The sequence below is a fragment of the Cygnus atratus genome, chromosome 1, assembly GCF_013377495.2.
Source record: "Cygnus atratus isolate AKBS03 ecotype Queensland, Australia chromosome 1, CAtr_DNAZoo_HiC_assembly, whole genome shotgun sequence".
NCBI lineage: Eukaryota > Metazoa > Chordata > Aves > Anseriformes > Anatidae > Cygnus > Cygnus atratus.
Genome location: NC_066362.1, coordinates 189205116 through 189349294, shown reverse-complemented (window position 1 = coordinate 189349294; position 144179 = coordinate 189205116).

The window sequence follows — 144179 nt, the reverse complement described above, 5'->3', positions numbered from 1 at the left end:
ATCTTGAATAACCAGGGTAACTGACCCCTAAGATGGGCACCTTGGGTTTTTTCATTCCTTACTGCCTGGTCCGGAATATCAAGCCAGCCCACTTTGTACTTGTCACTCCAGCCCTGAAAGACATTTAGCTTCACTTATCTTAGATTCATTATGGGAACTTTTCACACTGTATGATACTGTTAAACAAGTAGAGGATTATTAGATTCTTTATTTTTAAACTCTTTTTGAATGCTCATCTTTTTTTTCCCCAAACTGTGTTTGTGAAGTATTTCAGGTCAGATCAGTAAAACAGACTTAAATTCAAGCTTTTCCAGAATGACCTAGTGTTATTTTCAGACTAACTTTTCATCAGGGATATAATGTGGCTAGCTGAAGATATTGTTAAATTACTGAATGTTCCACCAATAAACACCTTTGTTTAGTCAACCGTCCCTTTGAGCAGAGAGAGAAACATTAGAGAGGCATAAACTTTTCCTTGCAGGACAGAGATAGGCACCATTAAAGAAGAACAAATATAAAGCCACATTTTAGGCTAGCTATACCGTTCACTGAGATTTTTTGTCTTCTGATGGATGCAAATGACATTCACAGATTAAAGTAATTTTCTGTGGCCTAAAGGGAACTTTCTGGATCCAGTCATTAAATTTTTGTTTAAGCATTTTCATATGTGGAGAAAACTTGTTTGTTCAAAAAATGTAAATTTTTATCACAGCCCTTGAGAAACACATCTCATTATATGTCTGGGATTGGTATGTTGGCTGCAGAAAAGCAATGTAGTGATATTAAGTTTAAAAATGCAGAGATCAGCAGAAATTATTTCAATGTATAACACTTCCAGAAACCCTCACAAATTTGTGGGAGCTTCAGGTGAACAATTTTTTTGTTTGCATCCTAATCCTGCCATTGAAGGTGGACGGGCTATTTCTACAGTATCGATGATGAACCAAGCAATCCATCCTCCAAAAACGGAAAGCATTATAGTTTATGAAACCTTGCCAGCTGTTACCTACATTTGAGCATTTTACAAGCTACCACCTCAACCTGGAATGAATTAGTAGAAAATTGCTGTTTACCAGGTCTTAAAAATGTTTCAGTTAGCAGTTGTATTAATGCACAGCAGTTTGTGGCAGAAGTAATTAGATTATCTTTTGCTTATCTTTTTCTATGCTCCCTTTAACAGAAGAGAGAAATCCCTGCAAAGTAAGCACACCTTAGAAATACCATATTTAAAATGAAGACTTGTTTCAACAATATGAATACTTACTGATTTCTTAGAAATAAGGAACATATCTTGATTTTTATGAGATTTAGAAAAAATATCAAATGGGGAATGACTTACCTTTCATTAAATGCTCATTAATAACATTAGTTAAAAATACTGACATTTTTTCTTAGAATATTCTGTTCATCTCATTTTAAATATTAATTATGAGCTTTGTCAGATAAATTCCTTACTTTCACAAAAGAAAAAATCTCAGTCTTTCTCCAGTCTTTTTTTTTTCAGCCTATTGAAAAACAATTTACAACCATCAAGAGAATATCTACATTGCACATGTATGATGTATCTCTTCCAGTTGAATACCTTTTAATGTTCTTTTATTCTTCTGAGATCATTTTGCTGGGACTTTGGAGTAAGTAAAAATAGTACTGTTTTAGTAACACCACACATGAAAAAAAAAACAGTGCCCCAGATCGACACTTTTCCATGCATACATACTGCTGCACACAGTCCTATTGATCCAATAAAATATATTTTCTCTTTAAGATCCCTCAAGCTACTTTGCAGATTTGCAACAGGCACCTAAAAACGTCTGGTCAACTGCATTTTGCCCTTTTGCTACATTCTCTGTGCACTCATAAACTTGTCCATGTTTTCATTTGTGACCAATGCTGTCTCTCGTGAGTTTTCTCTCATTCTTCCCAGTGACTATGCACTTTGGCATTAGCTAAGAAGTAGAGTGTTTTTCCTCTTTTTCTTTTTCTTGTAGATTGACGATGGGGGAATATCAAATGCTCTGCTACAGTTCTTATGCTGGTTTGCATGTAAAAAAGCTCAAAAAGTAAGAAAGATATAGAATAGCTATTTGTGAGAGCTAAATCACCCCAAAGGGTCTACAGCAGTCATATAGCTCATACATTACACAGATAAAAATGCCTTGTATTTCAGAAGACATTAGGTAAAATTTTGTACTTGAAACGGCTACAAACTATACTAATTTCTTTAAAATATCAGAGTTTTTCTGCCTAATTGGATTAAGATCAACTTTATTAAAAGATGCCTGAATCAGTTAAATTTTCTGTGATACAAAGTGAACTAAAACAAAAACACTGATGATAATAGTCATGGTTTCTATTAACAGTTCACATCTGTATTTAACTTGAAACAGATGCTTTTCAGTATAAGCCATTGTTTTTAACTTGAATGTGACAATATGTTTTGATGTTTTCTCCTTAATTGTAAAATTATGTAATGAGGTCTCTTTAGTATGTGTGTGGTAAATTGCTGAAGCCTCTATTTTTCCAAAACTCTGGTAAAATTTCTCATGCTGCCTTAGTTATTGTTGCTCATGACAATCAGATGATTCCCCTTTCAGACCAGCAGGTCCATTTGGGAGTTCTGGAGAGGTCTCAGCAAGACTGGAAACATAAATATTCATCTCTTAGGCTTCCCTAAGGCTGGCCAGACTGAGCTTTCCTGAATGCAAGGGCTGCCGGGGGGCTTCTAAAGAAAATACTCCTGTGAAAGAAATATGTCTCTATGATTTCTAATGAGCTAAGAAAAAGTATTTGTTGATAATGTATCAGATCACTGGAAATCAAATTATAAGGAAAAAAATGTATTGCAATGTCTTCTCAACCTGGTGACTGTGCAGGTGATTTTCACAGAATGAAGAAAACTGAAATTGCAAATGACAGTTTATCACCCAACAGAAATCGCATGTGACAAGGAAAAATACCCATGGCTGCTTATTAATTCTAGGCCAGATTGTGGTGTCTGGTAGTAACAATGAAGGTATGAATGATAGAAATGAAAAATCACAGCTAATTTTAAGTCTTCTGACAACAGATATGAAATAATAATAATTATTAATAATAATAAATCACACTTTATTTCTTCAGTAGAAATGTGAAGTGCATATGCCTATGTAGGGTAGAATATAAGAATAAAAAAGTCAGAAAGACTGTCCAAAAATCTAAATCCTTGTGAGATTTCAGACTTTTAGTGACTGAAGTAGGACACAAAGACATAGAACAGATTGTAAGAGCTTGTTTTAAAGGAGGGAGAATGGTTAGCTAAACATTGAGGAAACTGGACAGGATTTTCATGATTCAAGTGTTCATCTGGGAACCTCAGGTAACATATGATCAGAGAAGCCCTCTGAATTAGAGAGGATTGTGCTATGGCTGGGCTGATTTACAGATTTACAGATTTACAGATTTTACTGATTTAGCATGAAATCAGCTAAAAGCCAATGACAAGGATAGGTGATGGATCATTATGGAGCTCCTGAGCTCCTCACAGAGTAAAGAGGATGTGACCAAATCATAGAATCATAGAATATCCTGAGTTGGAAGAGACCCATAAGGATCATCGAGTCCAACTCCTGGCACCACCCAGGTCTACCCAAAATGTAAGACCAAAGATAGATGATGATAATACAGGTAAATAGGTTACTGCCCAGATCAGGCTACCCAAATCATATCTTCAAACACAAGTGAAGAATAGAACAGTAAAATATAGGACTAATATTAATTTACAGAGAGAATATTACTGCTTGGCTTCTGTTCTATAAAGATCACTATTGACCACTCACCTGGAGCTACTTGCTGCTTTCAGATAAGCAATCACACATTTGTATGTCCGTGGAAGTGCAAAATATGCCTGCTTTTTTTGTTTGACATTGTGATTGATTGGCTTGGATTTTTGACACTGTGATTTGTTACTAATGGTGGGATATGAACAGCATCTTCCATCAAAATAGGTACTTTACTCCGTATATGTTAAATGATCTCACCTTTCTGTAGAAGCAGGCAATAGGAATATGTAGGAATAGGTACACATTTGGCCACTGTGTAAGTAATATAGTAGTTAACAAGAAATCTCAGCACTCATTTGAGACATATAACATTCTCTTCCAATTGCATTGTGGGTCGCTGTTTTACACTGGGTTACATAGAATCATAGAATAATTACGTTTGGAAGGAACTATAAAGACCACTTAGTTCCAACCTTTCTGCCATGGGCAGGGACACATCCCACTAGACTGGGTTGCTCAAAGCCCCATGCAGCCTGGCCTTGAACACTTCCAGGGATGGGAAATCCACAGCTTCTCTGGGCAACCTGTGCCAGGGCCTCACCACCCTCATAGTCAAGAATTTCTTCCTTATATTTAATCTAAATCTACCCTCTTTTAGTTTAAAATCATTCCCCCTTGTCCCGTCACTCCACTCCCTGATAGTCCCCCCTAATCTTTCCTGTATGCCCCCTTTAAGAACTATTTTGTTCCGAATTCAAATTGAATTGATCAAGAAACAGGATAGATGTTAGGTGAGTGTTTATTATTATTATTATTAATTGTTACCGATATTATTATTATTATTATTATTATCATTATTATTATTATTATTACGAGGTTAAATGCTTCAATAACTGTGAAATTTGCTCCTTTGTTGTTTTGTCCCAAAATATTAGAAAACCTTGTTAGATGTGCTTACCTATCCTAAACCAACACAACCACAGGAATACTTTGCCAGCATGAAGGTCTCCCTAGCCCAGTAGCCTTTCTTCAACAAGTCCTGGGCAAGCCTGTATGAGTATTTTCTCAGCCTCTGACTGTTTCCAGCTCAGGAATCTTTCTAAACTGGATGTGGTTTTGCATTTAGTAACCCTCAGTGGCGTCCTTGTCTACTCTCCTCCTCAAACTATGTAAACTACTAGGAACCACAAAATCACTGGAGGACTACTATGGTTTGTGTGATGAACACCTGTTTTTTTTTTTTTTTTTTTAATTCTTGGTATGGTTTCTACTAGTTCCTTTGGAGATTTCTGGTTCTTCTGTTCAAGTAGATGATGAAAGCTCACTCTTTACCCTTTTTATCCCACTAATGATTTCATTAACTCCAGTCATCTTTCCTCTAAGTTATCTTGCCTGTATCCTGGTCCTTTCTGCCATTCTTTGTGCAGATGCCATCCACAGCTTTTAGCATAACTGTCACCTTTCTCTGGTATTCCCTATTTTACTTACAGCTATCCTAGGACAAGGGGACATGGACTTGCCCCCAGTGTCTAGGCTTTGGGTGGATGGGGGAATGTGTACAGCAGCATAATGATGTTTCCTATTCTGACTTCTCTTTCCTAAAATTCTGTGGGTTTATTTTTTTCTTTTGTTTTGCCTACTAATGAGAACTGATCTGATGATTTCATGAGCCATCTATGATAACCTTAACACCTCTATCTTTCATTGTAATCTTTACCTCATTTTAAACATGCATCACTTTATAGTAGTCTACACTTATTTTCAGATGCCATTTGTTGCTTATTGAATTTTTTTTTTCCAATTATTCACAGCTTGCTTTTGCCCTCAATTTTCTTGAATAATTCAGAAATATCAACAACATTTCTCCTGATGAATTTACTTCTTAACTGTTTCTGGCTCACCTTTATGTTAGGGCTTTTCTTTCTCTCTTCCTCTCTCTTTGCTTGAGGTGCTCAAGCAGTTCCAAGAAGGTTAATACTGTAAATGAACTCTTGGGGATACGGGGAATATCATCTGTTCTGTAAATTTACAATTCTTGACTCTTATTTCCTTCAGGTCATCTTTTACTGCAGCCACTATACACAAGTATTACAGATTCTTGGAAAAGACTGCCAGGAAAAAGTCCTTGTATGGTCTTAGCTTTATTTTGAATTTGCTGTTTTCAGTTAAATTTGCATGTATATTTCTATAAGGGTCTTTATTATTCTGGTCCTGCAGTTATACATGTTTTTTTGCAAATCCACCTGATTTTTATTCAAAAACATGCTAATGACTTCCCAGGGTCAGCTTTGTCAAAACACCACATGAAAACATCTGATTATTGCTCAAGAAGTTATTGCTCTAATGACTCTTCCACAACATTAACGTTGAATTTCTGCCTGGGTGAGAACTGGGAACAGCAGAAAGTGGCTCCATAGCAATTTTTCTTTCCAGTGGAGTGATTCCATTTGAGGTGAGAACAAGTACCTAAAAAGCACGAAAGGATGGCTTCCTGCTGGTGTGTGGGCAGGAGGTGGGGATGAAGAGCTTGGAGCCATCAGCAGGTGAGACTGGAGCAGGTGCAGCAGGTAGGTGGGACAGGGACCCTGTGCCAACATCAGTCCTGGGGGCATGCAGCTGTGAGCATCAATGTTCTGGGGAAGCCTTTGAAAGTGTTCCTGTCATGGACTGAGCTGCCTGAACACTCCTTGTTCTTATTTTAAATCAAATGAAGCTATTCTCCTTTTGGGCACCATCACCAGTGATGAAGTTTTGGTGGAGTAGCACAGCAATGTTCATGCTCCCCTGAAGCTGTACCACCAGTGACTGCTCATGCTGTGGGTAAGAAGCAACAGAAATTACTGCACTGTCTGGGAGCTGCATTGCTATTGTAACTACCAGGCAAATGCATTCAAGAGAATTAATCTGAAATCACTTTTAGGTTGGATTCAGTCTGTGGGACCCAATCCTGCCATGCCCATGGGGCTGGGAGTGAGCTGGGACCTGCTGGGGACCCCTGTGCTGGTGGTAGCAGGGAAGAGGCCTTCACAGCCCCAGGAAAAAAAGGGAAGGAAAAGAGTGGCCCTTTCTGTTCCTGTAGTGAAAGGGGTTATTTAACCTTTTGTGGGATGGCTCTGAGGTGCGAAAAGGCTCAATTCTGATTTCATCTGTGCCCCTGACTTGACTGGTGGCCCTGGTGTAGGCATTCAGTCAAGGCTGTCTTCCCATTTAGCACAGACCTATAGTAGACCTTCCTCTAAAGATTATGATAGTGGGTTGTGAAATTAATATTTGGAAAGCATTTCGAAGATGGGAAGCCGACCCTCCAAATGCCAAGCTCCTGCTGTTCTTGGCCTGTTCCCATACTGCAGTGCTTGCTGCTCTGGTATTTCTCTGCAACATCAGGGTGCTCCCCTGTGCAGCACAGGTAGGTTTTTGGTTCTCTGCTCCCGATTTTGCCTTTGATATGTTGTGCAACTGCTCTTGTCATTTAACTGCCTCGTGCTTCACTTTGTCCATTATGTCCAGTGGTTACAAAAAGTATTAGCTGGCTAACATGAACCGTGAAACAGAGGGACCTGATGAACACCTCTGTATGTTTTTATCGGCTCATGTGAAGGACAACACGAGAGCCAAGTAATCAAAATTTTACTGCTGTTATTGTTTAGTTTGATATTTACTGTTTAGCATGGTGGAAAACCTTTACAATACAATAGAGGACAGCTCTAGCAAAGGAAACCCTTCCTTGGTCAATGTGGGCTCACATACCAGATACTTAGCGTATAGTGTGCTTGATGTGTCTGGCAGAAGAAAAAAGAGAAACAGAGGGAAAATGTGGATGCTGCAGTTCTGTTTTCACCCGGCACTGGCCAATAAATTATGTCTAGACTTTGTCCCTCGACCACTATGCAGAAGGTCTGGACTGAACTACCTATAATAAATTAATTGTGGTGAGAAAAAAATCACAGTGGGAAAAGAAGCAGGGTCTTCATTTCAGCTTCCCATATAACTTCTCTGCCAATAAACAGCTTTACTATTGCAGCTCAGCCAGCAGGCACTTTTTTGAAAACTTGTACTGAAGCCCAGACTTTCTTACAATATCACAGTTCACTGACTTGCCAAATAGTTTCTGGGTAGATAGCACATCTGTATCTGGATCCATCCCAGTATTTCCTTATACAGCTAGGCTCCATCTCAAGTATTTTACATAAAACCCTCTGTAACCTCTTCTTGTTTCAAGCTTTGAAATCAAAAGAATGATGAAATATTTAATTATCTGTGTGTCCTGCCCAGGCTTTTTCATTAGTTACCTTTATCTGTTTGTATGCAAGAGGTTAAAAAAATAACAACAAAAAACAGCAACACAAGGAAGGCATTTTCCGAAAACAGAACTGCATCTGGGTAGGTTTTGGGAAACATCAGCACCAGACTTCTGTTAGGGTGCTGCAACCCTGTGTCTCGTGTCAAGGGGAGAGGAACGATGTGACACCACCCCTGGCCTCTGAGCCAGTTCTCATCCAGCTGGTGCGTGTCACGGAAACTAGTAAATAGAAAGGATCACCTTTTTAGAGCCACTCTTCATCTAGTAGATATAATTTGCACCTGCCATATACATGCCCACATTGTTGTGGCCACAAAAAGAGTTATGTTATAGCTGTGAAGCTCAGTATGTGCCACTTCTGCTCCCTCATTTATACTCCCGCTGAGGTAGTCAGAGATGCAAACCTCCTCAAGTTTCAGCAATGAAGTGCAGACATGGGTTTTCTGACTAGAATGCTCTTTCGCAAGTGCATCCCGTTGCACAGCTTTATTTCAGTAAGACGAGAGAGTGTAGGTCAGAAGCAGCAAAACGTAAAACATAATAGCAGCTACTTTATAGCCACTCAACGTTTATGTGTTGCTTTGCTTTTACACTGTAGTTGTGTTCACTCTTACCTTAAATGCAGTGTTCCTACACCAGCGGACCAGGTCTGCAGCTGCTGCCAGGGCCAGCGGGTGGGGAGGGGTTTGATACTCTGGGCATGGTGGTCCATCCTGGCTGAGGCTTTGGTGAGCTGCAACGACAGCTTTGAGTTTGCCCCGGAATGTGAAGATCTCCAAGGAGAAGACTTCATAACTTCTCTGGGCAACCCGTGCTGGTGCTCCATCACCTGCATGGGAAAACAGTGTTTCCTGATCTTCAGATAGAACCTCGGGTGTACCAGTTAGAGAGTTAGAGACCACTGCCTCTTGTCCTGTCCCTGGGCACCACCGAAAAGAGGCTGGCTCTGTCCTTTTTGCACCCTCTCTTCAGGTATTTATAGACATTGAAAAATCCTACCTTGAGCCTTCTTGTCTCTAGGCTAAACAGTACCAGGCTTTCCTCATGTGAGAGGTGCTCCAGTCTTTTCATCATCTTCGTTGCTTTTCATTGGACTCTCTCCAGTATGTCCATGTTTCATACAGAGAGCCCAGAACTGGAGACATTACACCAGGTGTGTAGCCTCACCAGTGCTCAGTAGAGGGAAAGGATCATTCCCTCATCCTGCTGGCAACAGTGGGCCTAATGCAGCCCAGGATACCATTTGTCTTCTTTCTGGTAAGGGCATATTGCCCACTTATGTTCAAGTTGGTGTCCACCATGACCTCCAGGTCCTTTTCTGCAGAGCTTCTTTGCGGGTGGGTGGCCCCCAGCACGTACAGGTGCTTGGGGTTGTTCCTGAGAGCTGGGTACATGACCGCAGCAAGATGGGTTACAGGACAGCAGAAGAGAAAGGCTTGGCGAACTTGTTATTTCAGGCCTCTGAGACCCATAACCTGTTTGAAACCAACCAACCACCAGAAACAGACAGACAAAAAAAAATAAATAAATAGTAGTAGACGTAAAAATTGTAGCCAAAAGAATTTAAAATTAAAGAGTGGTTTTGACACATACTTCACTTACCTAAAGCCTCACAGTCTTGTGCTCATTAGGCTAGCAGGATAACTGCTGAGATGTGCCAAAGAGTTTCCTTTTCTCTGTTGTTTCTCCCAAGCAACAGCTTGGTGTCTCTGGAGACATTCATATGAAATGTTACCAGCATCCTTTGTTCTTCTGTCCTTGGATGGCTGTGGGTCCTTGGTTGTTCTCAGACAGAGCCAGAGGTGGAATCACCATCAAAGCTATCAGTTCTGGCTAAGCCTCTTAAAGATTTTTAAGTATTAGTTTTTTTTTCCAGACTGAGGCTTTGGTGAGTTAGGCCAGTGCAGTCATACAGAAAACATCTCAGTAAACAGGCCAGCACACAACATGAGTAAATTACTGCATGGCAGAGCCAAGCCTATTATGGATACTCTTTGAAAAGAGCATTAGAGCATTCTATAAGGTATTAAACTTGCCTATTAATCATTCATTCACCAGGGAATAACAAAGTTGAGGCATGATGATTGAACCTGAAACCTTTAGTATGTTATTTGATGTATCATATCTTCAGTGGGTCTTTAATTACATATTAGCATATTATTTCCGAAAGAATACCCTCCAACTTTCCCTGTGACCACAATTATTCCCATGTGTAGAATTCTCTAGTGCTTTTCATCATTGCATCTTAATTGTTTCCTTGGAATATATAATTAATTTGATTGTTTTTCTCTTTTAGAGACACATACACATTCACACACCCCAGCATTTTTTATAGCTGTATGTTACAGCTATTTCTTAGAGTAAATTGAGTATGTATCTCTATTAGCTATGTGAAATGGGATTTTTGATTTCTGTTTAAACCTTAATCCTGGCTTCTCTGAAGTTCGTAGCACAAATGCATTTGAAGTTTATGATGTAGAATTATATTCCTAGGAACCAAACAGCATCAGAAGTCAGTAGATTTGCACTGCAATTTTTGTAGATACATTGAAAATCCATCCATATACACTACATATTTTTAAATGGCTTTTTTTTTTTTATAAAATGTATTATTGGTGTTTTTATCTTTTACCACTGATGGCAATGAAACTGACTCAAACATCTTTCAGAAATAAAAATAAGATATGTGATAGGCTTCTGTGCTATAGAAAGGTGGAATTTAGCAGCAGCCTGGTTAATACTGCAGTATATGAATAAGCTTGAACAGACCGTAAGCGTAGTAGGTCTTGGTTTGATAGATTTGTTTCTTGACAATGTTCTCACCAAAGTCTTTGAGGATGCCCATGTTGGTGAATCATGGGGGACTTGAAGGCGTAAGGAGGAAAGATATTAAGCTGACAGTCTCTGTATAGGGTGGGTGGAACACAGCTGGTAGTGGGAACTAATGTAATCGAACCCGTCTTGTACAGCTCCCCAAGTGCAACAGCAAAAAGTGTACTGTAAGGAAGGACTTGACATGAGGTACCATGGTGTCCTGTAGATCCAGATCATATCACATCTGTCATTTACTTTAGCATTGCAATATTCACTACATGGGTTTGCTATACGTCCTCATTTGGGGGGTAAATGAGGAAAATCTGGGAGGAATAAGAGTGGGAAGGGTAGGGAAAGCTGATCAGGGAGCAATAAAAGACATAATTCTTAGGAGGAGTAAGCCTGAGAGAAAATGTGAACATAGCTGGGTACTGGGTAAATTGTTAAATGATCAGAGAAGTGCATTTCAAGTGTTCAGCAAAGGCTTGGAGGACCTTATGTCTGGCTTCTGTGGTGCCTGTTATTGTTTTGGACATACTGAGCTCTGCTGGATACAAGAGACAAAGCATGGGGTGATCTGGGATCTACAAAACTCTGGGGAATTCCTAAAGTGCTCTCACGCTTAGCATGAGTGTCTTGGAAATGTGGCAGTGTCATTTAAAAGGAAATGTTCAAATTAAATATTTAAACACTTTCATACGGATTTTTACTGTTTGTTTTCATTCTTCTTTCCCCTCCCCAAAAGCTGTGCTATTTCATCTTCTCATCGAAATCTGGGACAGAATTATGTGTGAAAAACTGACATCTCCATTTGAACAGAATTTTCTGTGTTTGTTTTTTAATCATAACTACTCAAAGGGGAGAATAAAGAAAATCATTTGGGATGACCTGTGCAACAGTGTATCTACACGTTCAATTAGAGACCTGGGAATGAAGCTGCACACACAGAAAAACATATGAAATAAATCAGTGCAAGTTAAGAAGACTTGCCCACCCATCTTTTCATTGCTGGAATGAATCTTGTCTATGTTTCCACTAGATGATGCTTTGATTGTCAGGATTGATTAAATATTTTCTGCTTTCAACTCTGAAGAGATGCTTTTAATAATTTTTTAATATTTTATCTGAGCACTGTGGATGCTGGCTTCCGTTAGTAATGAAATCTGTCCAGTGATGTTTGGATTTGACTGAAAGCACAAAATTTTTCCTTTTTTCAGTTATTCATCTGTTGTGCACCAAATGGTTGAGTGGTTAGTGGCAGAAGGATGCTAGAAATAAAAAAGACCAAAAGAATACTGCCAGTCAGGTCAATGAATTTAAATGGATGTTATACTGTATGTTTAGGTCTATGTGAATGCTTTTACTATTTTTTTCCCATTTCATCACCTCTGTGTTAGGATTTTATGTTATTTTATTTTATTAGTCACTAAGTTTTACCAAAAAATGCCTGTCACTAAAGAGCTGTGCAAGTTACATAAAAGTATGTGGGTGGCTGGGCGGAGTGTATTCATTTCATGCAGCTTATCCCTTCTTGGGTGTCTTCAGGCACCTGTGAGCGAAGAAGGCATTTTGGGGATAAAATTCCCTGTTCTGATTTTCTGAAGGCCACATTCGTCCTCCTCCTCTTCAGCTGATGAGAGCAAGGCTCTTTCTACCTGTGTTCCCAGGGTCTCTCAGAAGATTACTTCTCCTTACTGGTACAGAAATATAATTTTCAAGCTAGTAGGCAAATGTCACCTATCCCTGGCTATTTGCTACTAATTCATTTCATTGGTTTATTCTAAAGCTTTCTATTAGCTTCACCTCTATATGAAGGACAGAAATTTTCTAGCAGAAATGACTTATGAGAGTTTGGGGATCTGCTTTCTTAGTGGGAAAATCTTTCCTTTCCTCTATTACACAAGGCTCCTGCAACACCAGTCTTTGAGACTAGTTGGCATATTAATAGCTACTCACTATGAATGTCACTGCTTAACTTCTGGAAGGTGATCATTCCTAGTCAGTTCAGATTTGTAGCAACTAGTCAGGTTAAATCAGGGAACTCTTATCCTCAAATGACCCATGACAAGCTGAAGTATCTCAGTAGGGAGATAAGAAATGGCAAAGATAATAGACATAGCAGATGTGTTGCTGATTTAGGTATTGTAGTCAACTTTGAAATGGAAATAAAGATGAATTGAGAAAAGCAAAAACTGCATTTTATTTAGGTTATCATGTTAAAAAAGGCTGAAGAACTTGAGAGCATTTGGAAAGGAATGAAAGGAGTTTTTAGCAGAGCTAGAACAACACATATTAATGAATTAAAGATTTGGGCTAAATTGTAACAGACATAACAAATAGTTAAGGCATTAAATAATCATCATTGGGCCTGTTAACAGATTTAGAAACCTTCTGACCTTTGAGAAGTCAAGTTAATCTTTTTTTTTTTTTAATCAATAATCAACATTTTCTCTTTTGAAACTATACATTTTAATGAAGTACTGAAGACAATTAATTGCCCTTTGAAGAGACTGGTGGATGAAATCCCCCTTTTGCAGCTCATATCTGTGATCATTCTCTTTTATGATTCCTTCAGCACGTCTTAGTGCTTGCTGAATCTCTGAACAATTTGGAAGACTTTTCAAGCACCAGAAAGGTGGTGTTTTCTTGGATTTAAATAATCGTAGGCTTTCGGCTGTTTTAATGTCATTAGCTAACATTTCCAAATGTTTGGTGTATGGACAGATCAATGGCTTTATTAATTTAAACACATTACTCCCCTCACCCTACCCTATTTCAAATCTGGCTTTTGTTTAAAGCACTCCATAACCTCAGCCTTATTCTAGGTTAAATGTGATATTAATCAAGCTGTGGATAAAGGCCACATATATGACTGAAGCTGTGTTTATTAGCTTTAGTGAAGCCTTTGATTTGGTCACACATTCTTTGCTCTTAACAAAGCCTCAGAATAATACAATATGGGTTTTATGTCAATCCTAAATTGGTTATCATCAAATTTAAGTAATAATGGAAAACAAACTATGTTCACTATAGTGGCATATGATCTGATTTTAAACTCTCTGGTGCAGGTGTTCTCAATGGTATACTTCTATTGCTCTGCTTGTTTTCTTTTGAAATGTCATATTCAATATGTGTAGACAACTAGAATATCTGATTATGTAAAGAACATTTTTTTTCCCTACAAATCCCTCCTTTAATCATAAAGTAGACTTTATTTGTACTTTGCGTCTTATGCAGGGTATGTTCTGAGGAAAGGAAAACTGAAGATGTGCAAATAGTTAAGTGCGGTCAATATCTAACCAGTGAAATGGAGAGCTGTTTTGAGGCTGTGTGCAAGCATGGCCATCCTGATGGCTAGCAGGCTTTCCACCCACAGGGATGGGAATCCTGCAGCTTGATTCTGCTTTTTGATATGCTGCATATGATCCCTGCCCAGGATTAGGCAGGTGATATAAGCCCAGTCTGGATACCTTGAAGTGAAGGATATACTTTCGGGTATTATTCTGGAGTAAGGGACCCTATAGGTGCCAGCACAGTGCAGAACGCAAGAAAGCTTTCTGTGAATACCTGCCTTTATGCTGGAAGAGCAAGGAGCAGAGGGAACAAATATGATACCTTCTTGCAGTACAGTGATATAGCAACAGACTATTTTGTGTGTATATATATACCAGCAATATAACAGATGTGTTAAAAAGCATTATTATATCTGTGAAGAATGTGGTCACCAGAGCTTGAAGCAGGGTTGTGCCTCCCACAGAGACAGTGGGTAGAAAGGTGAGCCTTCATCCCCGTCATGGACAAATTAATATTATGCCTCTAGGGCAAGTTTCAGGACTTTGTTGTGACTTAGTCTCCATGTCTGTTTTCTACTTACATGGACAATAATTTCCCCAAATACAGGGAAACCCAAAGGTTAACATAATTTTCCCTTTGAATAATAAAGCTCTGCAATGTATAGCCACTTACACGGTCCCTGGGGCAGTGACTCAGTCCATTACAATGAGCAAACCTGATTAAGAATATAGGATCTTAAACTGCTGACACCTTTTTTTCATTTTGCTTTCTCTTGCCAAGATCCAGTGGCTGGGTGCTAAAGGTAGAAAAAATCCGGTTGTAAACTTACTGCAGTTTTTACCACAAGGAGAGTTAAGATCTGGAACCTGCATGGAGAGATGTGATGCAGTCACTGACACGTGGACACTGTGCTTCAACACTAGTCAGTGCATGAAATGATTCTGTGATAAAAGAAAAAGACGCTTGCCTCTGTCAGGATTACTCAGTTAAATGGTAAGGACAGTTTTGTACTGGAGGCTGGGAACAGTGGACCTAAAATCTTTTCATCTTTTAAAATAAGTGCTTTGTGGGGTTTCTGAACTGTGTTTTCCTAACTTATACTGTTACTATTAACTACATAATAAGACACTTCTCTGTAATGTTATTGTTTCCAGTGATGCCTGCTACAGTTGTCTGGATCCCTTTGAGAACTGGCATCTGCTTTGTTGCACCTCTGTGTGGCTTTGAATAAGACATGCACTTTTTAACCTTCAATCAAATTCTTTTTTTCAAAAGCAGGGAAAGGAGTTTTTCAAATACAGCAGTTTCCAAATATTTTTCTGGAAGAAAGTTTGCATTAATGTTCAGCACAGTTAATCTCTGCAAAATGTAATAGCTTCCATGCAGCCACCCTGTTTGGTGGAGCTCCAGAAATGCCTAGGAAAAGCCGTCAGATTAGGGGTTCTAACTCCATTGCATTTGTGACATTTCAAAAGGTATTCAGACCAGGTAGTGCAGGGTTCTACGTACAAATGAAAGCTGAAGGTACTGGGGGACACTGCAATCTGAATTTCCATTTTGATTATATTTACTTTGGAGAGTTCTATTGTTCAGGCAAATTTCCCTGCAAAAAGACTTTTTAATGTTGTGTGACAGTTCTTCCAGTGCTCCCTGATTTTGCATCCTTCATAATAAAGACGCTCTCTGTATGGCCTATGGAGCTGTATATGGTCTCTTAGATCAAGTAACCTGGTCAATAGCCTGTCCTGGTGGTTACTTGCTTTCACTAGATCAAAAACCCATTTCTGACTATCATCTTTCTGAGGGCCCCATGGGACTTGACAAAGCTTTGACAACAGAGCTTTAATTTGAGAAGCAGGCAAGAAAAAACATGACTGGGAGTCGGATGTCATTGCCAGAACAACTGATATTGTTTCCAGCCTGATTCTTATGCAAGTCATAGCAATCCCCAGGGAAAAAGTGGCCAAAGCAGTTTCTGTGGATAGCTCAGGCACTGGCAGCCAGACACAAGTTTTCCAAGATATCCCTCCATGTTGATCAATGCATGAGCAGTGAATCTGGCCCTGAAGGGAGGCTGTTAGTCCTGTCCATATGTAGATCATTAGAGATGTGTTTGAGCATCCTGTCCAGTCATTTGAGAAAGGAGGTGCTATGTTGAATGGTCTTTCCCTGCCACCTTCAAATGTCCAAGAAGATCAGGCACCTTAATTTTACAGATATTTTCCCAATAAAACAGAAAATCAGCAACCGAAGAAGTTTAAATATAGCATATCTTCACATTAAAAAGAAAGAAAAGGCAATACTGGACAATATACAATTACTTCAAATAACACTGTATCTAAATCAATGCAAGTGAAATAGAAAGAAATAACTTTGTCTACATCTGCTGTAGTTTTTATTTATTTATTTATTTTTGTGTGTTTGTCTTTGTCAACTGCTGCAGTTTTCAGAGATATTTTCAAAATGTATGGAGCTGGCAGTACTTCAGACTTGCATGGCTGGTAATCGTGCTGCTGTCCTGTCTACTTATTCAGATTATTGTACTGATTGGAGGCAGCTGCTTCAGACAAATTAACGTGGGTCAACATAAATAGCTTCCCTACCACTGAACCTCTCTGGCCCCTGAGTGGTGGGGAAGATAGCTTGTTGGATGTGATGAACTTCAGTATCCAACCTAGTTGGTGTTCCTTCATGCTGAAGATCTCTAGTGGCCTTCTTTCCAGGTCATTGCATTTTACAGCACATGTAATATGTAATGTATATATATTGTGATATATATACGTGTGTGTGTGCTATAATATATATATATATCCTTTACAGGTCATTTATGTCAACAACATAAAGTAAGGAGTAACCAGAAACAGTATCTCACTCTAGAAGAAAATTACCTCAGGTCCTCCCTCGCTTTATAGCTTGCTTTCTTTCTTAGCAGTGACTAAAGGAGGAATTTTATTAATAGTACCAACGATCACAAGATGGAGTGGCTCCTGCTATGCTTCTTCAGCACATTGTTCTACACAGCTGCATAGGATAAAAAAAATTATAAAATCTTGGCAGAATTATTACAAAGCTCTCACCAAAAAAAAAAAAAAAAAAAAAAAAAGGCACTGAAAGCAAGTACTTGCAGAGATGTCCTGAAGATCTGAGAGCGGAAGTCCCACCCAAAAATGTTTGTTCTCAGCTATGTAAATCTGGATTCACAAAGGCCACTTCTGTACTGGTGTCACACAGTTCCAGCGAATAGTCCTGGGTATCGGAGCCTGATTGAATGCTGCTACATGAGACTGGTTTCTGCCATGTGCTGGCCTTGCTGACCATCATCCTCCCAAACAACTTTAGGCACATTTGGGGAGCTAGCACAGGCAGGAAGGATTCCCAAAGGGCAGTCTACATGTGATCACCCTATTTTTGGAGAGTCAGAGAGTTTAGTAGTGTGGATATGGACTGTTATGTATCAGTTAACCACAGTGTCAGGGAATAGCTCTGGACATATCCAAATTTACTGGTGCAGCCCCAGCTAGATATTGCAGCATTGCTATGATGAGGACAGACATCAGAGAAAGGTACTTGGGAACAGAAAGTAGGAAACCAAGCCCCTTGAACAAGAAGAATTCAACCCTTCAGACTGAATCTAGCAAAGGTGAAAATACTGGATGGAAAGAAAATAAATACAGGCCATGGGAAATGTCAAGGAGAAAAATGTGGCTAAAATCCTACTTTTCTCACAGGTCTGGGTGCCTACCTGCAATCCTGAGATAATGCACTTACGTAAAAATGCACTCACATCCCTTTGTTTACAAACGTTTAAATTAATCTTTTGGACTTGGTCTGTTCTGTGAAAAATGTTTATGGTAAAGATTACCGTTTGACTGCATAAAACTGCTGTAGACAGAAAGTGGGTGACCGCTCAGGGTGTACTTCCCAAACTCACCTTTCTCTTCTCAAGAACACCCTGGCCATTGCAGCTGGTGATGAGGCTGGGACTGTGCCAGTCTTCACCCTGCCTATTGAAGTGGGGTTATTGTGTCAAGAAGCCAGATGAGAATTAATGGGACTCAACACTGGATTTTTTTAATTTTTCATTTCTTTATAAGATTATCTGCAGAAGTTGTTATGGTGTGATAACCAAAGTAGTCTGAAGTATCTTTGTGTAAGACTTGGAAAGTCACTTGCAGATGGCAACTACACAACTTTCAAGTACTGGACTTCCCCTTCCCTCCCATCTCACTGTCCTTCCGTCACATTCAATAGAATGAGATCGGCGGGACCGGGTCAGAGTTAAGGTTGGTTGCCAGATTTCAAAGCTTTCAAGACCCCTTTATTTCATAACTGCAACATTGTAATAGCACTGCTTTAAATTAACTGATACGTATTTACTAACTTAATCTTAGTACAATGCAGGAGTTTAAGGGTCTGGGAATATTGTGCAGCTTTGATCTCCATAAACCCTTATTAGCACAGGTACTGATACAATTATCTGCAGGGTCACTCTACATACTTACAGGCTAGCAGTCCAGTCAACAGATTAAATTACCTCATTTATCATCATGTGATCTGTTTCTAATTAGTTCACTCCAGTTAATGGTTTCTTAAAACTGTCTATTTTGAATTATTTTTTTCAGAAACACATAAACCACTTGAAATAACTTCTTGAGGGTGGCTAAATATACTATTTATTTTCTGGCATTTTTCCAATTGTGTGAGTTACACAGACTTCATTTACTTCATGAAATAGGTAGGTTTTTTTTTTTTTTTTTTTCTCTCAGAAATGGAGGGTACAGAACTGTGGTGTGATGATGGCAGGATCTGATAAAAACCTTTTTAGCACATCCATTAAACTGCCCTGGCTCATGGAGTCTGACATTTACAGATCTGAAATAAGTCTAAAGACAGCTAGTTTTATCTCCTTCCAGGAAAGTAAAACCATGAGTCTTATGAACGACCAGTATTCCACGAACAAATGTCAAATCAGATTTAGAAGTGCAGGTTGTACTACTAGTATTGGAACAAAGAGGAAATGTCAACGGTTTTGCTTGCCAGTCAAAAATTGCTGGTCTTAATTAAAGTGTAATAAAAATTTTAATTCAATCAAAGTGTGTAGCACCCATTGTAAGCCTACTGTTTCATCAAAGAGATTTATATCCTTTGCTTTCTTCTCACTGTACTCCAATAATTGCTTCTGGTTATTAGTAGATTTGCTATTACAAGTACACCTCTCCTGATGGCCTACAGGCCAGGATTTAGTGTTACTAGGATTGACCTGGTTTAATTCCCTGTCAAGGTAAACCCTTCAATCCCCAGACTTTCTGAAGCAAATGTGGCATGCCAGCAGAAGCAAAGTAGAACTTAAACTAACTGTGTATACTGGTGTTGAGAGTGTGTAAGGAGCATGAAATTGCCAGTCTCAGAAGAAACCATTTAGTTAAATTGGTGAAGAATGGCTGTCTCAAACACTCACAAATTTGGCTCTTATCAAGGACTGAAATGTTGATAAGTTGTCATATTAGTTTCTACAAAACAAACATTCACTTCTGAGAGAGAGTAAACAAGGAGACAGACCAGGACTGAAAAACCCACTATAGTCTATCTCAAATCAACTGAAGCCCCATGATCCAGATATCATCAGTTCAGCACCACCTTTTGCCTTCCAGGTGACATCGTAGGTTGCTTTCTGGTAAGTCTTCTTTTCCAGTAAAATTTTAAAAGGAGAAGAGGAAGGTAATCTCTGAAACAAAGCAGCATTTTGCATTAGCAGATACCTGCATACGCAGTGTGCCAGGGAAAGATTTACAGGCACAATCTGTACCTTCAGTCTTTTTGTGAAAAAGCTTGATGTCCCAGCTTAAATGACAGGACATCTGTGTGGTAAATACTTAACATGCAACAACCACATTTCTTAACAGGAAGAAGCCAAAAACAGGGTAAGAAAAGGACACTGCTGGAGGGAAGAAGGAATTTAGAGAAGGAGAAAAAGGTTAAAAAAATGTAACTAAGGAAATGGGAGAGGAAAAACAGTGTTTTGTCTCCAAATATCAGTGACTCAGGCACTGAGGCAGACTCCTGTCCTTGGATTTCCAAGCCTTGCTGGGAGCACATAGAGTCCAGAGCTAGATCTCCTAGTCTCATATGTTTCCTGTTAGGTCACCAGAAGGTAGAAAATGAAAAGAGAGAGAGAGAGAGAGAGAGAGAGAGAGGAGAGAGAGAGACCCTTTCCTCTTATATTTTCCAGATTTGGAAAATCTAAATTCTCCGCGAATGTTTCCCTCTCTCTCCAGCAACATATATACTGTTAGCACAAATGAGGACTCAAAAAGCTTCAAACTTTTGTGGTAAGAGCCGCATTCATGTCCCGCTGTTGCCTGGTTGGCAGTTGAAGCTGGCTTTCATATCTTATGCTTATTTTCCATTGTAAGGAGGAGTTCCTATTAAGGCAATTATTGCTCCCAAACTCAGAAAAATCTCTTGTTTTTTTTGACACCCTCTTTGCAAGGATTCTTTGTTTCCATGGAGAAATTTTGTGCAAAGCTGTATTTTGTTAGCAGCTGGCACCTCTAATTATAGCCAAGTGGATACTTCCAAAATTGAAATAAAGGTGGCTCCAGCCACCTTTTCATGTTAAATCCAGTCTTGTCCTTCTGGAAACACCAAGGGCCTGTTTCTCAACTCAGGTATACCTGCTATGTGTTGGTATCATGTCATTTTTAGATAGTGATGCATGAGTTAGACTGAAAGTCAGTGAGATTATAACACTTTTCCTTATATTCAAAATGAGCTTTTCTAACCTCTTTTTTAAACTTTATTTTTATTTTTTTATTATTTTTTTTTTCATGGAAGCTAACTGGCAAAGTGGGAGATGTACCTGTCCTTTTAGAAAACCAAAGTAATAGCCACAGTCTGATGTCTGTCACAGTGTGTAAAGTTATCAGTTTTTCCCCAGTGTAATGGAGAGCATATTTTCAACAGAGTGAAAGGATTTTTTTATAATGGTATAATGATGATAAATGTGAAGTAATGGTTTCTGTCGTAACAGAGTGGCTTCTGATTTTTTCCTGTTCCTGAAATTTTTACTGTTACTTCCTTGCTGTTTGCTTCCAGCCCTATGTGGATATGTTAAGGGCTCTCAAGAAGTTTGTTCAACTGTTTAAACTGTTCAGTGCTTCACAATTCCCTGGTTCCAGTGGGAGTTACATGTCTTTTACAGTTGGTACGACAGAGTACTGTAAAACAATTATGTCATATTGGCATATACCGTACATTTTGAACCCTGCCAATATTGTGGTTTGGTCAGAGCCATCGCTTCATGAGCAAGGCTCATGCAGATGTTCTCATCCACACCTCCACCCTGAAGTCTCAATACTATCTTAAACTTCCATCATGACTCTTTCAACAATAAATACAGGTATATTTTTAGCTTTTACTTCCTGTAAGGTGGCACATACCTGTAAACCTGGGAGTCACAAAAAATGAGCATTCAAATGTGCAAATATCACAAATATCACCTAATGCATGAAAAATAAATTCCACAATATCCATGGAGCATAAATGCCAGAGTTTGCATAAGGAAATGCTAGTATAAATTTTGTGGTGTATCCAAGACCAAGAAGCCAAGTAGGCTTCTTGCAATGGGTAATAGTTTTCTTTTACATTTTTCATTCTTCTTTCTTGTGGAAGAAGACGTGTCATGAAGACAGGCAAGAAAATGTATTTGTTTCAGTAAATGACTGGAATTGTTTAATTTGTCACCTTAAGGAAGTGGGAAGAGAAAGACATAATTTCTTAAAAATATTTATATTTCATATATGTCTTAAATGAGTACTGGGGAATAGTACAGCCTAGAAGTAGAACTATCTTTATTTTTCACAGCATTTGGGCTTTCCTTGAAAGATGTGGAATTCCTATTTGCACTCTCGTGGAAGCTGTTTTTGTGGTTTCACATCTTCACACATGAAACAGTTTTGAATCACATGCTGTAGCATATGTCTGGCCCAGCTGTTCTCTCTGAGATCTTATACGGCCCCATCCCCATAAATCTCTGAGCAGATCACAAGTATAAACAAAATGACTTGCAGTACCAATGCCTGCCTGGGGAAGCATTTGGTATTTGCCATTAACTAAACAGGTAAATTGGAGATGAGATCTATGAAGTGTTTAGTATCAAATGAAGCAAGAAGTCTCTGGATCTCCTTGAAATTGGTCCCTGCTGAGGGTGCCAAACCAAGGGCACCCTCTTCATTAAACCACTTTCCAGGAAGCAGAGAATATGAGTATGTGTCTTCTGCAGTGGCATACATGGGCAGTCCTCACATGAACACTGGGGTCTTCATTGATTCAAAAAAATGCACTTAAATCCTCAGTGCTGTGCATTTGTATTCTGTAAAGCTCTGGGAAGGCAGGGCAGTACTGGTAAAGGAGACTGAAACCAACAAACCAACTCTCTGCATTTATATAATTGGGTTTTTTGTTTGCTTGTTTTGTTTGACATTGTTATTATACTAGTGAACCACCTCTGTTCATGAGCCTTCCCCTGCCCCTCCATAGTTTCCTGATTTGAAATTTTAATGAAAAGACCTGTTTCAGCATATACATTTATCCTTTTTATAAACTGCAGTATTTTACATGAAAATAAAAGAAAGAACTCTTTTGATTGAGGCATAGCAAGATGCAATAATACATCCTCACAAATACCTCAGCTTTCAAAAGCAGAAGTAACTCTCAGATTTATACCACAGAAGGTGCTACTGGGATCTTTCAAATTCCCCCCGCTCTCAAGAGATGTGCTACTCTCAGAAGAATAGAGGCAGGGAGGGTGTTTGCATGGACCCATATTTCACAATGCTGCGATGCACTTGGAGGCATGAGATATTCAGGACCCAGGCACAGGGCTAAAGGCTCCTCTTGCACCCGAGCGTACAACTAGCTGGGCTCAAAGGCAGATCCCAGACTGGCTGAATTAGCATCATACCACTTCCAAACAGCCACAAACATTAAACAAGCCCCTCAGTGAACCTCGGCAGTAGGAAAAATCTGCTAGTGGGGCTGTACACACATCTGAGACTTTCCTCTGGCTGGAGAGAAAAAATCTTGTTTGGATTTATTGTTGGTATTTAAATACATGAAATAACCCTCTTTTGTACACTTATTAGATGGACACATCTAATAGGTGCAATCACTCAGGCAGTACAGTGCAGCTTTGTGGAGACCATCTCAACCCTGTGATGAGGGGTGGTGCAGAAGGAAAGATTCATGTGCTTCATCCCTCTCACACATGGAGACTGCCAGCACAGTTTACCAGAAAACAAAACTCCACAAAAATCTTCTGGTGGAACTTTTACAATGCCTTACACCAATCAGGTTGTGTTTCCCTTCTACGATAGCTACTTTTCAAGCAGTGGAGAAGTAGGGTGGGATTCAGGACAAGTGGACTGTCCCAGCCACGCTCCCCTGTCTCAGTGGTGAGTTTGAGATAATTAGTTCCTGTACTTGGGCAGTCCTGGGGGTCATCACTGTCTCAAAACAAGTTTTGAGATCAGCTGATGTGCTGTGTAGTGGACTGTACTGTACTGCCGAATCAAGCATCTACACTACATGGTCAAGAACTCTTTTCATAGCTGAAACTGCTCCTGAACAAGTGGCTAAACTACCGTGAAGACGTCCTACCTGTTCCCTGCTGAAAACTTCCTCTTCAGAATGACAGCCTGAAAATACTGAGCTATATCAAAGAAATATATATCAAATATTGTAAATAATTTAAAAATACAGTTATATAATTAAGACATAGGTGACATTTGAAGCAACACTTCAAATGGATTGCTGGAATGGCTGGCCCTAGAGAGGGAGTTTTAAGAACAAATGTACGTTGCTATCTAGGTGGATTTTGACCTTTTTTTCCAGCAATCTTGAGGCTTAATTAACACACATTCATGGTATTGTTATAAATATGATCCTAAAGGGTATCCTTTGCTTTCCGAGGACTATGATATGCAGGCAATACAGAAGCGTTCAAACCTCATCCTGACAGAACCTGACTGTCTCAAAAAAAAAAACAAAACACCAAACCATCAATCCCAGAGAGATCAGTTAAAAACCCTTGATGAATATTGTGAACAGTATCTAATGAATCTAAGAGAGTAATGAAAGACTGGTATATATGAGATGGCTTATGTTTCCACAAAATATTATTAACATAGAATAGTGAAATACAGTATGCTTGGACTAAGATTTTAATAGTGATACTACACAAATTTCTTTTCTTTTTTTTTTTTTTTTTTGGTTGGATATAGAGATTTTTCTGGGTAAAAATATTCCTTTCTTCACCTCATCTTTTTCTTTTTTTAATCTACTTTTCTAACATTGCAGGTTATTAACAGTGACGGATAGTAAAAATTGTCTTTTCTTTTCAATATAGATAAGGTTCAGCTTATGTGCTCCTCTGTGTCCAGCTTCAACAATGAGCGTGATCTATATCAAGCTAGAGAGCTTGTGTAGCTTTGCTGTGCTACACTGCTTGGACTCAGACCATTGAAGAGAATCTTTCCTTACCAAATCTTGCATTTCTATCTTCACTGTTCAGCCTCTAGTCCCACTTTGACTGATTTTTAAAAAATTTAAACAAATTCATTTTCTGTGTTTCATTTACTGAAGCTTTTGCTTTTTCCCCATTAAAAAACAAAAACACAGAATTAAAGACTAGAATTTAAGCAATTTCCAATTCATTCAAAAAACTGACACCGACTGAAAAGAAGTCTCTGATACAAATCATAAACATAGAAGCCTTTGTCTTCATTTTCTGGTGCTTCAAACCACAGACTCACATACAAATGTGCACCCCAGTCACCTTCTTCAGCACAAAACCAACCTCGCTGAGACTGGGAGCTGCCACCACTCACACAGGCATAGTTGTAGGCATTTCTGGTACAGCATTCACAATATCTATATAAAGGTTGTGTCCAACTTCTTTGCAGGTTGCAGAGAGTTACAGTTTCATATTTCTTTATCTCTTGCCTTCACAGAGAGGAGAAAGGTCAAGCAAATTTTTCTTCACTTTTGGGAGTAGCTTTCAGGACATGAGTACTTCACCTTTCACAGGTTGAGAGGCCCAGCACTCATCTGACCTTCTCTGTAGCACAAACCATACTCTTGTCATCCAGTCACTCGAGTGAATTTCCCTGAGCACTTGTATCTGCAAGACTCTCCCACTCAAATGTTTATGTGCCAAGCTAGTCAGGGCATGAGGAGTGTGACTCACTTTCAGATGTAAGAAAATAGCTCTTTGAAAGAACTGCTATATACAGCAACTCTGGCAAGATGCTCAGCAGGAGTTCAAGGTCCCCCTCCTGACTTCTGTGCTAAGGAAGGAAAAGTTATGGCACGAGTAGGCTCTTTTCCTCTGCAAGAGTAAGTAACAGCTGCAACTAGAGAAGTTAATGAAGAGGGAAAAAAAAAAAAAGGGGTGGGGGGAAAGCACAAGAATCTCAGTAACTCCTCAGAGCCAAATTTTAGAGGTTGCATTCAATACATCAACATACCTTTCTTTCTTATGTTAATGAAATATCAGTCAATAACTCTGTCTAGAACAAATCCTCTTATATGTATAAGCTGTAGCTGTAACTCACCAGAGTAGCCCAAAGCACTAAAGCAAAAGATCATCAGCAAGGATAAGTCAGTTTAGCTACATTAAAACATTTCCAGTTGACATCAAATGAGAATCTGGCTGTACAGATGACGGTAGTGTTAATGACAGAGTGCTGCAGTTTTCGATGCTCTTTCTTTTAGCAGCGATTATCTAGAGCATTAATAGTTGAATTAGATAGCAATTCTTGTTTCCCATATGCAGCTGGTGGGGGTTCCAGCCTGGATCTACACCTGAGACTGAACGCAGGCTGCATGTGGGGACATTCCTCCTGGACTGGGCTAGTACTTTCTCTAGTATGAACTGTCTTTGCACTTATTTAGAGCTTTACTTTCTGGTGGTTTTGAAATGACATTAACTGCTATATTCTCTGACCAATGCTGAAAAAAAAAATCAAAAGCATTTCATTTCCAAGGATTTGCTCTTTCTGAACATTTCTGAACGGGCAGAATACACTGGAGGTGGCAACAGCAACAGAACAAACCAACAAAAAACCCACAGCATCAAAATATCAACAGTGACTCATAAGGCTTACAAATTGCTACCTACTAAGTGATTCAAGGTATCTGAAATAAGTCATTTAAACTCAGCATAAGCCAAATGTGGTCACAGAGGCTGAATTTTTCATCTTTTAGTTTGATAACATTTTTAACAAAAACAAGGTAAATTTAAGAAACCAGAGACATTTTATACAATATTACTGTAAGAAAATATTTATTATTTGTTTGTGTACTTTAAGGCATATCTACGTTATGAGGCAGGTTTTCTATCATGGCTTTTAAAAAGTGAAGATGCTCATATGTTACTGGTTCCCAAGAAACATGATAAGATAATTTATGTACTTATACCCAGTGTAATTGCTAGCACATCTAGGAATTTCATTTGCAAAATATACTCAATTGAATCTACTATCTGCTGTCAGTCATGAAGAGTTTTTCCTCAGATAAACTGATTTATCACAATAGATTAAGTATAGATGCTCTTTCTCAGATCACATGATGTCTAGAACTGGTGATCATCTCTTCAGGGATATACAATAGCCCAAACAAACAAACTCGCAGGCTTTGAATAGTTCCAGAAATCAAAAGAATTGATGTATGGAATGTTTATAGCTGGAAAAAAGTAACGAAGGACTATATATATTTTCTGTCCCAATTTACCAGTCACTTTCTATATTTTGTAACTTAGAGTTTTGGTTGAAGTTTTCTAAAAATTTTCTTCAAAATTATGGGCACTGTTTTTCTGCTTTGTCTCAGCTTATTCTGTCTCTGTGAACCGCTAAGTGGTACAAGTTGGGATTTAGCATTTGTAGCCAGAGAACAGGAGAGGAGGGAGCTGGAGACCATTACTGGTCACTCAGATGTCACTTCTTATAGACCTACTCACCTACTTGGTGAGTAGGTCTATACGAATATATGGTGGGTTTCTGTGCAAGACCTTGTGTATGAAAGGGTAAAGCTAAAGATAGAATTGGAGGCAGGGTGCATTGCTACACATATACACTCAGTATACTCTGAACATCACAGAAAGATACTCCTTTCATGGGAGTTTACAAGTGCTTTGACTACTGACAGCATACATCTCTGGAAAGATATCTCCTATACTAGGCTTCTTGAAGATGGAACAAGACCTTTTTCCAAGGTCACATGTTCACCTCATCAAACTAATCTGATGACAACTTGACAACATTAAAATGCTGACGCTGAAAACATCATCAAGAGTTTGAGTTAACACCTTGCATAATTTGCTGAATGGAGCAGTCCCTGCTTCTCAGACCTATTTATTTCAGGCTCTGTACAAACTCAGGGAAGCTATATTTTACACTCATCTCAGGTTTTGAAGGTTTTCTTCACAACTACAGTTGTGAAAGCTTCACTTCCAAAATAAAATCTGAAATTCAGAAGAGCCAGAGGGAGCTGGCGGCACCTAAGGTCAAAATAGTTTGCCTAAAAAATGACTTTGTACGTCTGCTTTGTGCATATGTGCATGTATGAATGTATTTGGCTTTATGCCATACTTGTCATTCTTGTGTTAGATGATACATGTACTACTGTAAAACGGAAAGTCAGGTTTTGGAAATGGTGGGATGACACTGTACCTCTAAATATAGATGAAGAGTAGATGTGCAAGTTGCTAGGCGTATCTTGCATGTGGTGGAGGTGATGGGAGACAGCTTTCTCTGTTGAGCAGGAAGGTCTGACTGCCCGAGGCACTGAGATTAGAAAGTTGCTGTGTGTGTGAGTGCAAGGAACAGCCTGGAGGACATGGAGCGTTTTGGGGAGGAAATGAAGCTGCCCGAAGGCTGACATCTTTGGCAGAGCAACCAGGGAGAATGGGAACATGCCAACAGACATGTGAAACTTTGCAAAGCCTTGAATGTGAACAGAAGAAACTGAAGCTTGACAGGAGTGGTAAAGGGGAAGTCGATGAATTTACAATTATTTTGATAAGAGAATTTTCCATGGGGGAATTACATGAAATGACTAACAGTCATTTCACTTCAAGGTTGCAAAGAGCTCTCAAATGAGAAACACACTTGTTATGAATAACTTTTTAAGTTGCCTCTCATTAGTGAAAATCTCCAAATACCACTGCCAGTTCACCATTCCCTACAGTGTAGACTTCAATTTGTAAGTGCTACTGAGCCTTATGTGGAGTATCACAGCTGTCACTTACTTGACTTGTGCCTAGAAGTGGCTGCAAATCTTTAATCCAGGATGTGTGAATCTGTTTTTGTTGTTGTTTATCATCAGCTCTTGAAATGCAGTAAATTTCAGAAGGAATTCCTTCTGTGTTAGTTTGGGAAGATGACCCAGATCCTCATTGGCTTTAGAACAGCACCCAAATCCATGCTGATCTGACCTCCATTGCACGTATGGCTCAAGAGGATCCTAAAGCAGCACCCAACAATAGTTGGTACCTACCCTGAAGAGGTAGAGGGAAAATAATAATTGTTCTGTTATTAGGTTTCTCTTCAGCCTATGAAAGAGTGACATTTTTCTGTCCTTTCTCCACCTTCAATTTTCAATTCCTTTTTTTTTTTTTTTCCAGTTGAACTAAAAACCTTCCCAAAGAACAAGGCTGGAGTTTTTTAGGAGACTGTTAGATGCAAGTACTACAAATATATTTGCACATGGTTAACTTCATGCATGGGGGTGGTCCTGCTGATGTCAAGTTAAGCACATGCCCAAGTGTTTAGAAAACTCAGACTTATGTCTGACATCTAAGTAAACAGATGATCATCTTAAGTTCTTCAGGAATTTCTAATCAGAAAAGACATTTTATTAAAGGGAAAACAAATTTGAAAATGTACCTAAATTTAAAATAAAAAATCTTTTTAACATGAAAACGGTATTCATAGCTTTGAACCTTTGTTTAGTGAAATCCTTTTTAATAGGACTGGAGTTTTAAATTTCACCTCTATTTTAATACCTAAATGTCAATTTATGAGTTATCAAAGGCCAAATGCACTCTCATTAAACAGAATTTATTCTATTTCTATCCTAATTAAGCATCAGTCACTCACCTTCATTATAATTAAACCAATTCTTTCCTTTATTCCAAGGTTTTCAGATAAAAACTGTTTCAGCAGTGATGAATTCTGCATTATTATGACATGTATTAGTAATAGTTTGAAATGTTATTACACTTACATAGCCTCTTCTATCCATTGATCTCAAATCATTTTTTAAACTTCTCACAAACATTCCTAAGCAAGGCAAGTTTTACCAGCCACTTGAAGGGCAACATTTACAGGCACAGATTACACAGGTTGCTTAGGCTTTGCAGCATGTGCGCGAGTATCAAGTTCCTAAAATCTAAAGAGCATTATTAAGTTTTGTGCTTTGGCAAGACAGGAATTCAGGAGGGCCCTGAGCAGTTACAGATCATGCCACTTAAACTCAGGCAGAACAGTGGCTATTTGTGGTCTCAGGTGTCTGCAGTGTGCTTTGCTCTGAAAACGATGACCCAGGACGGGGCACATTATCAACAGGCATTTCTTCAAAGGCATGACAGGCAGAACAAATAGCTGGGCAACATTGTTTGAAGCTAACAATTTAGTTGATAAATTTAGTCAACACGTTCCATTTTCCTGTTTCTAAATTGTCTGTAAAGTAACTGACTTTTTCCAAATCTCTAGATACTTCAGTAGTGTTTTTTTGGCTCATGGGCTGTTGGAAAAATGGCTTCTCTGACTAGTCACTGTGTGCTGGTTACTGCTTGTGCCACATGGATGGTCAGCTTAATGGTATAGTATTTCTGTTTCCTGATTGCACACTTCAAGCTTTATGAGCAGGAATAATCTTTTTGTTTCTTCTGTGTGAGTTATTCACGAACACACAATATTGCTCAATGAGTATATACAGGTTAAAAAAATGTAGTATCTAAACGACTTCTGAGAGTATCCTTAATGCTATTAATCTTCCATATCCTCATTTGGTAGCCTTTGCTTCCCAAGGATATTAAAAAATAGAATCTTTTATCTCCCAAATTGCTGGGATGACTGGGTTTGCAAATATCAGTAAAGCAGAATTTTGTCCACAAGATTTAGATCTTGTTATGTAGCTGATATATTGTCAGATCTAAACCATCCATTTCTACCAAAGGAACTCAGACTCAAATAGCTTCAGTCCCAGTTTTGCCATAAAAAAACAATTCAGAAAAGAGTCTGTAACTATGTAAGAGAACATACAAAGCTCTGAATTACAAATAGACTGTTATTTCTAGTTTACTATTGAATGAATGTATGTATACAGAAAATGCATCTGATATCACTCAACAGAAGAGGCAGGTCTTACTCATGAGCCATGAAGATTCAGAATACTTCTGAAGATATTTTAAGTGCAGCAACTAATGATCTGTATTTTTTTATATATATATGCCAGCACTACTAAGTCATACAGTAAAAGGAATATAGGACACATGACCTCAGCTTCCAAAATATACAAATTGCTTCTTTGCCTGGAAAACCACTTCCATTCAGTGAAACATATATGCAATCAACATTGGCCTGCTTGACATGCCAGGCATGGGCCCTTCTGGGAATTATATCGCAGCATCTAACAGGCAGCATCAGCATATATGCAGCACCCTAATGGCACAAATGATGGCAGAGTTCAGCCAAGTTTAGAGGTGAATAAGTTAGGTCAAATTTCTTGTCCATCTGCCTTGCAACTTAAAACTTTACTGTAAAGCCAATGATCTGTGAAAACCATTTTTCACAGTTAGAAGTGAAAACTCCCTGATTCACGTCTCTTCAAGTCTTGAAGAGTGTCTTCTAAGCCTAAGACGATGCCTAGCTAATTGTATCACACTTACAGTACAATCTTAAAAGAAACTGTGAGTGGAATTCACAGTGAATTTTGAATTTTTTAATTAGCATGTTAATATGTTCCTGCAACTTTAAAATGAGCCCTCTTTCAGGAGGATCTAAATTATCAGAAATCTATTAGCTTATCTGTGCTAAAATTGGATTAAATGTACCTAAGACAACTTCAGGTGAAAATAAAACCCTTATGGAGAAATTTTAAGAAACCCTAGATAATAAAAGCTGTGTAACTAACTGAAAATTAAATGGTATATTTTGTAGCCGTATTTTTAAATTTTGTGTGCTAAAAATGGTGAAATGAATGTTGTGGAAAAAGTCACAGCTCCCTCCTTTGGCATTATTTTATGCAGCTGTGATTGCTGAGGATCAATTTGCCAGCAAGCCTCTGGAGTAAGAGAGAAGGTTATACCCGAATAGTATTACACCAGCCTTTGCTCAAACCACCAGTGAAAATACATTTGAGTCAACAGAAACTCCCCAGGAATATACCTCGCCTCACTCCAATGGGTGGGGCTGGTGGAACTGGTGGGGTCGGCCCTGTAAACTCAGATCATGTTTTTTCTTTCCAGGACAGTGGTCTCCAAGCATAATGCTGTTTAATAACTTAAAATTACATAAATTCACTTTTCTGTAATCTCCAGCAGCCCCCAAAGACAACTTTCCTAAACAGTTGTAGAACAATATTTTCCTTCTAACTCTAACCTCTGCACATGCACTTGCACCCCATAGCCCAGATGATCCAGGTCCACAATTCTTGGCCTGCTCTGATGTCCTCCCGTGCTCTGCTCACCTCTGTCTTGCTCCAGCCCATGTTCAGAGCTTGAAATCATGAGCCCTGTCCCTGCATATACAGACAGTGGTGATGGATTTGTGCATTCTTAACTGATGTTTGGTCCAACCTCATGGCCTCACAAGATGAAGCCATAAGGTGGTGTCTGTTTTCTTGTGAGTACAATAGAGAATGGAAGCAAGCTGTTTGCTGGGCTTGCCAAACTTTTCCCCTGGGGCTCCAGAACTATGCTGGTAGTCCTTGTGGAGGTCTTTGCCTCACTGTCCTTATTTTGGCTTTGAATTGCACCTCCTCATGTATTTATCACCACTGTGCTATCAACAGTCCTTTCCTCAGCACTTTATAACTCCAGGCTTTAGCACCAACAGTAGTAGGATCACAGGTGTCAAGCTGTGTTACAAATTGGCAGGGCAGCTTCTTGTTGCATTTTAATATAAGGTTATAGTTCAGCATGTTTGAATTCTGCAGGTTTGTAGGAACTGTGGTCATTCAGGTGACCTGCACTTAAAGAAAACTCCAAATCCTTTCCCCCTCTCCCCCACCACAACTCTCTTGCATTATTATAGCTGTGAAGAAAGCCTGGGCCTGGTAGCCATTAATTCTGAAGAAATCACGTTGCTGTTTGATGCATTTGCTCCAGCCACATTAGTGGTACTTGAAAAGTGATTCCTGGCCTGGTGAGCGGTGCCAGGGCCAAGCAGGACATATGGGGCCTGGCCCACAGGGGCCGAGTGGTGCTGGCTGACTGCCCTTACAGCTGCCATCTGCCTGCTGCACAGGAGGTTGGTGAGGGCTGGCCACCATGGTGGTCCTGCTGCCAGGCACGCTTTATTCCTCCTCTGAAGCAAAGCGACGTGCCTCCCCACTGCTGGCGATGGGCCCCACCATGGCCACTTGCTGGCAGGGCAGGGGCTTGCAGGCCTGCTGAGAGCCAACCCTGAGCGTGGTGCCTGGTCATGTAGGCTTGCCAAGTGGAGGTCCCTTTTCTCCCCAAAGGTCCTTTTTCCAGACAAAGCTTGCCAAAGGGGATGAAGGAGGGTGTGGGTCATGTAGGGTGGGCAGAGTTAATGCTGGGAGGTGTGAAGGGGGCGATGCATGGCTGCCAAGGGTAAGGGCAGAATGGAGCAGGGCACCCCCCAAAAAAAACAAAAGGAATTATATCATGACATGCAGGTAAAATTTCCTATTAATTAAAAGTGTTTACAGTTGCCCATTAAACAGTTGATGTTCTAAGGCAGGTCTCAGGAACAGAGCACACTTATACCAGAGGTTCTCAGCAGCACAGCTGTGCCTCCCCTTATCTCTTGCAGTAAATAATTGAGGCTAAAGTGAAAAATTCCTTTTCGGTGTTCTTCAAAACTCTGCCATCCTTGGAGAAATCATTCAGAAGCCTCAACTAATGAGCACTGTCAAAGGCTGAGCTACTCTTCCTTGATCTCCTTATGAATCACTCATTTTGCTGGCAGGTTCAGAAAGGCCTCAGTTCAAAAAGGCCTCACAAATCTTACACTGCCTCAGCTGAAGGCCATATTCTGCCACTTCTCAGCACTGCTGATGCCAGCTGTACCAGGGGTAAAGCTGTTTTCTGAAGATTTCTGTCCAATATTTACAGGATAATCAGATGAGGAAAACTTCCATTGCCACTGGTAAATCTTCATGTGCTTTTTTCAGAGTAATGTTTTCTGGGTGGTCTTTTAGTTTACATAACGCATGCTGAAGTACTGTGAAAAGTCGCAACATAAGGAGTCTTTATGTTAGCAGGTTCTTTTCGCACTGCCATCTTTTCCTCCCTCCCTCCTTCTCTCCTTCCCTCCTTCCCTCCTTCCCTCCTTCCCTTCCTCCTTCCTTCCTTCCTTCCTTTGTCTGGCTGGTCTAATTGTTCCTCCCTCTTATGGACAGCCAAGAAGAATTTCTTATCCAACATGCCACTGCATGCCAAATGCGAGAGAGGGTAGGTCAGCTGGTAATGGAATTGCTTTTTTACATTTCTTAATGTAAAAAAAGGACTGGCAGTCAATGGTGTGCTTTTTCTTTTGTATTAAATAAAAAGTCATGAACAAAATCATAATACACATTTAATTGCAAAAATGCTATGTTAGTAGTTCCTGAGATAGGAATTCTGAAAAGTTCTGTTTCTAATACTAGATCAGGGGCCTCAGGAGCTCCACAAAGGAGCAGCAGATATTCAGGCTGTGAACAAGCAATGATTAGCAACAGCATTCCCCAACCACCCTCCAAAAGCCTCCAAATGTGACCAAATCCTGCTCCTGGTGCAAGCTTTTCTTTTACATAATACCCTTGGACATAGGTTGTTCTTATGCACCATTTTGTTACTTCAAAGTCACAGTGTATACTTTTAAGGTGACTAGCAATAATTAAGTAGTAGAGAATTGCTTATCACACAAAATGATTCACTTGGATAGTCCAGAAATAACCACTGGAAGGAACTTAGGAGCATGTTGCAATCAATAACATTCATATCCGAATCAATAAAATTCATTATTATTGACTTTATGTTCAGGAGAAATGTAATCTTTCCATGCCTGTATTTCTCTGGGTGAAAAGGCACGCACATAATGTAGAATATAGAAAAGCACAGGTAAGTGGACATAAAAACAGAAAATCTAATGTGCAAAATGAATTTCAGTTAGCACATGGGAAAGAATGGAGCAAGAAAAGTTCCTTGAGAACTAAGGACATTATGGATCTTATGTAACAGGAGAGGAGAGTAAAACAGCTCAGGACAAGTATAGGAAGAGAACATATTGAAGAGAAGATAGATGTAGATGTATTCAAAATGCCAAGGCCTAGTAAATAGTCCAGGATAATCTTGGAATCCCTGGGACTCCCTGTAGGAACATGAAAGGAAACAAACACCGTAGTTCCTTTGAGAAGAAAAAAATAAAAATCAGGAAATTATAGATCAATTCCTTATTGCAGCTCCTGGTCAGGCTCTGAAATTAATTTCAAATAAACAATAAATAAGTTGCAGGAGGATCATAAAGAGTTAAAATAGCCAATATGAGTATGCCAAGAATACACTCTGTCAATCCAATCTCAATTCCTTCTTTAAGAGCATTACTGATTTAGTGAGTAAGAGGAAAGCAATATATGTGATGCCTCTCCACTTCATCCAGATTTATCCCACACAGGCTTCCTGCAAAGCTGAGGAAAAAGAGACTAGAATGGTTAACCTAAACTGATTGAGCAGCTGCTTGAAATGCTGGTTTCAGAAAGTTCAGAGGCTTTCAAAGTTCTCAGCAGTTTGCTAATAAAGTGTATTTGCAAGTATGGTCTTACAGGACTAGGGGAGAGCATTTTTTGCTAACAGCAATGCTTGCAGTATAAATAAGGAACTGGTGAATTTTCGGTTGCACTTGTTGTTCAGAGGTGGAAATAAATAAATAAATAAATAAATAAATAAATAAATAAATTAGTATAATAATAATTAAAAAAAACACTGGTGGAGCCACAAAACAAGAGAAAAGGGAGATGGATGCCACATGGAGTCAGTCAGCAATGTGAAGGTGATATAGCAAAAGCAAGTCTTATCTGGGAAGCACCATTGGACTGCCTTGAAGAAGATGCAAGATGCACCTACTCCATTTAGCAAAGTTTTGGTGGATACATGAGATGTGCCACAGTGCCCAGGGCACAGTACGCTGGAGAGAATCTGGAAAAGATCAAGAATGAGAAGAAGGTGTGATCTGTAAGGCTGAAGAGGGTTTGTCATTGGTCTTCTAATATACTGCTTTACATTCTTCTTTGTGGCAGTTTGGTTGATTTTTTTTTTCTGTTACACTACCTAGTATAACATGGAACCATGTTCAATGGAAGATTTTCAAAACAAGTTAGAGAAAAACCCTTCCAAGGATAGCTTATACATATTAGATACAGGAGTTAGCACTGTGCAATTTACTGAGGTTCCTTCCAGGTGCACTTTTCTGTCACTCTTTTTTGGGCATCCAGCTAGCTTAGTGAAAACTTCACTTGTGAAAATTAATATTCCCTTGAAGAAGACAAAAGGAAGTTGTTTGGAAGCAAAAAAACAATAATAATCACTGTTTACCGTGATGTATGAAAAGGATTCTGCTATTTTGCTAGCTTTGTCCATCACATTATTATGTCAATTCAGCTTAATCTAGAGTAAATACAGACTTTATGGAAGAAGAGGAAAATGGAAGATAGGAGTAAGATCACATAACTGCAAACAGGATGAGTCTCAAAACTCCAGAGCCAAACTAGCCCTTTCTGCCCCCTTCTCCATGTTACAGCATTTTCTATTCATATCTTCATTGCCTTTGTACTTTGCTGTCTGGGCAATGGTAAGGCAGATGTCAGCTAGTGTTTACTAAAACAAGGTGTAACTATGATAAACAGTTTATAATCTAATAACAAAGAAATGTGAGACATTCATGATTTGGAATTTCTAAACAAAATCAGAACCACCAATGGAGTTTAAGCTTATTTCAGATACTCTGAACCTGTGGAATTTGGATTGGTTAATTTTTTTTTTTCCTCAAATGGTTTGTAATGAGAACTGCTAAATTTCAAAAGTGTCTAATTTGCTGTTTGATCTTTGTTGGAAATTTTACCGTATTTTTAATTGTTTTAATAAAGTCTTTGGAATTGCACACATACAAGAACTACACAACTGAAAAAAATCAAGAATTTCAAACCTTTCAAAAATCAGTAGCTGCATGGCATAGGATTTAAGACAATTCCCTGGCTAATATACAGTGAAACCCAGAAACTGTATTCTGGAAATTCAAATGTCCATAAAAGCATCAGTTGGTCCTTAAACAAGTGTCACTTTTCTTGCCCATGGTAAGAGACTACTATGGCTTTTACTAGGTTTCTCAGCTGGATAACATATTATCATTTCTCTTATGTCTTATTCATGGTCTTCTGAAATTTAAAATTTGAGATTTAGAAAAAATTTCTTAAGAGAATTGGAAGCTTAGCTTATAAACTTCTGGGTACTAAATATCCACACTTCATTTTCAGCATGAAGATAGACTTTAGCCCTTTTAAGTGGATCTAAAAAACATTCACCTATTGTAAACTGCTCTGGGAAAAAAAAAAGAAAAAAGATAAAAACTGCAAATTTGTACAGAAATGTTGCCTCCAGAGTGAGTCAGTGTAACACCTGTCCCAGGCCATGATATCCTTCTGGACGTGTGTGACTGTGAAAACTGTGTTCAGCAGTGGAAGATTATAATCTGTGTCTGCCCCATGAAATGACCATTCAAAATCAGTACACAATCTGCTATGAGAATGAGACATTAAGCTTGCAGACCTCTTATGTAAAAGGAAGAGTTTGTAGGCCACTTGCAAGTATTCAACCCCTTCTTCAACCAGGGCTACCTACAGCAGCTTGCCCAGAATCATGCCCAGATGGCTTTTGAATATCTTCAAGGAGGGAGACTCCACAAGATATATATATAGGGACAGATCTAAAAGAGCACTTAGAACTTTGATTTATGTAAATGCATTGGAAGCCTTAGAAGCCTTATGCAAGACATATACACACGAGCAGAAAAACGTGGATACATTTAGTTTTTTTTTTTTTTTTTCTTCATGGTTTCTCTAGAACATCCTTTCTTTGCACATAGTTTCTGTTGCACAGTCACTTCTATCAATTCCTGTGTCAGTTACGTAAGCTTATAAATATTTTCTTCCTTCAGTTTGATTTTCAGCTGAAAAATCCTTGAGCTGCTTTGGCTTCTTCTGAAAAGAATTGCCTTTCACTTATGAAGAACAGAGAATAAACTTAACTATCAACAATATCTATTTTTATATTCAGAGTTCCATCTCTCCATTGACTTAACTGGCATCTTGGCTGTTATAATAGATTAGCTAACTTAAGTAGTGTTCACTTTACTAGATGCTTAAATCTTGATATACATCTAAATCTTCTAGCTACTTAATATATTTATTTATAAATATGATTTCTCTTCCTGGATGTGTAACTAGAATTAAGAAAGCCAGGAAGGGAAGGCTGAATGGAAGGAAAAAAAGAAAGATTCAAGCTGAAAGAAAGGCTCAAGTTCTTTCATTGCAAAGCTTAGTCTCTGCAGTTTCTGCTTCTTCTTCTGAGCAGCAGAAAGAGAACAACAAAATGGAGGGAAATAGGTGATAATTGTCATGTTATGTTATGAGATTCCAGAAATGCTCAGAGGCAAATAGGAAATGGGTTACACCCAGATCAAATGTAAGTGTATGAGATAGGGAATGTTTCCAAAAGGAAAAATCAGTTTGTGAGGCTAATGAAAATGAAGTATTTTCAAACAGATGAAGAACTGCTCCTGCACTGAGGTAAACTGGCATAGTTCAGCTGATCTGGCCCACATGCCCTATTATTCTTTAGGATCTGTAGTACATGCTAATAAAACAAACGATCTGTTATAGTAAATACAGAGGCATGTCATGCATCAGGCATGTGTGACAGGAAAAAGGGGATCTCGGAGATCTCTGCTGAACAATTACCCATTCTCAAAAATGTCATTTATGTCTCATAAATATCTGGATACATATTTTACTTGCATTTTTGTGGCTAGCATGATAAATATAATAGCCTGAATAATTGTTCTTTATTAATGCATTTGGATTTGACTACAGAAGCTCTATACGTATGTAATATAAAGAAAAACAGTAGTTCTGTAGGCAGAGTACTAAGACACCCTGATTTGCTGTGGCTTTTTTCCAGAGACAGCAGCCATCCTACAGGACGTGGGAAGGCTGCTGTGTTTCTGAGCTGAACATGATGGCACTCTGCCCTCCATGTCCTCGTGGCAGACCAGCCACTTGATCCACAGCTTTCCCCAGAAAGGGAGTTAGGATGATTGTGTTGGGTGGGGGATGCCACTCCAGCAAGCCCCATGGCTGGTTGGACCCAAGCAGAACCTGAGAATTCACAAGTGTGGCCCAGCAAGAGGATCTGGGTACATATGTAGGTACTTGTGTAAAGACCTTGGTTTTTAATAAGGTGTGTGTTTATACTTCTGCCTTTCCTCTGGTAAGGGCAATAAGAAGGTCTCTGTCATCTACCCTGAACCTTTATTTGTGCAGAGTGTGTAAGGATTTTATAGTTCTGAAACATCTCTCAAATTTGCCTGAAATTGGCCACCTGTGTAAAATTGCTCTAGGCATCCAAGTCAGAGGGATGGAAAAAAAGATTTGTCAGATATGGCCTGCATTTGGAGAATACTGGTTAAAGGAAAGACCTCATCTTCACCTGTCTTACTTGTTCCAGCATCTACATTAAAGATCTGCATTACATGAATGTCAGACAAATAAATGTGGAGAATGAATTTCAAACTTGCAGTAGTCATGAATGTGCCTGCATCTCCTGTGGAAGCAAGAAGGGAGAAACCAAGGATTAGTCTGTATTTGTTGAAGACAAAAAATATTAGACCAAAAGGTGCATATTAGCCATAAAGTGACAATTCTTCTCATATGTTATTAGGTATCTAAAAGATAATTTTCTAATCTGAAGTATTTGTTTAGGCTAACTCTGCAGTCTTCAGAGAGATCACACGGGCATCTTCAAAACACCATTTTTCATTGTTCCACTGTAATCTTTCAAGTTTGCAGGAATCACCTTCTGGAGATGACAGTTTCTGTGTAATTCAGATAATCATTGAAAACCCTGAAGATTATATTCAGATGCATTTAAAGAATGTCTGTCACTGTTCACATTTAGTCTGCTAAACATGTATACGAGAAACTATAATATGAACTGGAGATGAAATACATGAGTATTTTGGGGGATAATCTTTCAGATAACACCTGGCCCCCAGACGAAGATGAACATCAGGTTCTAGGTGCAGTCTAGGCTATACAACCTTCTCTGTAGAAGTGCAGAGACCATCTCAGAAATGGCAGTGTATCATGAACCTCCTTTAGAAAGAATGTGCTTGGGAAGACATGTCTTGAACATGACAAAGAAAATTACTTCATGTGAAGCAGACCGCTTAACCAGGCAGCTAACAAGATGGAGTTCTGTATTTGTTTGTCAGATACTGCTGGAAGTAATTATCTATCTCGTGTCCACACAGAGGGTTTCTGTATTATATATAGAGGGATGATATTTGAATTGCTACACCCTGCAAAGAAGCTCAGCACCCAGGTGATGTGGATTTATCAGACTTTATTATCCACATTCCATTAAATGACATCTGTAAGTAACAGTGCCCGGTGTTTAGAGTTTAAGTGAACATATAACTGCATTAACCTCTTTAAAAATAAATTAATAATAACAATATTCTGTCCTGATGTTTTACTGCTAGGTTGAAGGCAAAAGATCATCAAGAATAGTTCTGCAGAAAACTGATCACAGATTAAAACTGAAGTGGAAGATTCAATTAAGACTGTACAAAGCATGTGCACAAAAATAATGGAAAGCAAAAGTGAAGAAGATAGGAGATACGTTCGTGAAACACAATGAGACCTCTGAGAACAGGAATAGGAATAAAATGGAAATGAACAACCTGGGAAAAAAACAAGCTGTACTACTTTTGGTAAAGGAATTCCTATCATCCCAGAATAGAAAAAAAAAAAAAAAAACATGGCTTAAGAGGGTCTCTCTGATAGTCTCCATACAAGAAATATTTTCGTCGGGAACTTTCTTTTTGGCAACAGCAGTCTCCTTGAAAGTGCAAGGATTTGCCTTGCGAGTCCACAGGCTCCTCTGTCTGACAGATTGACAGCTCCAAAGAGGAGGATGGGATAGTGTTTATAATGGGACATGGTGGAATGCAGCTCTATCCAAAAATGCTATGGATTTACATACATTTAATATCCACATTCCATTAAGTGACATCTAAAACCCAGGGAGAGACTTTACTTAAAAAGAAAAGAGACACTGGATGATTCAGAGGCTTAGTAATGGAATACAGAGCCATTCACCTCTGGGTCAACTGTCTGAGTTCAGCTCGAGTTATTATTGACCAAACATTTATACTAACTGCAGGCTGTGTGGAATATCAATGGCTTTATGGCTCTGCTAGATATATTATTTGTCCATGTCTGAGGTGTCCATATGGCAAAAATCACCTCAGACTCCCTTTATAGTCAGGGAAAAACAGGTACTTTTAATGCATAAATCATCTGGAAGATGTCTTCTTTAGGATGAGATTAATTGCACCCTAGAAGTATCTATTTCTCTCTGTTGACTACAAAAGGAGCACAGGGTGACTAGCTCCTATGTAGATGTTTATACTGCAGGAGTCTAAATTTGGATAAGATGAATACCATACTAAGTGACTTCTCTATAGTCACCCAGAAAGCTGCGGTAGGTCAGTAACTGAGCCCGAGTACTGTGGATTCACCTCCAGAGAAACACTTGCTCATACCTGCCTTTGGTTACCTGGATCTCACCCTTTACTATGTCACAGTGTCATCTGGGAAGTAACCAGCAACCTTGCTCACTCCTTATGGGAGGGATGAACCAAGCTAGGGAGAGGCACACCTGCTGCTACCAATGCACTTTTTCTTAATACCTGTCAGCAAAATTTCTTAGCAATAGTGTGTGGTCTCCAGAAAGACTGTGTACTGGGACGTGTCCCTGAATTTCCACGGTGGCTTTTCATTTGCTTAAGAACCTGTATTCAGTCCCTCTGCTGCTCTACCAGGCTTTTCTGCCTGGAAAATGTCAAAATCCAGTAAATTGGCACTTCCAGTTTTAATCTGTGAATGGGGAAATTATTTCCTCTTGCACCTCTGTTACAAGCCTTTGTTGAGTGAATGAAATAAGAGCAGATTGCATAAACCTCTGCCAAGGCATTTAATAATATTAGTAGTAAATAATAACAATAGTGTCATTCTCAAGGAAGTCCATGCAGTGGCATGTTAAGACAGTATGAACATGACGTGTGAATTAGCCATCTTGCTGTGCTTTTACAATATTGACTCCATTTCAAGTGATAAACCAGGGGAAAGAACAGGTAGGCTCTGCATATATTTGCTTTAAAAACTTTGATAGCATATTGGCTGCCATATGATCCGTATTAGGTTGTGAGATGTTAAATACAGCCTGTTTCTGAAAGTCCTGGTTAATGTCTGGCGGATGCTTTCTTCAGTAATACCATTGATGTCTGCCTCGTACATAGCAAAGGGGTTGTCCACTTGTCTCTGCATCAGCTGGTATGTGCAGACAACTGGACAAACTCTGTTTTTTTGGCATATGCTCTGTAATAAAGCATCTTTTATTAAGATGGCTACAGAAGGCTGCCCAGATGTGTCTGTGTGTTGGACGGAAAATAACTTCTAGGTGTAAACTAAGACATCCCTCCAGTCTCAAGCTATTTTGTCGCTCCCATGAATCACGTTAGCCCTTTGTTGTGCATTGGAGCATATGCAGCTTCTCAAGTAACCTTTACAATTACGGTGGATCTTTGCATTCCAGGAGAGAGCTTGCATTTACATTAACAGCATTGTTTACTTGCTTGTAAGCTCTTTTCTTTCTATTCTATCATATCCATCTTTCTTCTCTGCCTTAAAGCCCATAAGAATTACTTTAAATGATGGAAGCAATCATCCCTTCACCCATTTAAATTCATATTGTTTACAAATTTACAGATACCTGTCTCTGTCTCTTTCCCTGTCCCAAGACAATCAAATAATGCTTTTGTTCTTACAGTCTGCCAGGATGACACTGTCAGGGCTGAAGAGACAGCACATAGCACACAGGAGTCTTTGTTCTGACCAAAGTCTCTAGGCTTTCTGGTGATATCATACTTACAGCAATAAGTTAATATAAGTCACACAGTAAAGCTAGAGGACTGAGGTCAGAGGAAGACTGCATATGTAAATAATGAGTTTGGCACTAGCCATGGGGACTACGGACAAACCCTTCTGCACTGCTGGCTGTTTCCCCTGCACAGCTTCTGCCTCTGCCATGCCCTGCAGCAGTGGCACGAGCAGTCCAGTGAAATGAAGAGCTCTTGCAGTGCACCAAGTGCTTTGTCCTGGAGCTTTACTGTACCAATGGTGTGTCTATGTTAGCATTTCAGTTCAGAGCAGGAATGAGTTGTTGAATTTACCGGACTATCTCCAGTTACTGTTCTGATTGTTTCCTTTCACCATGTTTTGCTCTGCATTGCTGACCAGGGTGAAACTAAACCAGAATCTGTGCTCCAGATGTTCTTCAGCTACAGGCAGGTGTCTGCTTCATGGGACCGGACCATAACTGATCTAAAGTCAAGGAACTGTAAAGAGGCTGTTGTATCCTCAACAATTGTTTTGCTCTTTAGATCCTCTCCTGCTAGTCCTCATGTCTTGCTAATGTAGACCTTTCCTAAATGTCCTCAGCTTTTGAGAGCAGAGGTGACTGTGCAGTTAATGTGCACCCACACAGGAAGGTGGCACGCAGTGGCTGTGACCTCAGTGGACCTAACACCACATGACTGTACTCGGCTGCCATGGCACTGCAGTCGAGGAAACTGTCCAAACTAGATCAATTTTTATGTCTATCTCTGTGTTACTAGGATTTCAGTTTAATGTAGATGATACTAGTGCTCCTCATGCATTACTGAAATGGTAGATGTGGTACATTTTGCTTTGAGTTAAATAAGCCAAGTCCATACCATGTTCAGTTCAGTCCTAAAATTACCCTAAACCCATGCTGTAGTATTATATCTGCCTACATTGTACATATACTTCAATGTATCTACCATAACATATTTTAAATTAACTAATGCTATATTGTCTTAGCTTAGGTTTTTCACAGTGGGATGCGTTTCACAAGTTTAGCTAAATAAAAATATGATCTGTAGTCTAAGCTGCAATAGGTATTCTGAAGAGATAAGATGGAAGTATAATATCTTGGGTCAGAGGTTCCAAGATATGCATCTAAGGACAACGTTTAAGGTACATGGAATGAATCATCCTTTGGTTACTGAGTGAGTGTTGACAAGTGGTCTAGGCAAAAAGCTTAACTTTGAGATGGTTGATGTAGTTTAGATGACTCCATACATAGCCTTTAATGAGGCAAAGCTTCCCTACCAGTGAACTGGAGAAAAATAGAAAGCTCTCAACTCAGTCCCTTGAGGAGAGCATCAATAAACACAATGAGCAAAATAGATTCAGAAAAAATACACTGTATGAATCAAGCCAAATTTCTCCTTTCTTTTCCAATGAAAACAAAATTATGAAGTGGTGAAGTTATATTAGATAGTGGCTCCAGTAAAGTATCTGTCACACTTTCTCATAGCAAGAAAAAGTGTGCTGCATTGAAAGCTGTATGGAAAGGTCTTCATTAAAGCCAAGGCTAAACAGCAATGTGTGGTATTGGAAAGGAGTCTGTGGAATCTGGAAGAGGAATACAAACATATTAAATAATTCTGTTTACCGGTATTTGATTAGAAGAATTTGTGTGCACCTAAGATAAAAATAATTTAAACGGACTTGGAAATTGGACACAGTGAAATCATATGGAACAATGAGACTCAGTTTAAGTCAGACTCTGAAAATGTCTCACTTAAGAGACCTGGCTATGTTTTCACACTTATATTTCTTTAATTCCTGGTTTTCCTGGTTTCTTCCCCCCTCCTGGCACCTCCACCAATACCTGTTTGTATCAAGCGGGATGAAGCTGGCATATTTTGCCTAGGAGGGCAATGTCTCCCTCTAACAGACTTCCTGTGCTGCTGCATGCAGTCTGAACAGATTTTATCAAAAAATAATGCAAGCATTTCTAAAGGAATGAGATGATCAGGAAGATGAAGAGGTTGAGTTCTGAGAGAGTGGTAATCTTATTTTGTGAGTTGTTTTCAATAAGGGGAAAATCTGCTGTAGTCAATGCTAGAGACTGAGATCAAAACAGATACTTGAAATTGTTTTCTTTTCTGTAAAGCCCTGAAAAAAAATAATTTACTAGAAGGGGTGGTAAGAAGGATGAAGCTTATTTTTAGTATCTGTACTTTGGTTCACACCCCTCTTTTCTTCATTTTTCTACTGTTTTTTTTAATTGCCCCCTTATTGATTTCCATTAGCTTTACTAGCATAGTGACTCTCAGTCTTCTGGTCCAAATGACCTATATCCGTTTACCATCAATATTGTTCCAACTCTAGGTTTCCTGACACCACTTTAATGTGAATTCCAGACATTAGCACAGCACTGCAACATTGATCTGACTGATGCTTAATAATATACAAAATGGACATATAAAGATGTTGACCAATCTTTTCTTTAAACCCCTCAGATATTTTTCTTGTCAAGATAAAATATTGAAATGTACAGTATTTTATTTTTTATTTTTTTAGAATAGTGGATGCATTCAGTAAATTCCCCATTTATTTGAAAAATATTTTTAAATACTGTTTGGGAAAGTACTTACGTACATGCTTAAGTTATGTTGGCTGAAATTTAAAGCCTTGCTATCACATATCTGGTAGAGCTCTTTCTTTCTAAATACCCAACAACCTGAAATGGTGAATCTCAATACACTGGGTCTGTGTGGTTTTTAACAATGCTGGCAAACTGCATGATTGTTGCTTGTGACCTTGACCTCGCGTCACTTTTCTTGAAGATAAGCTCACTGTCTGTTGCTCTTTCCCAGCTATGGGGACATACAAATCAGCTGCCCAGGTCAATAGAAGGGATATCTGATCTTGCCCTCAATCTCCTCTGCTCTCAGCAACTTAAGAATGAACCCTTCCAAAATTTCAGCCACATGAGACCTACCAAACTATTGAAATATTCAACTCTTTGCCTTCATTCCAAAGTTCTGTTTGTGGCTGTCTGAACACCTTCTTTGCCTCCCTCTTACTTACTGTCCGCCTTCCTGCCTCAAATCTCCTGAAGCACTCCTTTATCAGCATTGTCTTCTTGACTAACAGCTAACTACAGCTGTAAAGATAATAATTTGTCTTTACCTGACCTTGTGGACCCATGTAATAAACACTTTCAGTAAATAATGGACTCTACACAACACTGGTAAAAGACACAATGACCTTATAATGGCAACTGGAATTTATAAATTACATGGACTTTGTCCAAATAATCACCTATTTTTTAATAACATCTGAAATCAAGGATCATAAAGTGGATCGTGTCCTCATCTAGAGTAATACCAGCCCAGACATATCAGCTATGGGCATCTTTCATGTCTACATTAAACTGTAACCCTCATGGGACATAAATTTCAAGTACCTAATGTGAATCCATTTAAGAGTGTCCTATATCTACAAATTGTTAGATCTTCTTCATACTGAGCTCCATTTCAAAGATCTGATCATTCATGCTGTCATGGTTTTGGCTAGGATAGAGTTAATTCTCTTCATAAAGGCTCATATGACTCCATGGTATGGATTTCTGGTGAAAACAGTGGTGATTACACACCAATGTTTCAGTTGTTGCAGAGCAGCGCTCACACAGAGCCAAGGCCTTTCAGCTCCTCATGCTCCCTGCCAGCGAAGTACCTGGGGGTGCACAGGGAGCTGGGAGGGGACACAGCCAGGAGCTGGCCCAGACTGGCTAAAAGGATGTCCCATGCCATCTGGCGTCGTGCTCAGCAATAACAGCTGGGGTAAAGAAGGAGGAGGGTGGGAATGTTGGGAGTCATGGTGTTTGTCTTCCCAAGAAACCATTACACACGATGAGCCCTGCTTTCCTCGGCATGGCTGAACACCTGCCTGCCGATGGGAAGTTGTGAATGGATTCCTTGGTTTGCTTTGATTGCATGCACAGCGTTTGCTTTACCTACTGATCTGTCTGTATCTCAACCCATGAGTTCTTGCACTTTTACCTTCCCAGTTCTCTCCCCCATCCCACCTGGGGAGAGTGAGCGAGTGGCTGTGTGGTGCTCAGCTGCCTGCCAGAGTTAAACTACAGCACCTATTTTCTCAGGCAGACAGTGAATACTGTGATCACACAGTCCAGCGGTACTAGAGGTACATGGGGGCATGGAGAAGAAGGTAATAAACTTGGAATCCTTGCATCTTTGGGCATTATTGCTTGATATAATTAGTTGTTATGCTAATTTTAAAGCAGTGTGAAAATGGGAATACCATTTAGAGTAACTTGTGGTCTGAATTTCCACTCATTCAGAAAAGTAAACCTAGTTTAACCAGTGCTTCTTGTAGTACCAGGAATTTTTTTTCGGAGAAGTTGTTCAAGGGCTGATCCTCTATGTGGCCAAGCCTTCCTCCTATTTCCCTACATGAAAGATGAACATTTCAATCACACTTCATTAGCATAATATATTCTGGTCAGAGAGTAAGAAAGAGCTAGAAAAACACATAATCACAAAAAGCCAGAATTTCCTCAGCATATGACTACATGTAACTACATGTTTTGTCAGTAACTCCACAGAAAAAATTCCCCTTTGCTTTCAATTATTTTTTTTTCAACATTTTCAGCATGCAGACTTTGTGTTTCTTTGTCATTGCTGGCTGTTTCTGACAAAGCGGTAGGTTACTATACAGCTACCTGTGTGGTCTCTCTAAGTGCTAAGCTCTTTTTTTCCTCATCCTTAGCTGATGAAAAGTCTTTCATCATTTCTGATAATTTGAGGAAATGCCTATCTTGTTCTTCCTCATACTTTGTGCACTGAAATGAATAATATCTCCATTTAATTTTTTTTTTTTTCTATCAAGTTGATTGCACAATGACTTTTCTCCAAGCTGAACTTTTTAATCTCCGGTTTCCATCTCTTGCTAATAGTCTTGGATACTGTACGTAGCAAAACTCTGCTATAGCCCTAAAATTTCATTATGTGACAGTTTAAGAAGACTGTAGAGGTGGCCCAAGTTAGTTTTGAACTACCTTTCTCAGAGATCAGTACATCAGATATACTTAGGAATATATCGGCCATACTTTTCACATTTTCTGCTTGGAACTGGAAAACTGCTCCTCAAGTGTTGTTGAGAGAAGGAAGTGATAGTACAAACATGGGTTACAGCCTTGGACTTCTGTTGCATCAAGATATTGAAAATAGTTGCTGTTTTGATCAAAATGACATGATTAGCTAGCCATTTATTTCTATACACTTATAAGGGGTGAGTGGATCCCTCCAGGATAAAAAATACATTAACGTGAGAGGTAACTTGAAATATAAAGTTAGAGAATGCAGTTCCTCAAGGACTGGATATCCAGAGAAGAAACCCTGACAGCAATAGCAAGAAGGAAGGCAATACAGATCCAGAAGATACACAGAGTGTTTTCAGAAGGCACAGAGAGTAGTCAGAGGGTTGTCATGGATGAGGACTGTGGCAGAGGTGGAGCCAATCTGGAGACAGATATAGGCGTTTGTGTTGGGAAGAAAGCTAGCAAGTCAATGATGACACAAAGAAACAGAGCATGAAGAGCACTGAAGCCAAGCTGAGTAGAGCAGCCATGCGCAGGGGAAGGCACATATTTTCTTGGTCTATGAAGAAAGAATACCAAATATGGTGGTAAAACAAAACAAACAAATAAACAAAAAGCCACAGGTGAGTAACTGAGACCCCCTTCATGGAAACACAAGAAAAGGTAATAGATAGCTGGTGTCATAGAGGTTAATATGATAGGTGAGATTAGAGATGGAGACAAAAAGGAGAAGTAAAGGGAAGAAGTCTGAAAAGAACAAAGGATTAAAATACAAATGTTAAAAATGACAAATGGAGGTCATAAAATGCATTTAATCACCCTTCACTAGTGGAGGAGAACTGCTAACCACAGCAGCCAGGGAGGAGACTGATAGGAAGGAGTTCAATGAGAGGACCTACTGAATTACTCTGGGGTTTATTGTGTGCTGAAGTGTGCAAATGGCAAAGGAAGAAATGGGGAAAACACCATAACACCAAAAAAGGTTTGTGCTTTTCCCCTGTAGCCAAACTTATGCAGCAGCGTCAGGGAGAAGATGTATAAGAATGGTATGAAATTGCCCAAACAAGAATTTTTGCATACTTACAAATGTTTTGTTTTGTTTTTTTTTTTTTAAATAGTTACCCCTGGGCAGGTAAAAACTTTGGCAAAAGGGGATGCATTGTAATTCTGACTTCTCTTAATTAATGGAGAGGAAGATATGATACATCTAGAGCTGTAGGATGTAGTTCCCTGATTATGCTATCATTCATTTTCAGTTGTTCCATCTCAAGATTATTTATCTAATTTCCTCAGGACTGTGTCCTCTAAATTCAGCTGTTAACAACTCTGACAGTAAGAAAAGCCAGCAGACATTTTGCACTCAGAACACATTACATGCTTGTACTTCAAAACCCTGGTTTTGGAAAACTTGGGTCTATTTATAGTGATATTCACATTGTTTCAAATTTCTGCTTTCAAATCTTATGCTAAGTCATGACACAACTTCAGTTTATGATTCTGTCCTCTCTTATGGATCATTTGGGTGTATATATTGAATCAAATGTAACCCCGAGGGAGGAGGAGTCCCCTTTAGTCTGTTTGACTAAGCATACAATAATTGTTCTTCTTAACCCTAGTCTATGTAGATTCTATGACCTTATGACTTGGCTGTGTATAATGAAATTTAGGAAAGGAAATTGACTATATTTTGTTGCTATAATTTCTTTTTAAATTTTCTAAGTGCTATTCCTTCAGATTTATTTGCCTCGTGCATGTTCTAGAGACAAAGTTTGACTTTCTCTCCCTCCCCAACCCTTTCCTTCCTTCCTTCTGTCTGTCCATCTGTCCTATTCATTTTCAGTTCCATATCACTATTTCTGAGAAATTTGAATGCACAGACACTATGATAGAATTTTCCAGGTATAAGGAGTTGACAATTTGAGTTGAATGAAAATGTTCAAAGCACTTTTATTTAAAATTCTCTGAACTAATTCTTCTGTATTCTTGCAAAAACACATTCCTAAAAACAAACAAACAAACAAACAAACAAAAAACAGTACATCTCCTGTTTTTAGGTATTTTCAAAGCAGGAAAGGTAATAAATTACTATCAGACTGGTCCAGCAGCAAATGCTTCTGATCAGTAGTGTAAGAAGTAGTAATGCTGCATCCTTTCACTGCAGTCTGCTCACACCATGATCCCGTATGTCAGGACAGACTATATAGGTCCTGCTAATGTGACCCTAAGGCTGAGGAAGACCAGGTGTGATGTAGAGGACAGATGACCTGTTCTACACACCCATGTGTCGTAGGTCTCCATCTAGCTCTGCATCCCAGAGCTGGCTGCACAACAGAAACAGAACAATGTGAGCTTATTGTAAGAAAGCTCTAAACAGTAACTTTTGCCTTTTCTTTTTCCACGTTCAGAAGAAAATTCGTCCCAATTCCAAGAGCATAAAACAGAGTCAAGTGATGACTGTGGTGGAGGTTGCAATTTTTGGAAATCGTAAAAGCTGGAACACTGTTTTTAGAAAGAGAGAGAGAAGCTTCCACAATAGCAACATGGCATTTAACTTAATGAGTCAATGAAAGAAAGATATAAAACCTCTCAAAGGAAACATGCAAATAAAGAAAACTTCTCTAAATCATTAAGGTTTCACAGACAGGAAAAGGGTTCTTGCTTGGAATGGGGCAGTGCCGTAAATGAAATCTTTCCAAATTCTGTGCCCAAGCACTAGGCTGCTGCTGTTTGCAGCATGTGCAGTGAGCCGTGTGGGCATACAAAGGGACAGGCCCTGAAAGAAGCAGCAGGGCAGGGATGCAGGTTGCCTTCTTGCTCTTTGAGGCTCTCCAGGTCACACTGACTGACATGAAATGTACCTATCTGCTCTGTGCCCCTGACAGAGTTGTCTACAGTCCCATGGAGTTACAGTGGGTTCCCAACGGGGCTGCAGAAGCACAGATGCTTCCTATGGTCTCTGGGGTCATCCCCAAGGAATTCACCTTTGGGGAATAATCTCTAAGTAGGAACAATTTGACAGTGCTGCCAGCTAAAGACTGTGCCCAAAAGCATTTTTGAAACCACAGTTAATAACTGGAAGTCAGCCTTCAGCAGCCAAAGAGATACGTTGGAGAGAAATACATTCAAATACACACACTTGAATTTCTCTAGCATACAAAAATACTACATAGGACAGGTTTAGCATCTTAGAAGGTTATCAAGAGCTAATTCTTTCACCAAAACATCTAAATAAAGGCTTCAGTATGTGCAGTGTTATTGATGATTCAGTGAGAGACTGAGCCTTTGAAGTCTGTCACCAGCTTTGAATCCTGAGAAGTCTGTTTCTGTCCATGCCACTGCCACCCACATGTGTCTATGTGTTTGTCTCTGTCTGTGGTTTTGCTTTAAATTGTCAGTTTTCCTCAAGGCAATCAATGCATCATCATCAGGACTCTGCAGTGAACAGCAAGGAGAGCTATGAATAGCCATACCCTGGGGACCTGCACACTGAGTGTCTTTGAAGGGAGCAGGGACATCTGCACCCTGCATTGCAACTAGCCCTATAAATGGAAAGGGGTTTGCAATAGGGAAAGCCAAATTACAGAATCAGAATAAATGTGTTAGGCACTTGCCCTGTGTTTGTGTCCTCAGTCTGCAGCATTTCAGCATTGCTCCACCATAGAGAAAAGCCTGAGTATGCCAGTAGGGATAACAATTCATCACTAGTATTAGCAAACAGCATCTGCATTTTTGTCTCACAGACTATCAAGAGAGGCAGATACACTTATGCACATTTTACAGACAAAGAACTGGGTTGATACTATTGCAGTGGTTGCATGCAGCATCTCTCAGTCTTTTTTAAAGTAATATAAAATTTATGTGAAACATAAAATGAACATACTTGGGTAGTTCCACACTGATACATTAAGTGCTACTTTAACGTTATGGAACCCTAGAAACTTTTAGGAAAATATCAATACATTGACATGTTAATGTGCCGATACATTAAAGGCTGATTTTTGTCACAATATATAGTCAGTTTTATTTCTCAATTATTCTAATTCTGATTTCCTAGAATGATGAAATAATGTTTACATTAGAAATCTTATCCTACTGAACTTGGTAAATTTAACAGAAGCAGAAGCTCTTTTCAGAGGATGGCAAAAGCAATTCTTCATACTCATTGCTGGGTTGTTTTGACCCAAAGTGGAGAATTTGAAGGTGTGAAAAACAAATATGCTTCTATATCACTGTGCAGGAAACCCGGGGTGGGTTTTAGGCTGGTAATGTCATCACTTCATTAGCATCTGTATTTTAGTTACCTAATGAACTGCGTTTAAGCACTTGATTCTGTGAACAGGTTTTCCCTCTGGAGGCTTTCAAGAGTCTCTGTTTTTACGTGGGTAGGATTGCTTTGCTAGGAGCCCTGGACACAAGCCTGATTTAAGTGTACAGGCTGGTGCTAACTTCCACTCATGATAACTAGCACTTTTGCAGGGATATACAGGGTGGAAGCCTGGGGACAGCAGATTAATATGTTGGTCTCAAAGGGGAGTCTGGTACCTCACAAGGTTTTTACAACAGAATCTCAGATTTGACTTGGAAAGATGGTTGATAAAACCATCATCAGAAATTAGGGGTGACTATCTCTTCAGAATGCATTTTGATGGGGTAGCTGGAGTCTGTTGACTACTGGGTCTGACCAGCTATTTTCCTGATTGTTTCTAGCCTACCCTGAGGTGCACCAAGTGAAAGGCTGAGAGGGAGCTCTCTCAGTTCACTCTTGAGGAGCTGAAGACTCTGGACAACAACAGGTCCTTCGCAGCTGAGGCTGTAAAAGGAGGATCCTTTATTTAGAAATCACAGGCACAAAAATCACTTAAATGTAAACATGCCCTTACATGACATCAGTGTGGCTGGATAACTTGAATGGATCAGATCTGTTTTTCTGTCATGAGAATTTCTCCTTTTTAATACTTTTACACTGGGTTCAAATAATTTTTTAGCTCCTTATAAATGTAAGATCTTGCAAGGATCGAGGTAATGGAAAATTTAGCTTTAGCTGCTATTGCAGCATTCAGTAAAAGGTCATATTTTATTATGGTAAAAAATAAAGAAGACACACTGACTCCTTAAAGACAGTTTTCCAAAAAAACAACCCATACCAAACCAAACCAAACCAAAACCAAACAAAAAACAAAACAGCAACAACAGCAATAACAACAAACAACAACAGAAAAACGTAATCCAAGGCACTGTACTATAAGCAGCATTTAGATATTTTTGTGTTCTTTTTAGCATTCATGTTAGGGACATCAGGATGAGAGCAAGATCTTTGTTTCTTAAGTGTTCATCTGTTCCTGCCACTTACTGGCTTTTCTGTGCAATCTCATAACAAAGCTTACATTAAGCCCCTGGAAAGCTATTTATATATCATTACTTGGCTAAGAACCATGTCCTGTCTTGGTTTCCTTACCCTAAATCTACCAGGTTTCCTATAAATAGGTTTGGTGTCTTGGAAAAGCAAGCACTGGGGTTCTTTTTACCCTATGAAAAGCATTGTGTGCAGTCATTCTCATCCGCAGAGAGAAATACCAAAACTCATATAAGGTGTTACCTATGCAAGCCATCGTGTTTTTTGATGCAATTTGTATGTCTGTAGTACGGCTGTAAATGATGGTGTCACTAACTAGAAAGTGCCAGAATGGTGAGTCCTCAAAAGAGACAAGGATGTGGATATGGATGATGGTAGGTGGCACCTGTGACCTCTTCTTTGAACAGACCAGTCCCGTAAACAAGGATAGTATGGGCTATCCACACAGCATGTTTTCATATGAACTTTGGGTTTGATGAGTAAAACAGGAACTGTTGGCCTTGATAAGAATGACTTCTCCTACTGAAGAGAAATAGAGGAAAATCATGGCAAATACAACCTCAGAGAGGCTGTTTCCTACATTTCACTGCAGGTGCACATTCACCCATTCATCCTGCCTTCTTTGCCCCAGGCCCATGGTAACAATTCAAGGTACACCATGATTTCATGGCAGCTTGAATTCCTCTTAATTTGTGCTGCTATGGCCCCAAGGCACCAGAGGCTGCTCCCTTTCACATTATCACAGCTCTGTTCCAGTCCATTCCTCTCTGTTTCAGTGCTCAGCAGTTCCTGACCAGATTTAACCAAGGGAGCTGAACCACATCCTCATCTTCCACTTAGGATGCTTCAGCAGAGTGGTACAAGGCAGCTAGACCCTCCAGAGCACATTGTGTTATCACAGTAACTGCTGTAGAAATGGAATTGTGTTGAGAGGATGTTGACCACCTAACTACTACTTGTATTTTACATCCCTGATGAACCAGTCACAAAATATCTAAATTCTTTATACAGCCAAAGGAGTGTGTGGTGTGGTGCCATAGGCAGCTACCTCAGGCAACAGCTTCACAAGTAAAACTTACACAGATTTTTCAATATTTTGAGAGCATTTTTCTACAGAGTGAGGTGATAGGATCCATTCCGATTTTAGTTATTAATGGTCAAAATTTGCCCTTTAAGGTCTCAGGTATCTTTCCACTTCAAAGTAAAAGAATACCACTTTAAAAGATTGAAAGCAATCTACTTACTGAAAAACCTATCTCTTACTACTGAATAACATCTCTTTTCACTTGTTAGGAAAACCTGAACCTTAAAAACTTACAGGAAATCTAATGTCTATATGAAGACACAGTATAAGCCTACAGTTTAGCAACAACAGCAACAGAAACTTATGGTTTCTTCAAATTTTATGAACAGAATAGAGTGCAACTGAGCGCTTGGGAAGATCATAAATGTCTCAAAGCCACTGCTGGGATTTGCTCATGAAATACCTCTTGCTATTGGGGGTGCTCAGGTGTTGTGGTGTAGAGCAGAGTCTAAGATACTAACCAAGAGAAAGTGAACACAATGTGTATGGTGACAAGCTGTCCTTTGTTTTGACAAAAAGCAGGTTCTTCCTGTTTTTCAGATCCAGAGAGTTCTAAAATACATTGCATGCCATGGGTCTGCTCCTCAGTTTTTGTCACAGCACCACTGAAGAAAAACTGATTTGGACCTGTGCCTGGTGCTTTGCCAGCCAGCCAGAGAGTCTGGGAGAGAAGTTGTCAATGGGCAAGCTTCTCTAGCTCAATATTGTGAAAATTCTCCTGTACTGGGAAACACAGAAATTCCAATTTATGGTTGTTTTTATTTATTCACTGTTAAATCTTCTTCATTCTTATACCTTTTTTGTTCTAGAGACAGCTTTCAGAAGTTATTGTCTTGACCACATTTTGTGCTAAATCACCTTGTCCAAATCATTTACAATCTTATGCATAGGACTTAGCCAAACAAGCCCTTATGTAAGGGCAGATAAATTTTAAGCAACTATATAGCAGCTGTGAAAATCTGAGACTCGTAAAGGCTGTGGATGCCCTTCCTGATGACACAGAAGATGAAAAGTTCCCAGAACAGAAGCCTACAGTCTGTTGCTTTCCCTGTTAGACTACACTGAGGCTCTAAAAGGATCACAGGGCAGCTCAGGCTAGGAAGGAGCTCAGGAGGTCTCTGATCCAACCTCCTGCTGACAGCAGGGTCAGCTATGGCGTCAGACCAGGCTGCTCAGGGCTTCAACCAGTCCGGGCCTGAAAAACTCCGAGGATGGAAACTTCAACCTGGCGACCTGTGCTGCTGCCTGACTGTCTTAAAGGGGAACTAGGTTCGCCTTACATCCAGTCTGAAGCTCTTCTGTTTCAGCTTATGTCCGTTGGCTGTCATCTTCCCCACCATTCACCTCTCTGATGACCATCTTGTGTGCCCTGGGGGCTGCTTTTATGCCGCTTGAAGCCATCTCCACTCGAGGCTGAACAAGCCCAGTTTCCCCAGTTCTCTCGGGATGCTCAGAGTGGAAGCAAGGAGGGGGAGCAGGAAGGCGGCAGTTGGTCCATACTATAGGGCCTACAGTGCTATCAGGGCTTCAGCACGTTGTGCCCTGAAGCTAGAGACAGGCAGTTTTGCTAAGTTAGTGCCATGGTAGGACCATACATCTTTAACAAACAAACAATTTCTTGAAGCAGAACTACACAGCAGAATACCTATACTAAAGCAGCCCTTGGTAGGGAGCTAGAGGGAGATTTACAGTCATTTCATGCTTCTGTAAAATTGTTTTAATAAACCTGGAAGTTTATCAAGCATTTAGGAAAGTTAGAAAAAACAGTTCAGTGCAACAAAGCTGTACTGCCACAGCTAAAATTATATTTTTAAATGAATACTGCATTTTTAAATTAAGAAATTGGACAAAGTCCTACAGAGCCCTGTTTCAGGTTTGGCATTAAGCCTGCAAAAATACTTATTATGGTCAGCCTCTGCTACTGAAACATTTATTATGGCTGGATGTAGGCAGGCTCGGTCAATGTGAGAGATGCTTCTTATCTTCATTGCTCTTGATGAGTATGTTTTTCACCATGTTCCAATTCAGTAGAGTCTGTCTTGCTGCAGAACAAACTCCCTGCCCCCCACCCCATCAGATTTTATTACTTAACTCACAGATTTCTATGAAAGCTATTTTTGTTCCTAGCAGGGTGCAAGGAATGTTAAAAAGTTCTATTTCTTTTTCTTTCCTTTTTCTTTTTTTTTTTTTTTTTTTAAAGATAATTACTATGCTGGTGTTGCTTGTCTGCATTTTATTTGGGATATGTTTAAATTTATAAGTTGATAAAAGCAAGTTTTCTGTTTGATCGTTAAATGGTATGAAAATTGGTGAAGTAAGACCACAAAAAATGGTAACATAAACATCTGATACTGTTGGAAAAAAAAAAGTCTTTAAAAAATAGAGTAAAAGACTATCTTATAATGATTTCCTCTATGGGATAGGAGACTGAAATAGATCCTATAACCTCTTGTCATCATTTAGGCAAGGTTCTAATTAGCGTGCCATGTCGATCTATTATGCACTGTATCATGGCTTATGATGTAGTTTGTATTAAGTATAGCTTTCCTTAATTGGAGAGAAGTACCTTAGGCTTAAACAGTTAGTTGCTGCTTCATGAATGAAACTTTGTACAGTCATTTATTGCATGTTTTAGATCCAATCACAGGACTGCCTTGCCCCAAAAAAAGAAGCCAACTCATAATAGTTTGTTTGAGATGTTGCTGGGTACAATGGATGAACATTTATGTTCTGAGACAGATAAGAATGAAATAAAGCTATACTGTCTCCTCTAACCTAGCCTAGAGCTTTCTATTTGTTTACAATACAGAATTAATTTTCCGCATATTCAAATCCTTTTTTCTCTTGAGACATTTTCCGCGTGACTTGTTCGGGGGGTAAGAAAAGGAACTAACCATGTATGTGCATATTGTTACATTAATGGCTTAGCATATTCTGCTCCTTTTTTATCTTGTTAGCTACACTAAAAGATATTTGAAGCAGGAAACTATGATTAATTTGAACAGTGCATAGCACAAAGACCCTGCTCCTCATGGGAACAGCTGGACATTACTGCAAGTCCAATACTAAGAACATTCATTCTGGGTCATTACTTGAAAAAAAAAAAAAAAGAACGAATGAACTACTGCAGTTCAAAACCATCTTTAACGCGTCTTCTAAAATTAACCTCTGAAAAACATTTTTTAAAAGTATTAAGAAAGGTAATGGTCTATTTAGTATGAAAAGAATACTTATGCTGATGGTTCTGCTTAATCCACTCATGGAATTGTCCCTCTTCCAGCCCTTGTCTTTTCCTGCAGCTTTGGGGCATCAGGATGAGTGCCTTGTACCACAAAGGCTCCCAGGAATATGAGGAATAGTTACAGCAAGTTCTCACTCAATCCATGTGGCTGGAGTGTGCCCAGCATGCCTGGGAGCTTCGGAAACTTCAGACACCAAACTCTAAAAACTCGCCGTTGAATGTGTGTGAAGAAAGACTTATTTTCAAAGCATTGTAAATTGGCCACATCTCTGTTTCCATAGCAACAGCTAAAAGCACAACTCCAACATAAACCCAGTGTACATAAATTAAAGTATTTACCTTTGTTGTAGATGGTTGTTTGATACTCCCTGTGAGAATACAGAGAAAATAGAATAAAAACAACACTACATTATTATAAAAGTCTGACATGCGAAATACAAATTACTCCTAAAAAGTGGAATTGCTCTTGGTTCTAGTGATATGTGTGAAAACAGTAATTATTAACACATCACCTGTGTTTGAGTTAAAGGTAGCTTCTCTGAGATATCTTTTGAGTGCCAAAAAAAAGTAGTGTATGAATCCAGAGGTTTATTTTGATTTTTTTCCAACTTTTGGACTCTTGCAACACATTATGTTGTTTGGTCAGCTTACGTGGTTGAGGGTCATTTTTTTAGGCTGATCATCCCAGCTTTTCTTTTCCAGCTAAAGCAGGCCCATTTAAACTAGCTTTATAATCATCCAAAAGTTTCATTAATGGGTACAGACATGTACATGCATATGTCCACACACAGGCCTGCATGGTTTCAGGAGCTCTCAGATAGTAAACATCACATCTTCTTACATTGGAAACTGTTAGTTATCAAGTTTTCCTCAGGAACTTCAATGAAATACTGTTGAATATTCATATGTTTACCAATACATGATGATTTTTACATACCTTCATATTTAATTTTATATTTTACTCTTGAATCCTGTGCATCAGCCAATTCTAATCAGAATGCAAAACATCGGACCAATTTTAGCAGGGCTGATCAAGCAATCAGTGTGAAACAACACAGTCATCTTTGCATCATCCCTTCTTCCTTTCATGAGCTTGAGATGGAAAGAGTTACTGAACAGCCCTGTATTTTTCCAACAGCAAAGGAAGGAGAGAACTAAAAAAGATTGCTAAGTGACAGTGCAGGAGGGCATGATGTTGACTTGTTATGCTTCTAAGCAATGTAATTTAATACACAAGGAAGACGCCCATAGTCTGGTTGTGACCATCAATATTTCTGACACAAATACAGACTTTATGCAACCAAACAGTTTGCTCCCTATTTTAGATTAAAAAGCATTATCAAATAAAAGAGTGGGCTTAGCAATTACACAGCATCTAGAATCTTACATCAGAAATAGAAATAACCCAGATTCAGAAATAACTTGCAGGCACATCAGTCAATCAAATAAGGGTGCTACTGAGAAAAGATCTAAATATCTTAGTCACAACAAAGACAACTATTTTCAGCAAGGGCTCTGCAGATGCACATTCTGCTTGCAGCTGCAGCCCAGCCCTAAAAAGAGAGGTCAACTGGGTTTGGAGGGAATCCAAAGTGAGGATTTGAATGAGCTCTGCAGCCTAACCCTCCAGCTGAGGATGAGCAACTCACGTCAGCTCAAGATTTCAGTCCACTACAACCATCAGGGGAGTTGTGAGGTGCCTCAGCTGTACATTTGAGCCATAAATCTATTTTGTTTGGGTCAGCAAAGCAAAACCGTGTGCTGTTTATTTTCTTGCTGCCACTGTTCAAAGGACCTCTATGGAAAGGACAATATTTTTAATCAGCTGAATCACGCCAGGAGACATTTGAAGGCTTCTTATGTGCACTTAGTAGCTCAAGAAAGCAGGTGCTATTGCATGGGAAACAAGGAGGTTTAGAATACTGTGGGCCAGTTCCTCAGTTGGTTTAAAATGGCGTATGTCCACTGACCTGCTGCATTTCACACCAGCTGAAGAGCTGAATGGTAGTATATAGAAGAACATAGGATTTAAAGCTACAGATTTATGCTTTAATGGTGACAGACATACAGATAACCTCAAGGAAGAACGGGAGCTCCTTATCCCTGAACTTAGCTGTACTGCCTGCACCTGATCAAGCCATTGTAAACACAAGTTTATTGCTGGGTCCAGTATTATCCCATGTTCTCATCACTAATCTCAGAACAAATATAAAATATATGCTGTTTATTCTCTGGGTGTTAGAAACAGTGCCAGAGTGGTAAGGACTTAGAAGGGAGCAGTGACACTGTATGCTGAATGTTGACATTGACTTTGCATTGTGCAGGCTGTAAAATACAGCCGTGATGAACGGATGTGCCATTCCCTGGTGCTCCCAGCATCATGGTACAAAAAAAGGAGTGATGGACCCTTACTGTCTGACAGAGGAGGCAGGTGGCCCTAATGGTGAAAGCATGGGAAAGGGATATAGGAATGCTAGCCACAGTTTAAGGGCTGCATCTGCAAAAGCAAGCTGAGCAGATGAGCAGGGGATTAGAAAGATAGCCAGTCATCTTTTTTATTGAAGGGACACCAAGATGTGGCTTATTACATAGAGCTAAGTCCTCTCCTGAACAGGAAATAGAGAGCATTATAGAGTTCTTGTCTGCACTGGAGAGAGCATAACAAGGACTGGTGGGATGCTGAAGTCAGCTGAACTAAACCAGAGGGGAGACACACCAATTTTTAAGGGTGAAGAAGATTAAATATAGGGTCATATTATCGAGGGGAATAGTGAGTTCTCCATCTCCTCATATTTTCAAACTGAGCTAGAAATCTTGGTAGCTGTTGGACTTTCTGCAAATGCACCTGGAATACCACAGTTTATATTTTAATTATTCCTTCTGGCCTTAATCTCAATGGGGTATGGGGTCGATGAACAATGTATGGAAGGACCAGCTTGCAGGAGCACATGACAGAATTAACTTGGCTGTAGGCTATAGGCAGCTCCTGCTATAAATAAGACAAGCCTGCTGTTAGTAAAGGGAATCTGAGGATCAGGGAAGTTGGGGACATGCTGTAGGACTGATTTCTTCTACATTTTTTAGAGCAAGAATCTAACAGCTGAATGCAGGGTCCCTTTCCCATACTGCATGAATGGTGGTGTGTCATATTGCTTTGAGCCCTTCACATCTCACTTTTTTTATTAAGGCTAACTGTTATGACTGTTATGTCCTATGTGGGTTTGCTGTGTGAAGAAATGTCTTTGTCATAATTTAAGCACATTTTTCATGCTCAATAAAAGGAGCACTGTTTCCTTGAATTTCTGGGAGACTCAGTGGACTTTCGAGGAATTTATTATATCTTACTTCACTTGGTGAAACCTCTGCTATTGTGAAGGAGTTATCTTTTCCTGAAGAAGGAACCTATGTTAGCCGAGCAGGAATGGAGCATTTTTACAGCAGAGCCTCGCAAGTGCTGACTGGATCTGGATGGCCCGTTGTCACAGCGTTTCTCTGATTCCCCAGCGTGCCGGGTAGAATTTCTATCCGAATGACCCAAGGCTCTTAATTATGCATAAATATGGGCCATCCAATGTGTTCTCATGAACGATTTTTTAACTAATTATCTGTACATGCTGCTGTCTTCTTGGAGAGATTACCACTGATCTTTCTGTTGTACGTACGCCCTGCATGTGCTCCTGGGATCAAAAAAGAGCTTCAGGCAGAGCTCTTATCCACCAGCAAGCATAATTTGGAGGAGTGGTAGGTGCACTTCCAGAATCCTAGAGTCATTGAATATCCTGATTTGGAAGGGTCTCACAAGGATCGCCAAGTCCAACTCCTGACTCCACACAGGACCACCCAAACCATGTGTCTCAGAGCACTGTCCAAACACTTCTTGACCTCCGGCAGGCTCGAGGCTGTGACCACTGCCATGAGAGCCTGTCCCAGTGCCCAACCACCCTCTGGGTGCAGAACCTTTCCCTAACACCCAGCCTGAGCCTCCCCTGCCCCAGCTCCATGCTGTTCCCTCGGGTCCTGTTGCTGTCCCCAGAGAGCAGAGCTCAGTGCCTGCCCCTCTGCTCCCCTCGTGAGGGAGCTGCAGGCCGCCATGAGGCCTCCCCTCAGCCTCTGGTATGTAGGAAATACAGGACACGATACGGCTGCAATAGCAAAAAAGATTGAGTCATAAAAAAAGGGATTCAAATCTTGTCATGGATTGGGGAAGAGAAGATTTAAATGAGAGTATTAAGGTGAAGTTCATAAACTCCTAACAGGGTTCATAACATTGGCTTTCATCAGGGTTATTCACTCAAGCAAGCACACTGTCATAAACAAAGCTGGGAGAAGTTCAGACATGGAACACAGAGATATGTGCTTTTAAAAACCTCACTTTTCCCTAGAAGATAATCTAGTTAAATGATCTTCTAAAAACAAGGAAGACAGGAAGAGGGTCACCAAAGAAGCAACAAATGTGTTTATTCTCAGAGATTAAAAAAAAAAGTGTTAAATATGATTCTGGACAAGCCAAGTGACCTTTGCCTGCTGCCAATTTTCTTTAGCAGAAACTTAAACTATGCTTTAAATAGCAAATTAGATTGCCCCCCAGGGACTACAGAGCTCTTGTCTTCCCATCCCAAGTGCTGTTACTTGGAACAACAAGTTAAAATAACTTTAAAACAATAATAAATAATCTATTTTTTTTCAAAAATAAATGGTTTTGTGGAGTTATTTGGAATGTATTTACACAATGTCTGGTGAATTAATCAGTGATAATGCTTTAATCCAGCTTTTTTTAACGTTCATGTAGTAAAATACTGTGATCAGTGATAATATGATTGGGGAAAAGTAAGGATATTTCTTTGCCTTCAGAAAAAGAAAAAAAAAAACACACAGTAAAATGAATGGAACACAAGCTAAACCCATAACACACCACTACTGGAGATGCTCAAACTCAATCCTGAAGTCCTGCAGGGATTCTGAAAGCCTGATGTGTAGCCCTGAAGGTGCCCCAAGGGTGTGTTTCTTGTGTTTCTTCTGATGGGCGTGATACTGCCGGGCAATTTTGAAAGTCAATGCAGAAGACATAGTGGAATTTGCAGATTATACATACCTATGCTTTCCTTTCCTGTAGGTGATACTGACTTCCTCACTCACTTGAGCTTCATAAAATGTTAGGATTGGGACTTTTTGTGGGCCTGTCTCTTTGTCCTTTCCTGTCCCTAGCCTTGATGATATTCTTTGTGCGAAAAGTGTCTGATACTCTACTCACCTCAGAAGTGTGTTTTTCATTTGCTCCAGTCTAAAGAGCAGAATTTGACTCACTGGCTACAGACAGACTGGTGCTGAGGGACTGAAAGGCTGCTGACATTTCACAAAGCCTTCTTCATGACTGCTGAGAGATAAAGATGTGGCTCAATGCATAAGGTAAAAAGAAGCAGTGTCCTATATTTCAGTCTCTGAATGGGAATATGTTTCTCCTGATAGGAAGTAGTCCTGGCCAGCTGATCTTCAAAAGGTGTGTGAAGCTCCTGCTCTACCCCTTGGACTCCAATATCTTTAAGGTTGGTCGTATCTACCTGCTTATTTCTTAAGACACCACAGAACATGTGCACATTTAATAGATACTATTTGTAGGCTCTAGATCGGTCAAAGACTTCATTGTGATGGTGAATCAGAAATTGCCAACAGACAGAAGATACCCACAGAGTGCTGCAATGAGTGATGCTGGGAGCATGAAATTGTATTTCTTTTTATTGTGGTAGTTTGTGTGTGAGATGAGCCATGGCTCTCAGTAGCACAGAGTGGAGGGAAGGTTGGCACTGAGGTTTGGTCCTGCAAAGCCATTACAGTATTGCCTTCTCCAGAAACTACCAAAGCAGAGACAAGACTGGAGAGACCACATGGGAAATCTCTAAAATTAATTTGAGTGGGCTTCTTTAGTCACACATGGAACTAACTTGATGCAAAGGAAAAGCAAAATCCTCACACTTTCACATCACTTTTGGGGAAGGGAGGAATTAATTTAAATATAAATATTATAACCATTAAAGAAGAAAATGGGTTCCTGAACTAAAATGACTCCACTTTCAGATAGTTTCCTTCTAACTCTCACCTACAGCTCACCTACAAGTTGGAATATTTAGGTCCTGCTTGAAAATCCTGTGCCACTATTTCCCAAACATAGTTAACATTTTCACACCAGGTAGTATTTTGTCCAATATGCATAAAATAAATCGATCCTTGCTTCTACAAGTATCTGTATCTCACAGGGAATGCTTTAGTTCTCTTGCCTAACATGCAGCCACAATTCATTGGAAACAGATGTACTTCGCACTTACTTATCCCTTTTCATCTGAAGAATTTAAATCACTCTGAACACATTAACTATGCCTGAGGTCATTCTGATACAGGCTTTTCTCGTGTTGGTTTTCCTGGACATGGGGTAACAGAAGGAAGGTACTTGTTCACGAGCACAGACTATGTCTGGTCTTGCCAGCTGTGGAGATTTCCAGTGAGGGATGGCAGCCTTTGAAACCATCCAAAGTAAATAAGCATCACCACTTACTCACAGTCACAATTCAATAATACATTTTACTCTTGTTCCTTAATGAACTCTGTTAGATCCTGCAGCCTGATAGGAGAGAGGCTGTCCCAGCAACATGGTGCCAGTAGCAAGGCTGAGCTCATATTCCCAGAAGGCACACACACACCTAGCACACCTACACCCCCCCATACATAGGTGCCTGCTGCAAGAGATCACAGCCGACACACAGAGCACTCACATGAACACAAACAGCACCACTATCCTCCTCCTGCTCCTGTCTCTGGCTGAGCAGGTTGGAGGTCCATTAAAGGGAATGTGTTACAGTGTGGATCCCTCCAGCAGCTGGGCTCAGACATTCAGCCTGCCCAGCAGCTGTCCATGGATTCCAGTCTGCCCAGTTGCTGGCAACTGTAAGTACAAGTCTGTATGCTCCAGCTGCTGGTACAGACCCCCTTGCACACACCAACACATGCATTTCCCAGTCAGCCACTAGACACCATGGCCTCTTGAGCAGTTGCCTGGGGCTCCATGGGCCCTTCAAGATCTACCTCCTCCAGCTTCCTACTCACAGACACACTGACCTGTTTAGTTCCCAGGCCACCTCAGTTACTCACTGGCTCATCCAGCCTGATCTTCAGTAGCTACCACATGCTCACTGGCACACCCATACTTGTGCCACATGCTGGCACATGGGTCTCTGAGCCCTGGTCACTCCCCCATGGCTGCGCTCAGACCTCTGCACCTGCACCCAGAAGGGACAGTCCCTCATCCAGGAAAGAGTCAGAAAGGAACTGAATAAGAAGACAAGGTAGACTGTGCTCATCACAAGCAGGGCATTGTCAGACAAGTGCACTTACCAGCAAAATATTTACACACAATCAGCTCTTTTACTACCCTTAAGCCTCTGTTTTCTTATTTGTTCCTCTCCAAACCACATTGACCACTCCTTTCCCTGGATCTGTGTTCTCCCCAAAGCATCCCTTAACAAATATTCACCAATCCTAAAATGCCTTTGCCTTCATCCCACACAAAATCTCATACCTCCACCTCTCTCAATCTGGAAGATGCTCCAGACCTCCACTTAGCCAAAGACAAGGGGTGTCCCTTGGCCTGTGGGGCTGAGGGTCCCCCAGTACAGCCTTGGGAGTGGCTGGTTAGAGGCTCAATTATGTGTGGAGACGACATTTTAATCATGTAACCAAACTAGCTACACTAGTATAAGTCACCTGCTTGCACCAATACTGGTTGGACTACACTAAAACAGCTGCATTGATGGAGTTAAATATGACTGTCTGGATGCTCTACTGGTGTGAGCTACCGTAACTCGACTGGCTTCACAGCAGCTATAATGATCATCCCTGGCTGGCGCAGCTGCATTGCCAGCCCTGGGAACATACCCCAGCAAGTATTTCATCCAGTTTCCCTATGCTGAACCATCAGGCATTTGCAGATGCATGTTTTGTTTCGCTCTTTCTGATGCTGGAGTGATAGGAGAGAGCAAATTCCTTTTTGAGGCCAGATTAGAAGGAGACTAATAAATTCATGTAGTTTTGTTTCTATGTTTTGTTGCCTTCTTCTCTGCAGTTCATCTTATGACAGGAAAGTGGTATGGAAAGAGACACAGAGATGCAAGGGAAGAAAAAGACAGCAAGTGCTTATGCAACATAGCATTGAACATTTCAGATATTACATTTAAGTGCTTGCTTGTTTTTTGGGTTTCTCTTTATCCACTTTAACAAAGCTCCCTTGAGCTTATGAAATTAGATCAGTTTTAAAAACAATTTCTAAGAGAAGAATGGTTTATTTCCCCAAGATTTCAAACCTAATTTTCCTGGAAAAGCTCATCCATTCTGCAGTCTTTTGTTCACAGAGACCTTTCCTTGTCTCAGAATCTGAAATCTCTCCTAAGTTGGTTTTATAAAAGTAAATATTTAACAGATGCAGGACCGCACCTTGGAACTGCAGAGGAACATATTTTATCATCTTAGCCTCTCACAATGATGTTTTCATCTGCTCAGGTGGTGAACACATGTGCTGTCTTTCTAATTTCATTACACATATATCAAATCAGAGTTATGAATAAAGATAATACAATAGTGACAGCTAACATGTTCCCGTTCATAGTATGGAACTGCTTTCTGTGAATTTGCTGAAAACTGGAGAATCTCGTTGTGAAAATTAGGAAGCTTTTTCAGCAGTGGCTGATGAGCTGTCACTATAGCAGGAAAATGGCTCCAGAGATTTGGGAACTGCTGTATGTGAAGTACCTTATTGTACTCCTTTCTAGGTCAATGGTAAATGTCTTTATGGCTGCAGTAGGATCATCATCTGACTGTATTCAAGTAAACGTGGGTCAGATGATCCAAGACCATCTCATGTGTATGCTCATATATAATCCTCCCCTTTTTCACTCTCATCTTCTAAATCACACTTACGGGATCACACATATTAAATTATATTAAATTAAATCATATATAAAGGTCAACTTTGCACAGTTGTTATAACAAAAAAATTTCCAGAAAAGCCCACAGAAGCAGCAGTATCTGTTAATGAAAAGCACTAATAATCACCAAGGAACCTAATCTTAGCAGCTGAGATAAACCATTGATAACTACTGACCACACTTGAATATTCTGTGATGTACTCCCAAACAAACTATAGCCTGGTCCATAGAAGCTGACTTGTATTTAAAGAATAACAAAATTATTAGACAAAATTCAGTAATCACACACACAGATGGTGTGATTTTTTTTCCATCAGCATTGCCACATATTGATTTCTTGATTTTAAAAAAAAAAAGTTTTTCCATCTATCCATAAACGTGTAAAAAGATACTTAAACATTTTTTCCCTGTTCTTTACCATTCATTTCTTCACCATCCCAACACAACCTGATTGCAGAATAATTGGAGCCAGAAGGCAAATGCTAAATCATTTTATGGCAAACTTGTCAAAGTAAATTGAATAGAATAGAGAGTTCAGTTGGAAGGGACCTTCAAAGATCATCTAGTCCAACTGCCTAAATTCTCATGATATTTTTTCTTCAGCTTCATCTTTTTAGTTTTGAAGAACTTCACAATGCCAAAAAAAAAAAAAGAAAGAAAAAAAAGGAAGAAGAAGAAATAGAGCTTTAAATAGAGCTTTCATTAAAAAATAAAAATAAAAAAAATTAACTTTTGCTCACCTAAATAGATTTGTTTATTTTTTTCTCAAGGGGGAACTATTGCATGCAAAACAGCATTGTCCACCACAAAGTGCAGTGGAGTTGAACCGTCTGTGGGCCATCAGCAGCCTGTAAATGCATCAGCTGACAGCCTTCTGTGGAAACCTAGGTTGGGGGATATGCTTCAGACCAATGGATGATGTTCTCAGACTTACAGAATGGTTGAGGCTGAAAGGAACCTCTGGAGGTCATATGGTCCAATATGAACTGATGACCTTGAGATCATCTTGTCCTCCCTGCTGCAATTATAGCATTGTCTGGGGATGTCAAATGGTAGTCACAGGCCAAGGGAAGATGAGGGTTGGTAGTAAGGGGTGAGAGACTACTCTCTCCCTGGTTAGTCTGTACCTGTCTTGATGGGTATGAAAGAAGATGCCCTAGATTCAGCACTTTCCTCTGTTGGTCCCTGGTCTTATTTTGAGATGGGAAGTAAGATAGGATGGAATAGGGACAGCTAATATCTCCACAGGGCTGTCAGCTTATTTCTATGAAGCATCTGTCAGTCCTCTTCCAGTTGATGGAAAGATGTGAAGAAAATGCCTCTTCCTTCTGTGTCCTTGGCTTTTGACTGGGATGGGGGATTTGTGCAAGAACGGGATCACGTGGATTTCATTTCTTCCCAGGTGGCCATGCCAGTTCTGAAGAAGGCCAGGAAGGAGGAGAAGAATGATTTGAAGCCTTCAGTTTTTCTTGTGGACATTTAATCCTGGCAATATTAAATTGTTGATCAGTCCTTCTCACTTCCCCACATCTCAGGTAGTATTATTATTATTCTTCCTACGGTCATCTTCTGAAATTTGGGGGAAATTTTCAACACATTCTCCCATAGTCAAAGAGCATCAACTATGCAGGAGCAAATAGTGCTGAGAAAGGTGTACCTAAGGTAGCCAGCAAGTCCTTTCAACTTAGTAGATACTAGACTGCAACAGATAGATCATTGAGGAATGTCTTTAGGAGATGATGTGTTGATCTCCTTGTTCATAGGTTAGGTATGAACTTAGGCACTCCAACTTCTGTTGGGTATCATAGAATCATAGCATGGTTTAAGTTGGAAGGGACCTGTAAGGATCATCCAGTTCCAACCCCCTGCCATGGGCAGGGACACCTCCCACCAGACCAAGTTGCCCAAAGCCCCATCCAGGCTGACCTTGAACACCTCCACAGATGGGGCATCCACAACTTCTCTGGGCAGCCTGTTCCAGGGCCTCACCACCCACTGAGTGAAGAATTTCTTCCTCATATCTAATCTAAATCTTTCCTCTTTAGTTTAAAACCATTACTCCTTGTCCTGTAACTACACTCCCTGATAAAAGAGCCTCTCCCAGCTTTTCTGAAGGCCCCCTTTAGGTACTGGAAGGCCACTGTAAGGTCTCCCCAGAGCCTTCTCTTCTCCAGGCTGAGCAACTCCAACTCCCTCAGCCTGTCTTCATAGGAGAGCTGCTACAGCCCACTGGTCATCCTCGTGACCCTCCTCTGGACTCACTCCAACAGGTCCCTGTCCTTCTTGTGCTGTGGGCCCCAGAGCTGAACTCAGGGCTCCAGGTGGGGCCTCACAAGGGCAGAGCAGAGGGGGAGAATCCCCTCCCTCACCCTGCTGGCCTCGCTGCTTTTGATGCAGCCCAGTATATGCTTAGCTTTCTGGGCAGCAAGTGCACATTGGTGGCTCATGTTGAGCTACTCACCAACAAACACCTCTAAAATACATATAAGAATGTATTTTGAGACAATTATGTGCTGCAGTGCTTTGCAGACTGGCAATTTGCCCTGAGTGGTGGTTTCTGTCAATCAGGGGCAAGGAGCTGTATTTTCTGGGCCAACAGAGAAAAGGTCCAGAATATATTTCAATGGTGAGCAATCCCAAATAGGTTCCCAAATAGCTTGGATAAGAAAGCTCTTGTATCAGCTGCAGGAACTGTCAAAATTTTATCCTAGGTTCTGACCCCTTGGACTTAAATAGAAATAAATGTGGAATGAGTAAGACAAACAAGGGAAAAAAATGTAAGAAATAGCAAATGTTTGGGGATATAATCAAGGAAAAACCAAACAAACCCCATGTGACATCCCCAAATCTGCCTGCCAAGCATGTGATTTACATCTTCTGCAGGAGGATTTAAAAGAAATGTCTAATAATGTATTTGATTCTCTTAACCCTCTCCCCTTTTGTTACCTCTGTCTATGACATTAAGAGCACAGCTGGAGCCCCCCAAGCTAACTGAAGTCATATGATGCTCTGAGGGCAGCCAAACATCCCAGAAGCAGCAAGAAGCTGACAGGCTGAGCAGCCCAGCAGGACAATAAAGTGTTTTTTAAAAAGAGAGGGAAACAGAAAGATGAGGTGGAGAAAGGGGTTGTAGGGTGGGGGGATTATGGACTGTTTGAACAAATTTGTCACATCAATAAAAGTATTCTTTTTAATGAAACATTGCATGTTTTTATTTTCCTTTTCTTCTGTTCTGATGGAGCAGTCATACTGAAGTATTTGTGGTATGTGAAGTATTGGAAAAATAAACCTGGACAGAAGAGAGGCACAGATGTTTTCTATGTTTGATTTTTTTTTTTTTTAAACTTTCATGGTCACCACCCCTTGCTGCAGGACACAGCACTGTGGGCCACGTACTAAACTTCCTCCTGCACCATTTGTGTTCTGTATGGATCAGTGGGTGCTGCTGAACCAGGGGGAGAAAGAGCAGGCTTGCTTGGGACCTCAGCTACTATTAGAGCATGGGCTGTACTATTGGACTGGCAGAAAAAAGGTGCTATGTTAGCATTCCCACCAGGACAAATTCCTCAGAGGACAAGCATTGTTGCAATGGGTCTTGCATTGGTGCCACCATTGGGTCAAATTGCTCTTTCCTGGTATGAACAAGAACTAATTTAGAGGTTGGCAACAACAGTTGAAATTCCATGGAAAACAAATGTCTTTGCGTGAACACTAGAGCAAAACCCAGACTTTCCAAATCGAGGAGAGGTGGAGGAGACTGTTCCTTGGTTTGTGTCCACATTAGCAGCAATGCCAGTCAAAACTGTCAGCACAGAGCCAAACGATGAAGCCAGCTGTGGAGAGGGGCTCCAGCTCCTTTACAGGAGCTGAGCTGGTGTGATGAGGAATGAAGGATTTGCACAGTTATTAAGATTTTCATGACACTGTATAACTTTTCAACAAAGGACAATCTTTATTTATTTATTTATTTAGGTATTGAATAGTCACATGGCCATGATCCTCAAGAACCATAATGGAAATGCAAAAATTATTTTGAATATTTAGCTTCATAAAGTGAACTATACTTTGCATAGGAAAAATGCACATATGAAAACTCTGAACAGAACAGCTTTCCCTCCCTCAATAATGGCACAAGGCTGTTGAGATGAAGTGGTTTCTGCTCTGCAGTCCTTGTACCTGCAATTTAAAAACACATTTTGATCAGTGATGTTTGTAGTAATGAAAACCAGTCCAGACACAAGCAAGTTCAATGTGGCATGCACCATATTAAAAAACAGTAGAAAGTCTACAGATTAGGATATAAAGAGGATAAAGAAAAATGTACATCAAGCTGCTGTCTGGGAAGAGCTCTTTAAGGAGATAAGCACATCCGATGTTAGGGCTATTTCTGCAAAGAGGAGCATACAAAAGCAGTATCTATTTCTAGATCTACCAATCAATCTATCTCAGAATTCTAGTAGTTAGAGAGTCAAATTTAAGAATAACAAATTCCTAACACCATCAGATATAACAGGAAAAAAAAAAAAGGATGTGATGTGACTGGGAAAAGTAAAACTGGGGAAAGGAATAGGTGAGCGAAAAAAATATAGCTTATCCAAAGGAGAAGAAAGGTGGACAAGGAAGACAGGAACTGAACCAAGAAGTGTGGAAGGACTGCTGTTACCATGTCCCACCATACCATATAATATTCAGGTCATGTGAGAAGTTTGGGCAATGCTCCCATTGAAGGCAGTGGATTGTGCAGGACTGAAAATGTCAGGGGTCATGATCCACCTATTCAGGAATTACATCTGAAAGTCTCGCTTCTCTCCCGAAGAGGTCTCCATTGACCTCCACCATCACAAACACACACACAATCACTCAGTCCTGTGGCGGAGTCCCTTGGCTGTCTGTCTAGTGGCTCAAAGCTTCATATGGTTTTAAACAAGAAGGAAAAATCCCCAAAGCCCACCACCCCTGGAAAAGAAATCCAAACCTCAAAACCCCTTGAGAGCAAAAGACTGGTTATAAAGGTTATAAATCACCTCTTGGGTATAGTTCCTGTTTTGTTAGCAAAGAAAAGCCATCATTTTCCAAGTCTGTCTGCTTGGTGCACGCAATTATTACTAAATTCATGTCCAGTGCTGGAAGAAAATGTGGGATCCAGTAAATGAGAATAAAAATTTTGGCAGAAGACAAGTGATTGTGGGATAGCCTACAATAGCTAATCTCAAATTTCCAGAATAAAGCTAATATTTAGTAGTTTGTGCCAGCTGCTGCCAAAATATAAAAATCTAGCCAAATCTTTCTGTCCCATAGGGTAGTGTTTTTTTTTTTTTTTTTTTTTTCTTCCTGGGAGATGGGAGACTTGGAAACACAATAAATATTGAAAGTGTTTGGGTTTATGGAGGCAAATTAGTGGCTACAATCTTACTGGTATTTGGTAGTTGTCCTGACTTCCCTGTACCTATGAGGGATTTGGATGGGAAGCACACACAAACACATGTTGGCCACTTTGATATAATCAGTCAGGGGGCAGAAATGCCCATTTAAAGCAGAGCTGGGTAATGCAGAACAGTCATTGTTTGGGCTTTACTGCAAATTACTCTCCGGAATGGCTGGAGATATGAATCCTCTATATTTTAATTTCTTAAAGTTTCCTGGATTCATTTATAGGTAGGAAGGCAGTACATATCTTAAAGTTTTAATTTTAATGTCATAGATCGAAACTCAAATTCCCAGATAAAATAAATTTTTGTACACTAGCATGATGCAGTAAACATATGGCTGTGACTAGCTGAAACAAGGGAGTTCAATTAAGAGATATGTAAGTGATTTCTTTTAAAAATGGCCCTAGCTTTTCCACATCTTTTAAACTTCTACTTTGGTGGAATTTGGCATGTCTGAGAGAATTTAGCAGATCTGAAACAACATAGGTATAACTAACAAAGGATAAGCATCTACTCCATAGGATTCTAATTGGATTATAGATGTATTTTAGACCACTGTAAATAAGAAGTGGGATTTGCTTTGATCTCAAGATTATGTACATGAGGGATATCTCCACTTCAGTCTACAGATATACTTTAGCACTTAAATATTATGTATGAGGACAGAAAAAGGTACAGTTAGAGAATCTTTTGGTAGGGTCTTTCAGAGAGGCACGGTAATTGTTCCCTGAGAGAAAAATAAATAAATAAATAAAAAATCAGCCCAATCAATCCAGCTACTTCAATGGCAAAACCCACTACTACACCACATGCATGACTTAAATCAATTCTGTGGTGGCTAAGTTATCACAACGTAAGAATGTCATGTTATCTTGGAGATTCTGGTTGAAAGTAATGGCAGATAAATTACTTCTGTAGTGTCTTTCCAATGGTAGATCATTTAACTTGCTACCCTGCATGATGGAATAAATAGAACCCACATAGAAATGAGGGATCTGCAGAGGCCAGAGATCCTCTTTAAAAAAAGGATTTTGAAATTTCCAAGTTTTATTTCATAGAGTTCTATCATCCTAGAATCACTTAAGTTAGAAAAGACCTTTAAGATCATTAAGTCCAACCATCCACCTAACACGACAAGATCACGGCTAAACCATGTCCCTAAGCTGTATACATGGATACATCCGTGCATCTGTTAAATACCTTCAGAGTATTTGAAGTATCTCATTCTGATTTAGTGGGAAAAAATAAAAATAAAAATAAAAATCTCCACATAATTAATGGTCTTTTTTTCTTTTGGATTTTTTTTTTTAGTAAAATGTTTTGATTCTGACATAAAGCAACTAAAAACAATGAAACCAAACATTTTCTAAAATTGAAAAGCAGTTTCAACATCACTAGAACTATTCTATCAAAAATTCTTAAAGAAACTGAAATTCTTAAACTAAATTCCAGGAAACCCAATCACAAAATTATTTGATTCTGGCACTGCTGCATACTGGGATGGAACATTTTGATAGTTCTATCAAAATTTCTCTGGAAAACTTTAATAGAAAACTTTTCCCCACTGTAAAATGTCTGTAAACACAGTACATTTCTCAGAGCTCCCATTTCAGGTCTCAATCCCCATACAACATTTATGTATCTTCTTTGATATCCTTGTAACTATACATTAATCTGTACAATGGTAGATGCCCCTGCTTGGAAATCCTCTCCCCAGATATGCCACAAAGTACTTGAGACCCCAGAAGCCCTATTTTGGTTGATTCTATAGTAACGACTGCTAAAATGGGGTGAACTGCAATGAGGCAGTCAACCCTTCAACTTAAAGTATATTCAAGTTAAATTTTCATGGTCTATTCATTTGAAAGGTTCACGCTGTGAGAAAGTTTTCTGAGAAGGGCTGAGAACTGCCTCTGTGCCCTAGGTTTCCAGCTTAGCATCCATTGCTCTTTGTTCTCTATCAGTAACAGCAACATTAACAGAAGAAAAAAAGGAAGTCATCTTGGGAAATATTAAAGCTATTTGTCTACTATGTGCATAGATGACAGAATATTCTTAATGAGCCACAGAAATGAGAAATTCAGAGCCCTACAGCAGTCAGGAAAGGGCTTGAACTTTCTCTAAATACCAGCAATCCTGTAAGTCTGGTCAATTGATCCTGGATAAAAAGAATGTTGTTGGTATCTCAGTGAGCTGGTTAATGTGAATTAGACTAAAGCATTTCAGAGGTAATGGGGACAACTGGGTTAGCCAAAAAATGCATTAAGAAAATATGTTTTCAAAAATGTAACTTTGCAGAGCTGTCAGCACGAGGAGGGTGTGCGTCACGCCAAATGGAACTGCAACGTCTTCCTGACAACTTTCAGGTTCCATTAGCGACTGAGGATGCCTGTGAATTCAGTGTTATATCCATTAGTGAGTAAATCATGCACGTCTTTATTAGCTGAATCTCTATCCATCTCAAAGACTATCCTTGCTTTTCTTAGAATGACACCAGGAAAAATGTGCAACCAAACAAACCAAGTGAATTCAGTCTTCTACATCTGCAGGAAAAACCATGCTTGAACCCAATTATTGTTTTAGATTAAAAAAAAAAAAAAAAAAAAAAAAGGAAAAAAAAGGAACCTATGGGTTAATTTGGGGCCAAGCTGTGCTTTGGCTACAGGTTATACTGAAATAGCAGATGCTCTCTTCTTCTTCCTCCTGCATGTTATATTTCTTACAAGAACCATGCATAAGTGCAATCTTTACATTCAGTGAAGGAAATATATGGACTGTGCACTCCTTACTTTCCTAAGGCTGCATAGAGTGAGAGTTTTAAAAGCTTTTAATAGTCTGAATCTCATTACTGCTATCATTTCTTGCAAGAAACCCAAAACTACAGGTGGTCAGATACCTGAGTTTGAACCATCAGCCCAGACTTCAATCCCCCTCATCCCCTGGAAGTTCTGGGGGGTTTATTCAGGTGGATCATCCAAGTGCCCGGGTGTTTATTGCTTGCTTACACCTGTGCTAATTTGCCAGCTGATAAGTCCTCTGCCTAGGATTTGATGCCACAATAACCATGAAATTAGAGGAAGACCAAATAGGAGGAAGCACAGTTTTGTAGTATAACATATTCAGGTGGACAGGCAAAGCTAACATCTGCTTTCAGGATTTTTTTTTTCTTTTTTTCCATCCAATTACCACTTTACAAGGGGAGGTGGAGGTGGAAGGTATCCTATTCTGTAGGTTATGGTACTCTTTTTGGAAGACTGGGTTTGAACCCTCAGGCCCAGGAGGGATTTTGATCTCAGTCTCCCTCATCCAGGATGATTGCGTTAATCATTAACCATGACACAAAGACCACAGCAATGCTACGAACATCTGGGTGTGGCTGCCATGACTTGCACCAAACTCATTGCTTTGAGGTGATGGTAGGCGTGCTTTGAGTAAGCCTGTTGGATAAGCAAGTCTTCTCAGAGGAACTATATAGTTGAGACAGGTCGTACATTCCAGGTGACCCCAAGGAGATGGAGACACGTATTTAGAGGTTCAGCTCAGTAGCCACAAGCATGGAAATTTTTTCATGAAAACTCTTTTCAGGCTGCATCCCTATGACACAGGCCATTGTTTTAGGTCTCTTTTGTGGCCAGAATGCTGTCTCAGTGGTCCTGAAACATAATTATTAGGTTCAAAGTGTCTGCAGTAATATGAAGATTGTGTTGCAGCCCTGCAAGGTGGTGTTTTTACATCAGAAATCTGAGGGCAAGTGCTTCATGTTCTGGGACATGACATAACGGTGCGAGAAGGTGTCTGAAGATGGAAAGCCTGCTGGGATAGTTCTGAAGGAACTGTGAAGGACAGAGAGCTGAAGCTGGCAGCAGCTACTGGACTAAACTCTCCCCAGAACTGAGCACACCCTTTTGCTTTGGAAGGAAACTGTTCACTCTGCAAGACAGCACAGGAGCATGCAGTGTGTGTAATAGGAGCACCAGGAAAAATACAACAAGAACTGAGGGACTGGGTTGTTTTCCAGGGGCATTTCTATCATTTTGTTCCCTTCTGGAGTACAGGGTCCTGGAGTGGGTGGCCAGAGGCAGAACCAGGACTGCCTCTCCTTTGGCACCAAACCTCCACACAGGAGATATACTGTGCCTGTCATGGGTAACAAAGGCACTTTTCCCTGAAGACCTGTAGGAGGAGTTCCCCAAGGAGAGCTCAGGAATATGCTTAGCTGTTACCCAAGGGGTAACTTCCTAGAGCAGTTCTGGACACCAGCTGATGTGAGCTGTAGTTAAATAGCACAGACACATTTTTTTTCATGCTATGGATTTCAACCCAGCTTTCCCAGGAGTCCAAAGATGTGGAGTTATTTTTCCTCTCATTTTTTTTTTTTTTGCACATTTTGCTTGCATTAAGACTGAAGTCTGGAATGGTTCATTTATTTGCATTCCTGTCAGCACAACAGCATGGGGATACATTGAGAAGGATGACTTTCTTAATTACGATAATAGAGGTTTTGAAGCTGTAACACTGTATCTTTCTTTTAGCGACAGAAATATGTTATGCAAGGCAAAGTCAACTCTAAGAATGCCAAGCGATCCGTCATGCTTCTCAGCTGTTGACGTTTTAGTAGAACAGCGAAATACATTTCTATGGAGATTGTTCCAAAGAGAAATGTCTTTTCAAAATACAGAGTTGTATTTGTACATAGTAATATTTTTTTTTGTAACAACACAAAGTTCACCTGCTGTATTATATGGAGACATCTTTAAAAGCAAATCCAGAAAAATAAAACCTGCACCCAATTTTTTGATCCATAACTAAGTCAAGGCTCCAAGAATGAAACAAGATTAAGCATTTTATTTAAAAAAGGCAGGGAGTGTAGTACAAATTACTGTGTACCACATCAAAGGAAACCCAGGAATACAAAGTCCATGGGGCAGCTTGAACAAGTTACTTAGAACAGGAGCATAACCATGGTCTGAAGCCGCATTTTGAGAAATCTCAGTATATCCCTCTAGATGTTTTTCAGCTGGACAGCAGGACTATGCAGAGTAAAATATTACACTTGATAAGCACCAGTCATGGAGTTGTACAGTTTTGCTGCAGTTGTACAGTTTTGGTCCTACTCTGACGTCCCTTGAAGCACTGGCAGGCACAAGTAGCTCCAATGAGAGATGGTGATCTCAGTGCTAACAGGGCTCACTAACAAAAAAGGTCATTGGGGTGTCTGAAAGCAGAGTAGCAATTTGACCCAAGGGTCAGTCTCCAGAACTCCAGAACAGAAAAAGAACAGAACCGTGCCTGGGAGCACGGTGGTCATCCAGGGTCTCCCTGCCCCATGGAGAAGCCCTGTGTAGATAGAGGGCTGTAAGGGCGCTGCTGCAGCCAGTGGCACTCTGAGGCTGGGCTCTGCCATGTGAACTGTTTTATTCTTACATCCAGACTCCGCACAACTGCAGAAGTTTCACTTCAATGGCAAGCATGAATAGCAGAGAGAGTAGACTGGAAATCTGATATACCATGGGCCATATAGAGTTGTCAGCAAAGTTAATGGTGAGGGATGACCATTTCAGGCTGACTACACCTATGTTGAATGCCTATCTTCGATTATCTTCCTCTGGACTGGGAGCACCTCATCTCTATTATAGCACCTCAAAAGCCTGAGACACACCAGACGTCTGCCTGTGGAACACTTCAAAGCATTGGTAGGTGTCTACAGATCAGGAGGAATTAGTTCAATTTGCCTCTTTAAAGCATTTTCTTCATTTGAATTAATTAAATACTTCATGAATCATAGCACAAAATCATCTACACATAGTCTCGTCTCAATGAGATTTTTCTTATCTACATTCCATTCTTCGAAGAAAATGAATGCCTTCTATTCAGGTACTTATGTCACTATGCTTTCAAATATTAAACAAAAGAAACCTTGCTTTTTGATCACAGTTGCACTCTTTCATGAAGAAGATCATGGTAACATGCATTTCTTTTAAAAATAATTTATAAGAAAAGCCAGAAATCAAAGTACTAGATTTTTTGAATAAAACTGATACTAATCCTTTAAAGCAAAAAGGATAAATATAATAATAAGCAGTCTTTATGTTTCATTCTCAGAATTATTACAGTTTATTAACTGGCCACCTGCAGAAGAGAGGTTTCTCTCTGGCAGAACAGGTGGGCTGAGAAAGTAAGGGACAAATTCTTGCTCTGTGTCAGCCCTGTGTCCACTGAGACATAAGGCTGAAAGGTGTCTGCTCGTATTCCAGTATGAGGAAAAAGATCAGGCAAGTTTTACATATTTAGTTTAAATTGCCAGTTTCTTGGGATTTAGATATGCTTTTGATTTAAATAATGCCTATTAACTACATTAATATCTGTAGCTCTGAATACACTGTGGTCATGAAACTTCAGTTTGAGGTGCTTCTGTTGACTCAGTGCCATGTTGGAGTTTTGTGCCAGTGCTCACCAAAGAGCACTTCCTCCTGAATGACCTCTCCTTTTCCCTAGCCCTTGATTAATAATCGAATTCACAGCCTCAAGTAATGCAACTTTCATATGCTGTATCACTTGAGATCTTTAACATATTGGAAGACTGTATGTACCACTCTGAGTAAGGTTTCCATTGATATGGAAAAGCTGAAAAAGAAAAAAGGCAACTTTTTAAAATGAACTCTTTATCTGGATGACTTCAAATACTTCGACATCTATCTATATTTTTCTTTGTAATATGAATCAAGAATAATTAAATGGGAATGGTAACATCTGTCACCAATCAATGGACTTGCAGTAAAATTTAAATGATATTTTTTCCTCCGAAAATCCACTTTTTCATCTGATGCCATTCACTGAGATCAGATGCATTTCACTCTAGCTGTGTCAGATCTTGGAATTACATAAGTAATAAACTCCTGAAGGCCAATGGCATGAAACAATGGAATGTGTAACAATATAATCAGCAGCAAAATCTATATTTAATGTGTGGCATTCTAATGCTATAAAATATGATCATTTTTAAACCTCTTTGTTCTTTCTCGCCAGGTTCTATGGCTGCTAAGAATTTTTAATCTTGTGCCATTTTATCTTAGTTGATGTCTTTTTATTTTATTTTATTTTTGCTTCTGACTTTGGAAATTATTATATAAGACATATGAAAGAGACAAGTGAGGGAGTACAAATGGATAAAACAGTCTATACTGTGCTTAACAAGTGTTAAGCAGAGACAATAAGTTTTTAAACTTGACAGTCTGTTAATCTTTCGCAGTGAACTCAGAAAGAGATTTTCTTTTTTCAAGAGCTACCATGGCATTCAATTGCAACCATTTTATTGCTGGAATTAGCTGAGCTCTATCAGTTTTTAAATGAAAATATTGCTTTGCAAAAAGGGAAAAAATCCAGCTCCGTCCAGCAAATTTCAGCTGTACTTACTCTGGTGAATGACAGATACAGTTTTTTATACTGTTCCCTTTTATAGTAATAATACTAAACCCAACACTATGCTAAACCAGTGTCAAGGGGATGGCATCAAGGCTATGACAAGAAAGCCAGGAAGCTTATAAAGAAAGAAAGAAGATCTGTCTATGGAAAAGTCTTAAGACAAGGACAAGAGGCCAATATGGCAAAATCCTTCAGAAACCAATCCAGAACCCCATGGGAGCCAGATGGGGTTTTGTGGGCACGAGAATTCATTTTCTTGAGCTTAGTCTAGGATTACAATCTTAATTTGCTCTGGTGAATTTAAGTAGAAAAAATCAACATGCATTAGGTCTCTGTGAGAAAATATCTTAAGGTAGGATTAATCTCACATAAATTCAGCCATTTCCTGACAGGTATCTTCCCTAAGACACCTGTGTTGGGTCCACTGATAGAGAGAGATGTGCATCACTAGCCTCATCTTTTTCTTCACAGGAGCCTTTGATTAATTAGTTTAAACTATGTGCTGAGCTTTCAAGGGGGTAAATAAGGCAAGGTGAGCCTTGTCCTGTAGGTCTCTGATCAACTGGTGTTTTCTCTAGCATAGGGACAGCAGGTGGCTGGGGATGGAAATCACCTTGAAGTGATCCTAGCCACATGTCTGGGACTTCTAGCACTGGCTGCAGGAGGGCTGGGAGGCTGTCCACTCTATTTCCTATGGCATTTTCCTATTTTGTAAAGTCTTCAGATTTCAGACAAGGGTAGGATTCTGCTTTAACCTTGAAAGAAAAATTCTCCTTTTTTCAGTGGGTAGACATTGATAGCCTAAACATTTTCACCTGTGAGGTACTTTGGATAATACAGGGTGCCTTGGGGTATTCAAGGCAGAAACAGTCTGACTTTGCAGAATATACGCAAAATGGAGAAATTTGAAGAAAGAGTCAGTGGTCATGTGAGATAGCCATGCTCGCAAAACAGGGGAAGAGCCAAGGTTTACATCTACCTAAAAGTAAAATACAACAAAAAAGCTCAGGGGAGGGTGAAAAGGAAATCATTATTTTTGATTCTTCTGAAAATATGTGTTTAGAGTAAATCCTCAGTTTCTGAAGTGCAGATTTTTTGGGGGCCAAATTGTGGGAGCTTCAGAGCTTGTCCAGCTTCCTGCAACATCAAATTTTCAGGTGTTTGGCACTTCTCTGGATTTGGCTCTTCCATGCAAGCTAAGTAACAAAATGGCTTGTGGTAACATAAGCCCTGCTGGCAGCCCACAGACAGGTCCTATCTGTGTTAGCAACCCATCTTCTAGAGTGGGACCAAATCATCCTGTTGACTCACCTCCCAATCCTTTTCTCCTCTAGATTTATGAAGTTTTAACATCTCCTGAGATCTTTTTTGGAGGCATGAAGAAGCAAAGGACTACCAACAGCTTGCAGTGCCTCTGCCCATCCTTTCCCAAAGAGTTGGCCACATCTCTGAAAAGAGATGGAGGCTTTTACAGTAGACGTAAGAAGTACAGCTTTTTAAGTAAGACAGGGCAGTTTTTAAGTAAGACGGCAGTGACTTAAGCACTGGCTTGATCCCAGAAGAGGACTTTGCAGGGGGTGTTCATAGGCCCTGGGATCATTTCCTCAGACTGACACGCTGCTCCCAAACAGTGTGTTGGCATGTTCTTTAGATTAAGGAGAAAAGCACAGATAAGCAAGCAGCAGAAAATAGCACATCTGTCACTAAGGAGGACCCACAGCTTTGGGCAGGGGCCAGTAAAGGTGTAGGATTTGTTCCTGGTGAGGCTCTCTTAGAATAGCCTGCAATCAAAACAAAGAAGGAGGCCAAACACCACACCACCATAAGGAAACCTGCTATCAGGCAGTGGCTCTGATTCAATGGGACCAGAGATGAGGGGATCGGAAGACAATGTGGCATGGAGAGAAGCACTGCATGCTGCTGCTGTGGCTGCAGACTCATAACTCCTGCTCATCCTCCACATCTGCAGCATTTGGCTCATCCCCTCTTCAGGGAACAATCTGCATATAAACATTAAAGTAATATGGCATGATATTAATTATATTTTATCTGCTTTTTCCTACTAACATTAAAATTGTGTTCACCAGTATGTTGGAGGTAAATGAGACTAGTGTGTTATACTTTCACTTCTAACCATAGATGGGCCGTACTCACACACTGCTGGTGGGGGACTGAATTCTGCTAAACCATCAGGTGGTCAACTTTGCAAGAAGCTGCAGCTCATCAGCCTCTTCCAATTTTTATTTTTTTTTCCCCAGATTGGACAGCTGTAGAACAGATGAGGAAGTACCTAGGAGATCAGAAAAATTGTTAGATTGTTCTTGCATTTGATTAGATGACAGTCTGAATGCTTCAGAAATCATCAAAAGGCAGGTCTGGGGTCAAAACTAGCAAATACAAGAGAGCAGCTGGAATTTCATTTGAAACCAGGACTCTGAAATCAGCGACACGCTGTGCAGCCTGGGTTATACAATGATCTTCTCAAAGCAAGTGGTGGTTGATAAGCACAATCAGAGATCCAGTGCATGTGGAGCAAAACCTACCATCCACATTCTCCTTTCCAGTGGTCACTTGTTCAGTCTCTCTAGATGTCTAGAGAGTCTAGACATAGCGATACTTTACCACATATGAAATAGATGTATTCTTATAAAAAGGTTAGGGAGCCTTAGCACCAATAAGACTGCCATGTCTATGCTTAGTGGACACAGTTATTTCTAGTGGGGAAGCTATGGTACTCACAGGGGTGAGGCATCCTCTCTGAGCCATGCAGGTGCAATGCAGGTGACTCCACACAATTCACATAGTTGTTCATTCACCCATTGGTTTGTTTAGGTAAGAGCATTTTTCCAGATACATGGTTTAAACCACCCCTTGGAAATGCACCTAGCTGTTCAACCACCTCGTTTTTTCCACGTTGGCAAAACATTTTCAGATAAACACATCTCATACCCTCTGCTTATTCAGATTTTTCTGTCTTACCTTGTATGGTTCTGATGATCTTCCTGCTCTTCCACTATTTTCATTCCACTTGCCTTTGCAGACCCAGAAAAATATTTGGCAGTGGCATTGCATGCAGAAAAAGTACAAGGTTTGTCAATTCCATCAAATGTGATTACCCTTAATTGAGTACTTATTTTATTGAAATAAAGGCCAGTACTTCAGACTGTACCAGTTTTACCAGAAGAACAGTTTTAGCAGACACTCGTAAAACTGACTTGTATCAGTTGCCTAACAGATTTAACATATTTTTTGACCTAGAGGAAAACTGGTATCAGGGCATCTCAGCTATTACCCTTGAAGCGAGCCTTTTTCAGACTGGCAAACATATACTACTTGCCTGATTTTGTGGCTGTATTTTAACAGTGTCTTGATCAATTTTTTTGCCTTCCTCTGGTTGCTGTGCATAACCTAGCTTATACATGAAAGGGATGTTTCCTTGGGATAACTGGGGGAACTGGGGAGCAAAAAAGTAATGCAATGCTTTTTGGAGAAAAAGAAAAGGAAGTTCAAACTCTAGATTTCTCTCTGGAATCAAAACATATCCTCAATCATTAATTTATAATGAAACTTAATAATAACATAGAAGAAGTGAACATAATAACATAGAAGTGAACATGTCTGGCTCCAGTCTAGTTGCAGGACACTCAGGACACTCAATATGTAGAAAGAATTGAACAGTTGCACAGCTTCTCTCTAGCCTCACATAATGTAATTATTTGCCAGAATAAATGATATTTATAGAATAATATTATGCAGTCTAAGTAAATTAGAACTTGAACTGATTTCAGTGTCACTCAGGCATCTCTTTCTTCTCGCCTGTTTGAGTTGGTCTAAGCTGAAATGATGGAGCTTAAGATCTTGAAATAATGCTGTTTGCATTATACATCTGGATTTATAGGCATTTATAATTTCCCAGAGCTTGGAGCCCAGCCTCTAAATATTATATCTATTTCTTCCTCAGCACTGCAGTACCTATGTTGAAATTACAGCAATGGTTTAAAAACAAAATCCTTTGAACAAGCTTACTTCCCCGCTGTTCTTTTCTTTGAACAATGCAGAGGGACAGATACATCTAGGTGGAGATTTCCCTTGGGCTGTGATTTCATGATTGCTTTATGCACACTAAAGCCAAGGCCAGAAGAGCCAGCCTTGCCTCCACCCGTGTCGTTTTGCATTCCCTCATTGCTGCTGTTTTGGCTGTGTGATGCATCAGATTGGAGAACTGTCGGGATTGACATGTTGGGATGTGGATTGGGATTTGTGCTAACATCACTGCATCTTCAGATAGATGTTTTCCCTAGTCCAGCTCGCTCCACTAGCTCCTGCTGTGGTAATAACAAGTAGCTGTCAGTAGCTGTACAGGAAGGAAAACTACACCCATTTAGTGGCAGCCCACACTTAAATCAGCTTATAACAACTGTGAAACCAACCTTTTAAGACACCTGTGCCAAGAAGATCGCTCTCTAAAGATACCTCTCTCTCCTTTGGCTGTAGAAGAAGCATGAACCATCCCACACCACACATCCAGCTTTCCCATGGCTACAAACAAGTGAGGTGAATCCCAACACCAGAGGTTACAGTAAGTGCCAGAAAACCATTTGTTGTTTGTTTTCCTGGTCTGGTGGTGCTAAGCAGCCAGAACACATTGCGGTGTCCTACCTGCGGTCGCAGATGCTGCAGCTCAGTGTGGTTGTTCATTTAGCTCTCATATCTTCTGATGTAATCATGTTAGCGATGAAGGAAGTAAGAACATGAACGTAGAATGAGCTGGATAAACACACAAAGTAAACATATGTATACTCACATCGCTCCGAGGGATTTCTTTCTCCCATGCTACCACCATCCACTTGCCTTGACCTGTGTTTTTGGCACATGCAGTGATACTTGACAACTTCCTAAACATCTCTGTTCATCTGAGGCCACACCAAGTACCTGTGTCTCTTCCCAGCATGGCAGAACTGGATGGCATCCCAAAACAGCTTGGATTCCACCCACCAGCCTAATCCCCACCTCACATGCACATTTTTTTTTTTTCCCACTCATCTCTCTGATGGGTATCCTTGAGAAAGATCATTTTCAAGGAGGGCTTTAATGAGAAAGGTTTTTGCATGGTTCACAGGAACAGAAAGGTATGTCTCACTGGAGATGGCATCATGTCAGATAGCGTGAGTGGGAAAGGTGCTGGGGATGGTGGCAGAGGTGTGGTTTGTCTGCTCCCAGCTTGGCTCAGGAGGGCTGTCAGCTTCTTACAGGGGCACAACGAAGGAGGGACCAGGGATTATGTTGTCCTATTTGTTGCACCAGGTTCTGAGAAACAAGAAGATCTTTATCTCCCCAAATATAATTAAGTGCATCTGGGAGGGAAATGCTGGCTGTGAGTGGGGTGAAGAGGCAGTGGGAAGCAGGCATGGCAAGCTGGGAGGCTGCACCACGAGGCAGGAGAGGAAAAGGAGAGTGGTTGCCAACAACAGAGCCAAAACAAGTCTAAAAGGTACTGATAAGGAGGCTTTCTTTGAGGCACAGAGGAGGTGGTGGTGTTTGTTCAGGCCCAGGAAGCCACTAAGAACTGCAGGAAGAGGAAGCAGGAGTGTAGGACAGGGCGCGATGAGGAGGGATGAGTTTCACATTCAAACCATTTCATGCAGCCTGCTTCGCCCAGTAGTCTGAACTCACTCACTATAAAGAGATGCCTTGTTCCAGTTTACGAGTTTGTATTCTAATAAAATGTTGCTTTAGAGACTGGCAACCTCTCAGTATCTCTTGGTGCACTCGCTTTCCAGAAAGAGTGGGGCAATTCTGCCTCCAAGTCCTGGCCAAACTGGGGCCCCACTGCAGATAAAAGCAGAGGTTTGCAGAGGACGGCATGGCAGAGCTATTAGTAGCACCTGGAAGATGAAAAGAAATAAGATCTGAGGGCTGGAACTGTGCAGAGCTTTGCAGATTGAGGGCTACCCTGTACGCTGGGTCTCAAACACTTCCACCTAGTTTCTGTGTGCAGCTGGACTTTGACAACACTCTACTTTTGTCAGAGGTTTCTCTGTGTATGATGAGCAACTCAGAGCTATTTCTGTGTACCCAGAAATCAGATTCATCCGATGTGCATGCACAGGGAAATTCTACTGTGCGGTTGTGAGACAGTCATTACTGCTGTGCGGTTTCCAGAAAAAGCTGGACAGTCTTATCGTACACGCATGTATCAATGACACAGCACTTGCACATTATTTGCAGGGCTTCCAAAAAGCGCTAGGTCTACAGCACAAACTCTGCAATATAGATTTGCACATGTACAGCCAGTTGGACGTGTCCAGAGGCGTTGAACTTGCTGAGTATCTGCAGGCCATAAGGGAAGCATTTGCTGCTTCCCAGAGGCACTGGATTTACTGTGCGTACGTAATGCAGTGCATGTGTCCATATTTTTCTGGGGGAACACCTGGGCAGAAGTATGGGAGCAATAAACAAGTGTTCATGGCTGAAGAAAATGAATGGAGGAATAACGTGTTGGGTGAATCGGGAGAAAAAGGTCGTGATAAATGGCAATTTGACAGGTGTGGGAGAGCTCGCTATGGCAATGGCAATGCTTAGCCATGGGGTGGGCTGAGCTGGTGCATGCAGAGGGGCTCTCACTCATGCTACCACTCCCCCTGCCACCCACGGAAACCCGTGGAAGCCCCCAGAAACCGCTCCCCTTCTTTTGGCTGCATCAGGATGGGCCGGTTCAGTGAGCTGAAGGGGCTCTCCCAAGCCAGATGAGGGCAGGTGTGAGAGGAGGGGAGCCACAGCCTGACAAGGGGGTGGGCAGGTGCAGGGAAAATCCCTTCTGGCATCAGCCGAGTGTTAAATCCGCTCTGCCTCTTGCAGGGAGTTCAGATGAGGCACTGCAGGCTGGTGGTTATGTGGCAGTTTGTGAAGGCAAGCCCTCTTTGAATTAGGAAAGGGGGAAAATGCATTTTCTTAGCACAATATGCTGATGGATTGTAGTCTGGGATATTTTAGCCCACCAGTATTTATTTTTTTCCCATCTAAGTGCACAACCAAATCAGGAGTCAAACCTTGCATTTACTTCAAAGCAGAATTGTTACACCCACGGTGTGCATGAGAGCAGCAGGCTCCCTGGGGAGCTGCTGGGGGATGCTCTGGAAGCCTTGGAAAATACACGTTTGCATGTGAGACTGCAGAGTGCCCACTGGAGATCCTCCAACCACTTTGCAGGCTCCTGGTGGTGCAGAAAGTGCCTTTCAGTCTGTACCACCAGTCAAACTGGCTCTTGTTGGCACAAGCAGGTGAACAGTTCCACTGCATGCATTCATGAATCAGATTAAAAGATCAATTTAATATTTTTTATGGAAAGTAGTTGCTGTATATGGCAAAGTCATTTTCACGTCTAGTGTCTCAGCCATTTGCTTTTTAGTACCCTGAAGGGGATTACAGCAATTGGACTAATTGCTTAACAAATTGCCTTTGTAAACCAAAGGCATTTTTGAATGGTATCGACCAGAAAACTTTTATTTTCTTACTCTTCTATAACTAAAGTTGTCCCAACTAATGTTTTTTAAACTTTGTCATTATAAGTGGGTCTCAGGCTGAGCTTTTATTTACCAAGTCATAGCTGGAAGCCAACTCTGATGTCCAAATTATAAAAAAAATGAAAACAGCAACTTCTAATGGAAAAGCTGAAGTAGTCCAAGCTTTGGTGAGGCAAATGTACCTCTATAATAACATGAAATATCTATGTATTTATTTATTTATTTATTTATTTTCTATACTCAGAGCCTCATCACAATCTTTTTGTGAGGAATTTATGTTACTAGAGTAGAATTCCCCAGTGGAGTGTGTGTTCTTTACAGTACTGATGAATTAAAAACCTTATTTGCACTCGGAGAACTTTTCTTCTTGTTTAATACTGCAGTGTTCTGAACAACACTGTAAATACTACTCATCACACATTGACTATTTTGCTGTCTTAGTTCCAGTAGAAGTTACTAGCAATTATACTGAAATTTGACAAAACTTCTTTTTAGTATGTCTTCCAGAAAAGCTTCCCTGCATAGCAGAGCGTACATTTTCCTTAATCTTGGCATTTTGCTCTTCAGCTGCCGTCATTACATCTGAAGCATTTACTTTGAAATGCCTGCCAAATATTTTTGCCCCGGTACCACAATAACAGCACAGCAATGTGGGAATGATTCCACCAAGTGAGTTTACAGTGAGAGCAGCCTGCAGAGAAGTAGGCTCAGGAAAGTGCTCTGTGCGCTAGGTTCTCCTAGCGAGATCCAAATCCTAAGCAGATCTGCTAAACCTCATTAAAGGTCATGCTTTCATTCTCGTAAGTTGTTGTTCCTTCTGATAAGCAGGACAGCTTAGATGTGAGTTGTTTGGGTTTTGTTGTCCGTTTTACTTTTAAAAATTAATTTCAAAATAAGTGCATTCTAGAAAGAGTTGCATTAGGCAGTCTTCAGTAGCGCTAATCTGCATAGCTCTGCAGAGATCAGAGGAGCTCTAGTGATTCACACCAGCTGTCTCCCTGGCCCTTTGTGGGTAGTACCTCTGTGGGTAGTACCTCTGTGGGTAGTTAACTCTTGCTGTGGTTGTTTGGGCAGCACGGTACATGCCCAGATTTTTTTTCCCCCCTTGGAAAATGCAAACAGTGAGGTACTTCACAGGCCTTGCTGTTAAACTTTAACATTGATGCATAGGGAACATTTTGCAAAAGTCAGGATCTCCAGGCTCCAGCTCATTCAGATCCTGCCCGCCTTGTAAATCCTTCTTGCCCCACTTCAATGGAGATAAGAAGGATTGTATGCCAGAGGTTCAGCTGAGAGAGACCACCCAAGTCATAGCTCATTTCACTTCTGCTGACCTTCTCTGATATGCCCATCAAAGCAGCGATTAAAATACAGAGCAGGAACTTTGTGTAGTGCAAATGTGTTCCATCAATCTCCTTTTCATCTGGCTCTTCAGATACTTCAGACCTGAGTAAGCAACTGAAAATTTTGCAAACAAGAATGAGTAAATGTAAAGACAGATTTTTCCCCCCTGTTCTGGAGCAGGACGATCTGTTTACCTTTCTGAAGGAGCTGTCAGCAGAGTGGTCATCATGAAATATTGAATCACAAATGGTGTACTCGTAGGAAAACAAGTACATGTAGAAACTTGTTACTTCTATTTTCAAGTGTTTTTTTTTTTTCTTTTTTGTTTCCCTGCTATTTGAGTTTGGCAGCAGACTTTCTTTTTAAGTTCTAGTGTTGCCTTTTAGTAGACTTTTAGTTGCCTGCTGTAACCAGAAGGGCCTGAAACTCTAAAGATTTTATTCACCTGTTTTCTGCAATTGTACAAGCACATAGGTCAGGAAAGTCAAGCGAGGGAATGAGTGGAGGGTCCTTATGCATTCAGGTTAGATGTGCTGCTACACATATAAACAATAAGAACCCTGCTATACCATTTAAACAGTCTCCTGAGCTATTCCCTGATGCACTCTATGCTATTGGTGTCTTTTCATTGCCAGCCTAGTGCTGCTGGCTCCAATGGATAATTTTCCAGACGTGAAATTAAACCTCTAACTGAAAAGTGTTTTTTAGAGGACCTAAAGAGTAAAACGACATTGGTGGGGGCTTTGCATTTCAGTTAGAATACATGGACATACTCCATGGAGCAAGAACTGATTGCTTCCCTTTGAGTGCAGTGGAGAGCCCAACCCAGAGCCAGCACAGCAGGCTTCAGCAGAGAGGAGGTTTCACAGCTGGTGCTAGAGTTTCCTTGGGCCCCACCGTTGTCTCTCTCTGCTGGCAAGCCAACACACACACGTATCCATTTCTCTCCAGACACAGCTTGTGGGGATGTGATATACAGTGCAATTCCTTATGTGGGCTTTCTGAAGCTCGGTTCTATATATATCTGCCCTCTCCTGCAGCTCTGAGCCTCACAGGCTCATACAACACATACACCCATACAGAGAAATGCATCAGAAACCTCTTGCTTCTACAGTGTTTTGTACTTTGTACACCCACACAGGGGCTTTATTTAGTTTGGTCTGTAATCTTTGGATATGGGATGTTCTTGCTAAATCATCTCAATGTCTAGGAGACGTGCACTGGAGGAAATCCAGGTCCTACTGCTCTGTTCTCTGAAGCAGGGCAGAGCCATACCCATGTGTATCAGGAGCTCGTGCTGGCCAATAGGTCCCTGTTAGAGGAATGTACTGTTCTCTGCATAGCATCGTGGTCTCCTATACCCTTTGCAGATGTAGAGATGTCTGAAGAGCATAAATAAAGTCGTCTACCTTTTGACTTACCTTTTTGACTGGTCATTTTATGGAGAAAGGGAATAGAAAGTCCTTGGACATTTCCCTCTTTCATGAGTGTAAGATATGAAACAGCCCTTAGCATCCCTGCAGACAGTCCCACTGGAGCCTGGCACACTGCATGTGGTTTCGTGTGGACTAGGCCTTTAAAGGTGTTTCAGGCCTATGAGCCTCTGTATCTGCCCACAAGTGAGCAAATATATAAGTTAATCATATGATTACAGTAGCACAAAGCAGCCTCTGATGATGTGCTCTGACTGGTGGCATGGAGACCAACCACAGCCACAGCAGGAGTTGTTCTCTCCTTCTCTGCTACACTGCATGGAAGGAAGGAGACCTGACACAGATACCACTTCAGCTCTTCACTGTTGCACTTGGTTGAGTTGGGGAGCAAGGGTAAGGGAAAATTACAAGGTGCTGTGGGAGCGTTTTGGGGTGCCCAGATCACTAGTCTGGATTCTTCAAACCATCAAAAAAACAGTCACCTACTAATCTGCTTTTCTGGTTGTATAATCTGGGGTGTGTTCTGCAGTCACTGAGCACAGATGCACACCTTCAGGGTGCAATTCATCTTAAGATAGGTGTCTAGGGGATACAGAAGGTGAATCCTCTTCTGGAGATGCCCAGGGTTTTCCATTAACTTCAGGGGGGAAAAAATACGAACTCAGACAAAATAACCGCCGTTTGGACAGATTAAGATAAATGACACAAATTTGCACCCAGATCCCTCTCATGACACCTATAAAGGCACCTTTCAGGTCAGCAACAGGATTAAAAAGCCCCAGTAAATTCCTACCTACATCTGCCCCACTGTTAAGGATAATCTTCTTTTTCTGTTTGAGAATTTCTGTAAGTTCTCTCACATTAGTGTTTGGTACCTTCTGGGAGGCTTAGAAAGCTTTGATAAACTAGCAAAGTCAAACAGTTACCTGTTCAGCCCTCTTCATTTTCTCTGAATAAAAAAAAAATGACAAAAAATGTTTCAAAGGTACTTAGGTGGAAATCGGAGATAGATCAGAGCAAACACGAGAATGAGTGATCTGTGCAGATGGTCGTTGAGAGAAGCTGGGCTCCTGTGCCCCACCATTGTTTTTCCAGGTGAGATCTTTCCCTACTAAAGCTGAGGAAGTCTAAAGACTGGATGGGTTTGAAAGACACACATCTGCCTTTGAATTCTATTGTTATTATCATGGCATCGTTGTACATAATTGACACCTAAAAAAAAAAAAAAAAGTGGTTTGGAAGATATTTTGTTTATACTGTAGCTAAATTCTGCCTGAGTTGTCTAGTCCCACTGAACCATACTGTATATTCATCAATGCATAGTTCTCTTGCATTTCAGTATTTGTTATGAAAACCAAAATTCTTACTCTGAGCTATTTTTGCTGGCAAAGCTTCAAAGGGAGCAACTGCTTTACTTCATGCCAACCTCTGTAGCAGTGGGGAAGAATACCTCTCCTAGGATCTTTTTAACCTTTTGATGCGGATTTGTCTGAACACATTTTTTCCCTTAGTACATACCTGCAATGACAGGAACTTGTTTGATAAGACACTGACATAAGAAGTTAAGTGCTCTTGTTTAGTGAAAATAAATTGACCTGTGAATCAAAACATCTCTTAGTTTCTTTCTTTACTTGTTGGCAAAACTAATAAAAGAATTTCCAGGCTGCAGAAATATAACATCCTACTCCTTTCATGGAAGGGTAGCCATTGAGAAGTGTCACTGCCAGAGCTGAGATGATGGGCAGATCCTCCAGCCCATGGCAGAACAATAGCAAAAAGGGACACTTTATGCCGGTTAGGGTAGAGTGAAATCTGCTGTTTTTATTTCAGCAACACCAGCAGTTATTTCCCAGAAACTCTACCATACACACGTGCAGGGCTTCCGCTCTGGGCTATGCCTTGACTTGTAGTATAATCAAGACATTCACAAGACCAAGCAAATTACTGCCATCAGCTCCTATTTATCTGCTGTTTTAATTCATTCCAGAAAAGGTTCAAGAGTTGCTGTTTGTTTTGCAGAAGGAAAGCATCAGCCATGCCTTAGTGGGAGCCAAGATGCCAGACCTGCAGCCATGCCACAGTGTGGAGGTGGGTGAGCTCTGCCAAGGCTGTGCCAGGGGAGTTCTCCAGTCGGCAGGGGAGGCTGTGTTACTGGTATCAGCCAGAACAGCAGGCCTTGGCATTACCAGTGTACTGGGATGCATGGGTCAGAGCAAACCTCACTGCCCCTGCCTGTGTGCAGAGTCTTGGAAGATGTTGGTCTTTTGCAGGTATTGTCCAGAAAGGAGAGATGTTGATAAAATCACTATAAGATGGTGGGCACAGGGCTCAAGGTATTGCAGCAGTTTAGCTCTGAAGCCCATTTCTATCTTCTGATAACTGAAAATGAAAGACAGTGTACTATAAAATACAGTTTCAGTAAATATCATCATAAATAAAAAATAAGGTGATAGGTAGCACTCAGAAAAGCTCTTGATTACAATAGTTGTGTAATGTCTCTCTTTCAACACAGCTGGTTTTGTTCAGGAAAGATCAAGCCACTCTTACCTGTCTGGGATTTCTTCCTGGAACAGGTATAGCTTTATCCACAGGTTTTATATTTTAGTGAAAACTAGGTCTCAGTTCCCCAGTGCTTAACAAAAATACAGTACAAACCCAAACTTTTTGCAGTGTTCAGTGTGGAAAGGCTGTGTTTATGTTAGCAAGCAGTGCAAGGCAGTGGGACTGGACCTGCAGAGAAAAATAGTTGGTGTTGAGGACTCAAAGTCTACAAGACAAGTCCTTTAAGGTGACTTGCTTTGGAGTAGTGCTAATCTTGTCCCATAGACCAAACACCCAGTAGCAGCTGGACTGCATTAGGTGGGCCAAAATGCAGTAAAAAGGGAAAGGGAGATTTGCTTCTAAAGCACGTTTCTAAACTAAACTAAAATTTGAATGCCCTGTAGTGTTAGTGCAGGTGTACCCTGAGTCTCTCACGTTCCCTTACTGGCTGGCCTTTGTGTCTGACCAGACTCCTCCGGACATAACACCTTTCATTCTCAGGTCTGGCCCATTTCTCCAAAAGAAGAAAAATTCATCTAGCAGGAAATACAATATACTTGTCTTCATATGGTAATCATGTGTCCCCATGTGGATATTCATGAAAGTCTTTAAAAGTATTTGTGGGTCATCATGAATCATTCGGCACAGGTGTCAGAAGTACTACTGTGTGTTATGGCAAACCTCTCCTTCTGCAGAAATAGAAAAGTACTAGCAGGGAAAACCAGAAGGAATACCCAAAGTGTGAAAACAGATTATTCAAAGCTTCTATCTCTGTAATTTGTACTAGCTGAACACAAATAGATGCAATTACGGCAAACTTTGTAAAACAGCAAGTGATGAACACTTAGAATTCAGGCATATCTTTGACATATACATAAAAAAATTATAATTAAACACTGCAGTGGTTACACGCATGATAATGTATTTCTGCTATCATATGATATCAGTTATTTTTTAATTCATATATTTTCTATTTCTTGTAATGTTCTCTTAAGTATCTCTAATTTATTTTCCTGCACCGACTTTGTCTTTCTTTTGCTTGGCAGAGATTGTTATTTTTTCAGTTTATCATTGGGGGCATTCAAATCATTTATTTATTTATATACAAACAGTGTAAGGGCTGCCAGCAGAGCTTCTTGGAAAAGTGCTTGGCTTAGCTTCATTCTGTCGTCTGAACAGTAGCCAAGCAGGTCACGTTGTTAGTACTCCGTGAACAATGGGTACTATTGTTATATTAACTTGGTTCCATTTCTTGGGGGAGAAAGAAAAGACTGGTGGATTTAGTGGGAGATAAACTGTGTAACAGGCACATGCCCAGTTTGGATTTTACTGAGAGCAACAAAGTGTCTCCAGTTAACATCGCTGGGAATGAGGTTAAACTTTTAGGATTACATCTGTTTCACCAGCTGTAGTCATCTAAATGTTACATTTCTGAACTCACCCAAAGGCTTTCTCTGTTGATGGAGAGAAGCTGTAACTCCTGAGGGCGAGTGGGCCCATCACAAGGCGCCTGGGAAAGGTGTGATGAATTGGCTTCCCTTTGCCGATTGCATCATTCTGCTTTCCACATTGTTAATATTATAACATTTTTACTAGAGCATCTTGGCCTGTGAATATCCCACAGTGGCGGTTTGAGTATGGTGGGTTGCTGCTAGAGCTTGAGCAGCATTTTCAAGCCCACAGCTGAGCGGCACCAGTCTCGCTTGTGCAGAGGAGCATCAGGGAGCAATACCTGAGCACAGGGTGAATCATCTGACTTTGTAACAGTGGCTTTAGTGCACATTGTGCCTGACCTAATTAGCCCGGAAATACCCAGTCCTTATCACCATTTCCCCTAGCAACAATACTGCTCTCAGGCTAGAAGACTGATTTCCAAGCAGCTGTTCCTCCATGACTGAAGGCTTCATGCAGAGGTCCCTCACTTCATTTTCCATCTGTAATGACTGCAAAGTCAACTTCACACACTGCACCTGAAGGGTGGAGTCTGTCACTGGCACATTCCCTTTCATTTACAGTCTTTGCTACATGTTGTTAGCAGGGCTTGAGTGCTGAGGTGCATGGATGGCACTTTGGGAGGGCAGAACATCCCCTTGGTCTACCCTTAAGGATGTTTTTTGTTGCGTTTCTCTACTAGAAAAAAAAAAAATCAGACATAGAGATTGTTGTTATGTGCCTTCTTTTTGCTATTGCTGTTAAAAGTAGAGTTATTATGCCACTGCAGAATTAAATATATTCAGTGGTTTTGAAGAAGTCTGAGACTATTTGCTACCTGTGCATTTCTGGAAAGATCAAACTTGAGAATAGCTTCATTGAAAATCAGCACTTGCACTATTTGAACTAATAAGAGTTGGGTTTTCGGGGTTGAGCAGTGAGAGGTAGAATTGATCTTCATGCCTTCATCTCTGTATAAACTGCAGAGCCTTGCACCGATCCTGTTTCTACTGCTCTGACAGTAGTCAAGGTGGTGTGTAAGGAAGCTGCAGCTTGCAGAATATGAAAATACGGCAGAAATGGCTTCCTGACAGAGACAAGGGTACAGCTGATGTCTAGAGCAGGAAAAAAGTCTCCGGGGTTAACAAGAAAAAAATCTGAAAGTGTTCCAAAACATTTCACCAAAGAAAGTCCAAGTGTTAGTGACAGATGTTAATGATGTTGCTTAATGCTTGACTGGCAGGTAGTCAGAGACTTGTGAGCTGAGTGTGGCTTAAGAGCTTACTTGAAAGCAAATAGAAGCTTGCAATGAGGCAATGCCAGTTCCTGGTGCTGGGAGGAACATGGGAACTGCTGGGAGTTGGGAGCACTCATCTGTCTAGCCCAATATCCTGTCTTCAGCAGTGGCAGATGCTTTGGAAAAGAAAAAGAAATATGGCATGTATACAGCATTCCTTCCCCTCCTATAATCCCCCGGCTCCTGGCAGTCAACAGCGTAGGGACTCCCTAATGCCAGACATTGCATCTGGACTGTTGTTTTTAATAGCCACCAATGGACCTATCTTCCATAAATTTGACTAATCCTTTTCTGAAGCCATTTTTATTTTTGGCCTTCACAGCATCCTACAGCAACAAGCCCTTGGGTTGAATTATGCTGTGTGTTAGAAAGAAATCTTTTGTGTTTGTTTTAAACCTGGTTCTCAGTAATTTCACTGGGTGTCCCAGTTCTTGCACAGTTAAAAATAGTGAACTGTCCCTTACTCAGACTCTTGAGGCTGGCTCATTTTAGAGATCTACTTTTTCCCTTACCCAAGCATAAAATGCCTACTCACTGAAGAGTGAAAACTGCTCTGCATCTCTGTTGCCTCATCTGTTATACACTGCTTCAAACAGGGTCTCCCTACAGCATTTAAAATAGGAGTATACTATCTTACACTACTCCTCATGTCTTCTGCTTAACTGTAATGTTTATATAGTGGACTGTGTTTGTATGTGCTTAACAAGATTATAAATGCTTGTAAAAAATAATCTCTTCTATTTCTTGTTCTTGAAATGGTGAATCCTAAGGGCTATGAATGATGGCAAAAGGAGGAATGAAATGATCCTCATTTCAGGGCATCTCCACTGACCATCCCCAGCATCCGTGCAGGGACCACCTCCAGCCCATGATCACAAAGAGCATGTGGCAGCATGGCCTCTCTCCTGCACCCATCAGAAACCAAAAGGTGAAAACTGAGGCTGGCAAAGACCACATTGGTGGTTCCTTGTGGGGCATTGCTGGCTCGCTGCTCCTGCTCTGGGGGACAGTGACTGATGGGCACCTCCACCACACAGAGCAAAGCCAGCAGTGGAGGATGGAGCACCCACCAGCCTCCACCACACCAAAGCTGGGAGTTATGGTTCCTATCTCCTCACCATGCTTTCAGGGCCACCAGCACAGTGGTCATTGTGGTGGGAAACCTGGATGTGGCAGATGTCGTGAAAGCTTATTGTGCTGTGCACAGCAGAATAGTGTGAAGGGATTTCTAGTAGTATTAGCTTTTCTCCACCATGTCTTGTCTGGCTGCAGAGACATCTTTCACTGTCCTACAGAGGAGGGAAGAAGGAGAAGCCCTGGCATTAGGGTCTAGTTGCAGTTTGCAAGAAGCAATGCTGATTTCTGTGGCCTCCCTTTTAAGATATTGTTAGAGCTGGTAGCTTGTGCTGCTTCCCAGTGAAAAGTTCCTTGTTCCCATATCCCTCACAGAACTTTCCACCCCACAGTGTGATGCTCCTCTGAAGAGCAGCTGGGTTGCCCTGAGCATCTCAGCCATGCACAGAGAAAAACAGACAATTTCCAAGCAGCTCTTATTTACAAGCCCTTACTCAGCTAAGGTGATTAGCCCAAAATGTTGACCAAAAGCCACCAGTGGGAGGCAGCTCGGTTGCTGTTGTAATTGGGCTTACCTCATACCCTCAGATCAGTATCTGATTTATCACCACAGCGGTTCTGCCCTAAAGTACTGAGCCTAAATGTTCTCCTGCTTCCCTGGTAGAGAAATCACACGGAGATAGGTTAAGAGCCAAAATTTCAGAGGCAGCTTCCAAATATTTTCATCTCTTCTAGCCCTTGAGCTTTTGGGTGCATTACAATTGAAATAGGTGAAAGCTCCAAATTCTAGAAGGCTGCTTCATTAAGCACAGAAAATCTAGGTGCTTGCTGATGAACCAAATCTCTCTTGGTTAATACCCCACACTGCAGCCACTGGATGCCGTCCATGAGCTATCCAAGAGTGCTCACAGAAAATATTTGCATGAAAATGTGAAAAATAAAAAAACATGGTAATGACCTACAGTAGATGCTTCAGTGGCCACGTTTGCTGGAAATAGCTGGTCTTGCTTTGGTGCATTAAACCCCAATTAGGCCCCTGAGATTTGAACATGCACGTACATGTTTTGCTGAATTGGTGCCATGCTGCATAAAAATGACATTTCATACTCTGAATTTTGAATGTACAAATACTTTGGCACCAGAAGAGGGAAGCATGCAAAGAGTTAGAGGCACAAATCTGCAGGGCACATTGAGGCCCTTGTGAAATATGGCCCTGGATTTTGGCAGCTGAATTTAACTTTATAGCCAGAGGGTGAAGAAAAATATATTCAGATTTCTATAGTAAACAAATCTAACAGACGTTAACTTTAGCAGTGAGTCTATTACCACTTGCATTCAAAAATTGCATTTTTGATGTGTTATATCACTTAGTGCTATTTAAACCCTTTTCTTCTCCATTAAAATAGGCATGTTAACATGTACCACAGGAGAATGTGCTCTTGAAATGACAATATTTGGTTTTAATCCTTACGTTTCTTTGAACAAGTTTGTACATACTTTGTCCGCTCTAAAAAGAAACTATCCTTCATGTTTAGTGATGGTGAATTTAAAACAAAAAAGAAATGGTGCGTTGCACATGAAAATTGAGCCTGGATAATTGTGAAGGGTATTTTTGACAGCCACTGCACTGTAGCTGGAAGGTCACTGCTAAACTGTAGAGCAATTATAGTCCTCGGCAGAACTGCTTTACTTCTGTTTTACACTAGAGTAACTTAATAAAGTAAAATTGGACCAGTGCCATGACATTTAAGGAACTGTATTTTGAAGCCTCCTTCACACCAAAGTAATTTGCTGTGACATGTTGCACATGTCTCAAAAACATATTTGGAGATAAATCATTAAAATGGCCAGCCAGCACTGCGCTGTAGCTGTGCACTGAGGGTGTTGTCCCGATGTTCACCAGATTTTCTGCCTACTACTGTAGACTGGTACCAGAGAACACGAACAGCAACCAGAAACTAAAAGGATCATTATTTCAGAGATTTGTATCCCATTCTGTTCCTGAGGCTGGGGACACCATGTTAATAGTTTTCTTCCCTACGGAAACCTCGGTGTGATTTCTGACATGTCGTGGCTGGCTGGTGGGAAGTGGTGCCACGCTCTTGGTTTGCAGCCAGGGTTTTTGCAGTGGCTACAAAGAGTCTGGGAGGACCCTTCACACACACACATTTGAGTCTGAGTGTCCTCTTTGGTTCAAAGCTTTTTACATGGCATGTTTCCTACAGCAAATGCTGACCAAGGGGATTAGCCTGCTGATCCCCCACACTTCTCAGTGAATCACAGAATCACAGAATGGCTTGGGTTGGAAGGGACCTTAAGACCACCTCGTTCCAACCCCTGCCATGGGCAGGGACACCTCCCGCCAGACCAGTTTGCTCAAAGCCCCATCCAGCCTGGCCTTGAACACCTCCAGGGATGGAGCACCCACAGCTTCTCTGGGCAACCTGTCCCAGTGCCTCATCACCCTCACAGTGAAGAATTTCCTCCTCACATCTAACCTAAACCTACCCTCTTTTAGTTTAAAACCATTTCCCCTTGCCCTATCATTATCTGCCTGAGCAAAGGTTGCTCACCATCTTTTTTTATTAGCCCCCTTTAAGTATTGAAATGCTGCAATGAGGTCTCCCCAGAGTCTTCTCTTCTCCAGGCTGAACATCCCCAGCTCTCTCAGCCTTTCTTCATAGAAGAGGTGCTCTAGCCCTCTGATCATCTTCATGGCCCTCCTCTGGACTAGCTTTAACAGGTCCCAGTCTTTCTTGTGCTGGGGCCCCCCTAGACCTGGATTCAGCACTCCAAGTGGGAACTCCAAGCAGCATCCCTGTGCTCCTTTTATATCCTTTCCATTTGTACCTGTCCAGCCAAATTTTAGCAGCAAGCTTGCCTGCAGGAAGATATTCTGCACATAGCTGCTGCCATCATTGTTTTACCCTTTGCAGCTTTCAGGCACATTTGGTCATTGTGGAGCCCACCTTGTTGCAGAAATTCTGTGTGACAGCAAAAAGCCAATCACTTGATGTTCACAGCCAGGCTGGGGCCCCAAATGAGAAACAATATGCAAAATGAGAAACATTTAGAAAGGTAGAAGCATCACAAATTAGTCTGATTTTAGGAAAATTTTCTCCAAACTTGCAAGAACCGTACTGGATTGAGAACTAGCTGTGGATATAAACCTTTTGGAGAGAGAAGAGACTCTGGCTTTCTTACTCTGCCTGATTTCTTCTCCTGAGATGAAGCATTAGAGTTTTTTTCTCTCTGCTTCAGAGCTATGAATGCTTAAAAAAATAATCACAGTTTTGTTGATTTTTGCTGCTTCTCTGTTGACAAACAAGGAATAAAAATGTCTTAGGAAAGGTTCAAGCCCTAACACCGATTCCATGAAAGCTCATGTTTACACATTAAATCACTGTGTGACCTCCAGGGCTGCCTGCTGATCATCAGCTATGGAGTCAGCATCCTAAGGAAAGAAAACACAAATTCACGAACTGCAAATACAGTCCTGATCTTAGAAACCACTGACTTTCCTTAACTACTGGCATATAAATACTTAGAGACAAAAATAAGCCTTTAAATAGGATTTATAAGCTTAAGTTTTTCAAAATAGTCATTCTTGTAGAAAGTTGCTATTCAGGGAACCTTTATTTAATCTTTCTATTCACCATAGTCTTGGTGTTGTAAGTTGATTCCCACTGTGCACCCCACCAGAACCTGAAGGGTGGTTCAAAACAAGCAGCAGTGGATCAATTTACTTGCCTGGACACTGCTGAAATTGCAAGGCCTCTATTCTCAGTTTTTGTTTGTTTTGTTTTCCTAAAAGACATACCTTTATGGATTGCATCTTAAGGGAGTGCTCTAAGTCAGATTTTACTTGTCCCTCTCTTTTTTTTTTAATGTTTTTTTTTAATCTTTTTTTTTTTTTTTTTCCTTTAAAAATTGAACTGTTATTAAATTACAAGCAAGCCTTGTTTTCTGATTCTTGTAAATGTACCTTTTCAACCCATTCCAGTTGCTGTTAAGGAGATGAAGGAGGAGGGGGAATCCTGCTTAAATTCCTGGGCAGGTTGCAGGTGCATTTGTTTGTATTAAGAGGAACGTCTAACAGAATCCTCCTTTGTGACACACTATCGTAACTTTTCAATTTTCCCTCATTAGCTGGTGGTACTTCCTCCTCAATAAGGTACTATTGTGCTGCCTCTAACCTGATCTGTGAAACACTGTGGAGCTGTCAACTCATCAACCCTAGAAATGGATAGTTAGTCTTTTCAGGTGACTTGTTTCATTTCCTGTAGCTCATGTAAAATCCAAATATTTGGCTACTGCAAACAGTGAGTTCTTCAACTGCGTTTCACTGATAAAGCAACAAAGATTATTCCTTCTTGTGATTTTTTTCTCTTCTCTTCTCTTCTCTTCTCTTCTCTTCTCTTCTCTTCTCTTCTCTTCCCTTCTCTTCCCTTCTTTCTCTTTTCTCCTCTTTTCCTTTCTTCTCTTTAAAATTAATGCCTCTGGGTGAACAGAGCCCCATTTCTAATGTCATAATAGGACACTTAGTAAACTGCTGGTATCCTATTATATTTTCTGAGATTTTTTGCCGTGTTTGCATGGAGTCTAAAAATTCATCTTCACCTTCCATTTTATCTGATATTTTATGATTTTTGTTTCCCATCCATTGGGTGTGGTACACAGAGAGCACAAGACTATGCAGTCTGTCACTGTGTGCAAATCACGGGGATGGAGGCTTTTTTGTGTAGATGCAGACTCCAACAGTTTCAAACTTTGGGATGTTTTTTCAAGGTCAGTCAGAATCTCACTCTCAAAAAGGCTCCAACACTACAGCGTATTCCTTTCTTTTTTTTTTTTTTTTATTCTCCTGACCTGATTCAAGATTGTTTTCTGTGCTTTGATATCACCTTCCTAGCAACCTATCCTATTTGAGAAAAAAATAAATAGATTGTGATGACGAAGAAGCAAGTGAAGCATTCCCATCTCAGTAGAAATAAAGCCCAACTCACCTACAACAAAACAGGTGGTGCCAGCAGATAGTTCTTCTAAGCATCATAAAAAAAGACTAGACAGAAAGGATTTTTCAAGAGTGATATCACATGTAATTAGAACCATTTTATGGTGTAAGAGCATACATCTCTGAAGGTAATACAGATATCTGTGTTTGTTTGTTGTTTACTTCAGGATTTCTGTGGTCCTTTTTCAGAGGTTAATCATTCTAGCTGTATACTTTGGTATGCTCAGTACCCTTGGTGCCTCAGTGAAGACCCACTGAAACCTTCAGTTTCAGGGAGGCACTTATGTCAGGGACACAGCAAGACACAAGCAAGGGATCCTGAGAAGCAGAGTTGGTGAGATCCGTAATGGTGTTTAAAGATGAGTCTTGAAGAAATGCCCTTTTGAGAGGTCCCCTCTTTCTAGACTGGGTGTTTAAAACAATGAAAACTGTATTCCTAAGGAAGAGAAGAGAGAGATCCTGCATTGCAGAAAAATTGTTCTTGGAGGATGTGGAATTAAATCCAACAGCAAAATTTTACATGGTTTTCCAGTGACAAATCAAGTGTTTTGTTGTTGTTTGTTGTTGTTTTGTTTTGTTTTCTTTTTTTTTGTTTATTTGTTTGTGTGGTTTTTTTTTTTTTTTTTTTTTTTTTTTTTTCCCCCAGAGACTAGAAAGCACAAGTAGGCAGTGTTTTTGGAAAGCTGGATCAGAGAAAAAATTCTTCAAATTTTTAAATGTAGATACCTGTCATGTACTCATTTCACATCCCAATTTATAGGTTACTTCTCTGAAAACTGGGTTATTGCTCACTAATTTAGTGCTCAAAAGAGGACTATATGGGAGGAAAAGAGGAGAAGAGAGAGAGAATTTAGGAAGAAAGCAGGAAAGAGTGCACACAGGATGCAATCTAAAAGGGTAACTATAGTATAATAAAACAGATTTATCCCAGCTCAAGAAAGCAAATTTTTCTCCCCTCAGAGTGACTATCACACAAGAACAAAACCTACATATTATCACACAGAACCACAAGCTCTCTGGATTTGGGCTGTAAATTAGAGTTTGAACAATCTGGTAAGAGTGGGCTTGGATCCTTCTGAGCTCACCCTGACAGCCCTCCCTTTCTATAATATATTAATATAGTCATGATAGCCTGGAGATATAACTGTGACAGCACAAAACTTGATATGCACCCAGTGAGATCTTAATCCTTCTGTTTCATGGTGTTCTCACTGCTCAAAAGCATTACAGTTTACAGGGGAAAAAAAAAAAAAAACCAACAACAATGCTGAATACCAAAGGAAACATGATAGATAACGTTTACATTTTGTACCAAATAAATTTCCAGTAACAAATATTATTACAACAAATACCAAAGGAACATAGAATTGCTAAGTTATTTTGGAATTGCTTTTCCATTGACTTTTGGAGCACCTCATAATCCTTCCCTATATGTCAGTTCAGAAACACTGAAGCCTCCTTTATCACAACCAGCTGATCCAATCTCAGTTGTTCGTTGAAAATAAAAACACATGTTTTCTTAGTTACTCCATGTGGTGATCCATTTAGTCCCTCTCATATAATAGTTTTTGATGCCAAAACCTACAGTTTTATGAAGCAGCAGTAGCTGCTCCACTTCCACTCAGGATCCCCACTTTCATCCCTATACCTCAAGCAATCCTCCCACATGAGCCCCACTTTCTGAATTTTGTTTTGTCCACATTGCATTACCATGTAACAGAGTTATTTCCCCATGTCTGATCTATCAGAGCTAAATGCTTGGTGTGTCAAAATATTCCACCCCTTGCTTCTGTGACATTTTCCTAGCTCTTTTTGGCTTGTCATATCTTCAAAATGACTTGGCCCACAAGCACTGAATATGTTTTGTTTTGTTAGCCTCACTAATAAGATACTGTGTTTGGGCAGGTCGTGTTTAATGCAAACATTCATAAAAATAAACTGACCTTTTGGTGACTCCAGGCTTTGGTGTAGCAACAACCTAGATGAATAAGAGATAGAAGAACATGGATTTGCAGGTAGGAGGAAGAAATACGGCAGGTTACTGACTTGGAAAGTGTATAATGCTGTAGGATGAGCTGGAAAGTTATGGAAGAAGGGGGCAGGGAGGCTGCCTGGCTGCAAGCAGGGAGGAAGGTGAGAGGAAGGCTCAGCATGAAATACTGCTACTTTGGTACAACTACCTGAGTGTGTAGAAGGAGTTCACATACAGCCTGTAGTGTCAGGGAACACCAGTGCTTCTACCAGACCCTTCATGCCCTGCTCCACACATTGAAGGCCATGAGATAAGCTCGTCAAGCAATGTGGACTGAAGCACTGAGATAAAGATCCACCACTCCTCTCTATCACCCTGCTACCACCAAGATGGTGCAGACCTTGATAGGGGCAACAGGTTAGGGAATCTGCCAGTATTGTATGAACTACCATGGCTTGAGGCTGAAGCAGCACAGAAATGAAGCTGAAGGGGAAAGAAAACCACGCACCAGGCCTAGTGAAGGCGTATTTCCCTTCCCGACTATAAAACTGGAATAATTTGGGTTTCCTCTCAGGTGTTAAGCTCTTTCAAAGCAGCACTAATACTGTTTAAATCTCTGGTTTGCTGTAAGACCTCAACCCAGTTTTCTGAGTGCTGAGGTTTCAGGTAGTCCTGCCTTCTTTGGTGGGCTGCAGCAACAGGCAGGAAGATATCAACGCTTAGGTAAGCCCAGACATACCTCCTCTGGGCAACCTTGGCTGGCACCAGCAGCTAAGCTCAGCCCTCCTGCTTTTCACAGGGTTTCAAATCAAAGCTCATCAGGGTCTTATGACTTGGTTGTCAGTGAAAGCCATTATGGCAGCTAGTCCAGCAGAGTGGTCTGCAACCTCATTCCTCTGCTGCCAGGACACACTCAACCTCAAGAACAAAGCAGAACAGAGCAGATCATAGCAAGGGACTGTGGCTCAGCATTACAGCTTCAGCTCATTGGGCCTTTCCTTGTCATGGCTCGTGGCTCATCCTCCTGTGACAGCCACACAGCCCCTCTTGCTCAGCAGTGTGGCTGGGGATTCAGTGGCTTTAGAAGAAAGGGAGAGAGAAGGAAGCCTAGAGGACAGATCATGAGAGACCAGCAACTGGCGAAGGCTAGAAAGGCTTTTTGTGGGTATAGGATTTTGGCACAGATTTCTCAAGGCAAGGTTTGGGTATTTCTCTGGTGATATAACTGTACAACAGCTCACCCCATTTATGGGGATGCTGTAGGCTTAGAAGTTTGTGTCAGTGACCTTGGTTGACCTCTTTGTCTGTATTCACAACATCTGCATATGTGATGCAAAGGCATAATGTCCTTTAAAACAAACTTCTTGCAGATACAGGCAAATCCAATTCAGTGTTTGCTGTTGCTTGCTTGTACCTTAAAGCTATCTGTATGGTTCTTGGGAGTCCCAGGAGATCTTTTCTGCTGCAGAAATTGCAATGTGATTATAAAAGATTTGCAAGGTAGAGAATAAGAGAAAATGATTTGTCCTTATATGGCACATTGGGACAAAAGGATGCTGACAGCACCTTGAACTGTTTTCCTGGCAGTGGTACAATGATAGGTTAAATTTAGTGTAAGGATGAGTGGTAATTCTGAGGCTATGCACTCTTTATGTGAAAATACCAATTCATCAAAAGTAAAACAATGCATGTAAATGTCTATGTTTTATAGCAGAACAAATGTTATGTTTGTTTTTTTTTTTAAATTATCTAAATGTTTCATTCTGACATTTTAAAGCAAATAAATAAATAAATAAAATCTGATGTTTGAAACAACCTTTTATTCCAAAATGTTACCTACAGAGAAAATTATGTATACTGTTATTTAAATAGTCTCAACAAAAACCTTGAATATTATGAAGAAACAGTAAGCCCAGAAATAGTTTTTTAAGTTTCTTTGAAGATTTTTTTCCCTGTGAATTTTCATTTCATGAAGTTTTTTGAGATCATGGTTATTCTTCCCAAAGTGAAAGGAATGACAAATTAAAAATTCAGAAACATCCATATGTGAAGAAACAATTTCCCACTATCTTTGAGAATGTCTGGGAAACATAAGGAAACCACTGACAATTAGTGGCCACATAAAATAGTTTGCTCTTCCGCTTTGTAATCATAAAATACATTCATCTGGCAGTGCTGTTTTTGAAGGAACTGATTTAATGGATCCACGCATGGCAGATGTTACATTTGCTACAGCAACAGTAAATTCCTTCTGGGAATTTGCAGCACTGTCCCAGATAATGCAAGTGTGCAAGTTCTCTTCAGAAGGATTCCTGTTAAAGAAAAGGAAAACAATTGCAAAAATAACCAAAGAAACAAACCAGCAACACTTCATGCTACTACACACAACAACAAACCCACCTTGCACAGATCTATGGTTCCCATTCAGTATTCTTCATTTACCAGGGTCAAAACAAAGTATAACAATAGGTCACTAATTAGTTGACATTAAATACATTATTCTCCAGTTTTGATTTTCATGGGACTACAATATTTGACAGTGGCATGTATCCTTAATACAAACTTAGGGCTTTTACTTTCTCTTTGCTTAACTTGGCTATATGCTATGGTATAACACTGTGATCTCAGTATCTTTTATAATGCCTTTTAGGGTTTTCCTACCAACCATTCATAATCAGCTCAAATGGGGCAGCAATATAGATGGTTTCTGGACACCTGTATGTCCCTGTCTTCTTTCTGTATCAGCTTTGCCAGATAAATATTTGCTTGTTTTTTGGAGTCTGCAGACTAGTACTTTTCATTCTGTCCTCGATGCCCATGTGAAATGAATCACATATCTTCCTTCTCTCCTTGCCTTTTTAAGTTCCACTGCAGTGGTGACATTTTTGGACACCAAATGCACATCTTTTTTCTTTGCCTGGTTTAGCTTTTACTGCATTCACCAGGTGATACCCTAGAAAGATTCCTATTGAGCACTTGACAAGGTGTTGTTTCTTTTTGCCTTTCTCACAAGTATTTTGAAGCTGCTGGGCTCAAACTCTTTCACTGCAGAATCTGCAGTTTGTATTTGCCTACAGTGAAAAAAATTAAGGTGGTTTGAACCTAAGGGATTCGTTATGGATTGTTCTGTAAAATGATGGTGAAAGTAGGCATTAATCTTTCTGGCTTAAAATTTATCTAAAATGTATAGTTCTTTTTTGTTTGTTTGTTTGCTTTTTCTTCTTTCTTTTTCTTTATTTTTTTTTTTTCTTTTTCTTTTTCTTTTTCTTTACTTTTTCTTTTTCTTTTTCTTTTTCTTTTCTTGTCTTTTGAAGACAATCTGTAATGTTCATAATAGTTGCAAGACTGTCAGGTCCTCCATCTCTTTTTTGTGACATTTTGCCTCAGGTTCCTGGGGGTGAAGGACTGACTCTTGTGGCTTTCTGAAGGTGATGTCACTCAGGCTTAATTTTATATTTTGAACAGTAATTATGAAATAGTGAATGAATTCCAACACCTTCCAACAATTTCCTTATGGGAAAATTGTGACATGCAAATTTTCTGACACAGTCACTGTGTGCCACCAGGGATTGCTGGGGCTGTCTCCTCTGCTCCAATAACAGGAGGACACAGGTTTGTTCATGGAATATGGGCAGGTAAATAGGATGGGACTTCAGAGATAAAGTATAAGAACAGAAAATATCAGAAAGAAAACTAATCTGAAGAGAAGAAGGTGGAAGATGTGAAAATGAAAATGGAAGTGGCTGAGTGAGACTGAAACTAAGAGGAGCCATTGGCAGACCTAAATCCAATGTAAATCATTTGTTTCCATAATTATCCAAAATCAGCAATTTCATTTTTCTGCTTGAAACCTGAAAGTGAGAAACACTTTGACAGTTGTGGCTTGGGGTCACTTATACTTGGGAAATCAGTAGTGTGGTGGGGCATGACTGTCAAAATTAAGACTAATTAATTGCATGTCTTCGATATTCGTGTGTTCAGATGCAAATTCCCAAAGGATCCTTACTGTAAGGAAGCAGTCTCTGATTTTTTTCCAAATCATGTCTCGCAGAGTTTTAAGTTGGAAATCCCTGGCCTACTATGGAAGAATACTGATCATCAGACATAAATTCTAACTGAAGATAGAAATGGTGCAGGACAAACCACAGGTGCTTCCAAAAACACAGGTTTCAGATTGTTCCTGAAAGTACTGGAGAAGTGGAAGGTGCAGAGATTTCCCCCAGATTCCCTGCTGCTCGTTTTTTGCATTGAGCAAACAATGAAGGAAAAGCATGGAGTCCTGGTAATAGCAAGGGATGCCATGGAGTTTATCTAATGAAGCTGATCACTGAACAACAGAAGTTGTAAAAACCGTGTGTGTGTGTGTGTGCCTGAGTGTGTTGGAGGGCAGGCACAGGGAGGCAAAGGTGGGGTGAGGGTCTGCCTGGGTTCTCCTAGGCTGGCGGTGACTTTCATTGTCTGATATTGTCTGACTACAACTAACAAATCCCCCTGCTTTGATCTTGTGGCAGTGGAAATCCGGCTAATGCTGCTGTTTTGAAAGCTTGTGGGTTCCTTTCATTATTTCATTGCCTATGCTGAGTAAAAGAAACATTGTGGTTTGTTTCAAATTAATGGCTGTCCATTCATTACTGCAGTGACTCTGAATATTTTCCTCTGCTGTCTCTCTCTAGGGTCAACCCCTGACTATTGTTCAAGTTTGGTGGGTTTCACTCAACTTCTGAGACTTACTGGTAAAAAGGAATGTCCTCCTGTAACCACACCATAAATAACCTCCACGGTGGTGGCCAGCTTGAAATGAATCACTAGTCTTGGGAAGGAGGTCTTGGGGAGAAATGTGCCCTTAAACCTGCCCATGAATTACCTCGATATTGAGCAGCAAAGCCCCAGCCCCCAGGAGCAAACACAGCTCTGGATACATGGGGGGAATAAATCTGTTACGGTTTTCCTCCCACCTTATCTATACCATGCCATGGACCTCTTTACATCTTCCAGCTTCTTCATCATATATTTCAGCTACTCCTCTTCCTACTGTCCTCAATTCCTTTTCTTAAACTCTTTGGAGCAGAGGTGATTTATGCTCCTTGCTTTTCACCTTGCTCTTCACGTTGGCTTGATGCTGCTGTCATAAAAATGTTTTTAAAATGATACTAATGGAATGCAATTGATTTAGTGTCATTCAGGAATGATAAACTGTTAAAAAGAAATCCTAATTTGGAGAATATTTCTAGCTGACAGTATTATGTTTTGTCAAGCATTAATATATTTTAATTTGTTTGTTATGACATATCACATCAGCTGAAATAATAAAATTGTTATGTAGAAAGCTGTGCTGTCAAAACCACCATTTTCTGACTCACAGGAAATTTCATTTAAAAAGAAATTGGAGGGGGGGGGAGGTGGGGGTGGGGAGGAATGGGAGGTGTTGGTCCAAACTGAAACAAAAAAACACTCCTCTTTCCACTTTCTCCCTCTCTGTTGCATTTTTTACAAGCAGGAGCTCTCTGGACCATAACTCCAGCATAAGTCCTTGGGTCCCCCTGCACTTCTGCTTCCTCTGCAGAGGCAGGAGATCAGGCCTAGTGACCTGAGTTTGGGCTTCCAGTCCACCAAGAAAAGTCTTGAATTTCTGGAGCATCACAGCCCCCAGCTGGACGTAGGTATGGGAACATGGCCTCAGGGCTGCCGGGTCTCCCAGTCTGGCACAGCCAGCTGGGAACCACTGTGGGGTTTCACTGGGGTCCTGCCTTGAATTCGGCAGGTGTAGGGAGGAGAGGTGTTAATGCCCCAACATGGGCCAGGATGCAGCTGCAGAGCGAAATCAGACTCAGTCCTGGGGCCTTTCAGTTTTGGTGTAGCCTATGAGAACTGTATAGAAGACAGGATATTTTAATTCAGCACCAGAACTGAGAAATAAATTAATTAACTAACTCAGAAAAAAAAAAAAAGAGTTTGGCTGGACATATGACAAGAAGAAAATCTTTCCTTCCTTCCTCCCTTCCTTCCTCCCTTCCTCCCTTCTTTCTTTCTTTTTCTAGTAGGACTTAAGTAATCCACATCAAACCCCCAAATGCTGGGTCGAAACACTATGAAAAGTTTTTTTCAACCCAACATTTTATTTTTATTTATCATTAAACAAATGTTAATATGCTTTAGGATCATGCATTAAAAGAAAATACAGCTTTGGAAACAAAAACAAAAACAAAACAAAACAAAAAAAAACAACAAAAAGGTTGAAACTTGATTTAAGCAAGCATTGACACAAGTATTCAAATCTTCTAAATCATCCATGAAAACACTGGTGAACAGAAGTTCTTTTCATTTTTTCTGCTGACCAAGTGAGTATTTCATTATTTCTGTACCTTTGGCAGAAATTTGGAGCAGGGCACTGTAGACATCCCACAGTTTCACATATTCAGGACAGTCTCCAGGAAGGTAAAATATTTTCATTCAGCTTTCAAACCAATGGGGAGATTTGGAAGAAAAAAGGTTTTACACCAGTCTGTTGGCTTTTGCTGAGTGGTGGGATACCATCATCTTCCCATCCTGTCCGCGTGTCCTGCCTCATGACCAATGCAAGCTGGGGAGCAGGAGATGCAAGGACATCAAAGGAACTGAAGTGAGCTGTGGGCAACTTCAGAGGCCACCGGGTGTCCATACTTCTCTTGTGGACCCTGGCTGCTTGGAAATGCATCCATGAGAAGTGCTTTTGCTGCCTGTGGACGGTGCTGTTAGGAAAAAATGTCACCAATATTTCTGGGAAAAATTACCTTTGCTAAAGATTGTTGGAACAGGCAGCAGGAAGATTTTGCAATCAGAATACACCAGACAGCAAATAATGAAGATCTAGATAATGAGGAGAAGAAATATTAAAGTACTTCCTCATTCCCAGAATTCCTTCCAGCCTCTGTCACAAATAGGGAAATTGTATTTTAGGAATGGAATCCTATGTCACAAAAAAATCCTGTGGTGGTGGTGGTGGGGAAATATTAAGTATTAAAACAAAAACAAACAACAACAACAACAAAGACAGACAGCAATCCATTGCTTGTGCCATTAAGAGTTTTTGACACACACAGTAGTCATGCTGTACAGCTCCGCCAGTCAGCAGAAATAAACAGTGAGGTTAGTATAGTGGGGGAATAACCTTCTAATAAAATCATAGAATAGAATCATAGAATATCCTGAGTTGGAAGGGACCCACAAGGGTCACTAAGTACAACTTCTGGCTCCACACAGAACCACACAAACCATGTGTCTGAGAGCATTGTCTAAACACTTCTTGACTTCTAGCTGGCTCAGGGCCATGACCTGGGGAGCCTGTCTCAGTGCCCAACCACCCTCTGGGTGCAGAACCTTTCCCTAACGCCCAGCCTGACCCTCCCCTGACCAAGCTCCATGCCGTTCCCTTGGGTCCTGTCGCTGTCCCCAGAGAGCAGAGCTCAGTGCCTGCCCCTCCGCTCCCCTCATGAGGGAGCTGCAGGCCGCCATGAGGCCTCCCCTCATGGTGCTCTTCTCTGGGCTGAACAAACCAAGGGACCTCAACCACTCCCCATACGTCTTCCCCTCTAGACCCTTAACCATCTTTGTAGCCCTCCTTTGGACACTCTCTAAAAGTTTTATGTCCTTCTGATATTGTGCCACCCAAAACTGTACATAGTACTTGAGGTGAGGTTGTACTAGCACAGAGTATAGTGGGACACTTGCTGTAAACTTGATGTTTCAGTGTGGACTAGCAGATGGGATTTCAGATGTGTGAGCCCTCCTGCAAGCATGCAAGCTGCTGGCATGCAACAACTGGCTTTTCCCAGCTGTCTTTCATTGGCCTCTGTGGCCTCAGGATTGTCCTCTTCATATTCATTTTCCACCCAGTATTTGCACTTCAGGTTTCCCTGTCTTCTGGGAACAGCAAATACCACAAATCAGCCAAAGCTGGTGGTATGGAGTGATCCAGACACTCTCCTGAAGCTTTAAGAACTGAATCAAGGAGATTTGCTGTTTTCCATCTCCCAAATATTTAGGGAGACATTTGTGTGTTAAGTTCATCTTTTTCTGCACAAACAGCAAGGTCATTCTTTATCTGTGGTCAAGAGCCTGGAACCTGAGGAGAAACCTTGGAGGGAGCACCAGGACACCCCACAGAGAAGACAGCCGGAGCATCTCCGGGGACTGGAAGGTTTTTGCTGCTAGCACATCTCCCTCAGTGGAAAGAAAATCAAGCATCTGAGGTTTGGGATTGAAAATAAAAGTGTCATAGAGTGTTACTGTTGAGAAGGCAGGCTCCGCCAGGTTTTTCAAAACTTCCCATATCTTCCCTGCCTTTTGACAGCTTCTCAGATAACTCACATGGCGAGGCAGACATGTTGCTGCAGCAAGCACCAGGTGGAAAAAATCAAAGTAACAGCCTGTTGCAAGGCTCTCGTTAGCATGGCAAGTTTCATATCGACACCTGGCGTGCAGACACCCCGGCCTCCACACGCACACACCCGGTCCTGCTTTTAAAAAGCTATTTGCTGTCGTCCCTGCGCTCCAGAAATTGCTCCTGTCTGTAATCATTTAATTTCATTCAACACTGAGAACACAGGGAGCAAAAGAGGTTTTCTTTTTAAATGCCAGGGTCATTGGCTAATTTTTCTGTCTAAAATACTCAGGGGGAAAAGGTGCATTAAAGGTTTGCTCGTGAAGCTCTCACTTAGGCTGATAAGCATTTATCCCAGAAGTATGGCCAGAGCCAACAACAGGGTGTGTAGGAGTGACCACTCAAGAGTGTGTGTTTGTCACTCACACTTTGGAAAAATGAGCACCTGTGCATCCTCCCCAGGTCCCATGAAGTGAGGAGTGATGCCCTAAAAGCTGGACCCAAGGCTGGAGTCCTGCCTGATCCAAAGAGTACCCGGTGATGCAACTCCACTCAACACGTTAACATAGGGTTTTTGTTTTTTTTTTTTTGTGTTTGTTTGTTTGTTTGTTTTCCTTTCTGAATAGCCATATTTGTCAAAATAGCAAACTCGGTCTCCATCATTGCAAAAATGAGGCTTTGATGTATTGTATCTCTTTGCCAGACATTTAACTGTAATCTAAATAAACGGCATGGTTCAGTGGTTCACAGAATATGAGTCAAAACTCATATTTTAGGAGGAAAAAAAAATCTTAAGATTTCCTTGCCACTACAATTCCTGAGCTGCCAAGGTAGGGTATCTCATTTTTAGGTATTTTGAAAACTGACTTTGTTAAAAATGCTTCAGCCATTGTCCTAAACAGCTGACAGGTTCCCACCAGCCCTCCCTGTGCCAGCTGGCTCATGTATTCACAGACTCTCTTGGCAAATGGTCAAATACAACACACATTTTAAGCAGCTGGATTAACCTAGAGATTCTTACCAGAACCTTTTCATCTGTTTTTCAGAGACAGACCACTGCTATTTAATTATACTTTAATTGAATGGAAAAACAAGTCAATACCTAATTAATTGGGGTTACAGAAGAATGACAATGTGGAGCCCTGGATTCTGAAACATGACATTCAAAGGAAAGCCTTGCTAATTTTGGCTGCATTTAAAATGCATTTGTGAATTTTTGCTTTCTTATTTTAAATTTCCTTTCTCTTCCTTCCTTCCTTCCTTCCTTCCTGTCCGTTACAAGTTCACATGGGAAAGAAAAAAACAAAGAAATCAGTTCTTCAATTTAATAAGTATTATTAAGAAAAATTTTACTTTATCTTCTGTAGAGATGCTTATTAAAGGAGACCAGTGTTCTTGCAGCTTTACATCATTTAGAGTGCTAATCACTTTTATTTTCTATCTAAGAGTATAATCAAAACAGCAGTAGTCTTGCTTAAAATTTCACAGTCTACATCATGATAGTGCTTGCAGTGTTTTAAATGAGGACCATATGTTCCTCCCCAAATCTATTTAACCATGGTATCCAGATGTTTGAACCAATTATGGAGGACAGCTCTACTTATGTATTCTAATGGTTAAGTATATAATGCTTACTTACCAGAGACAGTGCCACCCATCCAAAACTTTGCAGCCACCAGAAGGGAGCACAGGGAAGCAAAAGATTATTTAAGACCTGAATGTCACACTTCCCATCCATATTGTTGTCTTCCCTACTACAGGAGCTAAACAATATGCCACATCCTATATAACTCTCAAAACATTGCAGTGTAAAGAATTTATGAAGAGAAAGGAGTTTATTTCTTTGCCATGTTGTGTTTATACAGACCAGATGAATGATGTAATAATTCATTTTATTGCATCAGAACAGGTCATTCCGTTTTGTTGTGATTCTCATCCAAACTCACAGCTGAAGGTACTCTTGATTATCATTGGCAGCTGGGTCATATCTGTTGACATTATTCAAATACCATGAGGTTAATAATGAATTCTTTAATCTTTAACATTTTTGCTGTCTGAACTATGTGAAACAGACAGAATGGAAGAGCCAAATAACCTCTCCTATAATGAATGAGAAAGTGAACACCCACAAATTAGGCATGTTTTTCCCCCATCACTATACTTTACATTTGTTTCTGTAACATTCAAATTATGAGTGCATATATATTTTAATGTAATGGTGAATGGTGCCCTGCTTTGCTCACAGACCCTTCACATTTTTCCTGTAAGCTTACACCCATGTTGGAACATCCTTAGACATGGCCAATTTAGTGGCTGAAAATACCTGCCGCCACATATTTTTGAGATTAAGTCTTCCATTTATCCACTACTCAGTCTGAAAACAACACTTAGGAAAATTAGGTAATAAAAAGAAACCTAATCAGAACAACATGATTCAAAACCTAATTCAGTTTTGGACAAAAACCTCTAAAAGAGAAATTTTTGCATAGGTACACAAACACAGCCCATCCCTCATGGTGTTGTGCTTGTGCTCTCAGTCTCATGAGAGTAAAAGGGAATGTTCTCATGTTGGCAGATACTGGCATAGGAGACACCATGTTGAATTAAATTCTCTGGAATCTGTCTGAAATTCAGATTGAAATTCAGATTCACCTGGAGTATTGTGTCCAGTTCTGGGCTCCCGAGTACAAGAGGGACATGGAACTACTGAATCGAGTCCTGAGGAGGGCTACGAGGATGGTTAGAGGACTGGAGCACCTGTTGTACAAGGACAGGCTGAGAGAGCTGGGCCTGTTTAACCTGGAAAAGAGAAGACTGAGGGGAGACCTCATCAATGTGTATAAATATCTGAGGGGAGGGCATCAAGAGGATGGAGCCTGTCTCTTTTCAGTTGTGCCCAGTGAGAGGACGAGAGGCAATGGGCACAAACTGAAGCACAGTAGGTTCCAGCTGAATATGAGGGGGCACTTCTTTACTGTGAGGGAGACAGAGCACTGGGACAGGTTGCCCAGAGAGGTTGTGGAGTCTCCTTCTCTGGAGATATTCAAAACCCACCTGGATGCCATCCTGCGCAACATGCTCTAGGTGATCCTGCTCGTCAGGGGGGTTGGACTGAGTGATCTTCAGAGGTCCCTTCCAACCTCGGCCATTCTGTGATGCTGTGGTTCTTTGAACCTTATGGTGTCCAGGCTGACACTTGCTGCAGTTTTGGTTCCATGATGTAAGGCTTTACTTTTATTTTCTTTTTAAAGGTCCTAAAGGATTTCTGCTAATCACAAGTGATATGAACCAGAAAGCAAGTTGAAAATACTTTTTTCTTGGTGTTGATAGCAGACATCTCAGAAGGAGTTTTGAAGCGTGGATGTGGGGATGTATGCATTTGAGTTTAAGCAGATGAGGGAGGAGGAAGAGTGAGTGGAGCAGGCTAAGGAAGTGGAGCAGAGGTGGTTTGAGCCCCCAGAAAGATCTGGCTTGGCAGAGGAAAGTGGTTTTGGTGAGTCTTGTGCAGCAGGAACTAGCTCTGAGTTTAACTGCTGGCTCTCCCAAAACCAGTGGAAGGGCCTCCAGTGCATCTCTTACAGTGCAGTCCTTTCTGGTTCACTGTAATCAGCAGTCAAAGCACAGGCTAGCTCATAACAATGAATTTGCCTTGTTACACTTGTAACAAACCAAGTGAAAATGATGTGAAGAAAATACCAGCCACATAAACATATTTTGAAGATTTTGAAGTGGTATCAAACCAAGCTCATTCCTCTTTAACACTGAGCCTTACTTTGCTGTTATAGGTATATACATTTGTAGCATTGTTAGACTTCAGTAATTGTAGTGTCAGATCTTCAATCAGGTTGCAATGTGTTTATTTGTTTACATGAGAGGGTAAGTTCAATGTTTATGGGGGGACATAAGGCACTTGGAAAATCTCAGAGTAGGAATACTTTAATATTGCTCAGTCTGGGTCGAGAGGACTCGGGATTTCTGAAAGAGCTTTCACATGCTTCAGCTGTGACATGAAGGTGACCAGACCACCCTCTAGTGGGATGAGACTGCATTTCAGCTTGTAATGTCTTACACTATGAAACCATGTTTGTTTCCTTTTGCCTTGGATATCTTTTCAGATGAAAGGTAAGATCAGATGTGTATCTGTGCAAGCAGTGTGGGAGGGCTCCTATCTTAAAGGCTCTTCAAACTTTCCCTGCTCAAAGGATTTCTGAGTCAGAGCAGTGGGACCTGATACAGAAAAATGGAAATACCTCTCCCATGTCTCCCATATCTTTGGTTCTGAAATACTAAAATAAATAAATGTTTTTTTTTTTTTTTTTTTTTTTTTTTTAAATCACAGAATCAAGTCTAAGTGATTCATGCAAAATAACAGTAACGAATTGCTAGACTACCGGAGGCAAGTAATGGGCTCCAGAGAGGAAGATCTGTAAGAGGCTAGGAGATGATCAGGTAAACACTAGAGAAAGGTTTTCTTAATTACAGTTGGTCATATTAAAAACAAACAAAAAAACAAGAACAAAAACCCACAGCTATTTACTTATGAAAAACATTTCAACAACTGAGTGTAGAAAAAAAAATGAAAATGTTATTTATTTATTTTTCCATTATTATTCGGTCCTGCCAGAACTCTCTTTGTTTAAGAAAAATGCAAGGTAAAATCCCAGCTGATACACCTAGGAAAAGTCCTCTGCCTTGACATGAAGTGTAGCCACCAGTCCCAGAACTGGGTGCACTTCAAGCATCAGCTCATGCAGAAGGGGGAGGGCATGCAGCACTGTGAAGTGGGATAGGAGAGCCTTCCAGCAGGGCTCCTGACAGCTGCCCCACAGCTTTTGTAGGCCCATGTTTCAGTCATGGCTGGCCGGCAAAGCCAAGCTTGCCAAATCTGTTCTGGTACACAGAGCGGATGGAGCAGTGGTATGGTGCTCCATGTTGGTGCAGTGCTGCCTTTGCTCCAGAAGGAATGTGAAGAACTGTTGTGGGGTGCCTAAGAAAAGTGATTTGATGGTCACCAGAAGCTCCCATGTGAGTACCCCGTGGCCTGGGTTCAGGACTCTGACATGAGGGTTACGTGCTCAGGAGCACTGCCTGCAGCTTCCAGCTCGGTCAGCCAGGGCTTGCCTCTCCTTCCACTAAATCTCCTCTTAGGCCACAAGCTCTCGGGAAAAGAGACTATGTCTTTGTCTGCATATGGAAAATATCAGGTTTGTTTTCAACACCATTGCAGCCTGAATAAATTGAAGCATTATGTGTAATAGTAAACATATGTTGTCCCTGCCTCGTGCCCATGGTGTTCACCGGTTGAAGAGCAGCCTCCTGAAATATGATGTCCCTGACCACTGCCCTGTGTTCACTGCAGTCTTTCAAGTTCTGCTTCAGCCAATGTATCTGAAAAACATCAGCTAACTACTATGGTTCAGTGATGAGTGGCCTCAGGTGTTACCTATGAAACAAAAGAAATGTATGCATCTCTCAAGCTTGGTCTATTGTTTTTTTGACTTATCAGTTCTACCAGTGTAGCCCACAGAGGTTGGAGATTGAAATCCTTATACTTGGGGTTATTCTAAGCTAGCTGCTCTCCATATCTTCATGTGCATGTACATGCATACGTGTGCACACACATGCGTGCACACACATACTTTGTGTGCAAAGGAGCCTGAGAACTGCCTAGGGCAGACAGTCAGAGAGATGAGACCGAAAGCCTTGTTATTCCAATTTGCAAAGTTTCCAACATCTTCAGTATCTTCAGAGAGTTTCATTTTGATAGGTCCTATGATGTGGTCTTGTCTAGTCTCATTTCTTATAGTTCATTAAAAAAAAAAAAAAGAGAGAAAAAAAGCCTTGTTTTAAATCTTGACTTTGAGAAAAGTATTTGACATGATGCAAGATAAGCTCTTTTGTTAAGCCTCCTATTTCTTCTGAAAAAATGAAAATATTTGTGGAGAAATCAGACAATGTGGTGACAAAGAACTGAAATTTAACAAATACCTATATTAACATTCTTATCTGGTTTATGATGACTAAGCATTGAGTCACTGAGATACAGTTTCTTTTTTGTTGTATAATGGGAGAGATTTAGGATTCAAGCAGCCTGCAGTGAAGAAACACTGATAATATATAATGGCTTTGAGGTCTTAAAGAATGTGATACAAAGCTGTTTTTCAAAACTTTTTTCCATTGGCGGTCACCTAAAAAAATTCCAGTGGATGTAAAGACTTTTGTGAAGCAAATGATGCCTTTTCTTTGTTACCTCTCACTGACCCCCTCAGAAGTAGCCCATGGATCCTGGGAGGCTTGCAGACCACAAACTGAAGATGACTGTGCTATGGGGAACGTCATCGTTGATTGAATTCAAGTGATTAAAGCATCAGAGAAGTTCTGGTTAGTCCTTCAACTACTCAGAGAACATGAAAGGTGACTTTTAAAGCATTATTTCTTCAGACAGTCTTGTAGAGATTGATTATACGGCTCTATGTCTTGTGAGAGGTGCATATTGCAGAAGGCAAGCCGCATCTTCCCACCACAGCTGCTGGACAGCCCTCCTACATGTGCTGGTGGAGAGTGGCTCCAAGGCTGCTCCATCTCCTGCCAGTCACAAATGGTCATAGGAAGACAGAAACACAGCAGACAATCAGCATACGGGCACTAACATCTTCCTTTTCCACAGTTACATTGATGGTGAAGTGTAGGGGAGCTCTTTTCCTTCTCCAAAAAAGAAGGCATCGTGCCATGCAATTTTGAGCTTGAGCACTCTTTCACTTGGAAAAGACATTGCCCATTGTGATTGCTCAGTACCACTTCCTATCATATCCAAGTATCCCGTGGAGGTCTTAAATCTAATAATTTATAGAATTTGCCTTAACATGCCTCAAAAAAGTCTCAGCAGCTCCCAGTAAGAGGTAATACATCTGAAACAACTCTGTGTGCTTGGTTGCTCAGTCATCTTTGCTCACTGAAATTCAGGATAAATCATGCTGGGAATGAAATGAGTCTTATAAATTGCCTGGGCAGTTACACTTGTGAGACGGGTAAGATCACTCCTTAGCTGTTCATAGCTGCTTCTGTGCAGTAGAAACAGAAAGCATTCATAAACTGAGTACCATCATGTCCTGGGTACCTAATGCAGGCAGGCCTGGAGGAGGATGGGGTTCTCAAGAGTGTGTCTGTGTGGAAAATGCTGGGCATGGATGGAGCATTCTTTGCTCTCCTACATTACAGGTCACTCTCATACTAACGGGATTGATTTTGGCTGGTTCCTCAGAGAGGTCAAATCACTCCTAAAGAATACACTTTCAGATTGTAACTGCTCTCAGCAATGAGAGAGGAAAGATCGATATATTCCCTCACAGAGAATCACAAATCACTCTCACCCTGAGCCCCAGGAGGAGTTTCCAGGAAGGACCAAATTCCTCTGAGACACATCTGACTTTCTGCCAGAGCTCTCAGTGCTGCAAGCAGTGTGCAGATGGCAGGCAGAGAGTGTGCAGGTAGCATGCAGATAGCTTGTTTGGCCTGGGTTTTACAAGCTGAATACATTTTCCAATAAATAAGTGCTTTACTTCTTCCCCGTTCACAGTGTATATCATGGGGCTCTTCCAGGTCCATTTTCCCGTTGTGCTGATGTACAGTTCTGAGGTATATAGAGATTTCTTGCAGAACTTCTTCTCATCCTACACACCTGAGACATTTGCTGTCTGATTTTTTTTTCTACTCCTTTCTTTGAACATTGATAGTTCTCTCTCTCTCTCTTTTCTTCCCATACTGGTGTCCTGATTTCCCTTTTTTCTATAACCCCTCCTATCACTGACCTTCCTGCAGGACTGGGAAATTTTTTACCTCCTTCTCATGTGAAATGGAGTTCTTTTCATCCCTATTTTGTGCGGCTTAAATGTTCTACTGTTTCCCTTATGCTCCCTAATTATTTTTCTTTTTGGCAGGGTACTGGTCTGTGGAATTCAAGTGTGAGATTTGGCAGGACTCAGATGTCAAAGACAAAAATGGGGACAGGGGTATGTAGATAATTATTATGAGGTCAACTCTGTGGCTGGGTGTCTTCCCCATTTTCTCCTTTTGATTTTGTTTTTCATTTCCCCTGTTCATTAAAGGGTTCTGCTCAGTGACATTTTCAAACGTTCCCTGGAAATTTTTAGTCAATTGAACACCACATTAAAAATAATTGTGTTATGAGCAATGACGGACCTCTTTTTGCTCGATCCAACAATAACAGACAGGGTAACAACTGTATGGATGGGTAGGTCCTTATCATATCCCTCTTAAGTCATTTCTTTCTCTAGCTGAAAAGTCATACTTTACTCAGCTGTTCTTGTCCAGAAGATCTCTCAAATTATTTAAAACAAACAAAACAAACAAGCAAAAGAGAACAAAGGCTTTTTTTTTTTTTTTTTTTTTTTTTTAAGCTTGGTTTCCAAAGGACACAATATTTAGTAGAGAATTGCACTGCTTGCCTGTTGTTCACCTGAGAGGTGTAGGTAATCTGAATTCATAGACCAATTTCAGCCACAGTTAGCAAACAAGGAGCAGTCTCCAAAATATTAGATTCTTATGAATTTCATGAAAGTTGCCACCTGCCTCAAGAAGACAGACCCAAATCCGTGCTGTCTGTGTGGAAAAGGAGGGCAGAATATTTCCACCTTTGCAGTTTCTGAGCATGCAGTGCAGTGAGCATCCCCCTGGTCACCAGCCACACACCCATCTCATTTTAGTGGGGCAACCTGTGTTTGTTAGCTCTCAGCCTGACACTGTGTCAACTGCCTCTTCCTTGGAGGTGGTGTGAGAAGAGCTGGCAGGGGGTCTCTGAAAATTGTGTGCAGAGAAGAGTGCGGGGGAGCAAAGGAGAGAGCTCCACAGAAGCTATCCTCAGTTTTTACACACTGCATGTTTCTTTTCCTTGGCTCACTCTTGGACTATCTGCATTGTAAGGTGAAGCTCTAGGTGAAGATATGGAAAGGAAAATGTTTAGAAAACCACAGAGGAAGCAATATAACTTCATCGGCATGTCTTTTCAGCAGTGCTGAAAACAACCGGAGAGTCCTCTGGTTGTTCAGGAAGACCTTGGCATGCCTACCTGTGACATCAAGTTGATCTAAAGTCCTCAAGAGCTCCAGGGACAAACATTAAAGCAAATCTAAGGCGATGTTTATAGATGAGAATGTTTTGCAATTCTGCTCCTTGTGAGAAATATCTGATTGCAATGAATTTCATGGGGACTTCAATGGAAACTCCTTGAATGGGAACTGTGTAATTCAGCTTGAAACGACCTTGCAGAATCATGCTCACACTAGGAGAATGTACTAGCAACAGCTGAAAAGTATGATCTGTCTTGATGTCAGTCTCAGCCCCAGACACAACACACACTGTGTTTACTGAAATCCCAGTCTTTTTTTTTACAGAGCCTCTAGGTTAAATACTGCTTTGAATGGCTATCCTTAACCTACAGTCATAAAAAGTATGAAATGAAACAGTTGCTGTGCTGCATTGAAATAGCCAAACTGTTCTTGCTAAACAGTCTTGCAATTGCATGTCACAGATTGAAGGGTATAGGGAGGGGGGAGGAAAATCTGTTTCCTAATAGGCCAAGTTACCCTATGAGCTGTATAATCAGCTTGGTGCCATTACAGATTTTTTTTTTCTCCAAGTCATTCTCACATTTCTCTGAGGCCTTGAAATTGTTAAAGACCTGGCAAACCCAAAGAATAGGTGTGTGTTGCAATGTGTGCCTGCCCTGCAATGAGCATATTCAGTAGCCTGTAAGACCATTATGTGAAGTTCACTCTAGTCTTTTTCTGTCACATTCTGGCTAAGAACAATGCATCATGTATATAAAACTACATAAAACTACAAGCAGATTTGAAAGAGTCCCAGCACTATAGGTAAGAAAAAATACTGAGAGATGGGTTCCATCTCTCTTATGCAACACTTAGTAATATTTTAGTCCTAAAGCAATTCTCAGTCATGTGACTGGGAAGGCCGTATATATCTACACTGTGGGCCAGATGAGCTCTGCAGCCACCTGTGAGCTCCACAGTCTGCATTTCAGTTCTGTTTTGGCATAATGTTACCCATTTGGACTGCATTTTGGCTCCATCTTTCTCTACATCTTTTCATTTATTTATTTATTTTCCTAGTGAAGGCTGAAGGGCCAGGTCAGCAGTGCCGGTGTGCTCTGGCAAACAGTTTGGTGCAGCAGGAATGGAGTTGTACAGCAAAGCAGAAAGGCTGAAGACCCAATATTTATACTCCTTGAACAGAGAATTGGAGTAGCCCAATTACAGGTCTGACAAAGTATCTCAAGTCACTGCTGAATGAAGACAAATTTTCAGTTTCTTTCACAAGAAGGAATATTCACACTTGAAAACGTCAACTTTTTATATTTTCTGAAACTGCATTTTCAGAACTTCCCATCCTCCAAATGGTTTTCTGGTGTTTCCTGAACAAAGAAAATTTAGAAACATTGAAATTTACCCCCAGAAAAATGATTCTGTTTTTTGTTATTACTTGTTTTGCTCCTGTGCCATGGTCCCTTCTCCAAACAGATACGATTTCTAGTATGAGTGTAATTTACATTTTCCCCTTAGGACAGAAATTTATTCTCTTCTATACTGTCCATCCACCTAGCTCATTAGGTTTTTCCATATTAGGTTTATTATAGCTCTCCCTGGTCTTAATCAACCTAATTAACACAGCCTCGTCTGTTGATTTGTTGAGTTACTGTTTTCCTGATTCATAAATATATATGATGACAGAGACCCTTGAGGTATCTTCTGTTCAATGTTTTACATATGAGCATTAACCTTGCTCTTTTCTGTTTTCTAGATGGTTTGGGGACAATAATAACACTAATTCTTCTTCGTTTGAATCACTCTTCAGTAACAGAAATGACTGAAATATTTCCTGATGGAAAGAAGACTTTGCAGAAAGTCAGGAGGGTGGTCATTCAGCTAGTGTGCTGCTCAGAAAGCTGCTCAGCTCCCCAGGTCTGGGGCTTCCCATTGTTGAACTAGTTAAATTTCTTACCAGGGATTCTTTAAAAAAATAAAAATAAATAAAAAATAAATCAGTTCTCTTGTACCTTCAAGTATGCTTTCAAGAAATGGCCATTCCCTGGCAAATTACCCACTTTGTTTCTCTTTAAACCCAGAATAAAAGAAGGTCTAGAAATGCTAGGTTTTCTGAGACTTGAGGTATATTTACCCTCGTTTAAAAGTCTCTTGTTAATAACCTGGTCTAAAAGATTTCAATAAGTTCTACTTTATTCACCTTTCTGCATTCAGATTACTGTAAAATTTTGGTGAGTTTACTTTGCAGAATCAAACAGGTTCAGTCTGCAGATTAATTATTGTTCTATTTTATTGATAATTTAAATATTTTTGTTGTTGTTAAAATGGAAAAACTCATTCTTATACCATAATTGGCCACCAAAAAAAATAATAATAATAATAATAATTTTAGGGCAAAAAGCAAAAAAAAAATTAAAAAAATTGCTGGGTTATTTTAATTTCACATAACCAGTTAAAACATCATAAGCTGATGACAGTGACATATCCATGATGGAGAATATATTAGCTGATGATATAACCTATATCAAATGACCTCTTAGTCATTAGCTTTATAAAAGATGTTAAAATAGCCACAATTTGTCATTGTTATTGTTTATTTCAAACTCTTTCAACAAATGCTCTATAAACAAAATGCCTGAATAAAAGGCTAACCAACCCAACTCTTGCTCTCAGCTGCCCTTTGCAGGTGCCTTTCTGCCTCTTTCATTATACAGACAACCTCAGATGATTTGCTGCCTCTCATTAAAGTTAGGAGGAGGAATATTCCTCTGCAATATTAGACATGCAATAGTCCTTAACCAACAGGACAATGCTAACAAAATGTGCCTGGTCATTTGTTTTTAAAATAATAAAAGAATAAAAGCAAGATACAGCTAAATATATATGTATATATACATATATATATATATATATATACAGAGACACTCCACTTATTCTAGTTCCCTGGCCATTAGGACACAAAAATGCTAAAGGGGACACAGCCAAGCAGCCTTTCATTTAGCTTCTGGAAAAGTTAAGAACATGAAAGTATATTAACAGATGCACTAGTTCAGAACAAGGGTCCATCTAGCCTACAGTCTCCAACCGAAGCCATCAGAAGATACTCGGGGAAGAGTAAGAATAGAGAAAATCTACATTGTATACTGCATGTATCCCCAACTTCTCTCCAATCTATGACCATATCCATCTTAGGAATTTCCTGGGGTTGATGTAGTTTTTCTGTTTAGTAATACTCAACAGATATCTGCTCTGAGTACTTGTTCAGTTTCCCTCAAGTCCATGCCAACTTTTTGTATCCTCAGCATCTGATAGCTAGGAGCTTCACAGGTCCACCATCTGAGACTCCTTTGGATTTATGGCAGACAAGCCGTGAAACACATGACCAACAGAAAAGGTTGGTGTCTGCTGGGATCAGACTGGATTGAGATAGATTTAATCCTTAGACTGGGAAAGATTCAAAATGATCAGCTCCCTCTGCCCCATTTTGCATTGCTGCAATCTGATCAGAAATACTATTACTGGTGACACCCATAAACATTCAGCAAGGTGATATATATGTACACATATAACAGGTGAGACAACCCAATGGTCTCTGCAACAAGTGGATACAGGAGGCAAAAAATCTCTGACACGTAATGTAACCCACTCACCACCTGCCTCACGCTGCTCACCACTGTGCATCCTTTGAGTTACTTCTTATTAGTGTCTGCACATCTGGATTGCACTGTGCTGCGGATCATGGAAGAAAAGAATAAGAGTAGAAACCTGACTGCATCACTCAGTCTCACCCTGCAAAGGGAGACGCATTCCCTGCAGCAAATGTGAGCGTACTTACAGTTACAAAGGTCTCAAGAAATTGTGCCTCCACATTTCCCTCACAAAACTATTCAGCACTTCAAAGTAGCTCAAGCTTTTCCTGGCATTCTGTCTAAATATTCCCTTCTTAATCTCATCTCATTACCTCCTAAGTAATTGTATTCTGTCCTTGGGGTCTATACACTTTGCACATTTACAGACTGCTATGCTGTTCCCTTGAGTGTAAGCCTCACTCTGAGGCAAATTACACATTTTTGCATTTGAAATCTTTTCCTTAAACTCTTCACAATTATTCTTGCAGTCTACCATACTAAGGTATTTTCTACAGATAGACCAGAAGTAAAATTTCTGACTTCAGAGGCTTGCAATCTACCCAGCCTTTTTCCCTGACTTCTTTGAGTTCTTTTCAGCCCACACATATGCATGAAAATACTTCTTTGAACTCAAATGCTCTTTAAATGCCTTGAGTTTGCAAGACTGTTATCAGTATAGAAAGTGGGGGGGGGGGGGGGGGGGGGGGGGGGGAAGAAAATGGAAGGGAAAGTACAGTGTGAAAAAAATCTCTCAAACTCAAGAGGCTTATAGTCCACTGTTGGGGGAGATTTCTCAAGTCTTTCATAATCTGTGCCTGGCTTCCATTTTCAGATGCAGTAAGTTAAAAGTGTTTTCTTTCCCTTTCTGCAATTCCACTTTATAGAACAAAAACTAATAATTCTTCATTTATTGACTTTTTTGTATCTAGTTCTCCTTTTTCCCTCATTGAAGATTGTCTGTGACATGCTTACATGATTGTAAGTGATTTATCTTTCTGGTCTTGTTTTCATCTTCCCTGAATTGCTTCCAGTTCACTGTGAATTATTTGATAGTATGGCAAAAGGTACTATAGAATTGCCATTTCTCTGCCTTTCTAGCAAATAGTTTTCTGAACATTAAATATGGACATACTAGAAAGAATGTGATATTATAGGGTTATGGTATTCATTCATCTCCCTCCAGGCTTAAGAAATTGCGGTGGTTTAGCGGGAATGCAGTTAGATATATTTCTCATTTTTGTCTGAATCCAGAAATTGCTGGATCATGCTCTTTACTTGGCTGCATGGCTGGTAGCTGGGCTGAATAGCTGATGAGATCAGGGACAAGGTCTTCTTTCCAGAGACTGCTCACTGTTGAGGAGTTGTATGCTGAGACGAAATGCTTGGACCTCACCATGGACTAACCGATGAGATAGTGAGGTCTTACCCAGTTGCACAATGTTACTACTGGCCTAGAGATAACTATTTCAAAACTACCTTGGTTATGACCATGCAGTGTAGGGCTGATTGAGATGGGTCAAAATATTTGGAAGACTGGAGGTATTTTAAAATAAGGAACGGATATGTGGCACATTTTGCTATTCATATCCAATTTCACACTTGTTTTAAAGTTCTTGAATATTTTGCTATTTTTTTTCCTGTGTGTATGATTTGGCAGCCCTGCTTTTCTATCTTTGTCAGACAGAGAAAATTAGAGAGAAATAGCATGATAAAGGGAATTAATCCCAAATAACACGGATTCTTCTCTTACAGTGTCCATTTGTTGCATCCAAGGTGAATGTATCTGATTTCCCATGCTGAGTGCAACTGTCTCTTCGTTTTGTATATGGTCAGCCATTCCAGGAAAGCTAAAAGGAAACTTCAGTTAAATACTCTACCTGAGCCAGTGGAATCCAGCTAAAATATGTATGATTACACAAGCCTGCATAGGGAAAACAGTGGGCCAACTAAATATAAATGCACAATACACTTCAGTTTTCTTGTATGTCCCATGTGCTTGGGGCTCGCCATTGCATTACATTGGCATTACCATCTTAAGGTGATGCTCCTACTGATTTATAGCCTGTGCTCATTTGCTAGGTTGGGAAGTCATCCGTAAATCTGGCTCATGGTTTTCAAGGTTGTTTCCCTTGTCTGCGGTAAGGCTGTGCTGGCTGTCAGCAGAAGGGTAAGATACTTTCAGCTGCAGAAGGAACCTGCTGCCACAACAGCCTACATGGTGCCTGTTTTTAGCCCCAGCTCCATTGTGTGATGACCCTACTCATTCCTGAGCTCATTTGGGAGAGGGCAGTAAGGTGAGGGGGGCTCCTGAGAGGACTCATGGCCTCTTCTGGAGGCAACGGAGGCAGAAATGCCATCGGCGCAGAAGGAAGCGGCTCCCCCTGACACAGCAGAGCTGCACTGTTTTACATCAGAGAAGGATTTTATCTCATGCTTGAAGTGCATCCTTAAACTGAATGGGAATAGCACTGCTAAATGCCTTCCTGTTTAAATGATGAACTCGGAGGCTGAAAGAATATAAAATATTTATGATATGGAGGAAGTGAACTCAGTTGCTAAAGTGAAGCACAGTTGAAATAAGGATACAGAGGGAATCTGAGGCATCCCCTCTCGTCAGTGCCTGAGCCCAGTCTTACTTGCCCTAGCATTACAATGGGGTAACGCCACTGCTTCCCACTGTTATACCCATGCAACAGTGATCAGAATTAAACCTTTATCTTCCGTTACCTACCCTCTTTTAAACAGAAATGCTCAATAAGCGGATAAGGAAAATACTCTCCACAGCTTCATGCCTAACCTAGACCATTACATAGCCAAAATGGCAAACAAATAAGAGTGAAACAGCACAAAAACCTGTCTCAGTGAAAGCCCCTAGCCACACTGGTGGTTTCTCACCAGGTTCTTCCAGTGGGTAAAGAGAGGCAGGTTCTGGCTGCCTAATGGAGAAGCCCTGTACCCATCCTGCAGCCTCCTGGTATCAGCCCTGTCCTCAGATGCTGCAGTGAGTGGCATTAATACTCCATGGCATGTACCTATGAGAAACCAACCCCACTTTTCAAAAAATTAAAAAGAAGCTTTCTATCAAGAAAGCCTGTGGGCACACCATGCCAAGGCAGTGCAGCAGCTGCCTGCAGAGCAGGACATGGGTCAGGATGATGTGCAGATAAAACCTTCCAAAGCCGCATGTAAAAAGTCCAGTGTAAATCCACATGCATGAACCAGTCCATGCTCTGGTGTGCTGCTGTGACCACTGTGCCACAGAAAGAAACAGTTTTACAGCTTATCATTCTTTATTTCATATTTCCCTTCCTTAAAGCATTTTTAAAAGCTCTGCCTAGCTCTCCTGGCTCTCTTTGAGTGCAGAAAGCATTGAGCAGACCATGCACTCTGAACGCACCGGGTCATGCTCTCCAGCCCACTTTGTTGAAGCCCAGGTTCACAGGGAGTGACAAGAATCAGTCAGGTCAGGTCATGTTCAAGCGCAAAGAGCAAAAATGTCAACCCATCCATTCATAAGCTTTATTTTTATTTCTTGTTTTTAAATGCATTCTTTCTAATTTGTTTCATGCTGGCCATATATACATCAAACTGAATAAATTGTTTTCAAGCCCACAAAACTTGGATAGGCACCAGCTTTTTGCTCTCTTTTCTGTTTAAAGGGACTGTTATTGGTAAGTGGTTATGCCAATGACTAAAGCAGACAACTGAAGTATAAGGAATTTTTAAAAGTTCTCCAAGATTTCTAATGGGAATCCTCTAGCAAAGAGTTTCCTTTTGAAGATCCTGTGAGGAATAAAACAGTTTATGCAGAAGTGCCATGGCTAAGCCACTATTTTATTATTATTATTATTATTTTTTATTTCTTTTAAATAAATCCATATTTCTGCATGTCAGTGGGTGTTGTTCTCATCTGGATCTCATTGTCATAGCATCAGTCATTGAACAGGTATGACAAGTCAACAAAAGGGGCCTGTAGGTGTGCCTGCACAGCCTCCCCTCTTGCAAACCATGTACCCAGCAGATGACAGAATAGGGGGCCACCAGCAAGGACCCATCCCCAGGGTCTGTGTGTGTGTGTGCCTGGGGGCTTTCTTCACTGGGCTGGACTATTGGGTGTGATCTTGTCACCCAAACAGCCTGTGGCAGTGTGCATGTAAAAGTGTCTGTATATACATACAGCCAGAACTTCCTAAAATTAGCTATACAAGGTTGCTTAAAAATGTGTAGATGTGTGCCAAAGTTTTGTGGGTGTTTATTACAGCAGTTTATCTGTTGTGCTGCTGATATTGATCCTGAAGGTATAGTTCACTCCTTCCCAGTTAATTATGCATCATTTATAAATCAATAAAGCACTTTGGTTCTGCTCTGGTGTAAACCATATGAGCTGAGCAGTTTTTCCCCGAGACAGGTGCACACTGTGTGATTTTGGGCAGAAACTGTCTTGGGGTCTGTTTTCCAATTACAGCTATAATTTGGATAAAATACTCCTAATGTAGTATCCAAGAACTCATCACAAATTTAGAGGAAAGCCTGTTTTACATCCCTTTTCATGACTTTAGTAAATGTTGCCATTTAGGAAAGGAGGTGCAGTGGATACACATTTTCCCTGAGGTTTGTTTTTTTTGAATCAGTTACTGCATTAGAAATTCAATTAGGTACTGCCATTGCATTGAACCTACAGTTGCTACTACCCAGGCAAACCAATGCCTGGTAAAGTGCCAATGCAGAATAATGCAGCAGGGTCATAGCCATCCAGGCCCTCTGTCCCTACTGGCAGAACTCAAGCTTCCCCCCCAACGAGTTCACTGCACAAGCAAATAAGTTATAAATGGGAAAATACAATCAGTCCTACATTAACAAGAAACTGTGACGTGAATTTTTTGGGTTCTGCAGAGTTAGAGATGGATCACTTCTGACGGATCATTTAGTTTTCCCATTTCCACCACATACTAATCTGATTACTTGTTCTATTTAATACATGCTCTTTCAAACAGATCAGAATCGACTCAAATAATTTCCTTTTAATTCTCGACACGAGGTAGGATGTCTGTAGGTAACATCACATATTATGTCCCCTTTAACAAAACTTTTAAAGCATAAGAAAAAATAGTATCTCTGCCCCGTTGAGCTACTAATCTAATTAGACAGCAATCAGTTGAAAGCTAATGAATGGATGGGTGCCACCTAAACGAACCAAGGCAGACTCCTAATTTGTATCTGCAAGTGTTGTTGTTGTTATTTTTTTTTCCTTTTTTTACCTTCCCAGGAGCAAAGGCTGGGCTTGCTTGCTGCATTAGCAAAGAAGATTGTCCTCAGGAGGCACCTGGGTCTCTTAAGATCCACAGGGAGATGAGGGCCACTCTTGGCATAGAGGGTAGCTGGGCAGAAAATAAGGTGCTGTAGTATAAGTCATTTTGCAGTATTTTAGACAGATAGCATGGCAAACAGAAAGCCATGGAAAAATAAGGGAGAAGAATGTAAAATACCAAAGCCTGAGCCAGAACTTAGAATCATGAAGGAATAATTCAGTGTGGAGAAGGGGAATGGAAAGGTGACTGAGCAAAGCTACACGAGTTCCTCCCCTCAGAGGATAAATACAATAGACAATGCATCTTTTCAGCTTTTGGAGGGGTAAATATTTTAATGGAACAGGAAAGGGAGTTGCTTTATCAGTACCTGGTGCCTTGGACCCAGTAAAGGTGTATAATAATGCTTCTACTGGGGATGTTTACTAGAAAGTCGGGACTATTTGGACTACATTCTACTAATATGAGAGCCACCAATTGCCTGATGTTTAAATTCATCTCAGTTTTTAGTAATAATGAAAAAAGATATACAGTTCAATTTAAAAATTCTGGGATGAAAAGAACACATTTGTAAAGGAGAATCATGTTTCACAAATCTTTTTCAAATTTGCTGAAGGAGTTACTAAACACAAAGAGGTGGGTTACCCATTGCTGCACTGGACTGAGGTTTCCTCAAAGCTTTTGACACAGTCCCCTACCATGGAATCTTAGAGAATAGAGTGTCCCTTAGAGAATCTGGAGTGTTTGCTGTTCCATAAAATATCTCCAGCATACTCACTGTTAAAGAATAAAACTATGTGAAAAATGAAATAATAAAATCTTCTGAAAAAATATTCAGTAAAGGTAAATCTAATGTTCATTTCAAAAGTTGTTTCAGGATTTCATTATGCTGATGGACTTGGCAATAAAAAGAAAGGTGGAACTAAGCATCAGTGCATGCAAACTAAAGCACATAGGACAGAATATCTTTAATGATAAATATGTGATGGAGTTAGAAATTGCCCCTCAATAGAAAGTCCTTGAAGTCACTGTGATTGTTTCCTGCAAAACACTAGCTCAGTCATCAGTGATGGTGGGGGAAAAAAAAAAAAAAAAGGTAAAGTAGAGTGTTAGCAAAGATTAAGAAAGAAACTGCTAAAACAGAAAACATTAATATGCCATCATATTGACATGTGATGCCTTCTAATGCCCAAAAGGATGTAGGAGAACTGGAAAAGGCGCAGGAAAATGCCATAAGGATGATAATATATGTGGAGTCCCTTCCAGGAGAGAAGAATCTAAGTAAAGCACTTCTCTGCTTAGAAAAGTGAAGAGCAAGAGAAGTATAAAAAAGAAACATCAAATCATAAGTGGTATAGAGGACATGAACATAAGGAAATTATTAATGTTTTCTCAAATGACTTTTAGGAGCATTGAGTGAAACTGGTAGGTAAATAATATTTTTTGGTTTGTTTTGCATGGCACAGAATAAAACTGCAGAATTTGTTGCTGTCAAATGTTGTGCAAGCAAAATATACACAAGGATTCAAAAGGAATTCTGCAAGTTCATCAGAACTGAGTCTACTGGTGGTTATTAGCTTCAATGCCATGAATGCAACCTTAGTGTGGGAAGACCCCCAGCACTGGAGCCCAGAAGCTGGGAAGGGATCCCAGGGAAAGGATCATCATGTACTCACCCTGTGTCTTTTACTCTCTCCTCTTCTGAACCCTGAGAAAGATTACAGAGGCAGAAAGATGTGCATAGCTTTAAGAAAAGATTGCATTGAATCATGTTCCTGCATTTAATGTACTTGCCTGGCAGAAAAGTGAGAGCTGAAAGGATGGAAAATTCCTTTCAAGACACAGGTGTTGGGAGGAATTCTTTGGGCCAAGTTTGACCTCAGGGATTCATTCAGTCTTATCACGGCCCAGATGTCTGGAGATGAGGGGGTCTTTCCCCTTGCTTCCAGCACCACATGTCACCCCTTAAGTCAGCATTATCTCTGAGGCTGCAGAGCCATTGGTGACTTAAAAGCACAAAACCATTGACAATGAAGTGTGGCTCAGTGATGTGCCTCCTGCCTGTCACGCTTAGAGAGGAGCCAGAGACACTCAGATATCTGTTGCAACAAGCCTGCCCCTGACACAAGTGAAATTTGTAAACGGCTGCTTTCCTTTGTAAAATCTCGGTTTTATTTCTTTTGCCAATCGCCACCTAAAGCAGCTAATCTTCACCCAGCAATCCCCACATTCACCAGCTTTGCTGGCCCATGGCTTTATTGCATATTCCACATAAAATTGATAGCAGCTTCCTTTCTCTAGACAAAACATTTACGATTATCTCATTTGTCCTAGCAAGAAAAATAACGATATGTATTCAACCTGTCATACAAAATGGTCTGAAAATGTTTTACAGATACTTAAAAAAAAAAAAAAAAAAAAAAAAAAGCTGTATAAAAAGTCAAAAGAAAACAAATAGGTCTTCCTTGGTTTTTCAGCTGGAATTTCAAAGCATACCATGTTTCTTTCCAAACCACATTTTATTCTTTTCAAAGTATTTGGAAGAACCAAAATGACATGTTTCTGCTGGATTTGATATTGCTTTCATAGGGATTTACTTGATATAATTTTTTCTTTTGCCTGATCTTTTAAGGTTAAGAAATTCACCCTGCTCACCCTACTCTAAATCCTAATGAAAACCTAATATGGTAAAAAAGGTTTAAGAGCCTGGAATACCCACTCACATTTTTAGAATGTTTACAATGCCAATTTTTTTTCTGATATTGTTCTTTTATAAAGTTTTGGTGCACAGATGGTAGCAATATACAGACCACCTTTGTGAAATCAACCACATAAATTCATTTATCAATACAATAGCTAATTTCAGGTGCAGAAATAGGCAAAGTGAATATGGAAAAATGTGCTTATTTCATACTTTCATACATAACTTTTGACTGCTGTAATATCTTTTTTTTCTTTCTCTCTCTCTCTCTCTCTTTTTTTTTTTTTTCTTTTTTTTTTTTTTAAGTTGCTCACAAAACTATTAAGGCAGCCTATGTTTCAAGCAGGTACTACTAACTTTTTTATATTGGCTTACAGCTCAGCTGCCTCTTTATGTACATCCTATAGCAAGGACTGCTGGGGAACTGCAATGTCTCAGAAGACCCAATATCAATATAGCTGAATGTCACTGTATGAACTGGAGGACATAAACTAACTTTTTATAGTTGTACATGTTTGCAGCTAATTGAAAGCGCAACTCCTGACTCCTTTAACCATTCTTAGATATATTTTTTTTAAAGTGGGACATAGATCAAAACCAAGAAAATTCACCTAAGGAATGTCTCTAGTAAACATACTGAAAATATTTGGTACATGCAAGACACCTAAGTCTATCATATTGGAATTCATTTGGCTTTCTTTTCAATGGAAAGAAGACTCAGAGCAAAAGGACAGAAATATGCAAAGCTTTGGTTCAGAGCCCTCTGAAGACATTGGAACATTCACTGGGCTAAAGTGATAAGAGATTAGATTCTTACAGTATTTCATTTCTACTAGTACTTTAGGAAAGTGAAGTATATTTCTGTTTTATAAAGCCACCTGTCATATTACGCATAATCAGTGTGAAGGGTGAGCTTAGCAGTGTTTTTGTTTGTTTGTTTGATTGATTGATTGTTTGTTTGTTTTTCACCACAATAAATATAGCAATTACTGACTTCTGGGGACGACCAGAAGTATTTGCAATTTTTGAGCAAATTCAGCAACCAGCTCTGAATGGAAAAATAAAGAGATCGAGAGAGTTTGGGAATAGGCTAACACCTTTTGTTTCAGTATTTTTAAATGAACAGTTTCTTTCAGATCAATGATATGAAACACCTTGTTTTTCTACCTATAAAAACATAGTTATGAGAAAGAATGGGATCTGTTAGAACAGGAGATGAGCATAACAAAGGCAAAGGAGAAAGAGAAATGCAAGTATGAAACACAAGAGAAGAGAAGAGTTTGAACAAGTAAGAGAACAGTTACCAGATCATGTGGGAATGTGTCCTGGCTCAGGAAAAGGCTGCTGGGTCTCAACTTACATAGAAGAATAGGCCCCATGAAACTTGCTGCCCACTTGTCCCCATTTCCCTGCTCATGGCATCTGGCAGGACCTCTTTTCTCTTCGATATCCAGGATACGGAATGGTGATGCGGAATTGAGACAGGCGCATATTTAGCGCTGCCCCACAGCACTAGCAGCAGACCACTGTACCACATGCCTTGGGTCCACCCCCTCACATTTTGGCTGTTTTGAGTTTCCTTCACCTCTCCACCAAAGCCAAGCTTGTCTTAGCTGCTCCTAGGAATCACCAGTTTGGTGGTGGTGGCACAGATACATGTTTCTTGTGCAGTGCCACCTCCCCTGCTCAGAGCAAGAACCCACGAGTGCACATCACTTTGCAGTTCTCACATCCCCAGTGTATCTAACCCAGACAATAGGAGATCAAAAATTTCCGCTCTAACTGTTGTGAACGGGTAGGTTTTTGAAGGGAACAGTTCAGACAAAACAAATTTCTCATAAAATATGAGAAATGGGAGCAGAAGAAATTTAGACTTGTTAGAAAGAAACAAGCTGCAAACCCATAAATATTTTCAGCTTTGATAGTAAGCCAAAACCTTCCTATGCAGAATTGTCGATGCAATGTTGGAACTGCAGATCAAACACCTCATCTTTTTAATGTCTTGTACAGTCTGGTTTCAGCAGCTAGACACCACCCTCCAATGATTTGAAAAAAGAAAAAAAAAAAGTTCTTCAACATTCTTTACCATCAGCAAAGGAGTATGAATGTTTTCCAATCCTAATTTTAAATGCAAATTTTAGACAGGCACAGAATCAATATTTTGAATGTGAAATTGTATTATGTTTACTCTCACAGAATTATTCCTTTTGTTAGTTAAATTTGGAGGTCCTATTAAATATAATCCAAAATTTATTCAAGACAAAAAGAATTTTTCAACTGTCTTCCTTTGGTGACACTTTCAGTATTGCCATACCATTGTTTCTAACTGTTAGTTCAACTTTTCTTGGTGTTTTATCATTCTAGTAATTGATGATACCTTGTCAGATTTTTTGCCCACATCAGAAGGAAGTTACAAGAAAGCTCCAAGGTCTGGAAAACATGGAAATTCAAATTCAGTATTTTTCTAAGAACTTATTTTTTAAGAGATGAATTGATCATGACCTGGTACTCCAGTCATGGGAAAGAGACTCGGGAAGAAGACGCACATATAAAAGAATTCTAATTAAGATGTTGTTGGACGTTGGAAAAGCTTACCCCCAGATGTTATTCTGCCTTTTTTGGAGCTCTTTATTTGTAGCAGACGTATGAGCCTGGTGAAGGTGAGTGTCTGTGGTGTGTTATGGGAGGGTATGACTAGGTGAGGACTGAGTAAAGAAAGCTGGAAGAAAGGGGAGGAATGGCATGGAGTTGGGATGGTCCTGCATGTACTTACCTTCCCTGTAAGATCAAATACTATTGTGCACTCAATACCAGCAATGCTCCTGCATGAGTAATACAGAAAATTTTTGTGGGTGGAAAAATATCTGAGAAGGAAGAAGAAGAAGAGCTCAATCCAGAATGTCATGAGCACTGGAAAGTTTGGGAGCAGTCCACATTTCAAAGAGATACTTAACTGCATTCTTCAAATATCTCTGTGAAAGCCAGTTACACATCACACAGAAATGGTATACTCATTGTACTGGGATCATTTCTAACTGGAATTTGGCCAGACCTTTTTAAGCTGAAAGGCGGGCAAAGGAACAATCCTGTCATTAAATGTCCTTGTCATTTTATCTTCATTCCTCTGATTCACTGCAGATGTTGCTTTGGAAAGTGTTTTAGTGCCTTTCTCTCTTCAATTACCATCAGTTCACACTCAGTTCATAATGGCAGAATAATTGAGCAGGGGACTAGTTCACCATCCTTGTGGATCTATCTGACATCTACTTGCATTTCTTCTATTTTTTTATCTTGCAGAAGTTTTTTTTTTTTCCTTAGAAAATTAAATTTAGAAGTGTTTGAAGGTTAAAAAAAAAAGACAAAGATTGATTACTTTGGTAACTTTATTTCAACATTAGATTAACTTTTTATAGATTATAATGACAAGATCTAAGCAAAAAAGGTTGAAGTAACTCTAAGTTTTATGACTCAATATGAAGTCAGCACAGAGTATAATTCACTATTTTTTCTTCCTAGAAAAGTTAATAAAACATAGTAATAATATCGATTTTTTTAGGTAAATGCTATTAACCGAACTTTAGGTTCATGAATTTATAATGTTTATATTGAATAGTAAAATCAACCAACTGTTTGTGTATTTCCTTATCCATAATTTCTTGAATAATGTATTAATAATGCATTAGTATAATTAATAAAGAGGTTTTTCTTTTACATATCTCATAGTTTTAATTTGAGAATATCTTTTAAGATACTTTGCAGACACAAGGTTGATGTCCAGCTACTGTAATTCTACTGTATAATGTATTTCACTATGACAAAATATTAGATTAGTTATATCAATGATTAGGTTGTTCATAATCCTTGAAAACTAAGTAAGAGAAAAGGTGTTACCAAGACATGTTCAGCAACATTCTAATTGCTCTTCTATAGCAATACTTTTAAATAGCAACTGAAATATTCATTTCTACACAGAATTGGAAATTGAAATTGTCCAGTGTGGTGATTTGGCAGTCTTTCTCGAAACAAATCAAGATAGAAATAATTATACAATACTTTCAGAGCTACAGTTTCAAAAATTGAGATCATTTCTGAATCTGGCAGACATTTATTTGCCAGCCTAAGGAAATACCTTTGTGTGTGTGTGCTTTTAAATGTGGTAGAGCATTGGATTTGTTATGTACCGTATCTTTGCAACCACAAATAGTATTCCTCCTAAAAATCACCAAAACATTCTGTATCAACCATCAATGAATACAAATGTTCAAACACAGTATGAGTTTTAGGAAGACAAATTAGATAAGCTTTTTCTCATCTTGAGTACACACACTTATAAATGGATACCTGGATAGCTCATTCATGGTGTCATGCGTCCTCTTCAGAGAAGGATAAGATAGTATGGCCTATCTTGCAGATTCTCACAACTGCAAGAGAATAACTCACCATTTTTCCTGCTCTTCTTTCCATTGTCGTTTGGCAAAAAGATAAGGGCATTTAGAAAAAGAGGAATTTGCTATTGCTTATTTGGGTTGTGTAATCCCTTTAGCACTGAACACACCTGTCTGATAACATTTGCATTGGCAGTGGATGACAGAGAGCTCTTCTGACCAAGTAATATCCTGAATTATGAGCTATTCACAATGTCTTCTTTGCATCCAGTTTCACAGACAGGACAACCAGCCTTGACTGAACCCTCCTATCTATGCCCATCTTTGGCTCAGGTGGGCGAGGGTTCTCTGTCTTAGTTCCCCTTGAAACTCTGCCCAGTTCACAGGTATCAATCTAAGAAGATGTTGTTCACACACCTTTAAGGGTCTTCCCAAGTCTCCAACATATTCCCATCAGCATCCTCATGCAACCCCAAGGAGAAATGAGCCTGCAGGAGTCCTATCACCATGTTGTGCTATAGCGACTCTGGTACCCTCAAGGTCAGAGGGCCTGTTATGTTGCCACCTGACAAATTTAGCAGAGTTTAAAGATTTTTGCAACATCCCAGCACTGCTAAAATAAATAAATAAAATAAAATACTAAATTCCTTCTGTATCTTTAGCTTTATTAAGTATGTGAGCATGGGAGCTATCATCCAGACAAATCTGGAGAAAATCCTTATATTTTTAAACTTTCATTCTACTTTCTCTGCAACACTTCCATTTCCTCTTACTGTACCCTTTCTTGCATGGACACTTGCCACTTAATATGTCACATGTAGTGCCAGAATGCTTTTCCATACTCCTTCCACCAGCTCAACCCCTGTAGAATGCTGCTGTACTGTCAGATAGGTCAGGAGTTCAGTGACTGAGTAAACTTTTCCCCTGATTTTATCCTGATTTGCTTTTAGAGCTGAGGAATTTGGGGAACCTCAGTCATCCCCTTTCAGTACAAGAAACAGAAATTTTCTTCCCCAGTAGGAGACAGGATTTCAGCTGAATTCATATAACCCTATTGCTTAATATTTCCAATGGTTTTCAGATAGCTGGTATCTTGGAGTTTAAAGCTGCTCTCATACCTGTGGAGATTTTTTTGTACGAAGCAAACAGAGTTCAAACTGAGTTCCCTGTCTGCAGTGTTCACTACATCATCATCAGGCTCCTCGTTGTCTGGATTGCAAGTTGGATGAGGCTGGGTTTCTTTTCTCTTTTTTTCATATCCCAGCTTTTACTTACGCCCAAAAATTCTCCAGGGGCAGAAAGTGTCTACAAGACTTTAATGAGGAGACTAGCCTTGGATAGGGCAAACTTTTCCCAACCTCATGTTTAAAGACACAGTTCAAAAAGAGCTAAAAAAAAAAAAAAAAAAGTGTTAAAAAAAGTATCTATATAATCTAAAAAAATTGTATTCCCATTCCCTTTGCATTACTGTTAGAACATCAAAGAGGGTTCATCAGAAGGAAAGGCCTTCTTACCATGCTCAAACTGTATGTCTATGGTAATTCTATTACTCTCAAAAATTATTTTTTGCGGTCTGATAAGACATTTTAACTCCATATTTACCTGAGCTTAATGTTTACCCATACACTGCAATCCTAACCTTGAAAACTTGCTGATGCTTTAACTATTGCTTGCATACTATCTTATTATTCTGTACATCTTCTACACCATTAAAGTGTCTATTATTATAGCAAATAAGCCAAGCTGTTTTTTCCTTCAGCTATATAATACAAATAATGAGTATATATATATAAAATTATTCTGACCATGTCTATATGAATATTTTTTTGAAAATATCCTCAGAGTGAATTTTTAATGGCTTAGCTTATGTTTTGAACAGTGGAAAGTAAGAATATATGTGAAACACTGCTACGCCCTTTAGCAAAAACTAAAGGTACAAAGGAGCTGTGTGTTGAACGTGTAAAGCAGAGCTGTGAAGGAGTCAACACCAAAAAATATTCATAACCTCCGTGCAATAATACTGTCTTTGCCACTGAGCATGCCATGGAAAATATAGTGATTCAGTTAGTGGGGCCGGTCCTTCAGACTGTTTCAAAAAATTAACTTTACTCATGTGAGTCTTCTCAGGGAAGCTAATTCTGTAACTCACCTGCATAAAATTGTTCCTGTGCAGCAATACTGGAGTGATTAGGCCCATGATTTTTAAGGAATGAGATCCAGAGAAAAAATTCCCATCTGAAATATAGATTTAAAATATTTTTATGTTCTTTGAGGGCACACAAATTCTTTGTAAAGCTTTTTGCCCTATGTATGGAATTATCCATAAGAAAAAAAAAGTGTTATGTACATTATACACATCTATTTCAGAAAGCTATTTCATTGACATATTTACTGATTGAGCCTCCTCACACAGTGAGAGAAATTGTTTTTTGTGGCTTTTTGCATTTATTATCAGCTTCACCTCGGAGTCCAAGCTAATTTTTTAATACTTCTCTATTGTCATTTCTTTTCAGAGTTGGAAGAAGGATGGGACAGAGAAGATTAAATTTATTATTATTATTATTATTATTATTATTACTGTACTTGTGAATGTGTCAAGATGTAAATTCCCTGGTAATTTTTTAAAATCTTTCTGATGTCTGACATGGAGCTAGAAATATATAAATATTGCATATTATGTTTTTTTTCCGTGTTACCATAGTCTGCAGTTCTATTATAAACTGTCAGCTGTAATATAGTCAAAGGAAAATTGGTATGAAACCTTATTGTAGTTCAAGGAACATTCCTTTTTACATGGACTTACTGACTTTAATAGGATTTAGCCTGTCTGGCTCAATCTGAAGCTTTTAGAAAAACCAGGAGAGACTGAGTCAGAAAAGAACTCAGTTGTTTATGGGATGTCCCCAGAACCTACCTTGATATACAGTGCTGCATAATGTCACAGAAAATGCTTCCCTATTGATTCAAAGTATTTCAGTTGTTAAAAAATTATATTTCTATCATCTGCAATGAAGTTTCTATACTTTTCTTATTGCTGACCGGCACCACTGTCAGATTGTGGCTTTAAAAATTGGTATCAGACAAAGGCGTGGGTAGGTCTCCTTGGCTTCCTTCTCTCAATTTCCCATTAGCACTTGTCTTTTGGACACAGCTTGCTGTTTGCCTTTGTGCTGACAGTACCACAAGGGAGAGTTTTCCTGCCTGAGGAAGCTTAGAGTTTTGTAGATGGAAAGATGTTTCCTACTCTGCAGCAGTGCCCTGCTCCGGTGAGGGTGGCCACCATCTCTCTTGGATAAAGCTGTGGTTCTGCCTCATCCATCTGAATGCCCTGAGCATGCCTCTTGCTTGCAAGTAGGTCCAATTTCAAAATAAAGGATTAGAAATATACCCAAGGAACTGCTGAGGGGTGTGGGACAAGTGTGTCCAGTCCTGGGCAGCTTTAACTACTCGGCTACCACGTCAGTAGCAAGTGGTGGGGTTGCCACCCACATTTTCCGCACCTAATGGGCCTAGTGAAATTAGTCAGATGTAAGAGATCACAGAATTAGAGAATAACTGTGGTCAGAAAGGACGTTATCAAATCATCTAGTCCAATGCCTGCCATGATCAAGCAGGATCAGCTAGAGCAGGTTGCCCAGGATTATGTCCAGATGGCTTTTCAATATCTCCATGAATGGAGACTCAACAACTTCTCTGGGAAATCTATCCCATAGTTGGGCTGCCCTTATGGGAGAAATATATATATATATATATTTTTTCTCATGTTCTGAAGGAATTTATTTATTTTTATTTTTTAAATTTGTGCCAATTGCCTCTTGACTGATCACTAAGCAGAGCAGAACCTGGCTCTCTCATCTTCATTCCCTCCATCAAATATTTATACACATTGGTAGGATCTTCCCTGAGCCTTCTGTTCTCCAGGCTGACCAGTCCCAGCTCTCTTATCTTCTCCCCGTCTCAAAGATGCTCCCATCCCTTACTCATCTGTGTGTCTCTTCAATGAATTTGCTTCAGTAAATCCTTCATACAGTCACTGAAAGCAAGTCCTGAAGTCAGGTTAGCTGAAGACTCTGTGGACTCTCAAAGGCTTTGGAAGTGTCTCTTCAATTTCAGCAAATTTAATTACTTATTTTAGGTTGTTGTGTGGTTCCCCTCTTACTTTCCCACATCCAGTGTCAGGTACCTACATTTCTGTGAGGCATCACCCAAATGCCTAAGCAGAGAATTAGACCAGGCAGGCTGTGTTTCATCCAGAAAGTGTAAAACAGTAGATAACAGATATCGGCCCACAGAGGAGAATCAGAAGGCAAAGAGATAACATTTGTCTGCCAGTTTGGTCTGCCAATGTCTGAGTTCTTTCATGCCTGGATCACTCCCTAAAATTTAGTCCAGTTCAGCAGTAGCTGGAGAACATTATTATCAGACACCGTGTTGGTTGCTTTCAGGGGATCACCGAAGTCATGACCTTTAAAATGCTTCTCCAATAACTTTGCACTTATAATTACTATATCAGGGGCCAGGGCCTTTAAGATATAAATCCTGCTTGTAATCAAAAAATACATTTATCACAAATCCATACTGAAAAAAAAAAAAAAAACACATAATTTTAGCATAAACTCAGTGAACAGGAACGTGTAAGATAACAGCAGAGTACAGACTTCTTAATCTTGAATTATGGTAATAATACAATCAATATTGTTCAGTGGAACTGAAACCTATTCCCTTTTTTCTTGATGTACTAGTATACTTTTAGCCAAGTTCTCCCCCCTGGCCCATTCTTATGTATTTATCTATTACCATTTCCTATGATTTTTACTCTCAATATTTTCTTTTCTCTTACTATGAACAGTTATATTTTCATTTTTTTTAATAAAAAATAATTTCTTCTCTATTATCATAAAACTTAAAAACTCATTTTCATTTCCATTAATTTATTTGCTTATTTTTTTTTAATTCTCTCACACCGGCCAGAGTTCACTACAGTTTTCTATATGGTATAACATATATAAATTTATTTTCTACCCATTGTTTCTGAGGTTAGCTGCATTGTAGTTAAGGACAAAATTACATTCCCATTCAAGCATGGTTTCCAGTCCATCCCTTAATATCCAACTAAACCCTTTGAAATACGATTTGCCACAGATAAGCTGTTGGAATAGGTCTGTGTTTCTGTTCTGTTTCCTCTGCTCTTTGCCCTGCTGTCTGGACCACTAGTGAAAGCTGCCAGCTGGGGTTTGCTTGCCAGAAGGGAGTTCCTTGAGTGACAGCACTGGTTAAAGGGAGCAGCATGGAAGAAGCAAGTAGAATTGCACCACAGCTATGTGGTTTGGGGAGCAGGCTCCCTGCAAAACTGAGCACCTCTTTTGGTCATGAGCCAGGATCCATGCACGTGGCCTGAGCAGGGGCCATGGCAGTTGAGCCAGCTCGGAAGCTTCCATGAGCAAAGCAGGCTCCAGGAACAGGGAAGGACAATTCATTCACTGTTTCTATGCCTGTTCTCTGGGTGTTAGAAAGAGCCACTGTGTTATGATTCATCCTACCCACCTGTAGCTGCTTACATAGTGGATGAGATACACTTCAGCTAGTCAGAGAACTGGGGGCTCGGCACCAAGACAGAGGCATCTGGAGTTAACTGAGGTGCAGGAAGACAACCTTCCTGGCCCCTGGCAGCAGGGCAAAGGGTCCACATCACCTGTAGGCCCTGTGTCATATCTGCCAGTCTTGTATGTCTAGATGTATTGAAGATCTCTGAGCATTTGAAGTGGCACTAGGCACATAAATTTAGGTAGCTGAATCCCTTCACTCTTTTACAGCACCACTTCAAGACAGAACATAAAAAGGATTAGGAGAACTTTCCCTGAAAAATGATGATTTCTTCACATTTTCTCTTCAGGGAATCACAATGTATAGCTCACACATTTGAATGCCAGTGGTGTCCAACTCAACTTAAGCTCCTAAGGCCCTGTTCAGCATCCAGGAGCGTGCTTCCTTGTACTCTACTGCAGACATGTTAGACCTCCACATAGGTGGCACTCCCAGGACCTATGGGAGACTCACCCCATACAGAGCAGCAACTGGAGGCCAGACAGGACCCAGGGTATTTGGAGTAGCAATAGATGCTGACAGTAAGGTAACTGAATCCTGTTCTGAGTCTCTGGTGGGTCTCCAGGCTGCTCCGGTTTGGATGTCCACTGCCTGTAATGGGATCTCAGGCATCTAGCTCAAGTGTAGACACCAGAATTTAAGTGCTTAAAACTAGAGCTGAATCCCATTTCTGAAATTAGGTGAGATGAATTGCCACATTGATGCTTTCTCAGAATTCAGAGGTAGCTGCTGGCAATCAGTTAATTTTTCTTGTCTTGCTTTCCTGGGGTTTTCACTTAATCTCGTCATGGCCGGAGTCATAGCGCCAAAGGCAGCTTTAAGAAGTTGGTGATGATGATGATGATGGCTGCCCCTCACTCTTCTGTGCAGCAGGGAAAGTGAGAGGGGTTGCTGAGCTGTAACCTGTACCAAATCACAGATTTGCAGCACTCCACTTCAGAAGAAAGGGAACAATGTTAGAGAAAACAAAGTACAACCATGGGATGTCCGTGAGTGAGAAATTTAAGGAGACAACCTGGCAACATTACAACACTGGAGACCCTGAAATATTATTATGACAGAGAAAATTGCATGGATTTGTACCCAAAAATTCCAGACAATTTAAATATTGTGTATCTTATTAGGGTATCATATTCTTAATGAGAATGTGATAAGACTTGGATTATCTTGAAACATATATTTAGGCTACCTTGGTTTGGTTGGGAAAGTAACATATGCCATATATATACACATATAATACAGATATGTTAAAAAACATCAGCAGTGACAGCCAGAATAACAACAATCTACACTGCACTTCATAACTTGGTACTTGTGAGTGTCCTTTTCAGAGTCACAGGCTTTAGAAGACTTACTGGAACAGAGTCCCAAGACGCGTGTAAAGTACTGGTTCTGTAACCACTCAAAATAGGTCTGTGATGTTTGTCTTGTAAACTTTCGCTACAGTGTCAGGGAGAATAGTGACCCATTTCAGTTCCATGTTCCTTTTCCGTCACCGCTACCAGATCAATACAAAATGTGGCGAGGCACTGCCAGCAACATCTGCAGGGAAAAAAAAAATCCCAACAACTCACACTTCATGAAACATTATAGTGGAAAAGAAAATGTGTTCCAAACCACCTTGAGGTTCTGGAGTTAATTCATCATTTAGCATAAGAGACACGGGTGCTGCAGACTTCTGCATTGTTTCCGTTGTGGAAAGCCCTAGATTTTGCAGTCTTGTCGCATGGAAAGCCATGTGATCACAGACCAGTGTGTACATTTCTCATTGTGCATTACCAAGTATTCATCACCTACTTAAAAACAATCAAAGGAAAAAGAAAAAAAAAATAAAAATCTGGTCACTAATTTTACACTGAACCTTTAAGGTAATGTCTCACCAACGACATACTTCTAAGTTTCCCTCTCTGCAAAGGGCTCAAACAGGCAAGCTTTACCACTCATATGGATCAAACTACAGGATTAACACCTGAACTACAGAAGATAATTATTTCACTGACACTTTTGTGCTAGTAGCTGCACAGGTGCAAGGTTTGAATCATAATAACTAAGTCCAGGATATGTAAGACAAAAAAACAAACAAACAAAAAAGAGATGTCTCAATCACACCCTAGATCAGTGGGAAGCAAGAAGTGAAAAAAAGGAATATGCCACTTCAGTTTTGGCCATGTCTACTAGACTATATTATTTTTCTCATGGTGCAACAGAACAGTCCTTAAATGTGTATGGCAACCCTCCGTTGTTTCAAAGAAATCTTGAAAAATGC